The sequence below is a fragment of the Phacochoerus africanus genome, chromosome 2 (genome assembly GCF_016906955.1).
Source record: "Phacochoerus africanus isolate WHEZ1 chromosome 2, ROS_Pafr_v1, whole genome shotgun sequence".
Taxonomy (NCBI): domain Eukaryota; kingdom Metazoa; phylum Chordata; class Mammalia; order Artiodactyla; family Suidae; genus Phacochoerus; species Phacochoerus africanus.
Window position 1 is genome coordinate 272,517,114 of NC_062545.1, and position 123,602 is coordinate 272,640,715.

The 123,602-nt window shown below is 51.8% G+C and overlaps 2 protein-coding genes and 2 pseudogenes across 17 annotated transcripts; 3 read left to right on the top strand and 1 right to left on the bottom strand.

The window, feature by feature from the left end:
* The first annotated feature begins 3,856 nt into the window (after positions 1 to 3,856).
* LOC125120409 (short coiled-coil protein-like) lies at positions 3,857 to 4,193 on the top strand (annotated as a pseudogene).
* Positions 4,194 to 13,030: 8,837 nt separating this feature from the next.
* On the top strand, positions 13,031 to 78,200 carry SPTAN1 (spectrin alpha, non-erythrocytic 1). Of its 15 annotated transcripts, none has more exons than XM_047768573.1 (58): positions 13,031 to 13,161; positions 25,270 to 25,509; positions 27,299 to 27,424; positions 31,498 to 31,638; positions 31,897 to 32,043; positions 33,888 to 34,021; positions 34,164 to 34,308; positions 34,383 to 34,537; positions 35,668 to 35,803; positions 36,746 to 36,847; positions 37,693 to 37,830; positions 38,419 to 38,529; positions 39,280 to 39,357; positions 39,466 to 39,621; positions 40,164 to 40,368; positions 41,021 to 41,202; positions 41,677 to 41,920; positions 42,124 to 42,246; positions 42,810 to 43,027; positions 44,142 to 44,234; positions 44,508 to 44,642; positions 45,686 to 45,834; positions 46,885 to 46,944; positions 47,998 to 48,196; positions 50,277 to 50,378; positions 50,808 to 50,831; positions 51,741 to 51,776; positions 54,328 to 54,375; positions 55,101 to 55,192; positions 55,380 to 55,524; positions 55,620 to 55,801; positions 57,105 to 57,204; positions 57,326 to 57,523; positions 57,626 to 57,772; positions 59,600 to 59,703; positions 59,799 to 59,961; positions 60,340 to 60,354; positions 62,355 to 62,486; positions 62,688 to 62,825; positions 63,985 to 64,089; positions 65,942 to 66,150; positions 66,948 to 67,068; positions 67,298 to 67,419; positions 67,668 to 67,800; positions 69,357 to 69,455; positions 70,730 to 70,889; positions 71,502 to 71,578; positions 72,146 to 72,355; positions 72,671 to 72,967; positions 73,092 to 73,204; positions 73,579 to 73,596; positions 74,664 to 74,726; positions 76,050 to 76,104; positions 76,472 to 76,668; positions 76,781 to 76,834; positions 76,920 to 77,066; positions 77,154 to 77,301; positions 77,719 to 78,200. In XM_047768573.1, exons 2-58 carry the CDS (start codon positions 25,273 to 25,275, stop codon positions 77,842 to 77,844), a joined length of 7,494 nt encoding a protein of 2,497 aa, XP_047624529.1. In that variant the 5' UTR covers positions 13,031 to 13,161; positions 25,270 to 25,272; the 3' UTR covers positions 77,845 to 78,200. The 15 variants fall into 15 exon arrangements, with proteins under 15 accessions (XP_047624529.1, XP_047624535.1, XP_047624539.1 ...); XM_047768571.1 differs by lacking the exon at positions 13,031 to 13,161 and adding an exon at positions 15,971 to 16,022; XM_047768579.1 differs by lacking the exon at positions 74,664 to 74,726.
* Positions 78,198 to 105,752, bottom strand: DYNC2I2 (dynein 2 intermediate chain 2). 2 transcript variants are annotated; one of them, XM_047768588.1, is made up of 9 exons: positions 105,446 to 105,752; positions 88,209 to 88,460; positions 81,213 to 81,322; positions 80,571 to 80,728; positions 80,276 to 80,385; positions 79,566 to 79,733; positions 79,212 to 79,444; positions 78,747 to 78,904; positions 78,198 to 78,540 (listed from the first exon to the last, which is right to left on the bottom strand). In XM_047768588.1, exons 1-9 carry the CDS (start codon positions 105,629 to 105,631, stop codon positions 78,302 to 78,304), a joined length of 1,614 nt encoding a protein of 537 aa, XP_047624544.1. In that variant the 5' UTR covers positions 105,632 to 105,752; the 3' UTR covers positions 78,198 to 78,301. The 2 variants fall into 2 exon arrangements, with proteins under 2 accessions (XP_047624544.1, XP_047624545.1); XM_047768589.1 differs by having other exon boundaries at positions 78,747 to 78,846; positions 105,446 to 105,646.
* LOC125120412 (60S ribosomal protein L35a-like) lies at positions 84,803 to 85,365 on the top strand (annotated as a pseudogene).
* Positions 105,753 to 123,602: the final 17,850 nt, after the last annotated feature.

Below are 123,602 nucleotides of genomic sequence, written 5' to 3' on the forward strand. Positions count from 1 at the left end.
TGTCCCCACCTGCGAAACACAAGAATTGGACCAGTCACCAGATAAACAGTTTTCGAATTGTGCTCCGTAGCTGGTGTGTCACGACACCCGGACCTCTAGCCCATGGGGCCGGTGGCCGTGTGCACTTGCCCTCTCTACCTGTGTTTGACAAATGGCATCGTTTCCTGTGCATCATGACACAACAACTTGCCAAACCCTGACTCCAGGGTTGAGACGGGCAGCGTGTGGACGCTTTGTGCAGACGCTTTGTGCAGACCTTTAAAGGGCAGTCCTTCCCAGGTACTACTGCCACCTGCTGGAAAGTTGTCCCTATTAACTATGAAAACCATCCCAGCAGATGAGTCGTGCCTCTGGCTAAAGGTAAGCAGCTCACATTTTGCAGAACCTTATGTGGAAGTGATGGGCCTTCATGGACTCTGGAATTCTCTACGCCACAGCATTTTTGCTTTTTTTTTCTTTTTAGGGCCACACCTGAGGCATATGGAAGTTCCCAAGCTAGGGGTCGAATCAGAGCTGCAGCTATGCCAGCCTGTGCCTTAGCCAATGCAACTCAGGATCCAAGCGGCATCTGTGGCTTACACCACAACTCACAGCAACGCTGGGTCCTTTAGCCCACTGAGCAAGGCCAGGGATCACACCCACATCCTGATGGATATTAGCCAAGTTTGTTACTGCTGAGCCACAACGGGAACTCCCTGCTTTTTTGCTTTGTGTACTATTGGGGTTCTATAAAGATTATATATGGGAAAATTCCTTTGCCCAAAATGAAAAACTAAAATCACTGGACAAGATGATCTCTTAAGGTCTCTTCCGCGTTGAACTTGTACCACTTCACAGAAAATACGTCAGAGATTTGTGTGTTCTTTCTCTACATATCTGTAACAGTCTGGCATGTGTCATTTGATGCTTGTATTCCTGTTGGGTTCTTAATGGTAAACCAAGGAGAGCACTGGGGAGGCCAGGTTTTCGATACTCACTGATAGCGTCGCCTTCTGAGATAGAGGCCACTGCTGCTGGGCAGGAGCGTCAGATTCCTTAGGGTAGAACACCAAGGACTGCCTTCTGTTTTTAAATTCAAGTCCTCACTTGCCCGCTCGCTTCCTTGCAAGTTTGACCTCATTTCTTAGGCCGAGTGCCCATGTTTTTGTCCTATCACGGCCCGACATCACCTTAAAGCAAATGTGATGATGAGTTGAAAATTCCAGTGGGAGGGAAACCAAACACATCCCTTGGATAGTAGAATGGAGCTGTTTCGAAGATTTCCCACCCAGGCTCTGGGCACGTTCCCCCACTTCTCAAGTTTCCTGTGATGACAGTGGCAGCCTAATTAGGTTTGGATGTCTTCCATCTCAGTGCCAGGACAACCGAAAGAGCCACAGAGCTTCACACAGGTGTGTTATCAGGCCTGGCCATTCATTTCCCTTCTCTCTGTGCCACCTAATGAATTCCTGATACTAGGTTCCCTGTGGATTTGCAGAAAGCAGATGAGGGCAGTGGTCTTCCAGCCGTGTGATGAATTTCCAGAAACACTCATAAAAAAGGAATTTACCTTCTACTTTATAGCTAGGCTCTGTTTAAAAGGGGGGGCACTCTATGCGGATAAGTATTGAAGCAACTTTTTTTGAGGGAGGGAGGGGTGCCCACACCTCGGCATATGGAGGTTCCCAGCCTAGGGGTCGAATGGGAGCTGAAGCTGCCAGCCTGTGCCAGAGCCACAGCAACGCAGGATCAGAGCCGAGTCTGCGGCCTACCTCACAGCTCATGCAATGCCAGATCCTCAACCCACTGAGCAAAGCCAGGGATCGAACCCAAGCCCTCATGGATACTAGTCGTGTTCTTCAACTGCTGAGCCATCATGGGAACTCCAAAGCAATGTTTTTCTTTTAGCTCCTTCAGGATGTTTATACTAAATATAGTACATGACTCTGGATTGGAACCTGGTCCAGAAAAAAAAAAAAAAAAAGATCTTTCTGTGTGTTTATCTTGTAAAGGACATTGGGACAATTGGCAAAACTTGAATAAGGCCTGTATGTGAGGGAGTAGCATTATGTCACATCAATTTCCTGGCTTTGATCATTGCATTGGGTTATAAAAATGAAAGCACTTGTTCTTAAGGTAATGGTGGGGGCGTAAGTGAGCTTGATGTCTGCAGTTTATTCTCAAATGATTTGGGGGGGGGAGATATTTACATGTTAAGTATATACAAACAGAATAATAAAGCAAATGTGGTCAAATACGAACAAATGGGGATAGGAGTTCCTGTTGTGGCGCAGCAGAAACGAATCCAACTAGGAGCCATGAGGATGTGGGTTTGGCCCCTGGTCTCACTCAGTGGGTTAAGGGTCTGGCATTACTGTGAGCTGTGGTGTAGGTCGCAGATGTGGCTCGGATCCTGCGTGGCTGTGGCTGTGGTGTAGGCTGGTGACTACAGCTCTGATTCAACCCCTATCCTGGGAACTTCCATATACCACAGGTGTGACCCTAAAAAGCAAAACAAGCAAACACACAAAAACAAATTGGGGAATCTGGGTGAAGGGTGTATGGGATTTCTTTCTATTCTTGTAACTTTTCTACAAATTTGAAATTAATTCAAAATAAAAAGATAATTGGAGTTCCCTGGTGGCTCCAAGGATCCAGTGTTGTCACTGCTGTGGCTCTGGTTAGCACTGTGTCACAGGTTTGATCCTTGGCCTGGGAACTTAAGCATGACGTTGGTGTGGCCAAAAAAAAAAAGAACCCAACCCCAAATCAGACTTACAGTTCTAATGAGGTGACACATTCAAGCTCTAGAAATGACAACCTTGAAAGCAGTACCTTGGTGCCCAAGGTCACCTTCAAGCCACGAGCCTGTGGCAGACATAGAAAGTCGACTCTAAACAGGTTTTGCAAAATCCTTCCTACTTAAAGTGAAATAGGTGACTTTTGGGGTAGAATTTTAACTCCATGGACAATGTAATTTTACGTACTTGACGGTTTGAGGTAAAATAGGACAGTTTAGGATAGGACAAATGATAACTCCATGTCATTTAGGCAGCTTTTTCTGGGACGTTTTTCTGCAGGATCCTAAAAAGAGTTCAGCAGTCAAAGAGCTGTAACAGCTACTGTGTTAAAGGTAAACTAAGTGAGATATAGATGAAAGGATGGCAGGACGTTGGAGTTTCCTTGTGGCACAGTGGGTTAAGGACCCCTGTTATCACTGCAGCGATTCAGGTTGCTGCTGTGACGCTGATGTGATCCCTGGCCCAGGAACTTCAGCATACTATGGGTGCAGCCAAAAAAAAAATTTTTTTTAATAACATTTAAACGAATGGCAGGATATTGATAACTGTTGAAACTGGGTGATGGGCAATTGGAGGTTCACTGCACTATTCTGTTTCCTAGATTTATCTTTAAAATCTTCCATAATGTTCAGATTCTAAAGGAAATTAAAACGGGAGTTCCCGTCGTGGTGCAGTGGAAACAAATCCGACTAGGAACCATGAGGTTGTGGGTTCGATCCCTGGCTTCGCTCAGTGGGTTAAGGATCCACTGTAGCTCCGACTCGACCCCTAGCCTGGGAACCTCCATGTGCTGCAGGTGTGGCCCCAAAAAGACAAAAATAATAATAGGAGGAGTTCCCATCATGGCTCAGTGGTTAACGAATCCGACTAGGAACAATGAGGAAGCAGGTTCGATCCCTGGCCTTGCTCAGTGGGTTAAGGATCCGGTGTTGCTGTGAGCTGTAGTGTAGGTCACAGACATGGCTCAAATCTGGTATTGCTGTGGCTGTGGTGTAGGTTGGCAGCTGCAGCTCCAATTCGACCCTTAGCCTGGGAACTTCCGTATGCTGTGGGTGCGGCCCTAAAAAAGAATTTTGTATCCAAGGCCCAAAAGTTTGTTACCGAAGATGATGAATGCTGACATGCGGTTGATGTTGAGAAGCAGGTGGAAGTGGAGGAAAAAACAGGACTTATTTATCAAGTATTGGAACTCCAACATGCACTGGAAGATCTATCTGCAAGAGTAGAGGAGGTTAAGGAAGAAAATCCGAAGCTAAGAAATCAGAAAACCAAGTTCTTGGATAAGATATAGAAAAACCTCATTGTACAACTATAAATGTAATAAAATTCATTGAGTCATTAAAAATATATATAGAAAACCTCATGTCAGCTTCTAGTGTTTTTCAAACTGCCAGAAAATGCAAAAGAAAATAAGAGATTGATACCCCTTATGCCTTATGGAATTGCTGCTGGTATTTTTGCTTTAAAACTTGATAGATTCCGGAGTTCCCGTCGTGGCGCAGTGGTTAATGAATCCGACTAGGAACCATGAGGTTGCGGGTTCCGTCCCTGCCCTTGCTCAGTGGGTTAAGGATCCGGCGTTGCCGTGAGCTGTGGTGTAGGTTGCAGACACGGCTCGGATCCCGCGTTGCTGTGGCTCTGGCCTAGGCTGGCGGCCACAGCTCCGATTAGACCCCTAGCCTGGGAACCTCCATATGCCGCAGGAGTGGCCCAAGAAATAGCAAAAAGACAAAAAAAAAAAAAAACGATAGATTCCTTAGAGTTCCCTTCGTGGCTCAGCAGTTAACGAACCCGACTAGGATCCATGAAAATGCGGGTTCCATCTCTGGCTTTGCTCCATGGGTTAAGGAGCCAGCGTTGCCGTGAGCTGTGGTGTAGGTTGCAGATGTGGCTCAGATCTGGCGTGGCTGTGGCTGTGGCTGTGGTGAAAGCCGGTGGCTACAGCTCCAATTCAACCCCTAGCCTGGGAAATTGCACATGCTGCAGGTGCGGCCCTAAAAAGTGAAAAATAAAATAAAACTTAATAGTTCCAAAAATGATAGTACTTTTGATTGTGGCCTCACTGAGTATTTATGAAGGCAGTGTCAGATCTAGGCAAAATTAGGAGCCTAACAGAAGACGTCCATGTGTTTGTGTATCATGCTAGCCTCTGAAAATGTGCAAATGTAGAGACTTTAGAAATGCCTACATTGGAGTTCCCGTCGTGGCTCAGTGGTTAATGAATCCAACTAGGAACCATGAGGTTGTGGGTTCGATCCCTGGCCTTGCTCAGTGGGTTAAGGATCCGGCATTGCCGGGAGCTGTGGTGTAAGTCGCAGACAAGGCTCGGATCCCGAGTTGCTGTGGCTCTGGTGCTGGCTGGCAGCTACAGCTCCGATTTGACCCCTAGCCTGGGAACCTCCATATGCCTCGGGAGCAGCCCAAGAAATGGCAAAAAAGACAAAAAAAAAAAAGAAATGACAACATTTATGAAAATTGAAAGTGAATGCTTTACCAAATTGGCTTTGATTTATAGCTTTCACATTGTTATTTATTGGAGACATAGTTACAGATACCAAGAAAATAACCACCCTCTTGTGAACACGTGACCAAAATCGTGTGCCCACAGCTTTACACACCCTGTCCGCCTGCGTGGACCTCTTCTCCGTTTGCTTCCTTCTCATTTTCCTACCCCGAAGGAAAAAACTGCTTTCACATTTGTGAAAAGTAATTTCCATAGTTAATCATCCAGGAGAGTAACCTGAAATCTCCTTTTTTTTTTTTTTTTCACTGTTTTTCTTTTTTCTTTTTAGGGCCACACGTGTGGCATATGGTTGTTCCCAGACCAAGGGGTGGAGTAGGAGCTACAGTTGTCAGCCTATACCATAGCTCACGGCAATGCTGGATCCCTCACCCACTGAGGGAGTTAGGCCAGGGGTCAAACTTTCATCCTCATGGATACTAGTCAGATTTTTTTCTGCTGAGCCATGTCAGGAACTCCTGGTTTCTCTTTAATCAATTGAAAACAGAGGCTGTAAAAATGTAGGTTTTTCTTGGAAACTGAATTGTAATATTGTGAAGATTGGTTGTTAAAAGCTTTTTTTTTTTTTTTTTTTGTGTGTGTGTGTGTGGCATCCACAAAAAAAGTCCCAGGTGAGAGATTTAATCCAAGCCACAGCTGCCACCTGTGCCACAACTGTGGCAATGCAGGATCCTTAACCTGCTGTGCTACAGTGGGAACTCCAATTTAAAGCTTCCTTTGGGAGTTCCTGTCGTGGCGCAGTGGTTAACGAATCCGACTAGGAACCATGAGGTTGCGGGTTCCGTCCCTGCCCTTGCTCAGTGGGTGAGCTGTGGTGTAGGTTGCAGATGCGGCTCGGATCCCGCGTTGCTGTGGCTCTGGTGTAGGCCAGTGACTACAGCTCCAATTCGACCGCTCGCCTGGGAACCTCCATATGCCGCGGGAGCGGCCCAAGAAATGTCAAAAAGACAAAAAAATAAAATAAAATAAAGCTTCCTTTGAGGGGTTCCCATTGTGGTGCAGCGGAAACGAATCTGACTAGCAACCATGAGGTTACAGGTTCGACCCCTGGCCTCACTCAGTGGGTTGAGGATCCAGCGTTGCCGTAAGCTGTGGTGTAGTTCACAGGGCTTGGATCCCGAGCTGCTGTGGCTGTGGTGTAGGCTGGCAGCAACAGCTCCGATTGGACCTCTAGCCTGGGAACCTCCATATGCTGCAGGTGCAGCCCTAAAAAGACAAAAAAAAAAAAAAAAAAGCTTCTTTTGAGAAATTCCATGGTGGTCTAGGGCTTAGGACTTGGCTCTTTCGCCTCTATGGCCTGGGTTCAATCCCTAGTCTGGAAACTGAGATGCCACATCAAGCCATTGCATGCTGCAGCAAAAATAAACAAACAAAACTTTTGTGAAAAATAACTCACTTGGTATCTAGAAAGATGAGCTCTGGGTGTGTGTGTGCATGCATGCACACGTGTTTGAAACAAATTTTTTTTGGTCTTTTTTTTTTGCCTTTCCTAGGGCCGCTTCCGCGGCAAATGGAGATTCCCAGACTAGGGGTCCAGTCGGAGCCATAGCCACCTGCCTACACCAGAGCCACAGCAACGCGGGATCCGAGCCATGTCTGCAACCTACACCACAGCTCACAGCAATGCCGGATCCTCAACCCACTGAGCAAGGCCAGGGGTTGAACCCTCAACGTCATGGTTCCCAGTCAGATTCATTAAACACTGCGCCACAACAGAAACTCCTGAAACAGAAATTTTTGAGAAAATACAGATATCCAATAGGAAAGTGCTTGGTAAGTACTTATAACGAACTCCAAATGTTTTTACTCAAGATTTGTGTTATTCCTGGCACAGACCAGATTTGGGGGGGAATATATAAGAAAATGGGTTAACTTTGGCTAATTTTATGTAAACCACAACTAGAAGAGAATAAAGTTTGGTCTCAGGTTAATTTGTAGCACCCAGCAGATCAACATTACAAACTCCCTTAAGATTGTGTTAGTATCAGGAGTTCCCATCGCGGCACAGCGGAGGTGAATCTGACTAGGAACCATGAGGTTGCGGGTTCGATCCCTGGCCTCGCTCAATGGGTTAAGGATCTGGCGTTGCTGTGAGCCGTGGGGCAGGTCGCAGACATGGCTCGGATCTGGCGTTGCTGAGCTGTGGTGTAGGCTGACAGCTGTGGCTCCGATTAGACCCCTATCCTGGGACATGAGTGCGGCCCTAAAAGGCCATGTGGCTAGGGCTGTGGTGTAGGCCAGCAGCTGTAGCTCTAATTTAGACCCCTAGCCTGGGGACTTCCATATGCCATGGGTGTGTCCATAAAAAGCAAGAAATTTAAAAAAATTAAAACATAAATTTAGGCTAATCATGGAATAATCTTATGTTTGTGTTGATCGATATGAGTTGACGACATTGCTCATATGACCATATGATAGTCATACTGCAAATATTTTGCATCCCTTTGTGACCTAACTCAAATGTTTAGAATTATGTTACAGGTATATTTTGCTGTTTAATAAAAAGCTGTTTCAAAAAAAATAGTTTGGGGCATAGTGGATTAAATATCCAGTGTTGTCACTGTAGCTGCCTTGGTCGCTGCTGTGGCATGGGTTCTTCTGCATGCCAGGAAAAAAAAGTTTGGGTGATTCTGTAGGCAATGGGAAGCTATTAGAGTTTTTTGAGAAGGTTTTATATAGTTTGTGAAAGTAATCCTGTGAGTTCAGGGTGAATAGTACATCCGAGAAATAAGCGAGCTGGATTAGGAAGATGTGCTGCGGGAGGGAGGGGCTCACCTCTCTGATGTCGCCTGGAGCCCTTTTAAACAAACCAGCCTGTCATTTCCATGTTCCCTGCAGCTCTCAAGTTTCTTCTCTGATGTGGTCCCTGATCTCAGAGACAGTCATTGGTAAAGTATACATAACATAAAAATTATCAGAGTTCCCTGGTGGCTCAGCAGGTTAAGGATCAGGCATTGTCATTGCTGTGGCTCTGGTCGCTACTAGGGTGCAGGTTCTTCTACCAAAAAAAAAAAAAATAATAATACAATTTACCGTTTTAACCATCAAAATTTAAAGAAGTTCCTGGGCCATCAGGGACAAAACCTGCACCACAGCAGTGACTTGAGCCACAGCAGTGACAATGCCAGATCCTTAACCTGCTGAGCCACCAGGGAACTCCTCATTTTAACCTTTTTGTTTTGTTTTAGGGCCACAGGTGCAGCATATGTAGTTCCCAGGCTAGGGGTCTTACCAGAGCTACAGCTGCCGGCCTACACCACAGCCACAGCAAGACCAGATCTTTAACCCACTAAGCAAGGCTAGGGATCAAACCTGCAACCTCATGGTTCCTGGTTGGATTCATTTTCACTGCGCCATGATTGGAACTCTGGGAACTCCATTTTAACCTTTTTTTTTTGTCTTTTTGTGATTTCTTGGGCCGCTCCTGCGGCATATGGAGGTTCCCAGGCTAGGGGTCGAATCGGAGCTGTAGCCACCAGCCTACATCAGAGCCACAGCAACGCGGGATCCGAGCCGCGTCTGCAACCTACACCACAGCTCCCGGCAACGCCGGATCCTTAACCCACTGAGCAAGGGCAGGGACGGAACCCGCAACCTCATGGTTCCTAGTCGGATTCGTTAACCACTGCGCCACGATGGGATCTCCTTAACCATTTTTAAGTATACAGTTCTGTAGCATCGAGTACTCTCACATTTTTGTGTTAACCATCAATACCGTCCATCTCCAGAACGTTCTCATCTTGCAAAACTGCACCTCTGACCCATAAAATACTAGCTCCCCATCTTCCCTTCCCTGCAGGCCCTGGCAACTCCTGCTCTACTCTCTGTCTCTAGGAATTTGACTCTTCTAGGGTTCTCTGGAATCATATGGTATTTGTCGTTTTGTGTCTGGTTTATTCCACTTATTGGAATAACTTCAGGGTTCTTCCAGTTACTCTTCTAAAGATCTGTGCTATGCCCTGCCAGCGCTGACACTGCAGAAACTCATCTGGGAAAGGGACAGTCCACTTGCCAGTGTGACTTCCCAGTCTGCTCCCTTCGATGGGCAGAAAAATAGCCGTGCTTGCCTGTTGACTTTGTGTGTGTGTGTGTGTGTGTGTGTGTGTGTGTGTGTGTGTGTGTGTTTTAGGGAAAGAGAGAGATGTTCTCCCAGAGAACAAGGCCGAGTCACTTTCCATGGCTGGAGTATCTGAAGATCGTTACAGTTTGGGTGTTTCCCAATGTTTGACCTCTCGAGTGACATGAAGAGGTACTGGGACTACCGAAATGCCTAAGTTGAGGGGACATATCAAAACTTCAGGCGTTCTTGGAGGTCCCGTCATGGCTCAGTGGTGAACGAGCCCGACTTGTATCCATGAGGATGTGGGTTTGATCCCTGGCCTCGCTCAGTAGGTTAAGGATCTGGCGTTGCTGTGAGCTGTGGTGTAGGTCGCAGATGCGGCTCGGATCCCAAGTTGCTGTGGCTCTGGTGGAGGCCGGCGGCTACCGCTCCAATTAGACCCCTAGGCTGGGAACTTCCATATGTTGCAGCTGTGGCCCTAAAAATCAAAAAACAAAACAAAACAAAACAAAACAACTTCAGGAGTTCCTGGTGTGGTTCAGCAGTAACAAATCCAACTAGGATCCATGAGGACCTGGGTTCGATCCCTGGCCTTGCTCAGTGGGTTAAGGATCCGATGTTGCCATGAGCTGTGGTGTAGGTCACAGACATGGCTTGGATGCCGTATTGCTGTGGTGTAGGCTGGCAGCTGCACCTCTAATTCAACCCCTAGCCTGGAAACTTCCATATGCTGCAGGTGCGGCTCTCAAAAGACAAAGAAACAAACAAACCCCCAAAAAACAAAACAAAACAAAAACTTTAGAGGAGTTTCCACTGTGGTGCAACAGGAGCCGTGTCTCTGGGGCATTCAGAAGCAGGTCAATCCCTGGCCTGGCACAGTGGGTTAAGGCAAAGGAGCTTAGAATTCAGTCTCATCACTACCCTCCCTGCTACGTGACCGAGAATCTGGGGTGGATTAATTGCAGAGCTGCTACGCTGTCCTGTCCTTTTTTGTCTTTGTTCTCAATGAGTATCTCTCAGAAAACAAAGAAGCCCAGTTTCTGCTTCATCATCTCTCTCCCCACACCTCACAGAGTGGCATTTGGTGAAATTGGTGGGAGACGATGTAGGCAGACAATAGAAGTGGGAAGAACAGCTTTTTCCGTGTCTCATATCCAGTGCCAAGTGAAGAGTGGGTGGATGTGTGGGCGGTGGAAAGGATTGGAGATAACTGGTTTGGGGCCATGTCTCGGATGAGGCAAAAGAAGAACAAATAAGATTTTAGTTTCTGTACCAGTACAGAAGCTCTCTCCAAGGCTGCAAATCTGTTTTGCCTCCAGTAAAAGCAGCAAAACCCCCATTTGACTAGGAGGCCAAAGTGATTCAAAAGAAAGCTTTTTCAGAGAAAAATCTTCCTTTTTTTACAGCTTCTGCCCAGGGACCTTGAGACCCTTCCCACACGCACGGTCTATGGCAGTGCCCGGGCCAGGGATTGAATCAGAACCGCAGCCGCAACCTAGGCCACAGCTGTGACAAGGTCAGATCCTCAATGTCCTTTGCTAGGGCAGAAGGTCTTTGGACCTTTTGGAGAGCTGTTATTGTGTTGGCCATTTTGTACCCAGATCTGAATAGCTGCTTAAACCTTTTGCTGCTCCCCACTGGAGAAGAGGCTGTGGACGCCATCAGCTGCCTCCAAAAATGCACAGGCCGGGGGAGGAGGTACCAGGTCTGTTTTCTCTACACGGAACATTGCAGGAAATGCCTCTCAGCTCCTACGTGTTTCCTCCAGATTCTTGAAAGCTGCTTCTGGGGTGTGGCCACTCCTTTTCTTTTCTCTGCACACCCATGGAGTGAGGGAAGAGGGGAGTCTTTCCTCATTATCAGGGCTCCAGCCTGGGCAGCTGAGAAGCCAGATTGCAGATCCCAGGCCCAGGGAACAAGGCAAACTGCAGAGGGCCAAGAAGCTCAGGGCTGGGCCCCCAGTTCTGGTGCAGTGTCCATGGCCTTCATAGCTATTTAAGGGGTGGCGGCGGTGGTGGCGGCGGCGGCGGCGGTGGCAGGGGAGGGGGTGGGGTGCCTGGTAACCAGGAGGCTGAGGCCGTCCTGAGCTGCAGAGCTCCTGGTCTGCCTGACTGCACAGGAATGATCTGGGTGTTACTCTCAATGGCTGTGGCCCAGCTGTCACCAGAGTGGGGGTGGGGAAAAGGCTTCCTAAATACTGGAGGGCTTCTAGCTACAGAGCCAGGCCCTTAAACTGCTAAGACTGTAAGGAACAGAAATTCCAGAAATCTTATTTCCTTTTCTTGGCACCTCAGCATCCACCATCACAATGCCTCCCCTTTCCTATGACAAGGCAGTATAGCACAGGGTTTAAAGAGAAGGTTCTGGCTGTCTAGATTGAAATCCTAGCTTTTCTTCTGGCTACCTGCCTGACCTAGGACAGGGAAATAAGCTTTGACATCAGTATCCTCTTTTGAAAAAATGGGGAAAGAACACTATCTCATAAAATTATTGCAGAGATTTTTAAAAAATTTAATACATGACATGCTTAGCAGAGTGCCTGGTACATAAGGAAAGTTCAATTCATTGTGGCAAAAAGAATCTTAATGTCTCATTTACAAAATACGACTAATGCATCCTGTTCCACTGGCGACTTGTCAGAAAGCTTTTGATGTAAGAGCCTAAGAAATTGTTAACTCTTCAAATCTCAGAAAGACAGACATAAACGCCAAATTTTTGATGATCGTATTTGGCATCTCTTACTACCTCCTCAAACCCGAAGCCTCAAGTCATCTTCGGTTTCTTCCTTTAGTTTATTATTTTTTGCTTTTTTAGGGCCACACCCGCGGCCTGTGAAGGTCCCAGGCTAGGTCGAATTGGAGCTACAGCTGCTGCGGCTATGCCACAGCAACGCCGGATGCGATCTGCCTCTGCGACCTACACCACAGCTCACAGCAATGCAGGATCCTTAACCCACCCAGCGAGGCTAGGGATCGAACCCTCATCCTCATGGACACTAGGCGGGTTCGTTATCGCTGAGCCACGATGGTAACTTCCCATCCTCTCTTTCTTGACCCCCCAACCCCCAACCCCCAACCCCCAACCGAGAAGGCAGATTTGGGTCCCCGCACCAGCCTTCTCCTAGGGAAAGGGCGCAAGAGGAAGAGAAGCAAACGGGTGACCTCACCCTTTGTGACTGGCCGTTTTTCCGGCTGGGGCGCGAAGCATCCCCGGCCAGACTGCAGCAATGGCCCTGCCCCGCCTTTCGCTGCAGTCCTGGAAGGGCTCCCAGGGGCGGAGGGGTGGGTGGGGTGCAGAAGATTCTCTGCAGGGCGGGGAGGGGCAGGATTGGAGGATGCTGGCTGCGGGGAGGGCGGTGCGGCTGGAGCATCTCAGCCCTCCTGGGCGGAGGTAGCAACACCACTGCACCATCAACCCCCACCCCTGGCGCGCGCACTCCTTTCCCCTCCTCCCGCGGCGCTCGCTGGACTCGGCTCTTCCCCCGCATTGCCTCTTCGGCTTCTTCCGGGAGCGCTCGACCCTTTCCGCCTGACGATCGGGCGGCGAGTCGGCGGGAGCTCCGCCCCCTTTGCTCCGCCGGAGCTCGACTCCGCCCCTCGCGCCGCGCCGGGGCCCTTCCCCCGCGCTCGCGCCCGCTCGCCGCCGGAACGCGCGCGGCCGCCTATAAAAGAGGCGGGGCGCGCGCGTCACCGCCACTACCCGCTGCGGAGCGAACGGCGAGGAGCGGAGGCCGCAGAGCCCCGTCGGTTCCCCCAGCACCCCCGGCCCGACGCACCCACTGCCCTCACCCCCAGGAGCCGGTGAGAGGAGGAGCGGGCGAGCCAGGGCGGGAGCGGGGCCCGAGGGCGGTCGACCCCTGGGTCGGGAGCCGGGCAGCCCCTGGGGCGGGGCCGCGCCAGCGCGCGGACAGGTGAGCCCGGGCTGCCTCGCCGCTCCCTCGGTGGGGCGGGGAGCCGGGCGAACCGGCCGCGACCGGCTTGTGGTGCGTGGGCTGCGGAGGAGCCGCGGGGCCGAGCCTGGGCGCCGGCCGCAGGAATGTCATTGACTGGGCGGAGGGGGCGGCGGGGCCGCCAGGTCCCTCCCGTACCCCCCCTCCCCCAGCCGGCTTCGGCCCCGCCCTGCCCCATCCGGCTGCGGCAGGTGGGGCGGGGGCTTCCTGGTCCGCTGCGTTTCTCCATTCTTCTCCCCGAGGGGCGCTTCCCCCGCCGCCCCCAACCCTCGCTCCTCGGTGGGGAGCGATTTGTGCAGCTCCTTTCTCCAGAGCCGACCGGCAGTGCCGGCCCAGCCCTTGAGGGAGGAAGAGCGGAAGATGAAGGGCTCTTTGACCTTAATTTCATCCAATGTAGCGATCTTGGCCTTTTCTAGATGCCGAAAAGTCCGAGATTGGCCATCTCATTTTCGTCCCTTGTAACAAACATATCTTTCCTCCCCAGCTGTGATTTGCTTGTAAATAACTGGTAGATGCGGCGCTTGCTTTGTAGGAGACCTAAATCAAATAACTTAATAGCTTAGAGGGTTTTTTGTTTGTTTTACCCTGAGACCGGGTCTTTCGAGTCGAGGACAGAATATTTGTCAGAAATTCTACAGCCAGCCGGTGTTTAATGATAGAGCAGCCTTTTGTTTGAAAGCTATTCCTGCGAATTTGGTTAGATGATTCCCAAAGAAAATTGCTTTTCATTTAAAAGTCTTCTTTGGGAAAAAAAAATTCTCTTCGATGAACTGGGATAAAATGTATTTTAAACAAAGGGCTTGTTAAGGGTTGAATATATTTTAAATTAAAAGCTAGACTAGCCCAGAAGGCTGAGTTGAGGTGATTACTTCCATGGCTGCAACACCTTGTCATGTCTTTTATATAATAGATCCTAGACTGTGACTCTTTGTTCTGTCTTCATCCTGATATTTTAGAAAATCTTAACCACCATGGCTGTTAGGGAAGGAGAGAAGAAAGAGCATATGAAATATTTTCATAATGTGTTGAGAAATTGCGTCGTCATAGCAATTGGACTTAACTAAAGCAGAATGTATCAAAGATGGAAGGGTGGGGGTGTCTTGCAGCCAGGAAACAGAAAATCTGAAGAACAGTGGGAACACTCAGCTGTATGAAGCCATGAGCCAAGATTCCAGCTCCTCAAACTCCTCCTGTATTTTCCCTTTTGTTTGCAGCTGATGTCGGGTTTGGAAAGGTCACATTGAAGGCCAAGTTTAAAAAATGTGCTACAGGAAAATAAAAATGTGCTGTGTGCAGGAAATTAACAGTAAGCCTTTTTTAGTAACTAGGCCAGCCTCACTCAAAGGGACCCTCAAAGTGTGTTAGCTGTTATCCAGGGACCTAGATGGAGAGCCGAGCCTCGAGACTCGGTAGGAGGATTGGTCCCTGCTGGACAGATGCGAGGGAGGCCTGTGGTGAACCATCAGCTTGGTAACATTCTCAGATGTGTTTTTGATCTTTGGCAGTGTGTGCGTAGTAATCTAATAATTAGAGAAATCTGATATGTCATAGGCTCACCCTATAAGCTTGTCTAGCAATCCGATGAACAGGTTAGGTGGGGAGCGCTGCTGTTTAAGTATGGCCTTTGGTTCCCTGGGTTGGAATTTCCAAGAGGAAATTTTTCCTCTACCTGCCTTCATCCCTTTGGTGGGGGGGGGGGTGGATGGCGGCTGCAGATGCTGAGAAGTGGATGTCAAGAATAGCCCACAGTCCTGTCATTGCTGAACCTGCACTGAGGACAGTGGGCAGGCGGCCGGCCTTGTAATCCATCCTCCGTGGGCTATGCGAGGACTTTGCTAGCCATGCAGTGGGTCTGTTGCAGCCCATCAGCTGTGGTCCGAGGAGGTGGAAGAATGCAGCGCCCTGACGGCAAATGCTGACTCCAGGAATGCTGTGGAGGCACGCAGAGCTGATCACTTGGGGCCAGTGGACGGGAGCAGCTGGCTTCACCTCCCTTCTGCCTCTTTTGCGTATTCCTCGTGGTTGGGTTTTGAACAGGAAATGGTATTTTGTAAAGGAAATGTCCCCGTAACCCAGGCCCAAATCAGATCTTTGTAGCTTGGGTTCTTTCTCGTATCTGACAGCCTCACAAAATTATGCTGTTTTATTACTGAATGGAAGGGGCTACAGAAACCATCTGGTACCAGGAACCTCAGTTAATCTGTGGGAATGTGGGAGGTGGGGAGGCATGTTTAGTGTTAAAAAGTATTTTCGGGGAGTTCTCCTGTGGCCCAGCGGGTTTAGGATCCTGCATTGTCACTGCTGTGGCGCAGGTTCCATTCCTGGTCCGGGAACTTCCACCTGCCGCAGGCTCAGCCAGAAAAAAAAGTGCATTCACGATTATTCAGGACTGTTTGAAAAGTGGGGAAACCGAGACCCAGAAGAGGGTATGGCTTGGCCAAGGCAGCACATCTGCTGAGACCCAAGAACCTTGGTGGTTTGGCCATTTTAAATTCCTGGTGGGACTTAGAAGCTCTGTGGTGTGAGAAGAGCACTGGGGAAATGTCTACCATTAGATTTTTACCTGTCTTCCTAGATTTGTAAGGGTCCGTGCTCTTCGTTTTGAAGTGACTTTATCAGCCTGCCCTTAGAAGCTTGTTGTCTTGCTCTCCCCCCCTTTAGACGCCACCTTCCTCCGTCATGTTGTCATCGTTTCGTAAACGCAGAGTCCAGGTATTTGACCAGCATGCAGGAAATGCGTTACCTTTTCAGTTTGCCTGGCTTGCAGTGAAGACACACGCGTGTCAAAAGAGGTTGAATGATCTCAAGAGAGGGGACAGAACCCTGCCTGCATGACCTTTCTGTCAAGCACACTGATTAGGCTTTGGGGTTTTGTTTGGGTTTTTTTGATGCTGCGTGAACAAATGTCTTCGTAGATTGATTCTAAAATATCCAAAGCCTCCTGTTTTTTACCTTCTTCTCTTTAAGGCATGAATATTATTAATTTCTTATCACCCTGCTGGTATTTGCATGTGGTGTTTGCTAATTTTTTTTTTTTTTTGATTGATGGTTGCTTGGTTCTTAAGAACCAAGAGATTAAGAAACATCATCTGATATTTGAGAAAGAATAATCTGAAAATGTAGTAAAAAAATAGTATCTTTTCAGTTTGACAAAGATTGTAAATTTGAGTTTGTTTCCTGCTGACTTATGCCACAACTCTTATGTTGAAATGAGCTTGCATTTTTTTAAAATCTCACTATATATCTGTATTTATTTGTGTACAGTTTTTGAATGTTTTTCAAAAAGAAAAATGCTTAATGTCTTGATAACCCATAAGGAGAAATAATCAACTTTGCAAATTTCTACTGATAATGGGTGATAAATCCAAGGCAAGCCCTTTTATAAATCAGACTCATTATTTAAACAAGGTTTATAAAAATGGGCCCATTATAACTTTCTCCTGTGTTGAATCTCAGTAACATGTTTTGCATTTAAAATACCTCTGATCTGAATTTTACAGGTTATGAAAGGTAAGTAGCAGCAAGGTAGTGTTTGGGAGGCATTCAGAAGTAAATTTTCTCAACCTTGCTTGGTGTTTCTGGATTTTGATGCAATGCAGTATGAATCTTTTGCTCCTTAAGGCTAAATCCCTGCTCCCCTATGCAGAATCCTGCTAACAAGTTGAAGTGAATTAATCAATTTGAAGACTGATGTGCAGATCTACAATCCAGACTGGAGTGTGGTTTAAGCAGAAACATCTGGGGTTTTTCTATGGTTCAAAGTCTTAATTTATGTATTATTACTCCTCTGCCTGCCGTTAGTTCTACCACTGAAATCTGCAGCTGAATTGGTTTTGAGTTAATTCACTTCATCTGAGAACCAGTTGGTATCAAATTTTATGGGCGCTAACCAGTTCTTTGGTGGCTTGTTCGGGGGCGGGGGGGGCCCTCCTTCCATATCCGTCATGTAATTCTCCTGCTGTGGAAGTGTGAAATTTGCTGGCTTTCTCAGCCAGGGGGAAAAAGCACCTTTAGGCTCTGACTAAGCAACACAAACCAAACTGATGCATGGGTCCTCTGACTTTTTGCTCTGGGTGCTGTTTCTGAATTTTTCCATGGAGCCAAATGCTCTCTTCATCCTCTTAGTCCCCAGAATCCCTCTCCCTTCTGAACAATACGTCTGGGGTCCTGCCCGAGGTCAGACTTCATTTTGCAGTGTTCCCAACGCCCCTGTGTCCCTGTAACGGCACGTTCAGCCAGCCACCGAGAGGTCGGCGCTCCCAGCCCTTTGTTTCCAAATAGGCTGCAGGACAGTTTATGCTCTTCTGAGGTTCCATAGAGAAACCCGGATTACTGGATCCTTCCACTGTTGAGAGCTGTGTGGGGCTGTCCTAAGCTACTCACTGCAGGTGCCAGGTTTGCTGAGTTCAAAACATTTGACCTTTGATTTGAAAGTGTTTGTATCTGCAGCCTTTTCTTCTGTTTCTCAGAGTCCTTCCCACCCCTGCCTCTCCCTGCCCTCCAGAGACACGTAGGTCCCTGGCACAGTGGCCTTACAGCTGCTGCAGGTTAGGTTAAGCCTTAAAAAAAATTCCCTAAGTACCAGGCTTCAAACAGCTGTCTGTTGGCGGTCTTCAAGAAGACAAAGGTAATGATTAATGGCTCGGAGGTTAACGAACCTGATTAGTATCCATGAAGATGCAGGTTCAATCCCAGGATTAAGGATCCAGCGTTGTTCTGAGCTGTGGTGTAGGTGGAAGACTCAGCTTGAATCCTGAGTTGCTGTGGCTGTGGTGTAGGCTGGCAGCCGTAGCTCTGATTTGACCCCAGCCTGGGAACCTCCATGTGCTGCGGGTGCGGCCCTAAAAAGACAAAAAAAAAAATCAATGGCCACCTGCTTTTGTAGGAGTCATTCCACCTGATAATATGTATAAGCGTGTGTTAGATGTGGGGAGTGATTCTTGGCCATTGACTTGCGATGAAACTAGAACTTTCTAGCCAAGATTCCTATCTTTAGACACCCCCCTTTCTTTGCAGAGATCTAGCAGTCCTGTAAGAATGCTGACAAGTTCTTTTTATTTATTACAATAGAGGACATAGTTGTAATTCCTGTTTTATGCCCTGGGTTCAGTTCACTTCACTTGCTGAATGATGCAGCTAACATTTTGACCGCTGCATTGCAGCATTTATAAAGAGCCAGTCTTCCCTAATAACATTTGCCACAATACGACCTTTTTCCTTCAGTTTCCTCAAGTGGGAAGCTATCCTTGAACAGAGAATACATTCAGCCTTTCTCCACAAACGGAGGTTTGATTGACAAAATCAGGGTTAACCCACTGCTTTGAGATAAGCAGTCAGTCCGTTGATTGTAGCCCTGGAATTTGGCTCCTTTGCGGCTTTTAGGCCGTTGGCGCACTAGCTAGATGGGCTGCTGTGGTTGGAGGTTGGGTTTTTTTATGGCGCATTTCCCAACGTCTTCCTTTGTAGCTCTCAAGAGGTGTTAATCCCATTAAGGCTGGGAACAGCCTGGAACATTCTCGTTGGAGTCTTATCGGTCAGCTGCATATTTCTGGCCTGGGGTGGAGTTCTTGTCTGTGTGCCGCCACCTCGGAACGGGTTGCACACTGGCAGCGTCCAGAACATTCCGCTGCCTCCCAGAGCTTTGGGGGAGAGGTTGTAGCACGTTGGGTGGCAGCAGGTCTTTGGCGATGTGAAATCTTTTCCTGTGTTTAAGGTGGTCTGTGGAAGTGACCCTTTGAGGAGCAAAAAGAAACTGGAAGTGTAGAGAGAGGGGAGGGGGAGCTGCTATGACCTGTGGTCACGCAAATGAACACCCTGAGCGCCCACAGCCGCGGAGAGCGCTGATGACTTTCAGATGCCAGGCTCCCCAGAGACAGCCGGTTGTGACTTGGCAGAGCTCCCACCTACTGACGTCAGCTGATCTCCTGCAGGAAAGAAAAGTCCATTATTGCCTGACCAAAGCACTTGGTATAGAATTGACTCGTCCTACTTCACTGGGGTGACAAAGAGGGCCTTTTAGGTTGGTTAATTTCAGCAGGGCCTCGCTGGACTGTCTCCCTGGATTGGTAGGTTCCGATCCGCAAGCTGAACCCAAGCAGGGGGGCTTGCTCAAGTGGAACTTTTGCAGTATTATGTTGGAAGTTCTTTTTTCATCCTAAAGGGCTGCTCCCAAATGCAATCCTTTAGAGAGTTCTCTCCAGCCGAAGGAAGCACAGTGAGTCCCGTGACACGGGGAGGTAGGACACCATGGACATTAAAGACTGGGGCATCTGACAGAAACCCTTGTACGTGGAGCTGTTGTTACATGTTGATACATGTGATGCATTCCTTGGAAACTGTAAATTTTATAAGGAAGCAAATTAGGTGCATAATTTGCTGCTGTTTTTCCATGTTAACTGTTTCCAGAGAGATGAAAACAAAAGGAGCATATCAGTTATTCTTAACTCTAATTGTTTATTAACTTTAAGAAGACTCAATCTTGGAGTTCCCGTTGTGGCGCAGTGGTTAACGAATCCGACTAGGAACCGTGAGGTTGCGGGTTCGGTCCCTGCCCTTGCTCAGTGGGTTAAGGATCCGGCGTTGCCGTGAGCTGTGGTGTAGGTTGCAGACGCGGCTCGGATCCCGCACTGCTGTGGCTCTGGCGTAGGCCAGTGGCTACAGCTCCGATTAGACCCCTAGCCTGGGAACCTCCATATGCCGCGGGAGCGGCCCAAAGAAATAGCAAAAAGACAAAAAAAAAAGAAGACTCAATCTTAAAAAATTAAGGCAGTTCCTGCTGGCTTAGTGGGTTAAGGCTCTGGTGTTATTGCTGCTGTGGGGTGAGTTTGATCCCTGGCCCGAGAACTTCTGCATGCCTTGGGTAAAGCCAAAAAACAATTTTTTTTAATAATTTAGTTCTGAAAAAAATGATTCATATATTCTCCTCTCCCCCCTTTTTCCCCTCCAAAGTGGGGCTGGGCTGGAAAAGATAAGAGGTAGTAAAAGAAATTAATAAATGAACAGCCTTTTTTAGGGCCACTGTACCTGCGGCCTCTGGAAGTTCTAGGCTAGGGGTCGAATCGGAGCTGTAGTCGCCAGTTTACGCCACAGCCATAGCAATGCGGAATCTGAGCCACATCTGTAACCTACACCACAGCTCCGGCAACACCAGATCCTTAACCTGCTGAGTGAGGCCAGGGATCAAACCGACATCCTCATGGATACTAGTCGGGTTTGTTTCTGCTGCGCCACAACAGGAAATACTTTTCTTTCTTTTTTTTATGGCCACACCTGCAACATACGAAAGTTCCTGGACCAGGAATTGAATCGGAGCCACAGCTGTGACCTGAGCTTCAAGCAGCGGGAGCATTGGATCCTTTAACCCACTGTGTCAGGCCAGGGATCGAACCTGGGTCCCTACAGTGACCTGAGCCACAGTCAGATTCTTAACCCACTGCACCACAGCAGGAACTCCTGAACAGCCTTTAGTAAAGACCGCGTGAGCTCCCATCATGTTAAGAGTCACTGGCTCTAGGAGTTCCGTCGTGGCGCAGTGGTTAATGAATCCGACCAGGAACCATGAGGTTGCGGGTTCGATCCCTGCCCTTGCTCAGTGGGTTAACAGTCTGGCATTGTGAGCTGTGGTGTGGGTTGCAGACACGGCTTGGATCCCACGTTGCGTGGCTCTGGTTTAGGCCAGTGGCTACAGCTCCGATTCGACCCCTAGTCTGGGAACCTCCATATGCCGCGGGAGCGGTCCAAAGAAATAGCAAAAAGACAAAAAAAAAGGAAAAAAAAAGGTCACTGGTTCTAGCATGCTGGTCTGGGAACCAGAGCATCCAGGTCACTTAGCTGCATGTCTTGCTTAATAGATGACCTTTTGACTCTTGACTACTTAATGAAGTGCCAGTAGTCTGTTTCCAAATTCAGTGCGACTGACCTCTAAATACATGACAAGTTCTGTGGTCAGAGAGCAAAAGTAAGGTAAGATCTTTTTTTTTACAGTTCCTTAGGAACTCTGAATTCCCTAAAGAATTTATAAAAATCCAGGAAGGAGTTCCCTTATGGCACCTGGCATTGTCAGTGCTGTGGTGTGGGCTTGATCCCTGGCCCAAGAACTTCCATGTGCCACAGGTGCAGCAAAAAGAAAAAGTGACGCGGCGGTGCTCTCGGAGGGCCACGGAGGGGGTGAGGGCTTCGGATTCAGGACTCGAGAGAGGACAAGGCGGCTGCTTTAGACTCTGAGGGGTTTGAGTGGGTGTATCGTTGAGTTGGGAGTTGGGAGGGGATGTTTCTGCCAGAGGGAACTTTCTGGTCTGGGAAGTGGACCTGCCTAGGGCCTGTAGCTTGTGGTTGGTGAGGAAGTTTGATGAGATAGACCTGGAGCAGATAAGGCGGGGGAATGAGTGAACCACGTCTACGTTCTAGGAAGCGTGGCCGGAGATGGTAGCGATGCTTGTCCAGATCCTATCAGAAGCCAGCCTGCTCCCAACGAGGCTGATAAACCAAACCGCCCTGTTCGGCGCAGACCTTCAATTTGTCAAGATTACTCTCTGTTTTTTGTTTTAAGGACTCTCTTGAAGCTCATTTTAAGAACAGGAAGTATTTTTTCAGACACAGCTGTCTAACCATGCAAAACTCTGCTTCTTGAATTTGATTTGCCTGAGGTCCCACCCTGCCAGCGTGAGAGGAGTGGCTACAATGCCGCCTGGGCCCAGGGTCCGTCATTCAGGTGTGGTCATGAGGTTGACACCTCATGTAGCTTCAGTCAGCACATTCTTGTCACAGATCTAGTTGTTACCTGGACAGAGTCCCAGTTAGACAACATGGCAGATGAAACTTGGGTGGATGACTGAGGGCTCTCCACCCTTTGCACGTGAGCCAGGGTTGCATCTGCTCGGTCATTTATGCAACAAACATTTGTTAAAGGCCTCTGACTGCTAGAAATCAGGGTGCAACAATAAAGGCTACAGTGTGTTCAGTCTCATTATGCTGTAGGAAGTATATGCACGTGCTTTGTAAATCTGCGGCAAAGTTAGAGTCTGAGAAGGAGAGGAGTTCCCTCTGTGGTGCAGTGGGTTAAGGATCCAGCATCGCAGGTGTGACTCTCATTCAACGCCTGGACCGGGAACTTCCATATGCCACCGGTGTGGCCGTTAAAAAAAAAAAAAGAAAAAAAAAGTCTAGGAAGTGGGGAGGAAAGGAGAGCTAAGTCCAATCCAACGTGGTAAAGGCAGCAGCGCAGCCTGCTCGCTTCAGGGGGTATTGAGCTGTGGACAGGAGTTATCCAGAGACAAAGAAGGACATTCTAGCCAGAGGGAGCCTGAGTGAGTAGCTTGGGGTCACAAAGGAGAATCATGTGTTTGGGAGGAATCAGTGTTTCTGTGTGCTGGGAAGGTAAGGGGCATGGGTGAGACCAGAGGGTCCAGCTCAAGAGGGAGAGTGTATCCTCTCTCAGGAGGGAGCCATGGAAGGTCTTAGAACATGAGAATGACGTGCAAAGGATGTGGTTCTCTTTATAGTCAAACAAATAAATCGAACTTTGTGGGAGAAGAATAATAACAAGATAACTGGTTGGAGTTCCCGCTGTGGCACAGTGATCTCTGCAGTGCTGGGATGCGGGCTGGATCTCCGGCCTGGCACAGTGGGTAATCCGGTACAGTGGGTTAAAGATCTGGTGTTGCTAAAGCTGCAGCATAGGTCACAGACTGAGGCTCAGATCTGATCCCTGGCCTGGGAATTCCACATGCCGAGGGGTGGCCAAAAACCCAAACAACCAACTGGTGAATTTTGAAGGAACAGGGACCCTGCTGTGAGCACTCCTGGTCTCTTCCCTAGAGAGGTAGGCTCTCCCTAGAGAGAGTGTCCTCGGAGTTGATTCGGTGCAGACAGTGCTTTCCTTGACACCTCTTAGAGCTGCTTTAATCTCTGAAGAGCTGGAAACTGCCCAGATCTCCGCAGAGGCGGTTACCTCACAGCTGGATTGGGGAGGGGAAAGTGGGGGCACACAGGGACCTCCGTGCTTGATCCTTAGCCTGCTTATCCTGGCCCATTAGCTGGGCCAGGCAGACAAGGTCACAGGAAGAGCTCTCAGATGTTAGCCAGGCAGCTCAGTTTTTGTATCTTGTATGAATTATGGAGAAGCAGCTTATCAGGTCTCCTTTTTCACCAAGTCACAGACTCTACTCTGTAGAATGTAATTTTAAAGTTAGAAGGGTCTTGGGATCATCTCATTCTCACCTGGCCCTTTCAAGTCATTCTAGGAAACCGAGGCTCAGAGAGGGAAGGGGGCTGGTCCAAGATCGCATGCAACTGGCGCATTTAGATGCTCTCTGCCATTGGTTAGTCTGTATCAGTTTCTCCCGTGGGACCGTCCTAGGTTAGAGGATAAAATGGCTTACTCCTCGTAAGGGCAGGTAGCATATTCTGGGTTTTTCCCATAAATAGGTCAGATTTTCTTTTTGACATTGAAATTTGGTGAACCTGTCCAGAAATGTGAGATTTTAAAGTTGGGGTAGGGAGGTACCACTCACGCAGTTAGCCTGCATTTGTAGTTAACTTGAGCAGGTAAGAGGAAAGGAGGAGGAACCTTTCAGCACACTTTTTTTTTCCCCCTAAGATACACCGTGAGGGCGTTCTCTTGTAGCTCAGCCAGTTAAGGATCTGATGTTGTCACTGCAGCAGCTTGGGTCACTGCTGTGGTGTGGGTTCAGTCCCTGGTGTGGGAGCGTCTACATGCTGTTGATGCAGCCAAGAAAAAAAAAAAAACACCGTGATTTTCCTTCACTTTTGTGCATTCAGATGAAGCAAAGCCTGTTCGTTGCCCAGTATCTCTGGCAGCCTGAAGAAACTTGTAGGATTGGCTTTTCGGGGTAACTGAGACGTCAGCTACGTTAGGTAAATTCTTTCGGTTCTTGACGTCAAAGACTCCGTTACTGGGAGTTCCCTGGTGGCCTAATGGCTACGGATCCAGCATCATCACTGCTGTGGCTCCGGCCTCTGCTTTGGAAAGAGTTCAGTCTCTGGCCTGGGAATTTTTGCATGCCATAGACATGGCCAAAAAAATAAAAAAAGACTTGGTTATTTTATAATCATTTCCTTTTCTTCATTGACTAACAGGCCGAGATATAGAAAGGTAAAAAAGCTGAATTAAGAGTAAATAATTTCCAGAGTTCCCGTTGTGGTACAGTGGAAAGGAATCTGACTAGGAACCATGAGGTTGTGGGTTCAGTCCCTGGCCTCTCTCAGTGGGTTAAGGATCTGGCATTGTTGTGAGCTTTGGTGTATGTTACAGACGTGACTCGGATCCCACGTTGCTGTGGCTGTGGTGTAGGCCGGTGGCTTAGCTCCGATTCAGCCCCTAGCCTGGGAACCTCCGTATGTCGTGGATGTGGCTCTGAAAAGAAAAAAAAAAAAAGAGAGAGAAAATAATTTCTGGAGTTCCCATTGTGGCTCAGCGCTAACAAATCCAACTAGTGTCCATGAGGACTCAGGTTCATTCCCTGGCCTCACTCAGTGGGTTAAGGGATCTGGCGTGGCTGTGGATGTGGCTGTGGTGTAGGCTGGCAGCTGGAGCTCCAGTTCAACCCCTAGCCTAGGAACTTCCATACGCCAAGGGTATGGTCCTAAAAAGACTGAAAAGTAAATGCTTTCTAATCTCCATACCATGAAGTGCACAGACCAGTGACCAGTCACAGACCAGTATAAACCATTGTTCCCGCCGTCATGTTTTTCACATGTTGCCGTGTTGGTGAGGCCTCCTCTGAGGGATCCTGGGGGCAGGCGTTGCAGGCGGTGGGGTAGCCACCTCTTACCAAGGGGCGAGATCTGGGCTTCACTGTCAGTTCCTGAGGGGAGGCCACCTTCTTCATTTGTCTGCTCAAGCTCTCTGGTAATTTTCTTTCTTTCCTTTCTAGAGGCTTAATTCCACCCAATCTGTTTTGGTAACTTGTGCTTATCTCAGGGCTTTCTGTCTTTTTAGAAAATGGACCCAAGTGGGGTCAAAGTGCTGGAGACAGCAGAGGACATCCAGGAGCGGCGGCAGCAGGTCCTCGACCGGTACCACCGCTTCAAGGAGCTCTCGACCCTTAGGCGCCAGAAGCTTGAAGATTCCTACCGATTCCAGTTTTTCCAGAGAGATGCCGAAGAGCTGGAGAAATGGATTCAGGAGAAACTTCAGATCGCGTCTGATGAGAATTACAAAGACCCCACCAATCTGCAGGTGCGTCTGCGGTGCCTGCCAAAACTCTAGAGCTCAAATGTTTTTGCCCAAAAGTTAGACAAAGACATTTAATGATGACCTTGAGAGACTGAGCAGCAGGAAGAATGTAGATCACACATAGGGAACGACTCCCTCACGCTTCTAAAAATCCCTCAGCGAGTGTGCATGTGGACTCCTGCAGGCTTTAACGTATCTTTCATGGATGCTTTAAGCTGGTGGTTCATAATCCACTTCCTGCAACCATCAGTGATCCTTCAGCGTTTTTCAAGAAAGGTCTGGGTTGATCTCTGAATATGTGGTTGTTTTTTTTTTTTTTTGTCTTTTTGCCATTTCTTGGGCTGCTCCCGCGGCATATGGAGGTTCCCAGGCTAGGGGTCCAATCGGAGCTGTAGCCACTGGCCTATGCCAGAGCCACAGCAACTTGGGATCTGAGCCCAGTCTGCAGCCTACACCACAGCTCAGGGCAATGCTGGATCCTTAACCCACTGAGCAAGGGCAGGGATCGAACCCGCAACCTCATGGTTCCTAGTCGGATTCGTTAACCACTGCGCCACGACGGGAACTCCTTTTTCTTTTTTTTTTTTTTTTTGTCTTTTTGCCTTTTCTAGGGCTGCACCCATGGCACATGGAGGTTCCCAGGCTAGGGGTCCAATCGGAGCCATAGCCCCCGGCCTACGCCAGAACCACAGCAACACCAGATCCGAGCTGCGTCTGCAACTTACACCACAGGTCACGACAACAACGGATCGTTAACCCACTGAGCAAGGGCAGGGATCGAACCCGCAACCTCATGGTTTCTAGTCGGATTCGCTAACCATTGAGCCACAACAGGAACTCCATGGAATATGTGTTCTTGAGAAAGGCATGCTAACCATCAGTGTGGATGCTGCTGAAAATTTATAAAGCTGATATAAGAAAAATAGAAAACCTTTCTTTTCGTTGATTTTGGTGGAGGAAAGTGGAGCTGTGGTTGTACCCATGATTCCTTTACTAGCCCAGAGTCTTCTGAGAGAGGACATGATCATGCAGCCCTAGGCACGGCCCCTGCCCAGCTTACTACATGATTAAAAAGACATGTTGGAGTTCCCATCGTGGCTCAGCAGAAACGAATCTGATGAGCATCCATGAGGATGCAGATTCGATCCGTGTCCTCACTCAGTGGGTTAAGGATCCAGTGTTGCCGTGAGCTGTGGTGTAGGTCGCAGACGTGGCTCGGATCCTGAGTTGCTGTGTCTGTGTTGTAGGCCAGCAGCTACAGCTCCGATTCGACCCCTAGGCTGGGAACCTCCGTATGCCACAGGTGTGGCCCTAAAAAGACCAAAAAAAGAAAAAAATGGTGTTGAGAAATGGAACCTGTCAAATCAAATCCGTCAAAGAGTATGGTTTCTAAAGCAAAGCTTAAAAAAGTGTCTTATCGTGTCCCAACGGGAGTGAATTAGTCAGGGGCGGACACCACGTGCCAAGAAAGCTCTCAGTGTGGTTCTGTGTTTCTAAGAGGGATTGGCTGTCCATGAAGGCTGATTTCCTGCTAGACAAGAAAATTGGGATAATTTGCAGTATCTTGCCGTCTGCAAGGTTGTGGTCCTTGGTGGCCCAGCTTCCAGAGGGCAAGTATGGGTGCAGCCACAGTATTTGAGTAATTGAGCCGGTAGGGGAGTGGGCGGGATGCTGAGTGAGGTGTCTGTAGTTAGAGGGACTGGGATCAGGAGGGGAGGAATAACGGGGGGGCTGGGAGCAGAATGGTGGGTGGTGAGGTGCATCTGTGGCTCACTTCATGGTCCACCAACAGGGCAAGCTGCAGAAGCATCAGGCCTTTGAAGCCGAAGTGCAGGCCAACTCAGGAGCCATCGTGAAGCTGGACGAGACGGGTAACCTGATGATCTCCGAAGGGCACTTTGCATCTGAAACCATCAGGGTGAGTAGAAGCAGTGCCTGCTGTGGATGGTCTTCCGCTGGTTGGCAGGAGGATAGGGACAAATGCTAGCATGTCAGATGGGGTTCCTAAAAAGATAGGTTTTTCCCGCTTTTACAAAGACTTGGCGAAGTCTCCTCATGGAGTTACCCAAATCCTGCCTTTGTAACACGATGATTCAGTACAGTCATAACAGCGTTTGTACGCTCGGTCAGGAAGTTAATGTTCTTTTTGTAGAACCAGTTAAGATGCACTTTTACTTTAAAGGAGACTGTGTATATTAAACTTGTAACATTTTCAGATGGTCACTGGATGGGAGAGCGTATTAGTGAAATGGGTGAATTTAGGGATTAGGACACAAAGATAAATAGAATGAATCACGGACACTAAGAGGAAAGTTCTCTGTCAGAAAGCTTGCTTTCTGGATCTTGGCACTTGCCCCAGGAGGTCTGGTCAGCAGGCCAGTCAAAGGTGCAGCTTCAAGGGATGACCTGGCACCTGTTGGTCAGTGACCGTGGACTGACTTTATAACTGACTTTGAAGCAGGCGTCCTCAGACTCCCGGTCTGGGTTGTTTGGGTGCCGTTCATTGGGGTTGGGGCGATCATTCTTCTTTCTCTGTTTTGTTTAACGTTTCCAGTGACGGGATATTAAGGGGAAAGCCAGCCCTTTGGGACGAGGTGTGCACGCTTAGTTTCTCCTGCCTGGTTGCCCTTCTCTGCCTTTGATTTCCTTCTTGTCTGTCTTTGTTCTCTGTCATCCAAAGTCTCCTTCCGTTGAGGCACCAGCGTCTCCAGTTCTTGGCCAGTCGAGGCAAAATCCCAGAGAGTGAGGCGAAAGCTAGGACGTTTTTTCATCCGTTGCTGTTCCCTGGTCCCCACCGCGGAGTTTCCGTTCCCCTGGATCAGGTGCAGGGGTTTCCTCAGTTCACACGCCTCTCTCTTTTGCTCTTATATGCTCTGCCGTCTTACACTGAAGACTTGCAGCAGGGCTTCAGCTTATTAATAACAAGTAAATCATCTGAGTAATGATTGTAAATAGGAAATAGAAGTAAATTCTTTTTTTTTTTTTGTCTTTTTTGCTATTTCTTGGGCCGCTCCTGCGGCATATGGAGGTTCCCAGGCTAGGGGTCGAATCGGAGCTGTGGCCGCCAGCCTACGCCAGAGCCACAGCAACGCAGGATCCGAGCCGCATCTGCAACCTACACCACAGCTCCCGGCAACGCCGGATCGTTAACCCACTGAGCAAGGGCAGGGACCGAACCCGCAACCTCATGGTTCCTAGTCGGATTCGTTAACCACTGCGCCACGACGGGAACTCCAGAAGTAAATTCTAAATGCCATGTGACCAACTGTTTAATCCTGCATTCACCCTGGTTGGGCAATATAATACGTGTCTCTGCAGTTAAATACAATTAGATATTGGCCCATTTCCATACCATTTTAAATGCGGTTTTACCGGGAACGCAGTCAGCAGAGTTAATGGGGCTGCTCTGTGCTGGTTTAACTGGGTTACTCATGGGGAACATGAGAAATAGATCCAGTGTTTGGCTTTAGTAATTAATCTGGGGGAGGGAGACCCAGAGCTCACTTCATTCAGGGGTGTCAGAAAGGCTGTTCTTCCCTGTTTAGAGATCTTACTATAAAGCAGCATTTGAAGGCTCTGTAGCTCCTAGTTGGCGAGGAGCTTTTAGTGGCTGTTTGGGTGCAAACACTTTGTTACCGCTCCACGGCACAGGAGGCTGGCTGTGGCCATAGTGTGTGGAAGGGCAGAGACGGACGCTCGGAAGTTTGAGTAACCTGCCCAGGTTCCCACAGCGAACGGGTGACAGAACCAGCCTTTCAGTCCACTCCTTCCTTTCTCTAGTCTCAGTTCACTGCTTTATTTTCCCAACCCGTATTTCCTGTCGGCTCTTCTTAAATTTTCCCCAAGTGCTGCTCTGCTGCTGCTTGCTCGGGCCCCCATTGGGAAACCCACCTGCGTCGGCCAGGGCTTCCCTCCACCCTGCCGGCCTTCAACATATGTCCTAAGGGCACCTGCCTCCCTGCCCACTCACGCACTCAGATACCAGTAGGCTTGTGACACTGGACTCTGCCGAACCCCCGTGTTGCCAAGAGGAGCCCCAGCAGGAACGGGCACGTTGTTTCAGTGCTGGAACGGGCCTTGCCCTGCTTCTTCCCCTGAGGGTGTGGAAATGAAATTTGTGAGTGACCGACCGCTGACTTTAAGGCGAGGGCTTTCCTGAGCCTTCTGTGGCCCCATTTTAATTTGAGCAAAGGGTTCTCATGCAATCCCTGCTCTTGTGCTCACAGGTCCCACGGTCATCCAGGCTGGGTAATTATCTGGCCCAGGAACTTAGCAGCTCAGTTGGGCAGGCAGGGTTAGCTTAGAGGAAGGTGGGTGGGTGTGAAGCCTGTTTGTGTCCTGGATAACCTGTCTGTCACCGGTTTAGACTTTCACACCGTACCGGACGGCGTGGCGTCCCATAGTCACCGCCACCCACATTGGCTCCCACATCCGAGTAGGTGGCGCATGACTTGCTGTTGGTTGCCTTCCCGCCCTTGCCTGGAATGCCTTTCGCGTCCCTCACTGGTGGACTCGTTTTCACCCTCAGTGACGGAAGTGACTGTGTGAGCCTTTCTCTTCCCCCGTCGGCTTTCTCCCTTCAGATGAACCACCCGTACCTGTTTCCAGGAGAATCCACCCACGTTGACGGCCCCGTGGCTCTTCAGTTTGTAGTTTCCGGGGAGCAGCATCTCAACGATGGGTGGATCCCAGGCTTCTCTTCGGGTGGAGTTTGTGTGTGTGGTACTGGTTTCTGTCTGTGTCACACAGACACTCCCAGGATCTTGGGTGGGCATCACCCGCACGTTGAGATTGGGCTGGGTCGCCAGAGGGCCCCGCTCCAACTTGAATTGATGACACCCCCGGTTCCTGAGTCCTTACTGGGACTGTGGTGTGAGAACCCAGAATGCTGGGAGGTGACTGTGTCTGGGCCTGTGGCTGCCACCTGGGTGTGGCTTGATGTAAAATTCACTTGGGATGTGCCACAAATGCTGGCTTTTCACGGAGGCGCCGCACCTTCCGCCCAGAATCAGTCCTCTTTGACGGCTGATTTCAGGACCCCATCTTTCTACTCTTATACTAAAGTTTCCTTCTTGTTTTTTTTTTTTTTTGTCTTTTGTCTTTTTAAGGCTGCACCCACGGCATATGGAGGTTCCCAGGCTAGGGGTCTAACTGGAACTGTTGCCGCCGGCCTACACCACAGCCAGAGCAACACCAGATCCGAACCGCGTCTGTGACCTACACCACAGCTCACAGTAACACCGGATCCTTAACCCACTGAGCGAGGCCAGGGGTCGAACCTCATGGTTCCTAGTCGGATTCGTTAACCACTGAGCCACGACAGGAACTCCTTTTTTTTTTTTAATGATTTTTATTTTTTCCATTGTAGCTGATTTACAGTGTCTGTCAGTTTTCTTCTGTACGGCAAGGTGACCCACTCACATACACATATACACTCTTTGTCTCTAAAGGTTTTTTCTTTACCTGTGCCTCGTAATTTTTTCTTTACATTTATGGCACCTACAGGACCTTGTTTCGTTTTTTTACCTTTTATCTCCATGACTTCAGAACACATCCTTCAGTGATTCCCGCTGCGGTTCCAAGTTAATTCTTCATCTTTCCTTCCCCAGCAGTCGTCTGACCTGGGAATCCCACTTCCGTAATTCAATAAGTGATAATAACTAAAACATTACCTAAATATTTACAAATAATATGACATCGGTAATCACTGATGATTATAACGTAATAAACTCCCTCGGAGTAAACCAGAGTACCGCTACCTGCGAAAGGTCAGTTGCTTTTATGTTTTAAGACCCACCAAACCACTGTGAGGTGTATGCGTTTTCCTCTCCACAGTTGAATCTACAGGTTCCCCTCGATGTGGGGATTGGATTACCTTTTGCAAAGGCTCGTTCAGAGCGCCTGGAGAGTCTGACTTGCTGGGGCTCTGGAGGGGGAGCCGGGTCCCGCACAGACGGTTGTAACCTGTGGGCCGGGGCTCTCAACCTCCAGGCTCGCTTGACGGAGCTGCACCGCCAGTGGGAGCTACTTCTGGAGAAGATGCGGGAGAAGGGCGTCAAGCTGCTGCAGGCCCAGAAGCTGGTGCAGTTCCTGCGCGAGTGTGAGGACGTGATGGACTGGATCAATGACAAGGTGCGGTGGGGCAGGAGGCGCGCGGGCCTGGGCAGGGGGCGGGGGTGCAGCGGTGTAAGCAGGAGCGGTGGGGGGGGCGTCTTCTGAAACCTGGAGCCTGTGAGCCGGAAGGGCCACGGGCCCCGCCTGTTCACTAGGAGAGGGACCCTCAGACAGCTCCCCCCCCAGTGCTGCCGGGGCCCATCCTGGGGTGACGTTCTGGGAGCCTTTGTCCCCAAGTGTTCCTCGGTGACTGGCTCTCCTGTGGTCCCCGAGTAGGAAGCAATCGTGACTTCCGAGGAGCTGGGCCAGGACCTGGAGCATGTGGAGGTTTTACAGAAGAAATTCGAAGAGTTTCAAACAGATATGGCCGCCCACGAAGAAAGAGTCAACGAAGTGAACCAGTTTGCCGCCAAGCTCGTCCAGGTAAGTGGGGACGCGCCATGTCTTCTCCGAGCGCCGGTGTGTTCACGTCCTGGTGCTTTCAGGAGAAAAGCTGTGGTGATGGGTGGCCGACACTGCGGAGCTCTGGAGCGCACGTCGGAGGGCTCTCTCTTGAGCAGGGAGGCGGTGATGCTGAGCCCTCGCTTTCTCACTGGGGCCGCGGCAGGAAGGGTGGGGCTCGTTTGTTCTCTTCCCTCCACCCACTTTCAGGTCGGGCTGCGGAAGCTTTTATTGGGCAGCTGAAGCTGGTTGTCAGGGCTCCTCAGACCAGGGTGTGGTGGGGAACATTGCTCCACGTTGGCAAATGTCCAGCGATGCCTGATTGCTCTTCCCTTTCAGAGCCAAAGCTCCCCTGACCTCGGGGGCCTGGGAGCCCAGTGGTAGATGGCCCTCCGGTCGTTCTGGGGCATTAGAGGGGCTGGCGCAGCCCCTCCCCGTGGCCTCTGAGGGCAGGCCTGCAGGACAACGAGGAGGAGAAACTAGGGGCCTTGCTTTCGGGAAACTTGGTTTGGAGGGTATAAATTTTCAATATGCAGACCTCTCGGGGCTGGTGCTTGTGCCCTTTGGATCAGCGATGAAGGGAAAGAAGAGCCAGCGTTTCCTCAGATGTAACCTCACCCTCTGAGTGACGGATGAGCTGTCCCAGAATCCTGGGCCGTCACAGGGTTGATCCGAGGAGAACAGGCAGGCCACTCGATCTCCCAGGGGGCTCCCTCAGCCCCGAAGTGCTTCACTTTCTTGCTTCACATGGTTTTTTTGTTTGTCTGTTTTTCCTGCATTCATGGCATGTGGAAGTTCCTGGGCAGGGATCAGCCCTGCACCACTGCAGTGACAGTGCTGGATCTTTCACCACTGGGCCAGCAGGGAACTCATTCTATTTTCCTATTTTGTTGTTTTTGTTTTGTTTTATTGAAGTATAGTTGGTTTATAATGTTGTGTTAGCTTCTGCTATGCAACTAAGTGATTCAGTTATCTTTTTTTAACACATTACTTTTATTTTTTAATTTATTTTTTGCTTTTTAGGGCCACACCTGTGGTGTATGGAAGTTCCCAGGCTAGGGGTCAACATTGGAGCTGGAGCTGCCAGTCTGCAGTACAGCCACAGCAATGTATGATTGGAGCTGCATCTGTGACCTATACCACAGCTCATGGCAACGCCAGATCCTTAACCCACTGAGCGAGGCCAGGGATCAAACCTGTATCCTCATGGATACTAGTTGGGTTCGTTACCTCTGAGCCACAATGGAACGCCCTGTGATTTTTATTTAAACAAAACCAAATGTGCTTAGTAGTGAAGGGTATCTCTAGTCTGGAGTCAGGCACAAATCCTGAAAACCATGTGCATAGAATGCTTGTTAATAGCCTCATGACATTTGAAATACCAAATTTTGAGAGTTTCTCGGTAGCTTGGCAGTTAAGGATCCAGTGTTGCCACTGCAGGGGCTCAGATTTGATCCCTGGCCCAGGAACTTCCACATGCTGCAAGTGCGGCCAAAAAAAGCGGGGGGGGGGAGAAATACCAAACTTTAGAGCGGCTGGAGCAGCATGGTGTATGGACGAAGCTCCCACAAAGGTGCAGCCGAAGCCCCTTACACAGAGGGTTGGGGCTGCTGCACAAAACCCCTCTAGAGACTCGCTGCATGGCTCCGGGCTGTAATGGCTCCTCCTTTGAACATAACTGGAAATAGAAGCTAAAGCTTCCCTCAGTCCACACAAAAGCCAGTATTTCTTCAGGACAACAGGGTTTACTGAAGCAGGCTCATCAGGGAGCCGATACCCATGGCCGGGTGATGGGCCGGCTGCAGTCTCTGCTCTCCCTTGTTCAGGAGCAGCACCCCGAGGAGGAGCTGATCAAGACGAAGCAGGACGAGGTGAACGCAGCCTGGCAGCGCCTGAAGGGACTGGCGCTTCAGCGGCAGGGCAAGCTCTTTGGTGCAGCTGAGGTCCAGCGCTTCAACAGGTACCGAGCCAAGCAGGCTTCTGGGATGGGGCCTCCTGGGGGGCACGTGGCGAGGCCAAGAAGTGGTGGGGCTACCTGGGTCTGGTTGCCAGCCCTGGACAGTCGTTGTAACTGTGGATATACTGGTGCCCCCCTTCTGTAGGGACGTGGATGAGACCATCAGCTGGATTAAGGAGAAGGAGCAGTTAATGGCCTCTGACGATTTTGGCCGCGACCTGGCCAGCGTTCAGGCTCTGCTTCGGAAACACGAGGGTTTGGAGAGAGATCTTGCTGCTTTAGAGGACAAGGTGGGTTTTGAAGCTGACTCTCTAAATGAGTCTGCGGGGGTCAGGAGGGCAGCACTGACAGCGTGTATCTCCAGGTCAAAGCCCTGTGCGCAGAGGCCGACCGCCTGCAGCAGTGCCACCCTCTGAGCGCCACCCAGATCCAAGTGAAGCGAGAGGAGCTGATTGCCAACTGGGAGCAGATCCGCACCCTGGCTGCCGAGAGACACGCGCGTCTCAATGATTCATACAGGTAGAAACAGCCTGGGGCTCCACAGCCTGTTCCACAGAGCTTCTGTGGGTGTTTTGTTTTGTTGTTTTAGGGCCACACCTGTGGCACATGTAGGTTCCCAGGCTAGTGGTCGAATTGGAGCTACAGCTGCCAGCCACAGCAACACAGGATCCAAACCACATCTGCGACCTACACTGCAGCTCCTGGCAATGCCAGATCCTTAACCCACTGAGCGAGGCCAGGGATCGAACCTGCAACCTCATGGTTCCTAGTTGGGTTTGTTAACCACTGCGCCACGACAGGAACTGAAAATATTTCTTTAGCAATCTGTGCATCATGTGAAACATCCTGTTAAAATTGAGTAAATCAAGGATTGAAAAAGAATGCTTCTTACTAATAAGTAGGGGGTTGACAAGGGAATTAAAAATAAGAGACAAGCCCGGGGAATTATAGTGATGCGTAGAACCTAAGTTTTTTTTTTTTTTTTTGTCTTTTTGCCATTTCTCAGGCCACTCTCGTGGCATATGGAGGTTCCAAGGCTAGGGGTCTAATCAGAGCTGTAGCCACCGGCCTACGCCAGAGCCGCAGCAACGCAGGATCCGAGCCGCATCTGCAACCTACACTACAGCTCACGGCAACGCCAGATCCTTAACCCACTGAGCAAGGGCAGGGACCGAACCCGCAACCTCATGGTTCCTAGTCGGATTCGTTAACCACTAAAGGCTTGATTTTGGAGTTCCTGTCGTGGTGCAGCAGAAACAAATCTGACTAGGAACTGTGAGTTTGTGGGTTCAATCCCTGGCCTCGCTCAGCGGGTTAAGGACCCAGCATTGCCGTGAGCTGTGGTGTAGGTCGCAGGTGTGGCTCGGATCTGGTGTTGCTATGGCTGTGGTGTAGGCCAATGGCTACAGCTCTGATTAGACCCCTAGCCTGGGAACCTCCACATGTGCCATGGGTGTAGCCCTAAAAATCAAATAAAAAAGGGATTGACTTCAGCCTTCTGCTTTCCTTTCTAGTCTAGGTTGAAAGAGACCCATATTTCCCAGGGCTACAGTTTGTATGGTCAGACTTTTGAGAACACAGAATTGGGAGCTTGAGGGTGGCATTTTCCACCCTGGAGGCCTCTGCCGACTGTCCTCTGGTTTCCGCAGGCTTCAGCGCTTCCTCGCTGACTTCCGGGACCTTACCAGCTGGGTCACCGAGATGAAAGCCCTCATCAACGCAGATGAGCTGGCCAACGACGTGGCTGGTGCCGAAGCCCTGCTGGATAGACATCAGGAGCACAAGGTAAGGCCTCCTGGACCTCCCAGAGGTAAAGCCATGAGCTTATAATGCTTCGCTGTGGCACCATCACTTGCGGTCAGGAGTGGCTGAAACCTTGTTGACACGTGCTTGGTCATCACCACAAGGATGGGTGCTGGCTTTGCCTCTGGAGACTTATTTCACCTGCTTCTAACAGACGGCTAAGCCAGGTGGAGTCGGGGGAGGAACTGTGGTGCATAGCAGCGAAGGGCCACGCTCTGGCTGCTGTTTTCTCACCTGTTCTGTGCCATGTTAAGAGGTGTCTTTGTTTAGGGAGTTCCCGTCGTGGCGCAGTGGTTAACGAATCCGACTAGGAACCATGAGGTGGCTACCTCTAATCACATTAACAAATACAAGGAACCTGACTAGTATCCGTAAGGATGCAGGTTGGATCCCTGGTCTTGCTCAGTGGGTAGAGGATCTGGTGTTGCTGTGAGCTGTGGTGTAGGCTACAGATGGGGCTCAGATCTTGCATTGCTGTGGCTGTGGTGTAGGCCGGCAGCTACAGCTCTGCTTCAACCCCTAGCCTGGGAACTTCCATATGCCGTGGATACAGCCCTAAAAAAACACCCCCCCCCAAAAAAAAAACACCAAAAAAGAAAAAAAAACCAGCTGAGACAGGAAGACCTATGGCATTCTGGGCAGGACTCACCCTGCCAGGTTTTATAAAATCAAACAAATCCATCTGGCACAGGGCAGACCGATAGAACAGACAGGTGGCCTGAAAAGCCAGTAGGAAAAAGACTTCTGCATAAGTGCTGCTCTCGTGTTTGACATACTAGGCAGATATCAGGAAACCTGGCTTTGTCTTTGATTTGTTCCTCATTCTGGATGTGATATTCTGACTTTTGGTGATTGTTTGAAATTCTACAGCTAACCCTTCCCGTATAAGACGCTGGGCCTAAGTTGTCCTTTTTTCCCCTGTAGGGTGAAATTGATGCTCATGAGGATAGCTTCAAATCTGCAGACGAGTCTGGACAGGCCCTGCTTGCTGCTGGTCATTATGCCTCAGATGAAGTGAGGGAGAAGGTAAGAGAGAAGAGAAGATTCTTTTATTAAACGTCCCTGAGAGCCTTATCCATCCTTGATTGTCCCAACGTGGAGTCACCATGGTGTGTGAGAAAACCTACACGAGAGGTTCCTCCTGGAAATGAAGGAGCAGCAGCTCAAGAGATTTTAAACAGAACCTGCACTCATTGATCAGAGAGAGAACCTTCCATTTGTTGGGGACACGTGACACATTTCGTATTGAAAGGGGACTGGGCAGTGAGTTGAGTTCTGCATCAGTAGTTGGAGCCAAGAGGAAACAGATTTTTCCTGGATTTATGGGTAGGTGTGTAGATAATTCCAAAGTTTCCAAGGACCTTTATGAAGATGCCTGAGGAACATTACATTGTGATAGACATTTTTAGTATTGCATAGACCAAGAAGAGACCCATCAGAGGCGCACTTTATTCATTAACTCTGGAGCCTAAGAATCACATCTGGGTGTTCCTGGATCTGGGCAGCGCATTCCGCGAGTACCCACTGCATTGGCGTCTCTCAACTAAAGCCCCGTCTCCATGTGCGCTGCCACGCTTTTCCCTAGACGCCCTTTTTCTTCCCGTTTGTACCACCATCATTTGTGATGACGTGGCAGGAAGTTAATTCTAGACTCATCCGGAGGGTACCGCCCACTTATGCTTAGCGTAACCTCCCAAGCCATAACCTCGTAAGCCGCTCAGGGTTTGTGATGTCTTGTGACGTAGCTGACACGTGCACGTAAATGTCATCCGTCCCCTTTTGCGAATCAGAACAAAGCGTGCGGATGAGAAATTCCCAAGCGGCCTCTGTGTCTGACCGGTGTCTCCTTGCCTGTCCCCCCTCCTTTGTAGCTGACCATCCTGTCTGAGGAGAGCGCTGCGCTGCTGGAGCTGTGGGAGCTGCGCCGCCAGCAGTACGAGCAGTGCATGGACCTGCAGCTCTTCTACCGTGACACCGAGCAGGTGGACAACTGGATGAGCAAGCAAGAGGTGATTGGGGACGGGGACCCGACCGCCTGCCACGTCTGCTGCTTGCTTAGCTTGTTCTGCCCGGGAATCAAGACTAGTTCAGTTTCTCGTCGAGCTGGGGGGTTGTCGGCTTCTGTGGGCTCTGCCAGCACTTCCCCTGCTGCAGAGATTGAAAGGCCCCAGTTTTTCAGATGAGTGCGATGGCATAAAGTAGAATTTTGTTTTGTTTTTTTCTGATTCCGATGCCAGATTTCTTTTTTTTTTCCTTTTTTCTTTTTTCTTTCTTTTTTATAGAATTTTGTTAAAGTGGAGATCACCTCCCCCCCCCCGGCAATTAGCATTATGCATAATTGAAGTCTAATAGAAGCAATGGACACTACTGGAAAAAAAAAGTTTCAGTAGACTGTAGAACAGGGTCATACTGTGTTGCTGGATTAGTTTTAAGTGAAACTGAACAGATTTTAGGCTTTGTAAAAGAGATCTGAAAGTTTAACAGCTATAAGATCTCTTTCCTCCTTTTTGTATTTTGACCAAAATAGCCTTTGCTTTGCAGCCTTAAGGGGTTAAAGGAATGGGACATTATCTCAACACTCTGTTTCCTCCTGCAAGGCTTTCTTGTTGAACGAGGACTTGGGGGATTCCTTGGATAGTGTGGAAGCGCTTCTCAAGAAGCACGAGGACTTTGAGAAATCCCTCAGCGCCCAGGAGGAGAAGATCACCGTGAGAGCTCCTTTTTCTTTTTTTCCCTCTTGCCGCCCCACAGCATCTGGAGTTCCCAGGCCAGGGCATCAGAACCGAGCCGCACCAGATCCTAACCCTCTGGGCCAGGCCAGGGATTGAACCTGCTTCCCAGTGCTCCAGAGAGACCATGGATCCCGTCTTGCCACAGTGGGAGCTCCCAAGATCCCTTCCTGTTGTCTGTGCCCCAGATGCCCCTTAGAGTAAACAGGACCCTCTTCTTGTTCCAAAAGGCTTCTGAGCAGATTTGGTGAAGGCTCCATGTGAAAGGCACTCTGGGTGTTTAAAATCTCACGATGATAAGCTCCTTGCTGGAGACATCATAACACACCTTCTAGAGTGAAATCATTTTTCTCAGTGTAAATCTCCAAATCGAGATTTCCCTTCCCCTAAGAGTAGTTAAGAATTAACCTAAGGGGTATTTTCCCCACCGAACACCAGTCTTAGAAGTGGGAATTGAGAGGCTGTTGACCTGTTATCTGACCCCCGTTCGATCCAGTCAGGACATTAACCGCAGTCAGCATCTTTAGTCCTGAGTCGGGGGAGCGGGGCGTTGTGCCCCCCAAGAACATGGAGCAGAAGCTCAGGAGCTAAGCGATGAAGGTTGTCATAGCAAACCTGACAGGGAAAACCTCAACCCGTGTTCAGTCTAGAGCGTTTCGTGTCCTGGCTCCTCTGGGGGCCAGATGTGCAAGGGTCGCTCACCACTGAAGAACCTTGCTCTTCTCCTAGGCCTTAGACGAATTTGCAACCAAGCTAATTCAGAACAACCACTACGCCATGGAAGACGTGGCTACTCGCCGGGATGCGGTAAGTGTGCGGCTGCCCTAAGCACCTCCCTTCTGTCCGTGGCCGCCCCTCCTGAGACGGGTCTGCAGGGAGCAGGAACCGGGGTTCACAGGGAGCCTTGTCTTGCAGCTGCTGAGCCGCCGCAACGCCCTTCACGAGAGAGCCATGTACCGCCGCGCCCAGCTGGCCGATTCCTTCCATCTGCAGCAGTTTTTCCGTGATTCTGATGAGCTCAAGAGCTGGGTCAACGAGAAGATGAAAACCGCCACCGACGAAGCTTATAAAGTAATGTCCTGCTGGCTCTGCCATGTAGCACTTGTAAGCAGAATACAGGGTGGTGAGCTAAACACAGCTCTCCAAATACATCATAGCTAAAGAAAAAACTACAAATTTCAAAAAACACACCATTTAATGTAAGCTGACCATGCATACGTGCGTCTATAAAGATAAGAGGGGAGGGGAGTTCCCGTCATGGCTCAGTGGTTAACGAATCCGACTAGGAACCATGGGGTTGTGGGTTCGATTCTTGGCCTTGCTCAGTGGGTTAAGGATCTGGCGTTGCCGTGAGCTGTGGTGTAGGTTGCAGACGCGGCTCGGATCCCGTGTTGCTGTGTCTCTGGTGTAGGCCAGCAGCTACAGCTCTGAATGGACCCCTAGCCTAGGGAACCTCTATGTGCCACAGGAAGTGGCCCTAGAAAAGGCAAAAAGACAAAAAAAAAAGGTAAGAGTGGAGGTAACATCATAAGGTCATGTTACGTCAGGTAATGTCATGACGTGACTTGTTGTCATCCGGTTCAAGGTGGAGCGCCCTTCTTTTTCATCGGCAGGACCCATCCAACCTACAAGGAAAAGTACAGAAGCATCAGGCTTTTGAGGCTGAGCTCTCAGCGAACCAGAGCCGCATCGACGCCCTGGAGAAAGCCGGGCAGAAGCTGATTGACGTCAACCACTACGCCAAGGACGAAGTGGCAGCGCGGATGAACGAGGTCATCAGCTTGTGGAAGAAGCTGCTGGAGGCCACGGAGCTGAAAGGTGAGAGGAGCCGTGCCCGGGGCGGGGGGCGGGTGTTTGGGGGGTTAACTGACCCTCCCCGGTCAGGTGTTGAGGGACACCCACCCCTCAGGCGAGGTGAGCTGGACGCCCCGGGAATTCGGCTCATTGCCTCAGTAGGAATCGCCTTCCTGGGTCCTCGATGCACTGCTCTTTTGGGGAATGTGACGGAGCTGGTCGGTGGGGGAGCCCGAGCGAGAAGGGAATGATCCGGTCACCTGGCCCTGACCGAGCTGGGCTTCGAACTGAGGGCCTCTGTCCATCTCAGGCGCCCTCCTCTCCTGGGGGTGAGCCTACTTTTTAAACGACTGCTAAGTCGGTATCTGGGAGGCAGAGCAGAAGTTGCCGTTTTTCTTTTCCTTTGTGATAGAAGTGAAGTCATAGCTAAAGTCAGTCTCAACCTGTGCTTCTTCAGCAAGTTATCATCATGGGTGTTTTTGCTCTTTTTGTGTTTTTGGGGGCTATGCCTGTGACCTGTGGAAGTTCCCAGGCCAGTGATTGAACTTGCACCACAGCAGTGGCAATGCCAGATCCTTAACCCACTGAGCCACCAGGGAACTCCGAGTTATCATGGTTAGCGTGGTATTGGCAGAAAGATAACGCTTACTAATAGTCAAACTGCCTCCTTGCCTAGGAATAAAGCTTCGTGAAGCCAACCAGCAGCAGCAGTTTAACCGCAACGTTGAGGACATTGAACTGTGGCTGTATGAAGTGGAAGGTCACCTGGCCTCGGACGATTACGGCAAAGACCTCACCAACGTCCAGAACCTGCAGAAGAAGCACGCCCTGCTGGAGGCCGATGTGGCCGCGCACCAGGTGCGGTGACCTGGGCGCTGTTGTTGGGCGGGTGGCTGCAGGAGCAGAAGGAGCAAGCCTGGCAGGTGCAGCCCACGCGGGTTTGAGGAGGAGTGTGCTGATTTTCACAGGGAGCCTGTGGGCCCCATACGCCTTTGCTCAAGTCAGTCTGCCTCCCTCGGCTCCCGGGAGCCCCAGCAAGGGGAAGCGATGGCGGGAAGAACACTCGGGGAGGTGTCTTGCGGCACAGCGGGTTAAGGATCCAGCATTGTCGCTGCAGTGGTTCGGGTTCAGTCCCCAGCCTGGGAACTTCCTCCTGCCGTGTATGCGCCCCCCCCCCCAAAAAAAAAATACTTGGGTGCAGGAGAGCTGTGTTGTATTTTCTTGGTGTATGATCAGACCACAGCTAAAGTAATCAAGTCAGCCTAGAGGTGTCCAGAACAGAGTTGCCAGACACTGGTTCAGGCTTTCAAGACTGTCCTTTCCTGTTCCCAGGATCGAATCGACGGCATCACCATTCAGGCTCGCCAGTTCCAGGATGCTGGCCATTTTGATGCTGACAACATCAAGAAGAAGCAGGAAGCCCTTGTGGCTCGCTATGAGGCTCTCAAGGAGCCCATGATTGCCCGGAAGCAGAAGCTGGCTGACTCTCTGCGCCTACAGCAGCTCTTCCGTGATGTCGAGGATGAGGAGACGTGGATTCGAGAGAAAGAGCCCATTGCTGCGTCCACCAACAGAGGTCAGTCTGCCCCTATCAAAGGGGAATCAAGTTGGGGAAGGACTCTGCCCTGGGGGCAGGAAGGGGACCAGCGTCAGGATGAGCAAGGCCAAGGTTAAGTTGAACTGGAAGTTTACGTTAGTTCGTGGGGGAAACTGAGCGTGACGGTTAAGCCAGTTTTTCTTGTGAAAGCTTGAGTGACGTGGGAGTGTTTTTTCTTGCAGGCAAAGATTTGATTGGAGTCCAGAATCTGCTCAAGAAACACCAGGCCCTCCAGGCAGAAATTGCTGGACACGAACCCCGCATCAAAGCAGTCACCCAGAAGGGGAACGCCATGGTGGAGGAAGGTGAGTGGCGCCAGGCCAGTGGCTTCACTTTCATTCCTCACAGCTCCCTTCATGGAAGGTTGAGGGTGTGGACCTGAGTCAGGCTGGGCTGTGGGGTAAAAGAGGTCCCGCTCTGTCCTGACTCTGACCTTGGCTAGCCTGTAACCTCTCTGAGCCTGAACGTCCCTGTGGTGTGGGGATAACACCACGGCTCCCACGGTTGTGAGGGTTAAAGAGGTCACATGCTGAGGAGCCTGCTCCAGTGCCCGGGCCTTGTGCGTCTCCAGGGCTGGGAACTGGGCGGGCTGTTGTTTCTGTTGTTTCTTAGCGATAGCATCACTGATGCCAGCTGGAGATACCTGCTTCCTAGGGTCTAGATTGACAGCATGGTTCAAGGAGGCCAAAGACGAGCAAATCTGTTAAAGGGTTGGAACCTGAGCCTCCATAAAACTGGGAAGTACGAACGAAGGGGCCAGCTCACCAAGATGTAGCATCAAAAACGCCACGCGCTCGCAGAGGGCCTTATTGTCCTGCTGAACGCGTCAGCATCTTCCCCTTGTCCCTCCTGCCCACCCACTTCCCAGGCCACTTTGCTGCAGAGGACGTGAAGGCCAAGCTCAGCGAACTGAACCAGAAGTGGGAGTCGCTGAAGTCCAAGGCCTCCCAGCGGCGGCAGGACCTGGAGGACTCGCTGCAGGCCCAGCAGTATTTTGCGGACGCCAACGAGGCCGAGTCCTGGATGCGGGAGAAGGAGCCCATCGTGGGCAGCACCGACTATGGGAAGGACGAGGACTCCGCTGAGGTACCCGGGCCTGGGGGGCCTGCTGGGCTCGGGCTGGGGCCAGTTAGGAAGATGACCCCGGTGGAAGGCGCAGCCTCGTGGCTCTTGCCTTTTGAGCTGTTTCGGAATCTCTTTTCACTTTCTACTGTGAAAATTCAGTCACATCTAAGGAGAGAGAAGACGGCCTGTCCCCGTTTCTCCCTTCTGGCTTCGTCTTTCTGGTGCCATCCGCACACCCGTGCGCGCGTAGACACAGGTTTTGTCAGTCGTCTTTTTTGAGTGGAACTGAAAGTTTATTCACGAAGGTCCAGGTGTAGCCCTGTGCCCCTCTTCCTTGACAGTCTGCACAGAAACCAGAATGAGCTGGATGTTGACCTGTGTATGACCCAAGAGGTGGTAGCGGAAAATAGAAAGGCGCCAGCCATGCTGGCGGAAGGGCGTTCCCTGGCGGAGGGCGGTGTATTTAGCCGGCTCCCGCCTGTCGGGACTGTTTAGTTCTTGAGATGGTGGTGGATCTACTGATGAGTGCGATGTGTCTCTCTGTCCCAGTTTGTGTTTCAAGGGTTGCATAGTTGGGTAAGGGCCGGGTAAAAAGATGACAGAGGAGTTCCCTGGTGGCCTAGTGATTAAAAGACCTGGCATTGTCACTGCTATGGTGCAGGTTCAGTCTTTGGCCCTGGAACTTTCACGTGTCTCAGGCGTGGCCAAAAGAAAGATAACGATAGAAATCATTTCCTCTGAATTAAGTGTTTATCCAAAAGAGAGGGGCGAGTTACCATTGTGGCTCAGGGGTAACAAGCCCAAATAGTACCTATGAGGATGCAGGTTACACCCCTGGCCCCGCTCAGTGGGTTAAGGATCGGCGTTGCCGTGAGCTGTGGTGTAGATCGAAGACACAGCTTGAATCCCTTCTAGCTGTGGCTGTGGTGTAGGCTGGCAGCTGTAGCTCCAATTCGGCCCCTAGCCTGGGAACTTCACATGCCACACCTGCAGCCCTGAAAAGCAAAAAGAAAAAGAGGGAGAGAGGGAAGTGAACAAATCACCGGGTAACTGAATAGATTTCAGAGGCAGAAGGCGTTGGGGGTGGCGGGGGCTGGGCTCGCTGCTCAGGGTCTCCGTGGGGTTTCCGTCTCAGGCTCTGCTGAAGAAGCACGAGGCTCTCATGTCGGATCTCAGCGCCTATGGCAGCAGCATCCAGGCCCTGCGAGAGCAGGCTCAGTCTTGCCGGGTGAGTGTGCCCTTAGGTTCAGCAGCTGCGAATCCCAGGGAGGGGGCTGGAGTCCGAGGAAGCTAAAGGACCCAGTTGCTGGCAGCAAGTGTCACAGTCGTAGGCGCTGTTCTTGTCACCTTAAAGATGCCAGACAGCTGACCTTCCAGAATCGGATTTTAGCGCGTGTGTTTGGTAAACTTGGGACAACCGCTGGAACGGGAGCCCGTCCCGTGCACAGATGACCCCCGGGGACATCCGTGAACCGTGTCTGCCCTTCCTTTGGACTTTTAGCAACAAGTGGCCCCCATGGATGACGAGACCGGGAAGGAGCTGGTGCTGGCGCTCTACGACTATCAGGAGAAGAGTCCTCGGGAGGTCACCATGAAGAAGGGGGACATCCTCACCCTGCTCAACAGCACCAACAAGGCAAGCGGAGAGGCGGCCGAGAGGGGCTTTCCGGCGGCACCGCTGGCTTCAGTGTCCAGGAGGAGGCCGGCTGAGAGGCAGAAGTTACTACAACTTCTCAGTCAACTTCCCACTTCGTGTGGGTTTATCCTCTTTCGCTTGTGCGTGTTTAAACGCCTGAAAGCTAGTGTGGTGGCTCGGAGACTCGGGGACTCGCTCTCAAGGGTGGCCCTTGTCACCGTTGACCACCACCTGGTGGGATGTCTTCCCCTGAGCCAAAGCCCTCCTCTCCCTGGCCTGCACCTGTTGGGTCTCTGGCTGGCCTTCACGGCCATGGCAGGCGACTGAAGACAGCTCTGCCGTCCCCCGCAGCCTCCATCTTCTCAAAGTCAAATGCTGCCTGGTTCATCGGCCTTGCTTCCCTGGTCCTGGAGTGAGGCCAAGATGTGCCAGGTGTCATTTGATGGATCCTGAAAGATGCTGCCTCCTGGCTCGGTTGAGGCTGGAGAAGTGTCTTTGGCCAGTGTTGAGAACCTCCTGGCCCCCACCTCAGTTTGAGCCAGTCAGGAGAGTCCGAGGAAGTCTGATCAGAGTCTTTCTGTTGCCTCTCAGCCTGAACTAACCTTCTGGCCTGGCCCTGGTTTACTCGAGAGCAGCGTCATCCAGGGGAACGTTCCGAGGTGGTGGGGTTTTATGATCTGTGTTGGGCCTGCAGTAGCTACTAGGCCTGGCTTATTACGAAGCCCTTCAGATGTGCTGAGTGCAGTTGAGTGTTTATCCCAGTTCACTCACTTCAGCGTGGCTCATGGCTGCAGCGTCAGCGTGGTGGTAGGGCGTCTGAGCCCAGAGAGGCCGGCCTTGCTGCTCGGCATCAGGGCTGCTTCACTTCTCTGTACTTGATGGAAATTGCAGGTCTCGTGCGAGGGACTTTGGTGCTGTCACGGGATCCTCTGACGTGACTAGAGCTGTCTTTGGTGTATACGTGCGTGCTGCACGCACGTTCACACAGGCCTCCTTGGATTCTTGGGAAGGAATTTGCTTTCGAGTCTCTCTGTGCCCCTCAGGACTGGTGGAAAGTGGAAGTGAACGATCGGCAGGGCTTCGTGCCGGCTGCGTACGTGAAGAAGCTGGACCCCGCCCAGTCAGCCTCCCGGGAGAACCTGCTGGAGGAGCAGGGCAGCATCGCACTGCGGCAGGAGCAGATTGACAGCCAGTAAGGGCCACGCGCTCGGTCGTGAAGGTCCAGGTGCCACTCGGTCACACGTGGCCATGGGGTCCCGAGGCTCCAGAGCAAGTGTTCTGCTGGTGCCCCTTCCCTGCCCTGCGGGAGGACGTGTTCCCCCTGCCTCCCCCGTCGCTTCCAGCCCACACCTGTGTGGGAGCCTAAACTCCCTGCCCCGTACCTGTTTTCCTCTGTTTGTGTTTTCCCCTGAATTTGCGAGTTTCTTTTCCTAAACAGCGTTTTCTAATCATCACCATCTCTTAATCTCCTCCAGCCAAGGAGGTGCTTTTGAAACTGGGCTTCCAAGCTGTTCCACACGCCTAAGCTCTGCCCTTTGTGAAAGAAAGGCTGCGGGGCGACTGCCCCTCCCTCCCATGGCTTTGTGCTCTGAGACTGGGGGTATTTTTATGGAAAGGCTCTGTCCTCTTTCCTGCAGCTCGGCCCCCTAGAGACCGGGGTTCCTCCTTCAGGGCCTCTCTTACTTCACTAATGAAATCAGAAGCTTTAAACAAGGGCAGTGCCTGGAAAATACGTTCTTGCTAGAGTTTAAAATAATAGAACTCGTCTGACCTTGACCATCCCTGCAAAGGTCAGTTACTCGTGCCCTTACAGCTGCTTTCTGTTACTTTTAACACAAGAGTGAGAGGTTTTGTCCTGGATCATAAGTAGGAGGGCAAAGAGGTAGACCAGATAGGTGATAAAGGTGCGCATCAGCCTCTGTAGGGCCTCTTCCTTGGGTGGCCATCGTCCTCCCTGGCCTAGCTCTGCAGTGACCGGTGTTTCTAGCACAGGACAGTGAACTGCCTTCGTAAGCATGGCAGGCGCCAGGAAAGTGAAGGTGAACGAACCCTGTCATATCGTTTTGTTTTCCTGCTCTTTCGTTCCCGCCCTGGCCTGCTCCCAAGAGCTCTTGAATGGCTCCTTGATTTTCCCCACTCGAAGCAGCCTCTGCCGTCGTGGCACCAGTCGGAGCTGCCGCCGTCCCTCCTCGTGGATTAATCCACTAACCTGTGCCTGCCTTTGCTGTGCCCCTCTGTGCAGGACGCGCGTAACTAAGGAGGCCGGCAGCGTGTCCCTGCGTATGAAACAGGTGGAAGAACTGTGAGTAGGCCGCCCGCCCGGCCCAGCGCCGCGCCGCCCGCCTGCCCGGCCGGGCTCCCCGTCCCCCTCCCTCCGCAGGGCGGCCGCGCCCCCGCAGCCGCCCCGCTCCCGAGGGAAGGGCGTTGGGCGAAGCCGAGGCGCGTCTGGTTGGTTGCTTCCGCGCAGCTGTGCCTCCCGTGTTGTCGGTTCCCCTCCTGTCGGCTCGCGAGCTGGACCAGCCTCTGGGCAGCAGGCCTGGCGCCGAGGCTGGAGTGGGGGCAGGAAGCAGGGCCTCGCTCTCGGACTTTGGTGATTGGCTGCTTCGGAAGCTTCGTTTTTTTTGTTTGTTTGTTTGTTTTTTTGACTTTCAGCTCAGTTGTATCAAGTGTGTCATTTTCACATCAAGGTCTCCAAAAACAGTAGAGTTCGGCCTTTTGTATTTTTGTTCCCAAGGGTTAGAGTATTCTTTGGCTCTTCATGAGAAATCTTGAACTGATGAAACGAGATTTACCTGGGGTTTTTTTTTTCCCTTCTAAAGTGGTCCCTGCTCTCTGAGAAATATGTTCTTTCGGAAACAGTAGGAATTTCCTGCTGTTCCGGAGATGCTTAGATCCTATGTGAGGCTGTTTCAAAGCCGAGCGTTCCTTCCCCTGCCGCCCGGCGCTGCTGGCAGACTCCCTCGTGCGACAGGAGGACATGCCCTCCGCGTCCATGGTGCTCAGCAGACTCATCTCATCTCTCCGCTGTTGTCGCATGACGCCTGTGTGGTGCTGAACGCTTGGTTTCGGTCATTTGTGGTTGTGACGTACGTGCACACTTGGCCGGGGGTTGAGTGTGCCGGGCCCCCCCAGCCGCCTGCTTGTGACCAGTGCGCCGTGCGCGCGTGCCCCTGGGTCCTCAGGGTCTTGGTCTTCATCTGCCTTCTGACGCGCGTCACCAGGGCGCCCGCATCGCAGACTCCTGGCCCCGGACCCACATCTGGGAGACCGCTGGCCGTTGGCCTTTGGGCCGCCTCTGTGGGAAGCTAACTGCCGCCCCGCCCCCCCCCCCTTGTCACCCTCTGAATTCCGTCAGGTACCACTCGCTGCTGGAACTGGGCGAGAAGCGCAAAGGCATGTTGGAGAAGAGCTGCAAGAAGTTCATGTTGTTCCGTGAAGCCAACGAGCTGCAGCAGTGGATCAACGAGAAGGAGGCGGCCCTGACGAGTGAGGAGGTCGGTGCCGACCTGGAGCAGGTGGAGGTGCTGCAGAAGAAGTTCGACGACTTCCAGAAGGTACGGGGCCTGGCGCTCGGCTGAAAACTGTTCACAGACTCGGTTCTCTTGATTTGTGACTGCAGGTTATCACAGTGAAAATCATACAGATTACATTCCACCCTCTGTGTAGCCATTTTAAAATGAGTATAGGAGTTTCCTGGTGGCTCAGCAGGCTGAGGACCTGGAATTGTCACTGCTGTGGCTGGGGTTCAGTCCCTGGCCTCAGAACTTCCCCTGTCGCAAGCATAGCCAAAGAATAAAATAAGTTTAATAGAAACGTTTCTTGGGCCAGTTTAGTTTTGAGGAAATGCATGCTCTTTTCTCTATTTATTGTTTTGAGAACTTTCCTAAATCTAACATGGCAATGTATAAAAGTTGTTTGGGTTTTTTTATTTGTTTTTATTTTTATTTTTTGTCTTTTAAGGCCACACTCACAGCATATGGAGGTACCCAGGCTAGAGGTCGAACTGGAGCTTCGGCCACTGGCCTACACCACAGCCACAGCAACGCCTGATCTAGCCACATCTGCAACCTACACCACCGCTCACAGCCACGCCAGATCATTAATCCACTGAGTGAGGCCAGGGATCAAACCCACATCCTCATGGATACTAGTCAGGTTTGTTACTCCTAAGCCACAATGGAAACTCCTAAAAGTAGTTTTTTTGTTTGTTTGTTTTTGGTTTTTTTGTTTTCTTTTTTTGTCTTTTTGCCATTTCTTGGGCCGCTCCCGTGGCATATGGAGATTCCCAGGCTAGGGATCTAATCAGGGCTCTAGCCACCAGCCTACACCAGAGCCATAGTCAACACGGGATCTGTGCCTCATCTGCAACCTACACCACAGCTCACGGCAACGCTGGATCATTAACCCACCTGAGCAAGGGCAGGAATCAAACCCAATGCCTCATGGTTCCTAGTCAGATTTGTTAACCACTGCGCCACAACGGGAACTCCTAAAAGTAGTTTTTTAAGTTGGAGTTAATTCACATAACGCACAGTTAACCATTTTATTTTTTTTTATTTTATTTTATTTTTTCTTTTTTTATTTCTTTTCAGTTAACCATTTTAAAGCGTGCAATTCAGGAGTTCCCACTGTGGCCCAGTGGAAATGAATCCAACTAGTAACCATGAGGTTACAGGTTCAATCTCTGGCCTCTCTCAGTGGATTGAGGATCTGGCATTGCTGTGAGCTGTGGTGTAGGTCGCAGACGTGGCTGGGATCCCGCATAGCTGTGGCTGTGGTTTAAGCCAGTGGTTGTAATTCCGATTTGACGGCTCCCCTGGGAACTTCCACATGCCTTGGGTGTGGCCCTAAAAAAAATAAATAAATAAAAATTAAATGAATGCAGAAATACAGCGTGCTATTCAGAAGCATTCAGTTCATTCACAGTGCTGTACAACCATCCCCCCGTCCAGTTTTTCTCATCACTTCCTTATCACTTTAAACGTTTTTTATCCCTTCGAAAGGAAACCACATACCCATTAAGTAGCCACTCCTTGTCCACTCTCCGCCCCAGCACCTGGTGACCGCTGCTCTGCTTTCTGTCTCTGGATTTACGTATTTGGGGTATTTCTTATAAATGGCATCCTGTGTTATGTGACTTGATGACTGCCTTCACTGAGTGTACCGTGTTCAGAGTTCTTCCTCGTGAGTGAATCAGGGGTCTGTTATTTTGTGTGGCAGACACTCCATAGTTTGCACACACACATCTTGGTTATCCACTCCTTGGCTTGAAGGTATTCTTGTAACTAATCCGGATGGACAGGGGGCTTTGTTCCATCCCATTCTTCACAGGCATAGGTCCTCCTCCCCCTAAAGAAAGTTTTTTAAAAAATCTCCATTCAACCAGAACAATGGTTCATTAGCTACAGCTAGCTCGGTAAATACGAGACACTTGCCAGCCCCGTGCTGTTTTCTTCCTTCCTGCGACAGTTGGCTTTTCTGATTTAGGTCACTGTTAAGGAGTTGGGACAACTACTTACAGAGTAATGTTGGACAGGAATGTGTCGGTTCAAACCAGCGTTTAGGAATATTTGCTGCCCTTTTTGTCCCATGAATTGCTGCTGTGGGTTTCAGTCACTGTGTTTTTCTTTGAAGGATCTCAAGGCCAACGAGTCCCGACTGAAGGACATTAACAAGGTGGCGGAAGACCTGGAGTCCGAAGGCCTGATGGCAGAGGAGGTGCAGGCGGTGCAGCAGGTGGGCTGGCTCTGGCCTCTCCAGCCTCTGTCATGGGCGCAGCTCGGCCCCCTCCGGCCGTCGTAGCCCAGCGAACACGCCCTGTAGCAGAGTTGCAGCCGGGGTGCAGGTTCCCTGTCTGACCTGGGCCGCCGTCGGGTTTACCTTGGGCAGCTGGAAGCATAGCTCTCTTCCTTATGCCCGTTAAATATTGTGAGAGTTATTTCGTATTTCTTTAGCCTTTGTAGCAGTAAACACCTGCCATTCCTTAGGTAAATAGATAAGACTCTTGGTCTCTCTTCGACTTTAAGGAGTTCCTCTGGCTGGTGGGGCTGCCTGTATTTTTGTAAATCTCTTCGGTGTATCTGGGTTTGATGTCACAGTGACGACTGTTGCTTGGAAGTATGTGTTTCCTCTGATAATGAGCCTGGTTTTCCTCTCTCCTTGTAGGAGGTGTACGGTGTCATGCCCAGGGTAAGTGTCAGGTGCTCTATGTGGAACTTGAACTTGGATTAGCTCTTGGGAAGAATATGAAGTCAAGAGCCTCATAAGAATCTGTTCTTGGAGCTCCCTCTGACATACAGTGGGTTGAGGATCCAGCGATGCTGCAGCTGTGGCGTAGGTCACAGCTCTGGCTTGGATTCAGTCCCTGGTCAGGGAACTTCCACGTGCTGAGGAGGGTTAGTCATAAAAAGAAAAAAAGAGGAAATAAATTTCTGGAGTTCCCACTGTGGTACAGTAGTAGAAAATCCTCCGAGCATCCATGAGGATGCGGGTTTGACCGATGCCCTAGCTCAGTGGGTGAAAGAATCCTGTGTTGCCATGAGCCTCGGTGTAGATCACAGACAGGGCTCAGATCCCGCCTGGCTGTGGCTGTGCTGTAGGCCAGCGGCTACGGCTCTGATATGACCCCTAGCCTCTATATGCCATGGGTGGGGCCCTAAAAAGACCAAGAAAAAGAAAAAATTTTCCGTTTCTGAATCTCAGCGATAAGCCTGTTGTCTGTAAAAATCTGCGGAAAAGAATGAGCAGAAATTGGTTCCTCAGAGCACCCAAAAAGCTTTTCCCATAACAATTGCTCAGGCTCATTATCCCTTTCAGAGTCCTATGAATATGACAGAAAGAAACGCTTATCGAGTTTCCTCATTCTTTCCATTTCTTCTGCTGTGTTAAAATATTTTTTTTCCTCTGCTGTTCGTTTGCTTCATTGCGCTCCATCGGCCTGTGGGCTTGCTGCCAGCCAGTGATAGGTCCTGAGCCCTGAGGGGACCCGCTGTTGTGCCGGGCTTCTCGGTGGCGGTCCTGGGGCTCAGAGCAGAGGCTGGGGGCTGCATATTGGTTTGTGCACAGTTACTCAGCTGCCGAAATTCCTTCTTTGAACAGGAGGAAACTGATTCCAAGACGGCCTCTCCGTGGAAGGTAAGAACTTCTTCGCAGATTGTTTCCAAAGGTTTTCCAGGAGCAGAAGTACTTTCATTATGTCCCTTCCTGCTGTGCCTGTTTCTGATTTTAGGTTTGTCTGAGCCAGTGGTCGTGTCTCGATTTGTCTGGCTGGTGTCTTTCTGACCCTGGCATTGTCTTCTTTGAATCTTTTTTATCTTGAAACGTGCTACTTAATACGCACAAGCAGACTGTCCCCACGCGGATGCTCAGCACGGGTGGGGTTAGGTTTGGTTCATCACACGCCGCCACTGCTGGAGCGCACTGTTGTCCCTCCATGTCTGTGGGCCCGCATCCTCTGTGCAGCCAACCACCCATTGAAAATACCAGTATTCGTGGAGTTCCCCTTGTGGCTCAGTGGTAACGAACCCAACTAGCAAACAAGAGGACGCAGGTTCAATCCCTGGCCTCGCTCAGTGGGTTAAGGATCTGGTGTTGCATGAAGTGTGGTGTACATTGCAGACGTGGCTCGGATCTGGCGTGGCCGTGGCCATGGCCTAGGCCAGCGGCTGCAGGTCTTAATTCCACCCCTAGCCAGGGAACCTCTATATGCCATGGACATGACCTGAAAAAAAAAAAAAAGAGAAACTACTAGTGTCTCGTCCATGGTTGGTTGACTGCAGGGGTGCAGAACCTTGCACACAGGAGGCTGACTGTAACGGACTTGAGCCTCCAGGGGTTTGGTGTTGCCTGGGACCACGGCCCCTCGGGTACCGAGGAAACAGGGGCGGCCGCACTTTGCAGAGGTCCCACCAGTCGGAGTGCAGCCCAGGAGAAAGTGACCTGAGGATGGAAAGAAAGAGTGCCCTTTCCACTCATTGGCTGCCTGACCCCTTTCTCCTCGGGCCCAAAGAGGGCGTCATAGAAATTCTGAGGAGAGATGGGGGGCGGGGGGCAGATGTTTACCAGCTGAGTAGACATTGTGCCAGCCAGCTCCAGGGGTAGTGCTTGGCCACGGTGGGCATAACGTGACCGGGAGGACAGGGGAGAAGGTTTTTCACGTGATGTGTTTATGTGATCCTGGGACTAGTTGCCTCAGTCTCAGCTCTAGCATCTTTCCTCCCAACCCAGCTCTTCAGGAATGTGTCACTTGAGCTATAGACAAGTTAGAGCAGATTTCTACTTTATGCAAAAAGCACGAAGATGTGAAGACAGGCTTCCCACAGTGCTCCCCGGGTTGGTCCTTCTCAGCCCCGTCGTCTGGTCTGGCCTGTCGTGACGACCTAGGCTGAAAGGGGTCTGTTTCTTTGGCCTCCTTATTCTTCCAGGCTCTGACTATGCTGCTTTATTAAATAGGCTTCAGGGAGTTCCCGTTGTGCGGGTGAAGGATCTGGCATTGGCACAGCTGTGGCATAAGTTGCAGCTGCAGCTCGGATTCAGCCCCTGGCCCAGGAACTTCTGTATGCCACAGATAAGGCCAAACAAACAAACAGGTTCCAAATTGGTGGGTGGGAAAGGTGCATTTTTCTTTTGATTCGGCTTTCTCCCTTTCACTCAGTATTCCTTACGCAGCAAAACTCAGTCAGTGGTGATGTGCATTGGCAGGACCCTTCTCTCTGGCCGGCAGAGTCTGCGGTTTCTCTGGTAAAAGCCTTTCAGAAATGTATTCTAGATGGCTCTGCAAACACCAATACCGCCTGTTTCTGAAAAGGACTAGAGACAGTGGACGTCGCCCTTCCAAACCCTGTGGCCCCACTGGCTGAAAGGGTCTCCCGGGGATGTTCCGGGAGCACCCTGGGAGCCTGACTTCCCTGTGCCCAAGCTCGGCTCCTGCTTCTCTTTATGTCCTTGAAGGTGATGGGCGTCGCAGTGGTGATAAAGCCAGGCGGGCTTCGAAATCCTCAAGGGCATTTGATTTTTAGAAGAAATGACGCCACTGGTGAGAAGGAAGCTGATGCACCAGTTTCTCTTTTTCATCTGCTAAGGCTGTTGCCTTTTGTTCAGGGGGACACTGTTAGGAGGAACAGCAGTCCAGTAACCACAAATAGAAATGAAATTATTGGTGTACTTGACGTAAATCTCAGCTGCCGGCATTTGTTAAACTAAGTGTGTTTTCTGGACTGTTCCCCTGAAGTAGGAACAAGAAGACACCAATCAGCAGCCTTTGAGCTGTTTTCTCTGTCCAGCCAGCTGGGCTTGTGCTTTTGTTTTAATGTGGCTTCACCTGCCGCGTGTGCAAGTTCCCAGGCCAGGGACCGAACCCAAGCCACGGCCGTGACAACGCTGGATCCTTAACCATTAGGCCACCAGGGAGCTCCCAAACAGCTCTTTTAATTGTGGTTTTCGCTGCTCTTTTCACTCCTCAAGTAAAGTTGATCACTGGCCTGGCTGTGATGGTGCCCGTGGGTTTCCTCCTGACCTGCTAGCACTCGATGCCTTTATTGCTGCTCTGCTCAGAAGGTTGACAGTATCCCTTTACAATCACTTTGGTGGACCGTTGGGACCTGATTAATGGCACTTGCACCTCAGACTTCTCTCTCAATCAGCAGACACTTGATTCGTTTGCTCTTCTGCTTTCCTCCCCCCGTAGTCGGCTCGCCTGATGGTTCACACCGTGGCCACCTTTAATTCCATCAAGGTAAGAAACCGCAGTGCTGTCCCTTGCCTGGCACGTTGCTTTCACGCTTCCTTCTCCTGTCTGCGGCGAGGCTCTGGTCCGCATCAGTGGTGTTAGCTGTAGCACTCGTCGTGTTCCCGGGCCCAAGGACGTCCTGGCCAGTATTACTCTCACCACGCCACCAGCGGCTGTGTTTGACTTTCCTGGTCAAGACCTCGCCCGGTCTGTGGGTGGAGGGAGCCCAGGAGCTGCCAGGAGCGTGTTGTCCGGAAGGCAGTGAATTCCTCTCTCGCCTCCTTTCTGGACCCTCAACTGGTCTGATTCCCCAGAACAAGGGCCTGTGGCTCCGCTGTGCTCCTGGGGCTGCTGCTGGCTGCACGGCCGTGCTCGGTATTGGGGATCCTTAGACTCGGGGGTCTAGCTGCTCCGCATTTGCTGGGAAGCAGTTGCTCTGAGGCAGGCTAGGAGCCGAGACTCAGGCCAAGTCTGCTGCGTGTCTCCTGCTGCTTCCCAGGGGACTCCAGGTCGGTTGTTGGTGCCGCATTGGCACCGTGGGGTCCAGGAGCCGAAGCAGGGTCTGGCTCTGGACTTGCATCCTGGGGTGCTCGTCGCTCGACCCAGGAAGGCCGGGAGCAGGATGCCATCCGCGCCCCAGCCTCTCCTTTCGGGTTACACCCCCGGCCTCCAGTCTGGAGCCTGTTTCCCTGGAATGCGGCATGGGCTGAGGCTCTGCTGTCCTTCTGCAGGAGCTGAATGAGCGCTGGCGGTCCCTGCAGCAGCTGGCCGAGGAGCGGAGCCAGCTCCTGGGCAGCGCCCATGAGGTGCAGAGGTTCCACAGGTGAGGGACAGCCCGGGCTGCGCGAGGTCTGGGGTAACGGCCAGGTCTGGTCGACGTCTGCGCTCGGGCCCCGGGGCCGCAGCACCCACGGGGAAGCTCAGCTCGGAGCGCTGAGCGGATCCGCGCATGTCCCCGGAGTTGGCACCCGGATTGGCGTCACTCACGGGCCGGCGTGGCTCACCTGCAGAGACGCCGATGAAACCAAAGAGTGGATCGAGGAGAAGAATCAGGCTCTGAACACGGACAACTACGGCCACGACCTGGCCAGCGTCCAGGCCCTGCAGCGCAAGCACGAGGGCTTCGAGAGGGACCTCGCCGCCCTGGGCGACAAGGTGCGAGGACGTGCGTGGGAGCGGCTTCCCGCGATGCGGCCCGCGCGGGGCCCAGGCCCGTGAGGCTCCCGCCTCTGGCCGCTCTCTTCCCGCAGGTGAACTCCCTCGGGGAGACGGCCGAGCGCCTGATCCAGTCCCACCCCGAGGCGGCCGAGGACCTGCAGGAGAAGTGCACCGAGTTGAACCAGGCCTGGAGCAGCCTGGGCAAGCGCGCCGACCAGCGCAAGGCCAAGCTGGGCGACTCCCACGACCTGCAGCGCTTCCTCAGCGACTTCCGGTGAGCGCCCGGGCCCGCGCCGGGCCAGAGACCTTTCTAGCATCGTGGCCGCGAGGAGAGAAAATGGTGAACCGCCGTGACTCGGGCACAGGGAGGCTTTCTGTGGCCTTGGCTTCATCTCTGAAAGTACCCCTGGGGAGTAGGCCGCAGACCCCTGCGCTTCACGTCCCTCCCTCAGCACTGAGCGCCCGAGGACCGGGCCTTCGCCGTGCCCGTCACCCTCGAGTCGTGTGCGCTTTTGAAAAGCCTCGGCCGGTTTTTAAGTGGGACCCGGTCGGGCATTTCCATTGCGCTCAGAGCCTTGTCTCCTCTACCTGGAGCAGTGCCCTCTGCCCTCGGTGTGTCTCTCATGCCACTGATGTATTCGAAGGGTCCCACAGTCGTGTGGGATGACCTGTGACCCCACAACCTCCGCCTTTTTTAAGGCTCCAGGATGTCCCACTGAATGGGTGGTGGACCACTTGTTTCTTGGCCCCGTGCAGGACAGACGTTTCTGGCGTATGTCTTGGGCCGTGTGTCAGTCTTCCCTCTTGCACACTTGTGTGCATGTACACACGCTGTCTGGCCGTCCCTCTGCTGGTGTGGAGTGGCGGGCGAGGCTGTCCCCTACGGGCCCCTGTGGGAGATCCCAGCTGTGATTTGGTTTGAGGCGAAGGTCGCATAACACAGTTACGTGTTTTGAAGCGTGTGGTTGGTGGCGTTTAGCGTGTTCACAGTGCCGTGTGACCCCCACCACTCCCGTGGCGGAGCTTTTCGTCGTCCTAGAACACCCGGCCCTTAGCACTCGCGCCCCGTCCCCTTCTCCCCTTTGAGCCTACTCGCTGCCTCTGGATTTGCTTCCGCACGTGTGTTTTACCCAAGGAAGTTTACGACATGTGACTCTGCACGTTGGCCTTGCACCTTTATATGTGGACACGTGTAAGAAGCTGGATTAAATGCTTGCGTGAGCCTGGATGCTTAATCTTAAAGGCTTACTCCAAAAGCAAGGCATTGGCATTTGAAGCTGTGGACAGCTTATGCGCAGCAACTGTCTGTTAGAACCTGTTGTTCCTTAGGGCGAGATCTTGGTTATAATCCTGTCTGTTTTTTCTCTGAGGAACTCTTGATTTTTTTTCTTGCTGTTTCAGGAAGACAAGAGGGTTTGAAATACTTTGTCCAGAGCTATAGCCCATCAGTAGATTAGCTAGACTAACCCCAGACAGCTCACAGAGACCAGAAACTATGCAGTTCTCGCTTTTTCTGGGCGGAAGGCCTGGCTTGCCAGGTGGCGTAATAGCCATTCCTCTGTGAATGTGGTTTCCAGGGACCTCATGTCTTGGATCAATGGAATCCGAGGGTTGGTGTCCTCGGACGAGCTCGCCAAAGATGTCACCGGAGCCGAGGCCCTGCTGGAACGACACCAGGTGGGGGGGCCTGCAGAGGAGCGGGGATGTGCTTGCCCTGCCGGGCCGGGCGGGCCTTTGCCGTTGACGTGAGAGTGGGCAGCTACTGCCAGTTACCTAATCCCTTCCCTCCTCTTGGCAGGAGCACCGGACGGAAATTGACGCCAGGGCTGGCACTTTCCAGGCATTCGAGCAGTTTGGGCAGCAGCTGTTGGCCCATGGGCACTATGCCAGCCCTGAGATCAAGGAGAAACTGGATATTCTGGAGCAGGAGCGCACAGACCTGGAGAAGGCCTGGGTCCAGCGCAGGATGATGCTGGATCAGTGCCTCGAATTGCAGGTGCATGTGCCGGACTGTAGCTTCCTGTTGGATGCTGGGTTTCTGACCAGGTATTGCGCTGCCCAAGGCTCCACCTTCTCACCTGCCTCTCCCCTTCCTCAGCTGTTTCATCGGGACTGTGAGCAAGCTGAGAACTGGATGGCTGCCCGGGAGGCCTTCCTGAACACCGAAGACAAAGGGGACTCGCTGGACAGCGTGGAGGCCCTGATCAAAAAACACGAGGACTTTGACAAAGCAATTAACGTCCAGGTTAGGCCTTTGTACCTCCGATCGGAATCTGGGTTTTTGCGGGTTGGTGTCTTCTCTCTCTGTTGGTGTACTTCCCTCTTCCCTCTCAGTACTAGAACAAAAAATGGTTGAATTCAACTGGAGAGCTTTGGCAGCCACTTCAAATTAAAATACTTGGGGAGTTCCCATTCTGGCTCAGCAGTAACAAACCCAACTAGTATCCACAAGGATGAGGGCTTGACCCCTGGCCTTGCTCAGTGGGTTGAGGATCAGGTGCTGCCGGTAAGCTGTGGTGTAGGTCGCAGACGCAGCTCGGATCTGGCATGGCTGTGGCTGTGGTGTAGGCCGGCGGCTGCAGCTCCAATTCAACCCCTAGGCTGGGAACTTCCATATGTCATGGGTACAGCCCTAACAAGACAAAATAATGATAAAATTCAATACTTGCTGTTAGGAGTTCCCGTTGTGGTTCAGCAGGTTAAGAACCTGACATAGTGTCTGTGGGGATGTGGGTTCATTCCCTGGCCTCACTCACTGGGTTAAGGATCGGGTGTTCCCTTGAGCTGTGGCACAGGTCGCAGACGAAGCTCAGATCTGGAGTTGCCATGGCTGTGGTGTAGGCCGGCAGCTGCAGCTCCAATTCAGCCCCTAGCCTGGGAACTTCCATGTGTTGCAGGTGTGGCCCTAAAACCCCCCCCCCAAAAAGGAAAATAAAGTACTTGGTGTTGACTGCACAGGAAGCAGTGGGGTCCCCATTGGGTCCAGGGCAGACCTGTGGAAAAGGGATGTATGTTAATAGGTTTGGGTTTTCTTTGTCTTTTTAGGGCCGAACCTGCGGCATATGGAAGTTCCCAGGCTAGGGGTCGAATCAGAGCTGTAGCTTCTGGCCTATACCACAGCCACAGCAATGCCAGATCTGAGCCATGTCTGTGACCTACACCACAGCTCACGGCAACGCCGGATCCTTAAACCCCCTGAGCGAGGCTGGGATCAAACCTGCATCCTCACGGATGCCAGTCAGATCCATTTCCACTGAGCCACGACAGGAGCTCCCGTTAATAGGTTTTTGTTTCTGGTGTTTTTTTTTTTTTTTGGTCTTTTTGCCTTCTCTAGGGCCGCTCCCGCGGCACATGGAGGTTCCCAGGCTCGGGGTCCAATCGGAGCTGTAGTTGCCAGCCTACGCCACAGCCACAGCAACGCCAGATCCTTAACCCACTGAGTGAGGCCAGGGATCGAACCCACAACCTCATGGTTCCTAGTCGGATTCATTAACCACTGTGCCACGACGGGAACTCCAATAGGTTTTTTAACTTTATATGTACTCCTGGCTTTTGTGAGGTTTTAATGATGGAAATGCCACAGGAAGGAAGTTTTATAGTGAAAAGGAGGAAAAATCTGTGGGTAGATAAGTGAATGCGTGGACATGAACCAGAAACACGCAGAGCTCTTTAGTTGATCCGCAATGCTGTACAGTTGGGTTGTCATGATCGTGGTACAGCTATAAATGTAATAAGATTCATGGAGTAATTAAAAAAATACATATTCTGTTGAAAACTTGACAGTCTTTTCCAATGAAGCCTAATTTTGTGTGTGGCGTCTGCCGGCCTTCGAGCCCCTGCCCCACCACAGCGTGACCTGGAATCTTCTTGAGTTAAACTCTACTCTAGTAATGATTGAAATCAAGCTTTCCTCTGGCTTTTTACACTCCTGCTTCTAAAATGTCACTGTATTCTGATCCCGTCACCCACTAGTCACCCAAAATAACTGTTCTCTTCTGGGGACCTGCAGTGCGGGCCGGGCAGGGCAGAGCCGTCCTGCCCACCTTGACCTCTCGCCTTCGTTTGCCACCAGGAGGAGAAGATTGCTGCTCTGCAGTCCTTTGCCGACCAGCTCATCACCGCTGGCCACTATGCCAAAGGCGACATCTCCAGCCGGCGCAATGAGGTTCTGGACAGGTGGGTGTCTGGCGCTGGTGGGCCTCGCCGCCCTGTGTGAGAGCCCTGGCCAGCCTCGTTCTGTCGGATGCTCACCTTTGGTTCCGCTTTCTCAGGTGGCGCCGTCTAAAAGCCCAGATGATTGAGAAAAGGTCGAAGCTGGGAGAATCGCAGACCCTCCAGCAGTTCAGCCGGGACGTGGACGAGATCGAGGCTTGGATCAGCGAGAAGTTACAGACGGCGAGCGATGAGTCGTATAAGGACCCCACCAACATCCAGGTGAGCCGAGCGGATCAGCTATTTATCTCCACGTAGCCCGTGTTATCAAGGAGGCTTTGCTAATCTTTAAAAAGGGGGATCCAATTTCCTTGTGGCCACAGTGATGCCAGGGAAAGGTCACTAAGGTCATCAAGCAGGACGGGTGGGAAAGCCTCACTTAAATGATCGGAGCCATTTCAGAAGCTCCTTTTCTCATGCGTCTCTTTTGACTCCGCGTCTGCTACTAAAGAGTCTGCAGAAAAGCCCCCTTGTGTTTGCTGTGCCCGAATGCTGACCCTCCCAGGAGAAGTATGACAGCAAAACGAGTGTCTGTTGAGTAGCTCCTACGTATGTTCACACCCTTGTACTGAACTCTTGTTGTTTTAATCTGTTTTGTAGCTTTCCAAGCTGCTGGTAAGTTTTATGTTCCTTAAATGAGTTTTAGTTGGTGCGCTGCAGTGTTTGTGCTGTTGTTGTGTATAGATTCCCATTCCCGTGGCCACACAGTCTGCCAGTGTCGCCTCATTCATGCTCTTCATCTGTAATCGTCCATCACCCCATCCTCGTGTCCCTGTGGGATGTGGCTTCCTCTGTCATAATCAGCCTGCAGCCCTTCACTCCCTCCCCCCTCCCCATCATGTAGGCAAGTTCTGTACAATGTTTGATTTGGGGGGCAGCACTTGACAGCTTTCTTTTAAGCAGTGTGCTTCTTAAAACATGAAGAAGTAAGAAAAAAGGGGGGGGTGGAATAGCTTCTTTTCTGTGTAAGTTTGGGCTTTTCTTGCTGTGGGCACGTGGCTCCTGGTGGCCTAGCACAGGCCAGGTGTGAAAGTCTCCTTACCCAGGCCGTCTGGCCTCCAGCGGAGCCGGTCACTTGGAAAGGGTCAGCTAGAGATCCTCGGAGTGGCAGCTGATCTGAGGGGGACCAGGGCTGAGAGGTTAAGATGAAAGCGGATGCTACCCAAGGGGCAGTGGAAGAGACTCTTAGTCAAAGTGTAGCTTAGAGAGCTTCCTTGTGGCACATCAGCTAAGGATCTGGCATTGTCACTGCAACTGCTGAGGTCATTGCTGTGGCTTGGAGTCCACCCCTAGCCTGGAAACTTCCATGTTTCGCAGGCATGGCCAAAAAAAAAAAAAAAAAAGTTAAGTGGGTGGAAGAAATGAGGAAATGTGAAGTGTAGCAGGTAGATTTTGAGCCAAAGGGTGACCAGAACAAGAAGCAGAAGGGGGAGCTGGGCTTTTGTCAGGCTGTGTAGGAATTGGAGAAATGTTTTTATCCTCTCGAACGTGGGCTCAGGCGTCAGAGTTCACGGTGAGGACGCATCATCTTCGTGCTGCGTGTTGCCAACCACGTGGCTCCATCTTTTGACAGGTGCTGCCCCTGAAATGAAACATTTGACGCAGACTCCTTCCCCAGTTGTACTGCTTTTTTTTCTTCTAGATCCTTTATCCCCAGATAACATTCTTGCCTGAGACCCTGCATTTCTCACCCAGAATTTTCCCACAGCTGTGTCCCCGTGCTTGTCTATTGCAGTGTTCCTGCCCCTTTGGTTTCCCTGTGGGTTCCCATTTACCCAGCCAGGCCCTAGCCACAGAAGCCCGTCATTCTCCCAGCCCAGCCCTCTCCTCTCCTCTCCCAGAGAGAAATTCTTCCTTCCAGCCAAGCCTGGGTGTTGACTTAGCCTGGAGTTTGGGCTGATGATAGCTGCTAAATGAGAAGTCAACCAAGCTAAGGTCTGCGCAGCTGTAGGCTTATCCTCTGTCCACAGGGGCAGCCTGCCTCTCGGATGCCTGGCTTCCTAGTGATCACTGCCTTAGGTGACAGAAAGGCCACACATGTGTCATTTGTTAGAGCTTCTGTCCACTAAGGAGAAAGCTGTGGATAGAAATGGATGTAGAAGGGATTCAAAATTCTAGTTGCTGTGACATTCCTATGGTGGCTCAGCAGGTTAAGAACCCGACTAGTATCCATGAGGACGTGGGTTTGATCCCTGGCCTTGCTCAGTGGGTTAAGGATCCGGCGATGCCATGAGCTGTGGTGTAGGTTGCAGATGCGGCTTGGATCCAGTGTGGCTGTGGCATAGGCAGCTCCCACAGGAGTCCTCGCCCAGAAACTTCCACATGCCGCAGGTGCAGCTGTAGAAAGAGAAAAAAACCCCTCTACAGTCGCCGTCTCCTCCGAAACGTTAGCAAGTGTGGGATTCTCGGGTCTCACTCCCAGGTGGCTCATGCAGTTGTTCTAAGAGTTGCCTCAGGTCGCCTGCCCCTGAGCTCCGGCCTTCAGGCGGGCGGGCAGGCGGGTCCCTCAAGTTTGCTTCCCCCTCCCGCTCTCCATCCCGGGAATCCCTGCTCCCTGAGAGCGAGCCTACTGGCAGGACCTGGTTTGGAAAGGTTGGGGTTTTTGGTGTTTTCAGAGCAAGCACCAGAAGCACCAGGCCTTCGAGGCCGAGCTGCACGCCAATGCCGACCGGATCCGCGGCGTCATCGACACGGGCAACTCCCTCATCGAGCGCGGGGCCTGCGCCGGCAGCGAGGAGGCCGTCAAGGTACTATCCCCCGGCCCCCCTCGTGGCCCAGGGGCGGGGGGGCGGGGGGGGGGGGGGTCAGGTACCGTCTGGGTTCCCGTCAGCTCAAAGGCGACTCCGGAATTCAGTCTTAAGAAAGTCAAGACTCGGGGCCACGTTGCCGTCGGGGGGGGGGGCGGGCACCAGGGCAGGCGCCCACCGGACTCGCCCTCCCTCGCGCAGGCCCGGCTGGCCGCCTTAGCCGACCAGTGGCAGTTCCTGGTGCAGAAGTCAGCCGAGAAGAGCCAGAAGCTGAAAGAAGCCAACAAGCAGCAGAACTTCAACACTGGCATCAAGGACTTCGACTTCTGGCTCTCGGAGGTAACGCCGCCCGCCGCGCGCCTCCCTCCCGCTCCGGCTCTGGCCGCAGGGCTCCCCCCGCGTCTCTGGCGGCCGTCCCCCTGGCGGTGGGGCGTGAGTCGTGTGCTCTGAGGGGTTCGTGGGCAGAGGGCGGGGACGTTGACAGAAGGTGGAGCTCATCTCCGGTGGGACGGGACTCACCTGCCTGCACAGGAGGAGGGTGTGGGCGCCGGGCGCTGGCAGCTCCCCGAGGCTGCGCCCGGGGGAGGCCAGCCCAGCAGCAAGTCAGGACCCCAGAGTTAGTCACGCAGCCTCTGTAGACACATCAGAGCAAGTGCAGAAAGCGTAAGGAAGCAGAAGTTTTTAGAGACCGTGTGTGTGTGTGTGTGTGTGTTTAGCCTGTTCATAGGTTCCTGTAGCTGTTTTTTGTTTGTTTTGTTTTCTTTTTTGGCCGCCCCAAGGCACATGGAGTCCCTGGGCCAGGGACCAGATCCGAGCCACAGTGGCCACCCAAGCCACAGCCTCGCTAATGCCAGACCCTCAACCCACTGTGCTGGGCCGGGGGTCGCATCTGCATCCCAGCGCTTCCGAGACACCGCCCGCTGCACCACTATGGGAACACCTCCTGTAGCAATTTTTATGTCGATTTGATCTTGTAATGTAATTGTTTATTAGTATGGTTTGGTAGTGTTTTTTTGAGTCATGAAAAATCCTTACTAAACACTTGAAAAACTACCTAAAACTATCAGAGAATGGGCCATAAGTTAACTATTCCCTCATTGTTGGATAAGCTGGTGTTCTCCGCTTTTTGGGGCGCACGTTTTGCTGCAGGGAACGTTTTTGTGTGTTAATCTTTGCTCATGCTGCTAATGCTCTGCCTCCTCGGAGAGGTTCCTGGAAGCCGGGTTGCTGTGCATTTGGCCCCTGTTCCACAGTGAGGGGCCAGTGCCCCTCTTGTAGCTGGAGTGTTTCGACTCATACATAGGCCCCCGAGTCTGCACTTGACTAACAGGGAGGGAGGGCGTTGGAGGCCCTGCAGGCTGACCCCGAGGAGGCGGCACCACAGCTTTCGGCTGAAGTTTGCAGCCATCCGAACAAGGGCCCCAGGGAGCAGGGGGCATCCAGGGTTTGCCGGGACGTGAGGTGCGCTCCAGACGGCAGCCTGCCCTTTCCCGTCCAGGTGGAGGCCCTCCTGGCATCCGAGGACTACGGCAAAGACCTGGCTTCTGTGAACAACTTGCTGAAAAAACATCAGCTGCTGGAGGCGGATATCTCTGCCCACGAGGTGAGCAGGGGGGCGGCCAGGCCGGGGTCTTCACGGCCATGCACGCCTCCCAGGGCAACCTGGTGCGTTTGGGGCAGGACACTGGTGCTCTCACGTTGTGGTCTCAGGGCCACTTTATGCTCTGCACTGTTACTGAGAACCCCTGGGAGAGCTTGTTGTGTAGGCTCTGCCTGTCATTGTTTGCCATTACTAAAAGTAAGCCTAAAGCCTTTAGAGTTAAATTAAAACAACAAAAAAAAGAGTTTCAAAAGATTACCTACCGTTTATATAGTCTTTATGTAACTTTCTCAAAATGACAAGTTAGAGACAACAGATCAGTGGCTGCCAGGAATTAGGGACAGGGTAGGGGTGCAGCCGTAGAGGTTACAGGGAAGTTGCTTTGTGCTCACAGAACGGGGTCCTCTTTCTTGACCTTGGTGAGTTGCATAGTGACGGGATGCAGGGAACTGCACACACGTACGGAGACACACAAATGAACGCATATAAAAATGGGTGAAATCCGAATACGGCCTATGAATTATAGCAATGTGAGAAAACTAAGAAAAATGTGTCAGTTCATTTAAAATAAGAAACTCATTAGAAGTTGCCAGAAGTAACATTTTTTAGTATAATATCTTTGTTTTTCCACACACAAAAAAGTGACATTGGTTATATTTTTGCAGTTCTCTTTAACATTCAGCTTACTTCTCATGGCTGCTTCCGAATTCAGTCTGTTGTGGTGTTTCGTATATGATGAAAATGCAGCCTCACACAGGTAGAGCAGGAGTAGTATTTTATTTCAGGTAATTATGGATACTCGTTGACACGACAGCAGACTCCGCAAGTTGTAGTTTCCTCAAGGTTAGTTGCCAGTGATCTCTGAAACCCTAGTCATCAGCTTTTCGTACTGTGTATTGTTTTAATTTTATTGGAGTATAGTTGACTTACTGTACTGTTTATATTTAAATCCAGTGGCCTTCGAATGGATCTTTTACTTACGCGTGAGGCTGTAGAATCACTTGGGAACCACTGATTCCCTGAGTTAGTAGCTCTGCTAGATGACGACCCGAGTCAGTGGATGGCAGGAAACCGCGCTGACTCCACAGCGGGTCTCAGCGGAGAAATCTTCACGGACTGGGAAGCCGTCAGTCTCAGGGAGGTGGACGCCAGTTTTCCAGAATTCTGATTTTCTCAAGAAAGTTTGAATTCTGTCATTAGCAACAAACTAAGTTTTCCTTAAAGTGACAGTTTCACTTTATTCGTTCTGGACAAAGAATTTGCCAGGTCCTGGAGTCGTAATGACCATCGTTTGTCTGCTGGCCGTTCTTTTAAGTGAAAATGGTAGTTGGTTCGTGAAGCACGTGGCTAGTTCAGCTCAGGACAGTCATTGAACTTCATGCAGTGAAGGTGCTTTCTGTGTGTTCGCATTTTATCAGACAGAGATTAAAAGGACATGTACTCAGAGACGGCTCTTAATAAAACTGACAACTTCGCTTTTTTGTTTGTTTGGTTTTTAGGGCTGCACTTGCGGCACATGAAGGTTCCCAGGCTAGGGGTCAAATCAGAGCTGCCGCTGCCGGCCTACACCACAGCCATAGCCACGCGGGATCCTCAACCCACTGAGCAAGGCCAGGGATCGAACCCACAATCTCATGGTTCCTAGTCGGATTCGTTAGCCACTGCGTCACGACGGGAACTCCTGAAAATTGTTTTGATTGCTTAGAACCCCAGGGTCTGCATTTCACGCTTGGAGAGTACACGTGAACGAATCTGAAACCAGCCAGTCGGTGAAGAGGTCCTGAGGTGCTGCCTGGCCGGCGGGTACTTGTGGGCGGCCCCGATTCCCAGCCCCTCCCTGTGTCCCCTGCCTCAGGACCGCCTGAAGGACCTCAACAGCCAGGCAGACAGCCTGATGACCAGCAGCGCCTTCGACACCTCCCAAGTGAAGGACAAGCGGGACGCCATCAACAGCCGGTTCCAGAAGATCAAGGGCATGGCGGCCTCCCGGCGAGCCAGGCTGAACGAGTCCCACCGCCTGCACCAGTTCTTCCGGGACATGGACGACGAGGAATCCTGGATCAAGTACGCTCCCGCTCCACGCCGGGGCCCTCGGGAGCGCCCCAGAGCCTGGGAGGGCGGGCGTGGGGAAGCGCGCCGGGCCAGGGGGTTCACGCTCTCCTGGACGGTGGTGGCGACACAGGGAAGCAGGTCAGAAGGGGCTCAGGCTCAGCACCCGTGCCAGCCTGGGTCCCGCCTCACACACACTCACGTGGGACATCCCGGCCTCCTGTCCTGGTGTCTGGTGACAGTGATCGGCGATGGGCTCCACGTGGTGGTGCGTGCTGGCTCCCCAGGCCTTGTCCAGACCCTGCGCGTGGGTCACTGGGACGCGAGGGCCTTCGTCTCTGGGAAAGGCAGTCGGGGCTGCCAGGGAGGAAGATGTGCGCCCCGCCTTCCCCAGCGTTTCAGCCTGGCCTCTCCCGGTGGCGTGGCCTGGGAACAGGCCACTTTCAAGGACAGGGTCCTCTCAGGGCCTCACTTCCTTCGAAGGCTGTTGGCCTCAGCATCTCCCATGTCACCACGTGCAGTCTGTGCACATTGGGTAAGGCAGGGTTGCTAGAACGACCCCGTGACCCCTCGAGTTCTCCGAGCGCCTGACCCCCTGCAGAGTCACACACGGTAGGGACCCCTAGAGACACGCGTGGATGCTGTTCCTTTGGGAAGTAGACTTTTCCCAAAGACTTGCAAGGACTTGCCTGCCGTGGTGGGTGGATGCAGGTGAAGGGCGTCGCGGGGTCTGGATTTCCCAGCCCTCCTGACCACGCGTCTCCAGTGGAAACCCCGGGAGGCAAGGCTGACCGCCGGCCTGTGTCGTGCAGGGAGAAGAAGCTGCTGGTGAGCTCGGAGGACTATGGCCGCGACCTCACAGGCGTTCAGAACCTGAGGAAGAAGCACAAACGGCTGGAGGCAGAGCTGGCTGCCCACGAGCCGGCGATTCAGGTGAGGAGGGCCCTCCTGGCTGCGTGGACGGTGGGTTTGAGGCGGCCTGGGTGACCCACAACGAAGTCCTCTGTGCTCATTGGCCTCCCCGAAGCCTCCAGAGTGTTTATGGTCCCTCACCCAGAGCAGGGGTGGGGAGGAGGGTCTGAGTTGGATGCTGTGGCCCTTTCCTGGAAGCATCTAGAAGTGGGCGATCTAGACGGGCTGTCTAATCGTTCGTGCCTGTCAGGGTGTCCTGGACACGGGGAAGAAGCTATCCGATGACAACACCATCGGGCAGGAGGAGATCCAGCAGCGCCTGGCGCAGTTCGTGGAGCACTGGAAGGAGCTGAAGCAGCTGGCAGCAGCCCGGTGAGCGGTCGGGGTGGTGGAGCCCCGAGCTCCGGGCTGTGTCCCCTCCACGGCCGGCTTGCGCCAGAGGCGCTCCCACAGGCCCTTCTGTGACGCCAGTCCATGCGCTGGCGCCAGTCGTGTGGTCCCTGCTTTGTACTGGGCAGAGGGCTTGAGCGAACCGGTTGCATCCCACGCTCGTCGTGAACATTGTGAGTGTCCAGGTCGGAGGAGCTCACGGCTGATCCTTCACTGTGTGTCATGATTAGGGGCCAGCGGCTGGAGGAGTCCTTGGAGTATCAGCAGTTTGTAGCCAACGTGGAGGAGGAGGAAGCCTGGATCAATGAGAAGATGACCCTGGTGGCCAGCGAAGACTACGGAGACACTCTTGCTGCCATCCAGGTCAGAGACCCTGCAGAGGCTGCTTGCTGGCCTCCTTTTTCCTGCCACTTTGCCCAGTGGCCAGGCTCTTAGGGGAGGGTGCTCGGGGCCCCCGTGAGAGCTGCTGCCCCTCTGTAGACGGGACGCAGAGCCCTGCTGTCAGCCCAGCCGTCCTGAGCATCGCCACCGAGGGGGACTGCGCTCTGTCGGTTTCCTGTGGCCGCCCTGACAAAGGGGCACCAAGTGGGGTGCTTTAAAATAACCGAAACTGATGTCTTACCGCTCGGGAGCGAGACGTCTGAGATGAAAGTGTTGCCAGGGCCTCGCTCCCTAGAAAGCTTCTCGGGGAGGAGCCTTCTTGCCTCCTCCAGCTTCTGGAAGCTTGGCTTGTGGCCGCCCTGCTCCAGCCTCGGCCCGTGGCTATGCCTCGTGTGGACCCTCTCTGGGTGTGTCTGCACCCAGGTTTCCCCCTGATACTAGACTCCAGTTCCCCGGGTTAGGGCCCACCCTGGTGACCTTGTCTGACCTCGATTGCATCTGCAGAGACCTCTTTACCGCACCCATAGGTGCCGGGGGTTAGAGCTTCATGGTGTAAGGGATGCAGTTCAGCCCGTAATGTCCTTCCTGTACGCTGGTTAACTATTGCTGCATAACAACGCAAACCAACAGCTTCTTTCCCACGGTTCTGTGACTTGAAGGGTGTTCCCTCTGCTGCTTGCACTCGAGACCCCCTCACAGGCAGCGGGCAGTGGCCTGGGAGATCCTTGATGGTGTCAGGCATGTGGCTGGCAGCTGGTCCCAGCTGGGACAGTCCCCTCCCCAGGGCCTCTCACTGTCCAGCCAGCCTAGGTCAGCTGCTTCAGGCGGCATTCAGAGAGGCCAAGGCAGAGGCTGCAGGGGTCCTGAGGCCTGGCCTATGGGGCAGAGCTGTCGCAGAGCAGCCCGGGTCCCAGAGGACGAATCGACCGCCTTCTTGGGAGCACCTGCACGTTGCGGTCAGATGTCCCTCAGTCCGTGCCGGCCTCTGTGGAGCCAGAGTTCAAATCCCGAGAATGGAATGGACCCGAGTCGCATTCCTCACAGCCAGGACCCTGATCCACTCGTCGGGGGGTGCAGGGAGAAGTTAGCGGAGCAAGGGACCCCGCGTCGCCTGCATGGCCGAGTTCCCTGGAGGCCAGTACGAGGGGCGCTGTCTCCACCACTTAAGCCGTCCCAGGAAAAGAAGTCGAGGGCGCTCGGGTGCTCAGGTTAAACCTCAGGGTGGGCGTCGCTCTTCTGTTGGTGCTTCTCCTACGGGGCTTGGTGTCCCGTTCTGCGGTCTCCTGAAGGGGCTGTGCCGATGGACCAGCAAGAGCTTCTCCCCTCCGGGAGGCCTTCCCCAGCTCGCCCACCGCCGGGCCCACGGGCGTCTTCATCGGACCACATCCCCTGACGTCACCTGTTTGTTTCTCCGTTGTTTTAGCCCCAGCTGGACCAGGGGGCGAGTGAGGGCACCTGCTTTCTGTCCCTCTGTCCCTGGGACCTGGCCCCACACACAGGCCAGGCGCTCAGTGGCCTCCTTGGTGCTTCCGCTCCAGGGCCTGCTGAAGAAGCACGAAGCCTTTGAGACGGACTTCACCGTCCACAAGGACCGGGTAAAGGACGTCTGCGCCAACGGGCAGGACCTCGTCAAGAAGGTGAGCCTGGCTGGCTGGTGAGACCCCCGTTCCCGCTCGGGGACGCCCGTGTGCTGGTCCCACAGCCGCCCCCAAGCTCCTCCCTGGCCTTGTCACCCAGCAGAGGGCTGTGGGGAAACTGGTAGCACCTTCATTCCCGTGTTGGTGGTTAACCGGATGTGTTCCCCTTGTTGAAGCCAGTTAGTGAAGTGACTCTGCAGCGCTCGGCTTTTTCCCGCCTTCATTAGGCGAAAGAGCACCCCCGCTGGTCCCTGTGTGCTGGTGGCAGCCCCGCCTGGTGCTCTTTCAAGTTTACTTTCCAGCAACAGGCGCTTCATAGAGGTGGTGGGCAACACCAGCGGGCAAATCCAAACAGTCCCCCGTGAGGCCACAAGCAGATGACGGCTGGTCCCGCCTGTTCCTGACCCTCCAGGCTCTCTCCTCATACAGAGCCTCCCACTGCGCTGACGGCACCTGTGCGATTGGGTTACACACCACATAAAACCCAGCTGCTGTACGGGACGGGTTTTTTGGTTGTTGGTTTTTTGCTTTTTTTAGGCCACACCCGTGGCATATGGAAGTTCCCAGGCCAGGGGTCGAATCGGAGCTACAGCTGCCGGCCTACACCACAGCCACACTCTGCCAGATCAGGCTGCATCTGCAGCCTACACCACAGCTCACGGCAATGCCAGATCCTTAACCCACTGAGTGAGGCCAGGGATTGAACCGGCAACCTCATGGTTCCCAGTCAGGTTCGTTTCCGCTGCACCACAGCGGAAACTCTGAGGCTTAATGATTTTTAATATCAGTGTGAAAATCTTGTTCTGAGTTCCTGTTTTTGTTGCATATGCATAGTAGCCTTTAAGGCACAGTTGTTTAGGCTTTTCCTAATTTTTTGCTCTCAAAGCTAATACTGATGAAAAATGCCATCATTGTGACTTAGGGTTTTATCTCATTCTTCGTTATCACTCGTAGGAGTAGAATTGCCATTATCCGTCATTCTTAGGCTCTTACTCTATATTGTTCTTAGAAAAGCCTTCCCGGGGCTCCCCTTTGGCACAGCGGGTTAAAGATCCAGTGTTGTCACTGCAGCGGCTCGGGTCGCTGCTGTGGCGCAGGTTAGATCCCCGGCCTGGGAACTTCCACATGCCGTGGCCAGAAAAAAAGAAAAGCCTTTCCCGCTGGTGTGGTGGCCGCAGGCAGAGAGCACATGGCCCATCTTCCCAGGAGGGAGGGTGCAGATCGGGCAGCTCGGGAAGGTGCGGCTGACCAGGTGCGCCTTCTTTGTGGCCTAGAACAATCACCACGAGGAGAACATCTCCTCAAAGATGAAAGGCTTGAACGGGAAGGTCTCAGACTTGGAGAAAGCCGCTGCCCAGAGGAAGGCAAAGCTGGACGAGAACTCGGCCTTCCTTCAGTTCAACTGGAAGGCCGACGTGGTGGAGTCCTGGATCGGTAAGCGCCACCCGGAGTCCCTTACCCTCCCGGGCCAGGGAGGCTGCCTGCTTCCTGGAGAAGAAGCGGCTGGAATGTGGTGGATCAGAGACCCTGCTGCCCGGCAGACTGCTGCTGGCATCAGGACAGGGCCTGAGGCAGAGCCAAGGCCTCAGCGATGCCCCTGGGCCACACAAGGGTTAACAAAAAAGAGGACCTGTGATGGTGAAAGGAGCAGTGGACATCACAGCACAAGCAGCGTGCCCGCAAGAGCAGCCTGCCTCAGTGCACGCACGCACGCACGCCCACCCCTCCCGCTGCTTGGGTCTGGGGTGGGAGCCAGTCCCCGGCCGAGGAGGAGCTGGGCTGATCTCCAGGCCTTGGTGGTTGCTGTCGCCCTTAGTAGTGACTAAACCACACCTAGGACAGGCTGGAGGGACCTCTTGGTGACACAGATGTGGGGTGGGGGTGCTGCCTGGGTGCCGGGAAGAACCGGCTAGCGTGGGTTCAGCGCTTGCTCTTGGTGATACTGGGCTGGAAACGCAGCGCGATACCCGCTGCCTCCGTCTTCCCTGCAACTCCGCCCCACCGCGTGGCGAACGGATCGTTGACGCCCTGTGCTTGGTTTTCCAGGTGAAAAGGAGAACAGCTTAAAGACAGATGACTATGGCCGAGACCTGTCCTCTGTCCAAACTCTCCTCACCAAACAGGTCAGTCACGGCCCCCTTGCCGACGGATTGAAATTTACTCTCCTGGTATTTCCTGGTGGGTGAGTGGCAGTCAGCGTCCTCCACTGAGACGGTTGACCATTTTACATCGGGCCCTGGGGACGCGGCAGTGACCGGGATGCAGTCCTGGTCCCCAGGAGGCTCAGCCCGGGCCTCTGGGCCGAGGCCTGACAGGTGCTGACGGGCCGAGCACAGCAGGATGTGCCGATCGTCACTCACCCAAGCGGCGTTTGACTCGGTTTCCAGCAGGCTGGGGTGGCCAGAGGAGACCCCTGCTAGGTCACGGGGGTGAGCCAGGCGTGTAGGAGCAGAGAGAGCCCGAGGCGGGAAGTGGGGCTGGGAGGAGCTGCTGCGGTGCCCTGCAGTCTGAAGGAGGTGCAGAAAAGTGACCAGGTGTGACCGGGTGTCAGGAGTGGCTGAGGACGAGGCTGGCAGTCTGGCCCAGGCAGCTGGCCGTCGGATGCAGGTGCCCTGCCAGCCGAGGCACCGGCAGGAGCCCGCTGTCCTCTCGGTGCTCTGCTGCACACTGGCTTCTCCCTCCTCCTTCAGGAGACCTTCGACGCTGGCCTGCAGGCCTTCCAGCAGGAGGGCATCGCCAACATCACCGCCCTCAAAGATCAGCTGCTGGCCGCCAAGCACGTGCAGTCAAAGGCCATCGAGGCCCGGCACGCCGCCCTCATGAAGAGGTGGAGCCAGCTTCTGGCCAACTCGGCCGCCCGGAAGAAGAAGCTGCTGGAGGCGCAGAGTCATTTCCGCAAGGTAAGCGTGGCCCCGGCCAAGCTCAAGGCCCAGGGAGGGCAGACCCACCTCCCAGGACAGAGGTTCTGCCCAGGCGCGGGGAGGCGACTTAAACCAAGGCAGAGGGGGACCCCTGCTCTCTCGCAGGACTGCGCTTGGAGGCGCCCAGGCCAGGCCGAACTTGCACGGAGCGCCCTCAGCAGTGGGACGGGGAGGAGGGAGGCCAGGCCGAGCCCCGAGCCAGCCCCTGCCGCGCTGGGCCCGTCCCCCGGCTTTCCCGACCCCGCACCGCCCGCCCTCCGGCCGCTGCCCTGACTCGGTCTCCTCTGCGCTCAGGTGGAGGACCTCTTCCTGACCTTCGCCAAGAAGGCCTCTGCCTTCAACAGCTGGTTTGAAAACGCAGAGGAGGACCTCACGGACCCCGTGCGCTGCAACTCCCTGGAGGAGATCAAGGCCCTGCGCGAGGCCCACGACGCCTTCCGCTCCTCGCTCAGCTCGGCCCAGGCTGACTTCAACCAGCTGGCCGAGCTGGACCGCCAGATCAAGAGCTTCCGCGTGGCCTCCAACCCCTACACCTGGTTCACCATGGAGGCCCTGGAGGAGACCTGGAGGAACCTGCAGAAGATCATCAAGGTGCCCGGCCGGCCGCGCAGCGGGGACGCGGGACGCGGGGAGGGAGCGCGTTTTCCTTCTCGCGGGTCCCCGTCTGCAGAGGGGCGGGGATGACACGCTGCCCCGCCGCCACCTTGGTCCTTAGGAGAGGGAGCTGGAGCTGCAGAAGGAGCAGCGCCGGCAGGAGGAGAACGACAAGCTGCGCCAGGAGTTCGCCCAGCACGCCAACGCCTTCCACCAGTGGATCCAGGAGACGAGGTGCGGCCCCGCCAGCCAGGCCCGGGCTCGTGACGGGGGCGCTTTGTGCGGAGCCGAAGGCCTCTCGCAGTGAGGAAAGAAGGCTCAGGAGCGTGGCCTGATGTGGCTGGAGCCGGAGGGTGGGCAGAGTTAGGAGCGTTCTGGAAGGAGGTTTTCCGAAGGCAGAGCTGCTGGCTGTCGTGGATGGGGTGGGGTCGATCGGGCGTGCTTGGCTCGCTCGTGACGGCGACGGAGGCACAGGGACGAGTGCTGTGTGGATACTGACGACCTTGATTTGTTTTTCTTTTCTCTCTGTGTCCTCTGTCCCCCGCCTCGCGATTGCCGCTGTCCGGACACCACCTTGTCTTGTGGCTGCTTGGATCCCATCTCCGCAGAACGTATCTCCTCGATGGGTTAATATTGACTTCTTACTTCTCCTTCTTCTCCGGGCTCGTGGTGTGGTGGTGTCTCGTGTGCTTGTCTCTCTGCCCTCTGTGCCCCCGTCCCCCTGTGGCCTGGCTTGCAGAGGATCCCAGGATGGGTCTTCCTGCCCAGGGCGGGCTGCACGTCCCCGCCCCACCCGTGTCCCCTCCTTTCCCGGCACCCACGGCCCACCTGGGCCTGCGGTCCGGCGGGGGAGCCACTCCCACCTTCGGTTGAGATCCCGAGGGTTCTCTCAGGGGATGAGTGGAGCCAGGAGCCAGAGCTGGAGTCCAGAGCCTCTGAGAAACCCCCATGCTCGTTCAGCCACTGAGATTTCACTGGATCTTTCTGCCTGTCCCCCCGTGTGTCTGACAGGACCAAAATCAGCCCCTAGAAAGTCACAGCCGTGAAACAGGATGACACTGTTGAGGGGGCTCAGGCAGGTGCAGGAAGTCCCAGCTCTGCACTGACCCCCCCCCACCCCAGTGCCCCCAGTGAGGGCTGAGCTGTCATTTGCCTTCAGAGGAGGTCCGAGTGGCCAGGGTTTCGGAGGGATGGAGAGAGATGGGGCTTGGGAGGAACCCCCAGAGGAGCAGGACCGTCTGCCCAGTCCCAGGGGTCCTCCCCGTGAGCCCGCGCTGGGCACCTTTGCCTTCTCACCCACGGCGAGGGGCCACGGGGGCTTCGCCTAGTGCTGCTGGGCCCTGCCGGCAGACACAGCAGGCGGGGCAGGGTGGGATCGGGAGCACAGGTTCAGCTTGAGCTCCTAGGCCACCCCGGTGTCCGTGCTCCTCCCTGGTGCCCGCGGCTGTCCGCTGGTCTTGGCTCATGTCCCCACGAGGTGCCATGCTGTCCCTCTTGTCTTGCCCAGCCCCAGTGTGAGCTGCCCACGGCTGCCCGCCCTCCCAGGCCGGCCGGCTCTGCCTCCGCCAGGTCCCTCCGGGCGCGGGGGCCCCGCCTGTGCACTGCCAGCTTGGGCCTCGTGGTGTGTGTCCGTCTCGGTCTGCTCCTGCCTCCGTCCTCCGGTGTATTCACTTGGTCTCTTTTCTTTGACTAGCATAGCGTATCGTCGGGTCATTCGTGTCTATCAGTATGAAGTTGGGGATGATCTGTCTGGAAGGTTCTTCTCCTCTTATTTCTCTTCTTACTCACTGTGGTTTTACCGATGCACTCTTGACTTCCCCAGGCAGCTCTGCTTTCTGACTAACCCACCGCCCGCGGCCGCGTGGGAAGGGGGGTCTGTCCTCCTCCCACTGCACCGGCACCCAGCCTCCTGCCCCCAGGTCCCGGGGGTGTGCTTTTCCCAGGGGGACATGGCGTGACTGTGAGTCTGATCTGCTGGGGTAGGAGGCAGCCTGGTGCCTTGCCTTGCTGGAGCACTTTGAACTTGGGGAGATTTCAGAGCTAATCCTGGCTCGCTGGGTGTTAAAAGGGTAGGCGGGGGCAAATGCGGGGACAGGGAGGCCGGGCTGAACCCCCCCAAGGACACGTGCACAGTGTGACTCGTCCCTGCACGTAACCGCGTTTGTCGTCTTTGTTCACTGGTGGCCTGTGTGACCTCACACTGCGTCATGTTGGGAGGAGACCCTCCCCACCGCCCCTCAGAGTTTGGCCCTGGAAGGAGCCTCTGGCGCTGCCTCTAGATAGAACCTGAAGCTGGGGCTTAGTCACAGCCACCCCCCTCCTTTGGGTAGAGTTGGAACCACTTTCAGCTCCCGAGTCTGGGAGTTCCGTAGCTCAGCAGGCTGAGGATCCAGCCTTGTCACTGCAGCACCCCGGGTCACTGCTGTGGCACAGGTTCAATCCCTGGTCCAGGAAATTCCATATGCCGCAGGTACAACCGAAAAACACGAACCCGAATCTGGTCATGACCTTTTTAGTACGCTGGTTTCCATGTCAAGGGGTCACCTGACTGCATCTCCCCCCATTGCTGTCACTGACCCCAGAATCCGGCTCCCCTCCTCCCCCGGTCTCCTATCTCTCCGGTGGCCTGGCTGGACAGGCGTCCTCCCCTGTGGTTGCAGAGATGGTGCCAGGCCTGCATCCCCTCTCAATTCCCAAGGGGTAATTTAAAATCAGTTCCCGAGGTCCCCCTCGAGGGCCCAGCCTGGATCAGGTACCATGGCACAGACTGGCTGGGCCTGAGGAGCCGTGTGAGGAAGGGTCTGGGAGCAGTGGAGCGGCTGGGCAGGCTCAGCCCTGGCTTCCCCGTTGGCCTGGGGCAGGTAGCGCACACAGTCGGCCGCCGCTTCCTGTCCCTGAAGCCGGAGAGGTAGTACCTGCCCTCCCTGGCTCCCAGGGCCGCTTAGGAAAAGAGAGCCCGCAGCAGATAGGGGCTGTCTCCCTCAGGAGAGGAATTGGAGCCCGCAGGCCCTTTTATCTGAGGGAAGTTGATTTCGAGCTCACGACGGGGCCTCTTTGCTCACTCTGCTCCTGTGTCTAGGTCCTGCATGGTGGAAGAATCCGGGACCCTCGAATCCCAGCTTGAAGCTACCAAAGTAAGAGCCTAGTGTTTCTGGCCCAGCTCAGATCCTTCACCCCAGCACCGCCAGCAGGCCTGCTTGGCCTGAAGTCAGGCAGGCACGGGTTGGGCCGGTCGGGTATCACTCTTCCCTTGGCTTAGAGCCCCAGGACCCCCGTCATTTTAAAGTCTTTCGTCCTTGACACCTATTACCTGGGGCCCTACTTGGAAGTGGCTCCCTTGGTCCTTGGCACATACCGTTGCCGCGGCTGGTCCCCCACTGGTTCGTGACTCACACTGAAGTCTCTCCCTCTGTGGAGGCTGTTGGGTTTCTTCAGCTTCACTCCCTCCCCCTTTCCCATTCGAGGCAGCCCTGCTGCATCTTTGCTTCCCCACTCCTGCAGCGCAAGCACCAGGAGATTCGAGCCATGAGAAGTCAGCTCAAGAAGATCGAGGACCTGGGGGCGGCCATGGAGGAAGCCCTGATCCTGGACAACAAGTACACGGAGCACAGCACCGTGGGCCTGGCGCAGCAGTGGGACCAGCTGGACCAGCTGGGCATGCGCATGCAGCACAACCTGGAGCAGCAGATCCAGGCCAGGTACCCGCAGCAGCTCGCCCTGGGGCCAGCAGGCAGTGCGCTGGCAGAGAACGAAACGTGTCACCTGACGTGGGGCGTGGAGGACCCAGTCCCTGATTCTCTTCTCTTCCAGGAACACGACAGGGGTGACCGAAGAGGCCCTCAAAGAATTCAGCATGATGTTTAAGTGAGTATACTCTGCACCCTCCCTGGCAGGGGAGGCGGGCTCGGCAGCTGGGCCTGGGCACTGAGGCCTCGGCTTTGTGCCGCAGACACTTCGACAAAGACAAGTCTGGCCGACTGAACCACCAGGAGTTCAAATCCTGCCTGCGCTCCCTGGGCTATGATCTGCCCATGGTGGAGGAAGGGGAGCCTGACCCTGAGTTTGAGGCCATCCTGGACACCGTGGATCCAAACAGGTGAGCGTCCGGGAACGGGGTGGAAGCAGTCCTGCCTGCAGCTCCTTTCCTCCCCTCCCTACTCACCCCGCACCTTGGCCTCCCCAGGGACGGCCACGTCTCCCTGCAAGAGTACATGGCCTTCATGATCAGCCGCGAGACCGAGAACGTCAAGTCCAGCGAGGAGATCGAGAGCGCCTTCCGGGCCCTGAGCTCCGAGGGGAAGCCTTACGTGACCAAGGAGGAGCTGTACCAGGTCTGGGGCTCTGCTTCCCCAGGGGGGTGGAGGTGTCTTTGAAAAGTGAGGCCCCTGGAGCTCCCCTGGTGGCTCAGTGCGTTAAGGATCTGGCGTTGTCACTGCAGTGGCTCGGGTCGCTGCTGTACAGCAGGTTCAGTCCCTGGCCTGGGAACTTCTGTGTGCCACGGGCCCAGCCAAAAAGAAATGAAAATTCCAGGCAGAGTTGCTCCTCTGAGTTGGGGGCAGAGCTGAGTCTAAAGTAACAGACCCCAGTTTTGAGCATGAGCTGCTGGGGGAGGCGTCTTGTCCCATCAGCAGGGACGCTGAAGCTTGGGCACTAACGTGTTTGAAGTCCCGACTGCCCCCCTCCCCACGCCCGGCCTCAGCCAGCGTGGCTGGTGTGGCTTCGCTGACAGGTGCCACCCTCCCTTCCAGAACCTGACTCGGGAACAAGCCGACTACTGCGTCTCCCACATGAAGCCCTACGTGGACGGCAAGGGCCGCGAACTCCCCACTGCTTTCGACTATGTTGAGTTTACCCGCTCGCTCTTCGTGAATTGACCCTCTGCTCCTAGGTTAGCCTGGCCCACGCTGCTTGCCCTGCTGTCACCCGCTGCATGTCAACTCATCTCTGTGCTCTTAGGAGAAATACTCCAGACAGTGTTGCTTTCCAGTGTAACCTTAACCTGCTTAGCTTGGGATAAGATGTAGTAGAAAACGGTGCTTCGAGACACCGCTTCTGGTCCAGTAGCCATCGCCACGTTGCTGCGGGGACCCACTTCCTGTCTTCAGGCCAGCTGCCCCATTCCGACGGCAGAAAACTCAAAGCAACTGGCTAGTCCCCCTCTTGTTCTCCCCATCCCACCCATTTTCTGTTTTCATGTAAAAGACAAATAAATAACTTGACTCCCCCAAAAGCTTCTCTTGTCTTCATTCGGCTCCCATCAGAAACAGCACAGGTGCAGCCCCCTCGCCCACCGCTACCGCCGTACCACGGCCCCGCGGAGCTCTGTCGCCCTCAGGTGGCCACCTCTGCTGCCAGCTGGTCCAGGTCCTCTGTTTCCCGGGGTCCTTGTTCCGTGAACTCGGTGCTCAGCCGCCACACCTTCACGGTGCCCTGGGCATCGCCCGCAGCCAGGAGCTGAGTCTGCTGGCAATTAAATTCAAGACAGTAGACGGGCCTTTCATCCTGGGTTTGCTTGACCGAAACGGTGGGTTTCTGGGAGCTCTTTTGGAGATCAAACAGCTGCACATCACCTTTCGAGAGAGAGTCAAGGGTTAGGAGAGGCCCTGAGCAGCAGCCCCGGAGCCTCACAAAGTCTCCGCGCACAGCGGAAGGCTGTTGGCCCATCCAGCACCCCATCCCCGTGAGGAGAGTCACGCTCGCCTCACGTACAGGCTCCCCAACCCAGAGTTCAGGCCCAGGCTGGGCTCACGTCACTTCAATGGAGTCCGTTTCCTACCTTCCCCAGAAGCAGCTGCAAACACCAAGGGGCGCACTGGGGACCAGCGCACAGCAAACAGGTACTTGTGGGTGAGCCGCAGGGAGGCCAGGGGCGGGGCCTGCAGCATGGAGTACAGGTGGACTTGGCCGTCGGTCCCTGCGCTCAGGAAGAGATTCCTGGACGGGACGGAAGGCAGACAGCCAGGCGAGGGGATGAGCGCCGGGGGTCCAGGAGCGGCTGGAGCCTTCGTGCCAGGCTCCTGAAGCCCTCCCTAGTCCCCTGAACCTGGGGTCCTCTGTAGAAAGGGGCTGATTCCCTGGAGCCAACCACAGGAGCTCTGGCTACTGGCGCTCACGTGGGGAAGACCCAGGCCAGGCAAACTGCAGGTGCGTGGAGCAGCTCTAGGGCGGCCCGGGGGGCACACCCTCGCCCGCCCCCGTGCCAGAGGCCCCGAGCTGATGGAGGAGGCCCGGCCGTCTGTACCTGTGGAAGGGGGAGCAGCTCACAGAGTAGACGGGACCACCATGGGGGGAGAAGGTGAACTGTGCCGGGGCCCGCAGGGGCACAGAGCTGGGCATCCGCGTGAGGGCGGCCTCCGCCGCCGCCAGGGAGCACTTGAGCAGGAAGCCTCCCTCTGTGCCCAGCACGAACAGGCTGGGGTCGAAGCTGGAGAAGGCCACCGCCGTGGTGCCCACCTCGGTCTCCCCCCGGGGAGGCTGTGGAGAAGAGAATGCAGGGCAGGGCCCGGTGAGGCCGCTCACAGTGGCCCCAGGGAGCCCTGGCCCGCGAGCGGCTCCCTGGCTGGGGGTCCCACAGCCTGGGGCGCGCCCCGCCTACCTTCTTCAGCTTGGTGTTCCTGGGGAGCTGCTGCACGGCCAAGGCGAAGCCCGCGCTGAGCCGCAGCCGGCCCCCCGCGCCCCCCTGCCAGAGCAGCACCTTCCCGTCCGCGGCTGCGCTCAGCACCTGGAAGCGCTGGCTGTGCCGGAGCTCGGGGAGCCAGAGCACCTGGATGACAGGGTGCAGGGCCAGGTCAGGAAAGGACCCCTGCCCCACAAGACTGGATGTCACCCTCCACCCCTGCTTTTCTTCCAGGAAAACAGAGCCTTCAGGATCCACCTTCCCTTGTGGTGCAGTGGATCTGGAATTGTCACTGAAGCAGCTTGGGTCGCTGCTGTGCCTTAGGTTCGATCCCTGGCCTGGGAAGTTCCACATGCCACAGGCTCAGCCAAAAACAAACAATAAAGGGAGATTTATAGGCGAGACATAGGAGCAGCCTCACCCACAGAGGGCAGACCCAAGAGGTTCCCAGGTCCCTACCCCAGTCCTAGCAGGAGACCAGGGCAGTGGGGACCCCCTCATGGCAGCTCCAGTGGAGGAAGCAGGGAACAAGCTGACTCGTGGCCTGCGAGCTCTGAGAATGCCAGGGGCAGCTGCCCACTGCCAATTCCTGGTGAACTTCTTCCATGACTGTGCCACGCGGGCAGTGCCCTTGCCTGCTCTGCGTCACAGAGGGAGAAGGAGGTGCCTCCCGACCCCTCCGTGCTGACCTGGTACACGGGATCTGTGTGGGTGTCGTCGGTCAGGCCCGTGCGCCACAGCAAGGGGTCCTCAGGACGGCTCAGGTCCCACACGAGCACCTCGCCGCTGTACAGCCCACCTGCGGAAGAGCCAAGCTGACCCCAGCCAGCAGCCCAGCTTCCTGGCCGGACACTGCCCTCCCAACCGAGCTGGGACACGGGGCCACTTTCTCAAAACTGTGCCGGTCCCCCCAGGAAGCTTCTCCCCCTGCTGGGCTGTGGACTCGGGCTGGGAAATAGGGACAAGGCCGGCTGCTCGGCTCACCTGCAACGTGGGCCGGCTGCGTGGGGTGGAAGGCCAGGCACATGACGGCGCTGGGCACCTCCACCACCGCCGATGGCTGCTGGGGCTCCAGGCCTCGCCGGTCCAGATTCCAGGCACACACGAAGGACTTCAGCGTGCTCCAGTCACCATCATCCAGCCTGCCCAGGGCGGGCCTGAGCCAGCTCTGCGCCTGGGCGACCTCACCCCCGTTCCCCCAAACAGGCGCGCCTCTGTCCCCATCACACCCAGACACTGCACTGGGCACCCAAGCGGCAGAGGCTCCTTCATCACACCCTGAGGGCATGACCTGCTTGGGGAAAGGGTCTCCAGGAAGCAAGGACAGGGGCACACATTGGTGTGGGGGGGGGGGACCCTGGAGTATCAGGGGACAGCTCTTGGGTCAGTGAGTCAGGCCTGGGGCTCAGAGCCCAGTGTGGGTGGGTGGACACTGGGAGTCTGCGGCTCTAAGTCCTTCTCTTCTCTGCTCTTTCTGCCAACTGGATGCCCAGGTGGCCTTGAAAAGGAAGACTCAGAAAGGCCAAGCCCTGAGCCAGCCCGTCACTGTGCACATGGGGAGACAGAGGCTCAGACGAGGGTTCGAGCGCCTCCTATTGGCCCACAACCACCCCTGCTGCCACTCACCGGCCATAGGCACAGCCCACGACAGAGCCCGTGGTGTTCCAGGAGACACTGGTCACATGCAGACCCTGTGCTTGGGCTGGAGGGTAGCCCAGGGTATGCAGGCAGGTCACCTGAAAGAGACAGACCATCCCCGACCCTGAGCCCCAAAGCCACAGAACCAGTAGCCTCATGGCCACTGAACAAACCACGCGGCTTGGGCCTCCCAACCCCGTATGTGATTCCAATCTGCTGCCCAGACCCAGAGGAAAGTGTAGAGGCTGCATCCCAACATCTCCCCTAAGGAGGCTTCCAGAAACCCATAAGGAACCCTTGGGAAGAGGGACAGACATCAGGCTCCAGATGGGAGCTGAACCCCACACTCACGATTCTACACAGTTTCACAACACAGAGCACTAACCACTATACAGGAGCTCCTGTCGTGGCTCAGCAGTAATGAACCCAACTAGTATCACTGGCCTTACTCAGTGGGTTAAGGATCCGGTGTTGCCGTGATCTGTGGTGTAGGTCGCAGATTCAGCTTGGATCTGGCATTGCTGTGGCTCTGGTGGAGGCCAGCGGCTACAGCCCCAATTTGATGCCAGCCTGGGAACTTCCATGTGCCGTAGATATAGCCCTAAAAAGCAAAAACCAAACACACAAACAACCAACTTGGAAACGAATCCGCCTAGGAACCATGAGGTTGCGGGTTCGATCCCTGGCCTTGCTCAGTGGGTTAAAGATCTGGTGTTGCTATGAGCTGTGGTGTAGGTCGCAGACATGGCTCAGATCTGGCATTGCTGTGGCTGTGGCGTAGGCCAGAAGCTGTAGCTCCAATTCGACCCCTAGCCTGGGAGCCTCCATATGCTGCGGGTGTGGCCCTAAAAAGACAAAAAGACCAAAAAAAAAAAAAAAAAACCACAAACAACTAACCACTACACAATCACAGCCTCTATACATAATTTCAAAAGCTGGGGCTTCTGGAGCTGGATGGCAGTGATGGTTGCACAGTGATGTAAATACACTCAACGCCACATGATTCTACAGACAAAAATGGTTAAGATGGGGAGTTCTCTTGTGGTGCAGCAGGTTAAGGATCCAGCATTGTCACTGCTATGGCTCAGGTCACTGGCCTAGAAATTTCTGCATGTCGTGGGCATGGACCCCCCCCAAAAATGGTTAAAATGGTAAATTTTATGTTTGTGGTTTTGTTGTTGTTGTTGTTTTGTCTTTTTGCCTTTTGAGGGCCACTCCCGTGGCATATGGAGATTCTCAGGCTAGGGGTCTAATCGGAGCTGTAGCTGCCAGCCTATGCCAGAGCCATAGCAACGCAAGATCTGAGCCGCATCTGCAACCTACACCACAGCTCATAGCAACACCGGATCTTTAACCCACTGAGCCAAGGCCAGGGATCGAACCCGCAACCTCATGGTTCCTAGTCAGATTCGTTAACCACTGAGCTACGACAGGAACTCCTGTTTTTTTTGTTTTTTGTTTTTTGTTTTAATGGCAGGTGGAAGTTCCTGGGCCAAGGACTGAACCTGAGCCCCAGGTGTGATCTGAGCTGGATCTTTAACCCACTGCACCAGGCCAGGGATTGAAGCTGCACCACTGCAGAAACCTGAGCCACTGCAGTCAGGTTCTTAACCCACTGTGCCAAGGCAGGAACTCCTGTTTTGTGTGTATTTTTGGCCACGCAGTGGCATGCAGAAGTTCCCAGGCCAGGGATCAAACCCACACCACAGCAGTGACAATGCCAGATCCTTAACCCACTGCACCACCAGCAAAGTCTTGTTGTGTGTCTATAAACCCACATACAATTTTGTAAAGCTCTAGCACCTTGCTTCTCAGCCCACAGCTGGCCAGCAGCAGCTAATGAGAAAGCCAGCGACACTGGCCACAGCGAGGGACTGGCACACTTTCCAGCGGGTAAAGTGCACCACAGACCCTAACTTCTGTGCAGTCTCACGCTCCTTGACCTCGTAACCCCATGTAAAGACATCGGCCAGTGGAAAGGATCCAAAGTCTGTAAGCAGCTCTACGTGGGAAACACTGCACTGCTGGCGAGGATGCAGGCTGGTGCGGCCCCTGGGGAGAACACTCTAGCAGGTCCTCAAAATGTCGAGTTACCACACAGCCTGGCAATTCCACTCCTAGGTGCACAGCCACGAGACCGGGGAACAAACACATGTTCACACAAGCACTCGTACGCAAATGCTGACAGCATTATTCATAACAGCCAGAACGTCCAACAACTGATGGACAATGAAGCATATTCTTACGACCCAGTGTCACTCAGCCATAAACAGGAATGACAGCCTCTGCAGCCATCTGGGTTGCTGCTGAGGCACGGGTTCGATCCCAGCCTGGCACAGTGGGATCTGGCAGCTGTAGCATAGGTCAAAGCGGCAGCTCGGATTCAATCCCTGGCCTGAGAGCTTCCATATGCTGCAAATGCAGCCACAAAAAAAGGGGGGGGGATGAAAGAGGCTACAACACAAGGACCCTTGGTAACTTTCTAAGTAGAAGCAGAAAATGAGACCATTTGTTATATGGTTCCACTCGTGAGAAATGTCCACAAGAAACAGATCCATAGCAACAGAAAATGGATTAGCAGTTGCCAGGACGTGGGGGGCAGGATGAGGAGTGACCGCTGGTGGATATGGAGTTTCTTCTTTGAGGGAGGTGATAAAAATGCTCCAAAATTGGAGTTCCCGTTGTGGCTCAGCAGTAACGAACCCAAATAGCATCCATGAGGATGCAGGTTCGATCCCTGGCCTCGTTCAATGGGTTCGGGACCCAGCGTTGCCACAAGCTGTGGTGTAGATGCGTAGAGGTAGCTTGCAGATGTGTCTCAGAGCCCACGTTGCTGCGGCTGTGGTGTAGGCCGGCAGCTGCAGCTCCGATTTGACCCCTAGCCTGGGAACTTCCATATGCTGTGGGTTTGGCTCTAAAAAGACAAAAAGAAAGTCCTAAAATTAACTGTGGCAGTGGTTACAATACCTCTGGAAATACGTTAAAACCCACCGAACTGTACATTTTCAATGGGTGAACTATATGGGATGTAAATTATATCTCACTGAATCTGGGGGGTTTTTTGGTTGTCGTTTTGGGTTGTTGTTGTTTTTGTTGTTTGCAGGCCCGGGGCACATGGAATTTCTGGGGCAGAGACACTGATCTTGTTGCACCACAGCAGGAGCTCCTGCACTTGGATTCTTAACCCACTAGGCCATGGCGGGAACTCCTAAATCTGCTATTTTAAAACAAAGCCAGAGAGTTCCTGTTGTGGCTCAGCAGTAAGAAATCCAGCTAGTATCCATGAGGACGCAGGTTCGATCCCTCGCCTCGGTCAATGGGTTAAGGATCTGGCGTGCTGTGAGCTACAGAGTAGGTTGAAGATGCAGCTCGGATCTGGCCTTGCTATGGCTATGGTACAGTCCGGCAGCTGCAGATCTGATTTGACTCCAGCCTGGGAGCTTCCATATCATACGCTGAGGGTGTGGACCTAAAAAGCTAAAAAAAAAAAATTTTAAAAAAATAAAAAAAAGAACAAAAGCTTAGAGCCACCTTGGAGCCTGCAGAGACCTGCTGGGAACAGGATTTCTAAAACAAGCATGTCAGGAAGGTTGTAGTGCAAGGCCATTTTTGCTGGTTATAAGCAGGGTTGGGGTCTCTGCAACCAGAGGGAGCACACAGCTCTTCTCAAAACTGAGGGTGTTTATGCTTGAGTTAAAACTGAATTCTACCTTGGCAAGAGATGTGCTTATCTGTACAAAGCGAAGAATAACACAGTGGGAGTTCCTGTATGCCTCAGGAGTTAACAAACCAACTAGTATCCATGAGGATGCAAGTTCGATCCCTGGCCTTGCTCAGTGGGTTAAGGATCCGGCGTTGCTGTGGCTATGGTGTAGGCCAGCGGCTGCAGGTCTGATTCAACTCCTAGCCTGGGAACTTCCATATGCCGCAGGTGTGGCCCTAAAAATCCAAAAAAATAAAAAAGAAAAAAGAATAACACAGTAACTCCTGGCAAAAAAACGAATAAAATCAGAGTAATCCGTGGAAAGGTAAATTGTGCTTATGGACAAGAGACATGGTTTGTGCCAAATTCAGAAGCAACCTTCCTGCTAAGGCCACTGGACACAGAATCTGTGTGATGCTGTACCCTTCAAGGATTTAAACTTATTTAAAAGTAAATAAATAAAAGTGGATTTGTTCTCTTGTTTAAAAAAAAAAAAAGAGGAGTTCCCCTCGTGGCTCAGTGGTTAATGAATCCGACTAGGAACCATGAGGTCGTGGGTTCGATCCCTGGCCTTGCTCAGTGGGTTAAGGATCCAGCATTGCCGCGAACTGTGGTGTAGGTCGCAGATGCGGCTCAGATCCTACGTTGCTGCGGCTCTGGTGTAGGCCAGTGGCTACAGCTCCGATTCGACCCCTAGCCGGGGAATCTCCATATGCCGCAGGAGCGGACCAAGAAATGGCAAAAAGACAAAAAAAAAAAAAGAGTTCCTGTCACAGTTCAGCGATAACAAACCCAGCTAGTATCCATGAGGATGCAGGTTCGATCCCTGGCCTCACTCAGTGGGGTTAAAGGATGGTGTTGCTGTGGCTGTGGTGTAGGTCACAGACTCCGCTCAGATCCCATGTGGCTGTGGCTGTGGCACAGGCCAGCAGCTGTTGCTCTAATTCAACCCCCAGCCTGGGAACCTCCATATGCTGGGGGTGCAGCCCAAAAAGCCAAAAAAGAAGAACAACAACAAAAGCTTACCCTCTGTAAATGCAACTGTAAAAGGGGACACAGAGAACTGAGATTTTAATCTCAACGTTCGTTTCTTCATTCTGTTCTTCCTCTGGGGCTCTGCTTAAAAATTTAGATACAATGATTCCACACTTTGGTGTGGCCTTGGCAACTGTTTTTCAGAGCAATTTTGAGGATTTCTCTCAAGTAAATCAACTCATCCATGACTGGATGGGAACAGGGCAGCTGTGTATCTGGAAATAGATGGAAAGAAGGCACAAGGAGAGGCAGAGAGGAGAGAAGGGCTATAACCAGTCTCCATTTCTTTCTTTCTTTTTTTTTTTTTTTTTTTTTTTTTGCTTTTTAGGGCCACACCTGAGGCATACGGAAGTCCCCAGGCTAGGGATCAAACTGGAGCTATGGCTTCCGGCCTACACCACAGCCACAACATCATAGGATCTGAGCCACATCTGTGACCAACACCACAGCTCACGTCAATGCCAGATCCCCCTGACCCACTGAGCGAGGCCAGGGATGGAACCTGAGTCCTCATGGACACTAGTCCATCGGATTCCTTTCCGCTGCACCACAGTGGGAACTCCACGCTCATCTCCATTTCTAAAGGAAGGAAACGCTGTGTAAGAAAGGTTTTAAGGAGGGAGTTCCCGTCGTGGCGCAGTGGTTAACGAATCCAACTAGGAACCATGAGGTTGCAGGTTCAATCCCTGGCCTTGCTCAGTGGGTTAAGGATCCAGTGTCGTCGTGAGCTGTGGTGTAGACTGCAGATGCGGTTCGGTTCTGGTGTGGCTGTGGCTGTGACATAGGCCAGTGGCTACAACTCCAATTGGACCCCTAGCCTGGGAACCTCCATATGCCGAGGGAGCGGCCCTAGAAAAGGCAAAAAGACAAAAAAAAAAGAAAGGTTTTAAGGAGTTCTCTCCTGGTGTGGCAGACTAAGGATCTGTCATTGTCACTGCAGAAGCTTGAGTCCCTGCTGTGGTATGGGTTTGATCCCTGGCCTGGGAACTTCCATATGCCTCAGGTGTAGCCAAAAAAAAAAAAAAAAAAAAGGAAACAAGAAACAAGGAAAGGAAAGATTTTGATAAGCTCCTAAGAAAGAAAGAAAAAGAAAAAAAAAAAAGGAGTTCCCATCGTGGTGCAGCAGAAATGAATCCGACTAGGAACCTAGGAACCATGAGGTTGCAGGTTCGATCCCTGGCCTTGCTCAGTGGGTTAAGGATCTAGCATTGCCGTTAGCTGTGGTGTAGGTCACAGATGCAGCTCGGATCCTACGTTGCTGTGGCTGGCAGGTGTAGATCCGATTAGACCCCTGGGAACCTCCATATGCTGCGGGTGCAGCCCTAAAAAGCGAAAGAAAAGAAAAGAAAGAAAGAAAAGGCTCCTGCATGTCCAACTGAACATCTGAGCTTGAAGGGTGACAGCTCTCAGCTGGCCTCGAGACATTCAGCATGTCAAGGATCCCATGCTGTCACTGCAGAAGCTCAAGTCACTACTGTGGCACAGGCTCCACATGCCACAGGCGTGGCCAAAAACAAAAACAAAACCAGACAGACCAGAACAGTGTGACTCTGGACAAGCCCCTTAGCCTCTCTGAATCTCATCTATAAAATGGAAGTAGGGATAGCACTTCCTCACCCAGCTGTCCTCAGGGTGGATGAGCTGGCACAGAGAATGCCCGGAGAAACATAGCTGAGTAGTCAGGAAAACAAGATCCGGGGGAGCTCCCGTTGTGGCTCAGCAGGTTACGAACCTGACGAGTATCCATGAGGTTGCAGGTTCAATCCCTGGCCTTGCTCAGTGGGTTAAGGATTTAGCATTGCCGTGAGCTGTGGTATAGGTTGCAGAGTTGGCTCAGATCTGGCACTGCTGTGGCTGTGGCGCAGGCTGGCAGCTGCAGCTCTGATTAGATCCCTAGCCTGGGAACCTCCATATGCCACAGGTCCAGCCCTAAAAAGCAAAACAATAATAATAAAAGAAAGAAAATAAGATCCAGAGCCAGACTGCCCAGGTTCAAACCTGCCTCAACCACTTCCTAGCTGAGTAGAGGTGAAAAGGAGAAAATGACAGCACCTACCTCAAGGGGAACAGGGGAGGCCCTGACTTGGGCTTAAAAACTCAGCTTAGTAGCCAGCAGAAAGTAAGAGCTCGGTGAAGGCTGTTACTGTTACCAGCATTACTATTCTTTGGGTGGCACAAAGGAGGGACTTACAACGGGGCAGAGCCTCAACCCAAGGCCTCCCAAACCCGCACCAGCCCCACCCTACCGTTGGCTGCTGCTCCGCCCAGTTCACCTCGAAGCCGTCAAATGCATGGCTCTGCCAGTTCTTGTTCAGTTCTCGAGTAACCATGGGCTCCACTCTCCGGAGAAAGGCTGCGAGCCCGGGGCCATCGCTCCAGGACACAGAGGAGGGCACGCTGACTGGCTCGGGGGCCTCGGTCTGCACCTCGGCATCTGCATGCTTCCAGGTCTGGGCGGACGCTTCAGTGGTGGCAATGCTGGCCGTCTGACAGCTTTTCTGGAGAAGGATGGAGGAGGAGATCAAGACACAGTCACCAGCCAGCTGTGCTCCCAGCATCACCTACCCAGGTGCTCCCCCGCCCCGTCTCTCTATTCTCGGGCTCATGGACCGCTGTTCACCCCGTCTAAGGTTAGTCCCGTTCGTCTAGTAAGCAACCCATCTTTCTCAGGAAGAACCCAATCTGTGTGGGGTGAGTGGCAATGACCTCGAGAGCTACATGACCTCCGGCCAGCCCATCAGAGCACTTGATCCCTCCTCCAGCTACAGGGTGACCCAGGAAGAGCTTGACCCGAGACAAACAGAGACATTATTGGAAGGGAACTTGGGAGGGCCCTTTTGGAAGGTACTGACAGCAGTGAGAATCAGGGCATCTCAGGGCCAGCAGGGCTGTCCCAGCCAGCACTGAAGGACCTCAGATGTGGCCACCAGCAAACAACTCCCTTCTCCCTTCCTTGGCAGACAGTCCGCTTTGGTAGGGCACCTTCCAAGGCACCCCCATGACCAAAGGTGGCACAGATGTCCATGAGGAGCTAGCTGGGAGATGCAGGCTACTCTCCAGCTGCCACTTCTGTCCACCCTGCCATCTGTCTCCAATTCCTTGCCCCCTGCTATGCTGGGTACATGGACAGACATCAGATCAGAAAAGAGACGCAGCCTTTTTTTTTTTTTTTGTCTTTTTGCCATTTCTTGGTCTGTACCTGCAGCATATGGAGGTTCCCAGGCTAGGGGTCCAATTGGAGCTGTAGCCACTGGCCTATGCCAGAGCCACAGCAACACGGGATCCAAGCCACGTCTGCCACCTACACCACAGCTCATGGCAACACCGGATCCTAGTCCGATTCGTTAACCGCTGAGCCACAAGGGGAACTCCCAGGCTCCCTTGCTTGAGGACAAGGCCAATCTTTAAGCAAGGAGGGCCCCTTTGTCGCTGAGGTCACTGTCATCTACACAAGGCTCTCCTCACGTGGCCACTGACCAGACACCTGCACACAGAATGAGGAGGCCCAGATCCCGTGCTCCCCTGCTCAGGCTTGGGCACCAGGCCAGCGACGACGTGAGCCAGAGGAAGGGCTGGCACCACACAGGGCAGCTCTCCCTAGAAGAGGCAGCGCTCGGCACAGGTCCCGCTGCTCCTCTTCACATTCATCTTAATTCTCTTTGCTCGTCCATCTCCCATTAAACTGTGAGCTCCTGAGCGTAAGATCCCCATCTGATCTACACTCACATCCACGGCACTCTGCATGTGCTTGACGGCGAGTCCAAGTTCATGTGTGCCACTCACACACCTTATTTCTCTATTTAAAATTTACTTGCCAGGCATTGTCAGAGCACTACGCATATAGTAGAAAACAAATGTGTTAGATCCCTGTGTCCAAGGGGCTTCGGCAGGGGTTGGGGCAGGCAGATGAACACACAAGAAAAACCCGAGGAACACAAATGGTGCTAGATGGGGGCAGAGGTGTGGGAGAGAAGAGGACAGCGAGGGCCGCCTCTGGGAGATGGCGTTGGAGCTCAAGTGTGAAGGACAAGTGGAAAGCTGCAGGAAAAGGGGTCTCCGATAGGGACAGAGGCCGCGGCGGGGGGAGACGACCTCAACATAACTTTATGGCAGACAGACCTAGATTTGGGGGTGGATTTTTCTCTCCCCACCCCTGCCCCCCAGAGTGTGTAAGAGTTTGGATTCTTCTTGTTTCTGTACCTCTTCCAGGCTACGTTGTCGCAGTTTGAGAGTCTAAAGCATCACCTTCTACTGGAACCCAAAAATCTAGGAGGAGCTTCAGTCTGTGACTAGACTCCCAATGGATTCATCAGACAAGAATCCAATCTGGACTCTGGAGTCTCCTCAGATGACCATTGAGGAACATTCCCAGGAAATTCCACCTGCCTCTCGACCTGTCTCTGAAATGTTAATGAAGAACCTCAGTGGAGGAGCTCCTGCTGTGGCACAGTGGGAGCAGCACTGTCTCTGGAGCGCTGGAACAAAGGTGCCATCCCCAGCCCAGCACAGTGGGCTAAGGGTCTGGCCTTGCCACAGCTGTGGTGCAGGTCAAAGCTGCGGTTCAAATTTGATTCCTGGCCCGAGAGCTTCCATATGCCACAGATGTGGCCAAAAAAAAAAAAAAAAAAAAAAAAGAGGAGTTCCCATTGTGGTGTGGCAGAAACGAATTCAAAGGGTATCCACGAGGTTGCAGGTTCGATTGCTGGCCTCACAGCTGGCACTGCTATGGCACAGGCTAGCAGCTGTAGCTGATTCAACCCCTAGCCCAGGAACTTCCATATGCCTCAGGTGTGGCCTAAAAAAGCAGAAAAGGGAGTTCCCATCGCAGCGCAGCGGAAAGGAATCGGACAAGGACCCATGAGGTTGCAGGTTTGATCCCTGGCATCACTCAGTGGGTTAAGGATCTGGCATTGCTGTGGCTCTGGTGTAGGCTGGCAGCTGTAGCTCCAACTAGACCCCTAGCCTGGGAACCTCCATATGCCGCGGGTACGGCCCTAAAAGGACAAAAGACAAAAAAAATAAAATTGGAGTTCCCATCGTGGCGCAGTGGTTAACGAATCCAACTAGGAAACATGAGGTTTCGGGGTTGATCCCTGGCCTTGCTCAGTGGGTTAAGGATCTGGCGTTGATGTGAGCTGCGGCGTAGGTCGCAGACGACGCTCGGATCCCATGTTGCTGTGGCTCTGGTGTAGGCCGGTGGCTACAGCTTCAATTAGACCCCTAGCCTGGGAATCTCCATATGCTGCATGTGGGTGTGGCCCTAAAAAGAAAAAATAAAATTAAAAAATAAAAATAGAAAGCAAAAAAAAAAGGAGTTCTCTGGTGGTCTAATGGTTATGATTTAACACTGTCACTACTTTGGCCCAGGTTCAATCCCAGCCTGGGAACTGAAACGCCATATCAAGCTGCTGCATGCTGCAGCCAAATAAAATAAAAATTCTAATAAGTTTGAACTTTCAAGATAAAAAGTTAGAAAAGAACCTCAGTAACTAGACTCTCAAGTACAAAATTGCCATCCATTCTACCAGAATATCCACCTTAACAGACTGGATAGAGCTGGTGAAGCCATAACCTCTAGGAGGGGAGGGATGAGGACACTGCTAACTGCTTGGAGAGAAAGGTCAGACAGGATGATTCGTGTATTTTAAACCGCTACAGCAAACCACTTACTCTGTCTCAGTCTCAAACAGAACCACAGAGGAAGGACACTGAGACTCAATCAAGAAAGATTTAGGAGTTCCCGAAGTGGCTCAGTGGGTTAAGAATTTGACCAGTATCCATGAGGATGCGGGTTCCATCCTTGGCCTCACTCACAGGGTTAAGGACCCCACGTTGCCCTGAGCTGTGGGGTAGGTCACAGATGAGGCTCAGAACCCATGTTGCTGTGGCTGTGGTGTAGGCTGACAGCAGCAGCTCTGATTTGACCCCTAACCTGGGAACTTCCACATGCTGTGGGTGCAGCCCTGAAAAAGAATTTGAAACAGGAGTTCTTGTTGCTCAGTGGGTTAAGGACCTGACGACTCTATGATGATGCAGCTTCAATTCCTGGCCTCACTCAGTGTGCTAAGGATCCGGTGTTGGCACAAACGGCAGCATAAGTCAGAGGCAGCTTCAATCTGATGTTGCTGTGGCTAAGGCATAGGCCTCAGCTGCAGCTCCAAACCTAGTTCCAGCCTGGGAACTTCCAGATGCCACAGGTGCGGCGGTTACACACACACAAAATGGAAACAAATTAGCTTATGTGGAAAGAATGTTGGGTAGTGTGGCAAGAACAGCAAGAACATGAGGGTGTACTCTGGTGGCTCAGCAGGTTAAGGATCCTGTGTTGTCACTGCTGTGGCTCAGGTCACTGACATGGCACAGGTTCAATCCCTGGCCCAGGAACTTAAACATGCTATAGGCACAGCCAAAAAAATAAACAATTAAAACTAAAAAACTAAAAAACAGGAGTTCCCATCGTGGCACAGTGGAAACAAATCCGACCAAGAACCATGAGGTCTCAGGTTCAATCCCTGGCCTCACAGTGGGTTAAGGATCCGGCACTGCCATGAGCTGTGGCGTAGGTCGCAGACATGGCTCGGATCTCTGGTTACTGTGGCTTCAGTGTAGGCCAGCAGCTGTAGCTCCGACTGGACCCCTAGCCTGGGAACCTCCATATACTGCAGGTGTAGCCCAAAAAAAGAAAAAAGAAAAAAAAAACAACAGCTTGTTGAGTTGTAATTTTTTTCCTTTTTTCATGGCATATGGAAGTTTCCAGGCTAGGGGTCAAATCAGAGTTGTAGCACTGGCCTACACCACAGACACAGTAACTCGGGATCCAAGCCACATCTGTGACCTACACCACAGCTCATGGCAACAGAAACTCCATAATAAAAACTTTTGATGTGCTGTTTCAATTTTCAATAGCAATTAAAGGTATGTACAGAGGATCTTATTAAAATTTGAGGGTGTTCCCGTCGTGCCTCAGTGGTTAACGAACCTGACTAGTATCCATGAGGACTCAGGTTGAGGATCCGGCGTTACTGTGAGCTGTGGTGTAGGTTACAGACACTGCTCAGATCCTGCGTTGCTGTGGCTGTGGCGTAGGCCGGCAGCTGTAGCTCCAACTGGACCCCTAGCCTGGGAAACTCCACATGCCTCAAGTACAGCCCTAAAAAAAGACTAAAAAAGTCTTTAAGGGAGTTCCCGTCGTGGCGCAGTGGTTAACGAGTCCGACTAGGAACCATGAGGTTGCGGGTTCGGTCCCTGCCCTTGCTCAGTGGGTTAACGATCCGGCGTTGCCGTGAGCTGTGGTGTAGGTTGCAGACGCGGCTCGGATCCCGCGTTGCTGTGGCTCTGGTGTAGGCCGGTGGCTAGAGCTCCGATTCGACCCCTACCCTGGGAACCTCCATATGCCGTGGGAGCGGCCCAAAGATATAGCAAAAAGACAAAAAAAAAAAAAGTTTTTAAAAAATAAATTTGAGGAGTTCCCAGTGTGGCTCAGTGGAAATGAACCTGACTAGTATCCATGAGGACTCGGGTTCAATCCCTGGCCCCACTCAGTGGGCTTAAGGATCCGGCATTGCTATAAGCTGCAATGTAAGTAGCAGATATGGCTCAGATCTGGTGTTGCTGTGGCTGTTGACCCCTAGCCTGGGGACTTCCATATGTCATGGGTGTGGTCCTAAAAAGATTTTTTTTTTTAAATTTGAGACATATTCAAGTTTCCTTTTTTGGGGGGGGGCCTCAAGTGTGACATATGGATGTTCCCAGGCTGGGGGTCGAACTGGAGCTGCAGCTGCTCGCCTACCCCACAGCCACAGCAACACCAGACCTGAGCCACATCTTCAACCTAAGCCACAGCTACCACTGAGCCACAATGGGAACTCTTTTTTTTTTTTTTTTAAATCTTTAAGTACTTTAGGAAGAAAAAAAAAAAAACTTACATTAGAAAAGTTTCCATGCTTAGAGGCTGGCCAGCAGGTGGCATGCCCAGGAGCAGCGGGTGAGGGACAGCGGCCCATGGGCAAGGTCTGTGAGCCAGGATGAAGGCCTGGGGATCCCCTCACAGTGTAAGCCACAGGACTGTAATGAGAACCAGAGGATAGGCTGTCCCTGAACCGAATGTAAGGGCAAATTACGGGAGAAGACAACCAGCAGGCTTTCTGTTAGACCCCTTTTATTTATTTATTTGCTTTTTAGGGCCGCACTGGTGGCACATGGATGTTCCTAGGCTAGGGGTTGAATTGAAGCTGTAGCCTCTGGCCTACACCACAGCCACAGCCACACTGGATCCTTAACCCACTGAGCAGGGCCAGGAATCAAACCCACATCCTCATGGATCCTAGTCGAGTTCATTAACCACTGAGCCATGAAGGGAACTCCCTCTTATACCCCTTTTGGACAGACGCCTCTCAGACATCCACATGGAGGCAGCAAGGATTTCTGAGAGAGGTAAATAGGCATGAAGCTCCAGAAAGCATCCAGAGACGTTGAGACAAGATGAGTCCATCGAGGGAGCATCCACACGACAAAATTAATAGACGGGCACAGGACACCTGAAAGTAAACATGCTGAGCTAAAATGTTAAGAGACCAGGAATAAATCTCAAACTTCCTGGAAGCCATGAAGATGGCAATAGTACCAGTTATTAGAGGCTAACTCAGGAACTGTCCCCATCACTTTACCTGTACCATCCTATTCATCCTCAAGACCACCCTCTCAAGCAAATCCTCTTTTTGCATCACTGGTGCCAGCACTGAGACACGGAGAGGTAAAGTAACTGACCCAAGGTCACACAGCAAAGACGCAATCACAATAAAGCAGGGACCCAGGCAGCTTGACCCATGACACTAAACCATCTCTCAGGCATGCCATTTTCTCCCAAGATAAAATCCTAGACAGCAGGAGTTCCCCTCAAGGAGCAGAGGAAACGAATCCAACTAGGAACCAATGAGATGGTGTTCCCGTCGTGGTGCAGCGGAAACGAATGCGACTGGGAACCATGAGGATGCGGGTTAGATCCCTTGCTCAGTGGGTTAAGGATCCCGCGTTATTGTGAGCTGTGATGTAGGCTGCAGATGCAGCTCGGATCTGATGTTGCTGTGGTTGTGGCGTAGGCCGGCAGCTGTAGCTCTGATTGGACCCCTAGCCTGGGAACCTCCATATGCCGGAGGTGCAGCCCTAAAAAGCAAAAAAAAAAAAAAAAAAAAAAATCCTAGCCACCAATCCCATCAGATGAACTTAAAACAATGTAAAAATTAACATAAAAGCAGGAGTTCCCCTTGTGGCTCAGTGGTAACAAACCCGACTAGTATCCATGAGGATGCAGGTTAGATCCCTGGCTTCACTCAGTGGATTAAGGATTCGGCATTGCTGTGAGCTATGGTGTAGGTCGCAGACTCAGCGTTGCTGTTGTTGTGGTGTTAAGCTGGCAGCTGGAGCTCTGCTTTGACCACCAGCCTGGGAATTTCCATATGCCACAGGTGCGGCCCTAAAAAGCAAAAAATCAATTAAATCTCAACCACAAGCAAAAAGTCCACAGGGACAGCAAGCTCTTAACTTTTCAAGTATTTCTATTAACGTTCCTTTGCTGCTTGCTTATTCAGGCAAATAACTGATGTCAAAATACTAAGGAAAATTTACAGAGGAAAAAAAATTAAAATTACAGTTCCCAGAGTTCCCATAGTGGCTCAGAGGAAATGAATTTGACTAATATCCATGAGAATGCCGGTTCAATCCCTGGCCCCGTTCAGTGGGTTAAGGATCCAGCATTGCTGTGAGCTGTGGTGTAGGCCAGGAGCTCTAGCTCCAATTCAACCCCGAGCCTGGGAAAGTCCATATGCTGCAGGGCAGCCAAAAAAGAAAAAACAAAAACAAAAAACTTAACAAATAATGAGTTTTTTTTATGAACTAGTAAGAAACCACCATTATCCTCTCTTCACACCTCAGTAAGCTCCCACAGTTGGAGAGACATAACTGGCTCCAACCCTGACCCGCCTTGGGTGAGGCCCCGAGGCTCCCAGAAGGGAAGGACTTGACCATGGCCGGCCCCGACAGGGTGGCACCTCCCATGCCAGGCAGCATGGGGAGGGGACGAGGTCAAGGCTCCCACTGCAAGCCCTCTGAGAGGTCAGAGGGCGGATTCGGGGTGAGCAGGATCCTGAGCATCCGCATCACTGGGAAGGAGTGTTAAGGACGCCTGGTGCCTGCCCCCACACACCCCTCAGGGGCACTGAAAGGAAGACAGGGACGCATGTCTGCATCCTAAAGTGTCCCTCAGCAGCTCCCTTGGCTGGCTTCTACTACCTGCTATGAAAGAGTCCTAAACCAGGAGCTCCCCGGCAGCCTAATGGTTAATGATTCAGTGCCACTGCTGTGGCGAGGGGTTCAATCCCTGGCCCAGGAACTTCTGCAAGCTGCGAGTACAGCCAAAAATGAATAAATAAACAAATACATAATGAGGAATCCTAAACCAAACCTGGGAGGGCTCTGACTCCCACAGCACTACCCTACAAAGCCTCGCTTCCGGAAGAAGAGGTCTCCAGCTGGCCTCAAGGACTGGTCTATCCATTTCAGGAACACCTGTCATGACAGAGTTTTCTGAGGCTCCTGAGGGTCAGGAGAACAGCCACCCACAGGCAACAGTTGACAACAGTGACCCAGAGGGGCTGCTCTGTGAGCTTTCCCACCTTCAGCTCCAGTGGTTAATGGATGCCAGGGTCCACGCATGATGCAGTCATTCAGAAACTGTCCAGCCAGAGAAACCCATTCACATGGTATCAACAGGGGATGGGATGAACTTCAAGGTCATAAGCAGAATACAGTTATTTCTTGTTAAAAATACACTTTCTGGAGTTCCTGTCGTGGCGCAGTGGTTAACGAATCTGACTAGGAACCATGAGGTTGCGGGTTCGGTCCCTGCCCTTGCTCAGTGGGTTAACGATCCGGCGTTGCCGTGAGCTGTGGTGTAGGTTGCAGATGCGGCTCGGATCCCGCGTTGCTGTGGCTCTAGCGTAGGCCGGTGGCTACAGCTCCGATTCAACCCCAAGCCTGGGAACCTCCATATGCCGCGGGAGCGGCCCAAGAAATAGCAACAACAACAACAACAACAACAACAAAAAAGACCAAAAAAAAATTTAAAATAAAAATACACTTTCTAGGAATTCCAGTTGTGGTTTAGCAGAAATGAATCTGGCCAGTATCCATGAGGATGCAGGTTCAATCCCTGGCCTCGTTCAGGGGGTTACAGATCCAGCATTGCCATGAACTGTGGTGTAAGTCACAGGCTAGTCTTGGATCCAGCACTGCTGTGGTGTAGGCCAGCAGCTGTAGCTCCGATTCCATCCCGAGCCTGGGACCCTCCATATGCCGAGAGTGTGGCCTTAAAAGGCCATAAATACCTTCTAGGAGTTCCCGTCATGGCGCAACATAAACAAATCCAACTAGGAAGTATGAGGTTGTGGGTTCGATCCCTGGCCTCTCTGCTCAGTGGGTTAAGGATCCAGCGTTGCCATGAGCTGTGGTGTAGGTCACAGACGCAGTGCAGATCTGGCGTTCTGGAGTTGCTATGACTCTGGTATAGGCTGGCAGCTGTAGCTCAGACTAGACTCCTAGCCTGGGAACCTCAATATGCCATGGGTGCAGCCCTAAAAAGACAAAAATGCAATAAATAAATAAATAAATAAATACCTTCTATGGACTTCCCATTGTGGCTCAGTAGGTTAAGAACCCCACGAGTGGAGTTCCCGTGGGACAGCAGCAGAAACAAATTTGACTAGGAATCATGAGGTCGTGGGTTCGATCCCTGGCCTCGCTCAGTGGGTTAAGGATCCCAAGTTACTGTGAGCTGTGGTGTAGGTCACAGACGCGGCTCAGATCCTGCGTTGCTATGGCTCTGCTGTAGGCTGGCGGCTACAGCTCTGCTTGGACCCCTAGCCTGAGAACCACCATATGCTGTGGGTGCAGCCCTAAAAAGACAAAAAAAAACAAAAACAAAAAACCAACAACCTGACTAGTATCCATGAGGATGCGGGTTCAATCCCTGGCCCCACTCAGTGTGTCAAGGATCTGGCATTGCCAAGAGCTATGGTGTAGGTCACAGATGTAGCTCAGATCCCAAGTGGCTGTGGCTGTGGTGTAGACCCCTAGCCTAGGAACTTCCATATGCCTCAGGCATGGCCCTAGAAAGAAAGAAAGAAACAAACAAACAAACAAAAAAAAATATATATATATATACCCACACACACACACACCCTTTTTAGATCTCATTTTGACTACTGATTATAAAACATACAATTATTTAGCAATAGCTCTTCAGGAGGAAACATTAGACATCCATGTCAGTTGTGAGACACACCCCTTTGCAATATCTTTTTTTTTTTTTTTTTGGTCTTTTTGCTATTTCTTGGGCCGCTCCCGTGGCATATGGAGGTTCCCAGGCTAGGGGTTGAATCGGAGCTGCAGCCACCGGCCTACGCCAGAGCCACAGCAATGCGGGATCCGAGCCGCATCTTCGACCTACACCACAGCTCACAGCAACGCTGGATCGTTAACCCACTGAGCAAGGGCAGGGACCGAACCCGCAACCTCATGGTTCCTAGTCGGATTCGTTAACCACTGCACCACGACGGGAACTCCCCAGTAATATCTTTTAAAATAGAGGCTGTGGGAGTTCCTGTCATGGCTCAGCGGTTAACTAATCCAACTAGGAACCATGAGGTTGCAGGTTCGATCCCTGGCCTTGCTCAGTGGATGAAGGATCTGGCGTTGCCACAAGCTGTAGTGTAGGTTGCAGATGAGGCTTGGATCCTGAGTTGCTGTGGCTCTGGAGCAGGCCAGCGGCTATGGCTCCGATTGGACCCCTAGCCTGGGAACCTCCATATACCGAGAGCGAGCAAGAGAACGGCCCAAGAAATGGCAAAAAGACAATAAATTAATTAAATTAATTAATTAAACAGAGGTTGTGGGGAGTTCCTGTTGTTGGACAGTGGAAACGAATCCGACTAGGAACCATGAGGTTGTGGGTTTGATCCCTGGCCTCGCTCAGTGGCTTAAGGATCCATCGCTGCCGTGAGTTGCGCTGCCGGTTGAAGACGCAGCTCGGATCCCACACTGCTGTGGCTGTGGTGTAGGCCAGCAGCCGCAGCTCCAATTCGACCCCTGGCCTGGGAACCTCCATATGCCGCGGGTGCAGCCCTAGAAAAGGCAAAATAAATAAAACAAACAGAGGTTGGGGGGATGTGTCCTAAATCAAGGAAACACAGAGCCACACAGAGAATGGGCGGAGGTCTGGGATGATGTGCAGCTGGCGGCTGAGCCCCCTCACTCGCCCAGGGAGTGACCACCACCAGCAAGTGCGCAGCACAGCTCCATACAGCTCCTTGTTTCACCCTCCCAACTCACCTGGGCCGCAGACTTGACTCCAGAGAGAACAGGACCTCAGAGACCATTCTAGAGCAGCATCCTCAACGAGCAGGGCCCCGGCATCACCTGAGGAAGGCTCGCTCTCTAACAGACTGCCACCGCCTCCCTCTTCAGAGTTTCTGGTTCCGCAGGTCTAAGGTGGGACCCTCAAATGTGCTTGCTAACAAGCCCCAGGTGGTGCCACTGGAAGGGCACAGAGACCCCAGACGTGGGCCTCCTCCCTCATCTGTAAGCTTCCCGAGGCCACGCCCCAGGACCCTCACCTCTGAACCATCATGGTGCAGATAGAGCTCACCTCACCCTCTTCCCTCTACTCCGGGGGCCTGGGTTTCACCTGGGGTAGGATGGGGTGAGAAAGGGCTGCTTTACCGGGGCCGAGCCGTGCTGCCAGTGTGAATGGGCACATCACTGCCACCTTGCCACTTCCTCTCAAGCCCACCTCCACTGCCCCTCCCTCCCAGAACCTCCACTTCCCATTACTCCCCAAGCCCTCCCATCTCCTTTCGGAGCCCTGAAGACACACCTGATGAATGCTTGGCTGTGATGGGAGCTGAGATGACCCCTGACCTAAGTCAAAATTTGAGAAGTTCCCGCTGTGGTGCAGTGGGTTAAGGATCCAGCACTGTTGCAGCTATGGCTGGGGCTCAGATACGATCCCTGGCCCAGGAACTTCCAAAAAAAAAACCTGACCCAGTAAAGTATATTTCCATGTAAACTAGCAAAGCAGTGGGGATATCTTGAATACAAAGTTGAATGTAGTGGGTTCTGTGATGCAACGTAAGCGATTACGTTCTCAGCCAGGTGAGAACTCTGAGAGTGTGGGGTAAGTGAACCCAGAACTCCTGTTTACTTGAACTTGCCTCTTGAGTCTATCTGGGCAGCAAATAGCTACTCAAAGGATGACCAGAGCTGACAGTCAACTAATGAAGTGCGCAATGATCAACAGGTTCACAGAAGCTGGAGTTCCCATTGTGGCTCAGTGGTAACAAACCCGACTAGTATCCTTGAGGACACGAGTTCAATCCCTGGCCTCACTCAGTGGGTTAAGGATCCAGCGTGGCTGTGAGCTGTGCAGGTTGTAGACGTGGCCTGGATCCTAAGTTGCTGTGGCTGTGGTATAGGCCAGCAGCTGTAGCTCCAATTCGACCCCTAGCCTGGGAATTTCCATATGACACAGGTTCCACCAAAAGCAAAAAAAAAGACATTTTTCCTAGAGCTGGGAGACCCTGTTAGGCCACATCACTTTTTTTTTTTCACATCACCTTTGAGTTATAATTATTTCAGGCTATTTAAGTGTTGTAGTATCAAAACTGTCTAGCAAACTCCAAAAGGTTGAGAACCCCAAATCTAATTCTTGAACATCTTTAAGAGGCCAGACCTCAGATTACAAATGAACATTCTCCAGCAGGGGGTGCCACAGGCTACAGAACCCACCAAGGTGAGGAAGCAGCAGCAGGTCCAGGAAGAGGTTAGAGCAGACAGGTAGGCAACTAAGTTCAATTCAAAGCAGGAGAGGAGAAATGCAGCAGAATCCTGCCCATGGATGAAAGCACACAAGAAAAATATTCAATTCAGTATTTCCTGGAGGTCTTTGGGAGATGCAAAAATACATGAGACCCACTCCCTACTCTCTGAGAGCTCAGAGTCCAAAAGAGACAGACCTGAATGCCCAAAATGCATTCACTGATTTAAAAAAAAAAAAAACTGGCTCAGCAGTAAGGAATCTGACTAGTATCCACGAGGACACAGGTTCAATCCCTGGCCTCAGTGGGTTAAGGATTCAGTGTTGCCATGACCTGTGGTGTAGGTTACACATGTGGCTCAGATCTGGTATTGCTGTGGCTGTGGTGTAGGCTGGCAGCTGTAGCTCCGATTTGACCCCTAGCCTGGGAACCTCCATATGCCATAGGTGCAGCCCTAAAAAGACAAAAAAAAAAAAAAGTTCTGCAACTGGATGGTCGTGACTGATGCATACTGTGAATACACTTGGTGTCACTGAACCGTACATTTTAATATGATAAATATCACATGCATCTTAACACAAAAAAAGAGAAAAGTGCACCCTACATTCTGACAGGATCAGAATGGGCTCCAGAAAGGTAACTGGGAGTTCCTACCGTGGCTCAGCAGGTTAACAACCTGACTAGTATCCACGAGGATGTGGGTTAAGGATCTGGCATTGCCGTGAGCTATGGTGTAGGTCGCAGACAAAGCTCAGATCCCGTGCTGCTGTGGATGTGGCATAGGCTGGCAGCTGTAGCTCCGATTTGACATCTAGCCACCCCCCAGGTTAGGTCCTAAAAGGAAAAAAGAAAAAAAAAAAAAAAAAGAAGCCCTTCATCTCAAACAGCTGGACTAGCCGGCTGGCTGCTGAGATTCATAATCCCCACACCTTAACAGCATTGTATTGGGTTCTCAAACTGCTTTCTCATCAGCAATGTCCTTTGATCTCACAGGAAGTTCCCCCCTCTCCAGATCTGAGCCGCAGCTGCAACAATGCAGGATCCTCCAATCCACTGGGCCAGGCCAGGGATTGAACCTTCGTCCTGGAGCTACAGAGTTGCTGCCAATCCCACTGTGCCACAGCAGGATCTCCTACAAGAAGTATTTTAACAAGACCCACTTTATAGAAGAGATCACATGACTGGTTAAATAAAATGAAGTTATAAAAAATTTTTAAACACAAAAGGATATTCAAGGTGTATTAAGTGAAAAAAGTAGGTCTATAAAATATTACGTTATGGTGTGATTCCATTTTTGTAAAGAAGAAAAATAATGGGGAAGACAGACAATAGAGAGATGAGGTCAGTATAAACCAAATGTCTGGGGAATCAGACTGTAGGGTGATTTTTATTTCTAGCTTTTGCTTATCCATATTTTTCCTAAATTTTGGATACAGACAACTTTTTTTTTTTGTCTTTTTGTTGTTGTTGTTGTTGCTGCTATTTCTTGGGCCGCTCCCGCAGCATATGGAGGTTCCCAGGCTAGGGGTTGAATCGGAGCTGTAGCCACCGGCCTACGCCAGAGCCACAGCAACTCGGGATCCGAGCCGCGTCTGCAACCTACACCACAGCTCACAGCAACGCCGGATCCTTAACCCACTGAGCAAGGCCAGGGACTGAACCCGCAACCTCATGGTTCCTAGTCGGATTCGTTAACCACTGCGCCACGACGGGAACTCCCAGACAACTTTTATAAGGAGAAAAAAAGGTAATCTGGAAAAAGCAATTTACCACTTCTGACTTCTGCAACTTTTTTTTTTTTGGCTTTTTAGGGCCACACCTGTGGCATACGAGGTTCCCAGTCTGGGGGTCCAATCAGAGCTAGAGCTGCCGGCTTACGACACAGCAACAGCAACACAGGATCTGAGCCGTGTCTGCAACCTACACCACAGCTCATGGTAATGCGGGATCCTTAACCCACTGAGCAGGGCTGGGGATCAAACTGGAATCCTCATGGATCCTAGTTGGGTTCATTACTTCTCAGCCACTAAGGGAACTCCTCCTGCAACAGTCTTACAATTTAATGAAGAATCTCCTTCAGAATTTCCCTCGTGGCACAATGCGTTAAGGATTCAGCATTCTTGTCGCTGTGGTGCAGGCCAGAACCACACTGTGGGCTAGATCCCTGGTCCAGGAACTTCCACATGCCACAGGTGTGGCCAAAAAAAAAAAACCCCAAAAACTCCTTCAGGGAGTTCCCCTTGTGGCTCAGTGGAAACAAATCCTACTAATATCCATAAGGATGAGGGTTCGATCCCTGGCCTCGCTCAATGGGTTAAGGATCCAGTGTTGCTGAGCTGCAGTGGAGGTTGCAGACGCAGCTCGGATCCCATGTTGCTATGGCGTGGTGTAGGACACCAGCTGCAGCTCCAATTCGACCCCTAGCCTGGGAACTTTCATATGCTGCAGGTATGGCCCCAAAAAGAAAAAAAAAACCTCCTTTAATGAGACAGAAGAGACTGATGGAAGTGAACCACCTCAGAGATGAAAGCCTTTACACCTCAGGTATTAGAATTAGTTCTTCAAACCCTCACAGGTTAAAACTATAGCAGCTACAAGAAAATCAACAAGCCAATCTCTTTGTTTAAAAAAAAAAAAGGTAAAAGTTAGACTGAGACACTGGAGTCTTTTAAAGTCTGAATCTTTGGCAAGCAAGAGCTATTTCAAGAATTTTTTTTTTAAGTCAGTGAATGTTAATTACACACTTACCTTCGATAAGGATGGGTAGCTATAACTAAAGTATCCACTCCCTTTGCTTTTTTTTTTTTTTTTGTCTTTTTGCCATTTCTAGGGCTGCTCCCTCGGCATACGGAGGTTCCCAGGCCAGGGGTCCAATCGGAGCTGTAGCCACCGGCCTACACCAGAGCCACAGCAACTCGGGATCCGAGCCGCGTCTGCAACCTACACCACAGCTCATGGCAACGCCGGATCCTTAACCTGAGGAAGGCCAGGGATTGAACCTGCACCTTCATGGTTCCTAGTCGGATGCATTAACCACCCAGCCACGACAGGAATTCCCACTCCTTATGCTTTTAACCAGAACCATTCCTATGCAGCAGAGTAACGTGGGAAGTACTCTGAAGCTAGATCAAATCTGGTTTGAGAACTGCGAAATGTTGGCTTGAGGCAAATCCTCAAGAGTAGGACTTCAGGAGTTCCCACAGTAGCACAGTGCACTAAGGTTCCAACTGCAGGGAGTTCTCTTCATGGCTCAGTAGTAACGAACCCACTCCACTAGTAACCATGAGGACGAGGGTTCAATCAATGGCCTTACTCAGTGGGTTAAGGACCCAGTATTGCCGTGAGCTGTGGTGTACGTCGCAGACATGGCTCTGATCCCGAGTTGCTGTGGCTGTGGTGTAGGCCAGCAGCTGCAGCTCCTATTCGATCCCTAGCCTGGGAACTTCCATTTGCCTCAGGTGCAGCCCTAAAACGCAGTCTAAATGCAGCAGCTCCAATTGCTTCGAGGGAGTTAAAGGATCTAGTGATGCTGCAGCTGCCGCTCAGATTCAATCCCTGATGAGGGTACTTCCTTATGCCATGGGTTCAGCCATGAAAAAAAAAAAAAAAAAAGAGTAGGACTTTGTGGAAACGTCACTGGCGTTGTTGAGGATGTAGGCTCTGCAGGTTCAAACACCTGTGTGGCAAGTGAACCCTGTTTCCTCTTCTGGGAAATATGCAGCCCCCCCTGTAACGCTCATTTTTACTGAGGAAAAGCCAACGTCCTTACAATGATCTGCAAGGTCCGATACCTGACCTGCCTCTCCTTACCCTCTCTGACCTCACCTGGGGCCATTCTCCTTCCTCTCCAGCCCCATCTGCCTCCTCACGCATCAGATGTGCTCCAACCCCAGGGCCTTTGCACCTGAAGTTGGCTCTGCCTGGATGGTTCTAACTCAGGTATCCACTTGGCTAAATCTCTCGCTCCTCCAAATTTTTGTTGAAACATCACCCTCTCAGTGAGGCCCGCCCTGCAGCCCACCCTCAAATCCCCAACCCAGTCTTTCTAATCCCGCACCCTTTTCCCTTTGTCCATGGCACTACTGCCTCTAACACACGCTGCAATTTATTTATAACGTACATTGTTTATTTTCTGTCCCCTGCAAAACTACGGCTCCAGGACGGAGCTCCAGCACTGTCGACTGATGAATCATCAGCGCCAGAACAAGTCTCTCCACACCTACAAAACCTACACCCAGACCCCTCAGAAGCCCTGCCCTCATCTCAGACAATCTCGTTTGTGTGCTTTGGGTCCAACTACGTACTCGAAAGCCGGCGTATCTCGACCTTAAGATGCAGCTCGGGCATTTTATTAAGTGAAAGTCAGTCTGAAATGCCTAAAAACTGCAGTTCACATAAAGACCTCCACAAAGTGGGGTCTTTAGAGGTTTTTAAAGAAAAACCCTTTCTGTTGGTAGTCAAAGACTGGGGAAATTGGGACAGAGTATCCCAAGAGTTAGTTTCTGTGGATTAAAGTGTAAAAATTAAACGGTGCGACCCGAGAACCTGGCCTGGTGGCCGCGCGCCATCCCTCACCCTCCCGCCCGCGTCCCCCCGAGCGGAGCCCGCGCCCTCACCGTCTCCCCGCGGATGCCCTGGACGGCCCTCCACTGCGAAGGCACCGACGCTACGCCCAGGGTCTCGTCCTGCAGCGGCCCGGGCCGCTCGGGCCCCTCGGGACTCGCAATCCCGCGGGTCGCCAGCGCCTCAGCACCCGCCCTTCCCGCCGGGAAGAGTTGCCCTCTCAGCGCGCAGGTTGCCATGGAGACGGCTCCGCCTCCTTACGCCGGCGCACTCCGACGCGACCTTCGTCCCTGCGCCTCCAGAGCGGAAGACTGAGGAGATGAGGCTATCGGCGCCATTTTTGAATTTGTCAGAGCGCCTCCTTCCAAGACCCGAGAAGAAAAGATAAATTACTCTTTTCCGACGATGCGACAAGCAGTACTACTTTTGCATTCTCCAACTTCAGAGGGAGCACGCTTAGGGCATGCGCAGCTGCTCTGGAGAAGGGGGACGGGAAGTGCGGATGCAGGGCACAAGTGCCAGATTCAAAGATGGCGCTGGGCGGCCAGGCGCAGAGACGAGGGCGGGAGTCTGCGGCCGCGGCGGGCTGGAGAGTTGCGGACTTAGAGGTGCAGTGCTGGCAGTACAGCCGGATGCGCCAGCAGAGCCCTACGACCCCATGGCTCCAGTTGGCGGCCACCTCAAAGCCAAGTGGTCTCCCTCTTACCATTTTCTGCCTCAATAAAATGGCGATTTTAAATGTCCACATGTAGATCCAGAGTGTGGTTGCGTAGTTGAAAGGCCCAAATGAGGTCGGATATAGAAAAATGCTTAAGCCAAAATTAAAGACCCGAACAACTACCCCATTATTGAGTTTATCGTGTAGCAGGTCGAGTCCACAGTTTTCTGTATGTTGATCCTAATAACTCCTCAAACTAACTCTATGAAGAATCAGCTGTTACATGTCCCATGAGGGTGGTTGATGGTCAGAAAAGTAACTGCTCCAGATCAGCTGCATCGTATTTGCCCAAGATCTCGGGGGCAGCTGCTTGGGCCCAAGGCCCTATTCAGAGACTCCTAGCAAGAGTCCTCCTGCCAGGTCCTCTGGGCCACTTTCCTCCTATCCCTAAACTCTCAGAGGGTTGTAAATCTGCCCAATCAGAGGCCCCTCTGCACCACTTCAGCACTGAGTTCTCATCAGGACCTTTTTCCAGCCAAGGCCTTGAGGACTGATTAGATTAGGGATGGGGGGGGCAGTGGGAGAGGGGGCATGGAACGCAACAGGAATTTCTTCCTAAAAATAAAATGGAACCAGATAAAATTCTCCTTGTGAGGCCCTCTTAACAGAAAAATTTGCAAACACCACCAAGAATTCCAAAAATCATACTCAGAAAAGAAGTTCAAGGCTATAGGAGTCAGAATGCCTGGATTTGAAGCCTGACCAGTGCTTTGTCCCTTTAATAGACTTGGTACCTCTTTGGGCCTTGGTTTCCTAGACATAAAATGAGACTGCAAAAGGCTAAGGCCAGTAGGACCTGCTTTACCTGATAAAGGAAGGAGAATATTTCAAGAAGAGAAGGATAGTCCAAGGTATTCCGTGCCCCAAACAATTTCGGTAGAGTTGTGGGAACAAAAGCCAGCCTGCAGAGGGTTTAGGAGGAAGTAGAGAGGGTAACGGATATTATTAGGAAGCTCAACACAGGAAGTAGGTATGAGTGAAAATAGGCAAAACCTAACAAACTGGACAGTAATTTGACATTAAAGTGAGCCTCCTCTTTAACCTAGAAATCTTACTTCTGGGAATTTTTCCTGAATCAACAATAATAGCTTCAGGAGTTCCCATCGTGGCACAGTGGTTAATGTATCCAACTAGGAACCATGAGGTTGCGGGTTCGAGCCCTGGCCTTGCTCAGTGGGTTAAGGATCTGGTGTTGTCGTTAGCTGTGGTGTGGGTTGCAGATACGGCTCGGATCCGGCATTGCTGTAGCTCTTGGGTAGGCCAGTGGCTACAGCTCCAATTAGACCCCTAACCTGGGAACCTCCATGTGCCACAGGAACAGCTCTAGAAAAGGCAAAAAGACCAAAAATAATAATAATAATAAAATAAAAACAATTACAGATTCGCACAGACATTGAGACCCAAGGATATTCAGCAATTATTCATTTACAGTAGTATTACTATGATAACAGCAAGATTCTGCAGTCAGCCTAAATTTCTAAGCAAAGTCATGGCACACAACAGGTGTTCACTAAATATTTGAGAAAGAATGAACGCTGAGCCTTTGGTTGGGTTTTTCTAATACATGGTATTAGAATCTCAGGTGGCCATTAAGAGTGTTGTTACACTGCTCTTTAAATGTGGCAAAATGTTTGCAGCATATTAAAGCTTTTATAAAATCCAATTTATGTACATTGCACCTTATCCTATTTTTATAACAATATATGTATCTTTTTCCTTTTTTATTTTTATTTTTTGGCTGGGCCTGTGGCATGCAAGCAAAACTTCCCAGGGCCACGGATCAAACCCCACCACAGCAGTGACAACGCTGGATCTTTAACCTGCTAGGCCACCGTGGTACTCCACAATATATACTTCCAACAAAACCCAGAGGCATGGATCCAAATATGGATAACAGCTGCTCCTGGGTAATTTAGGTTTTTATTTTTCTCTCTTTGTAGGGTTCAAGTCTTATTGTGGTTTATTTGTGATTAGAAAGGAGGGAACGAAAGAACAAAGGTTTGCTGTGTCAAGTATTACACAGGACAGCTGGGGAAACGTTTCCAGGGTGGGAGAGTCTTGAGCAGGCACATGTGCCAGAAAGGAGGAGGCTGGAAGGGGAGCAAGGCTCACTGGAGGAGGAAGAGGAGGAGAAGCAGAAGTAATTGGACAGGAAGTGGCCCTGTGGTGCTTGGGCAGGGGTGGGGGTGGGAGGCTCTTTCTCCCATTCTGAAGCTGCAGGCACTCTGGCCATTCCTTTACCCTGACAGCAATTCAAACTCCTCCGCCAGACCTCTGGCCTCTGTGCAACTTCCCTCCACCTAGAGCACTCCTTCCTGCCCTCCTGACCTTCATGCCTCCTTGGAAGTGTTATTTACTACGGGGGCCAGATCTCAAGCCCATTGCTGGCTCTCAGGGGACTGAGTTTATCTCCTATGGAGCACTCCTCAAAATTGTAATTTAGGGGAGTTCCTGTCGTGGCACAGCAGAAACAAACCCAACTAGGAACCGTGAGGTTGTGGGTTCGATCCCTGGCCTGGCTCAGTGAGTTAAAGATATGGCATTGCCATGAGCTATGCAGTAGGTCACAGACCCAGCTCAGATCAGGCATGGCTGTGGCTGCGGCTGTGGCTGTGGCATAGGCTGGCGCTACAACTCCGATTAGACCCCTAGCCTGGGAACCTCCATATGCCGCAAGTGCAGCCCTAGAAAAGGCAAAAAGACAAAAAAAAATTGTAATTTAGGGAGTTCCCAATGTGGCACAATGGAATCAGCAGCATCTCTGGGGCACTGGGACCCAGGTTGGGTTAGGGATCCAGCATTGCGGCAGCTGCAGCATTGGTCACAGCTGTGGCTAGGATCTTAGCCCTGGCCCTGGAACTTCATGTGCCATGGGGCAGCCAAAAAAAGCAAAAAAAAAAAAAAAAAAAAGGAGTTCCCGTCGTGGCGCAGTGGTTAACGAATCCGACTAGGAACCATGAGGTTGCGGGTTCGGTCCCTGCCCTTTCTCAGTGGGTTAAGGATCCGGCATTGCCGTGAGCTGTGGTGTAGGTTGCAGACGCGGCTCGGATCCTGCGTTGCTGTGGCTCTGGTGTAGGCTGGCGGCTACAGCTCCGATTCAACCCCTAGCCTGGGAACCTCCATGTGCCGCGGGAGCGGCCCAAGAAATAGCAACAACAACAACAAAAAAAAAAAGACAAAAAAAAGTAATTTAGTAACAAGGTAGAAATACCTGTCAGCTCCACCAACATGGGGACCATAACTGTCTCTAGAGCCCAGCACTCTGCCTGGCACAGTGTAAAGATTAATTGAATCAGTAAGAACAGTTTCCAGCCTTACAGATAGGACAGGGCCCCTTTTAAATCTCAACTGGGGCTCACCCTGCCTAGCAGGTCATTTCCACAAGTTTCCTGCTTCCTACTTCTTGCTTCAAAGAAAGTTCAGTAAATGTGTGTTCAGAGAATGTTCAGATACATTCAAAGAGGCAAAGAGGCAACAAAGAAGGCACCCCCACTTTAAAACTTTGGTGGCAATTATCTTACAAACATTCAGTTGTACTTAGGAAACAACTCAACTTTTAAATGTCTATACCATGTTCCAAGGATGAAACAACTAATTATATAATAATAACAAATAACACATCCTAGCATATGGAGTCATCAGCTAAGCACTTTCAATGAATTCTTACAACATCCTAATAGGTCAAGTATTATAATCCACATCTCACAGATAGGTTCATAGAGCTTTTTTTTTTTTTTTCTTTTTGCCTCTTCTAGGGCCGCTCCTGCGGCACATGGAGGTTCCCAGGCTAGGGGGCTAATTGGAGCTATAGCTGCCGGCCTGCGCCAGAGCCACAGCAACGCAAGATCCGAGCCACGCCTGTGACCTACACCACAGCTCAAGCAACGCCAGATCCTTAACCCATTGAGCGAGGCCAGGGATCGAACCTGCAACCTCATGGTTCCTAGTCAGATTCATTAACCACTGAGTCATGACGGGAACTCCGGGTTCATAGAGCTTTATGGACTTGTCCAAGGTCATGCATAGCTGATGAGGTAAAGATTGGACTAAAACACAGAACTGCCTGATTCAAAAGTCTACGCTCTTTTCTTTAAATCACTCCATGCCTCAATTTTCTGATTTATAAAACTGAGATGCTAGGCCTATCTCATTGGGTTGAAATAGGGCTGAATGAGTTAACACTTGGAAAGCAAGCACATAAAACAGTTCCTAGGAGTTCCTGTCATGGCGCAGCAGAAATGAATCCGACTAGGAACCACGAGGTTGCAGGTTCAATCCCTGGCCTCACTCAGTGCGTTAAGGATACGGCATTGCCGTGAGCTGGGGTGTAGGCCACAGACCGTGGCTCAGATCCAGCGTTGCTGTGGCTCTGGCGTAGGCCGGCGGCAACAGCTCCAATTAGACCCATAGCCTGGGAACCTCCATATGCTTCAGGTGTAGCCATCAAAAGACAAAAGACACAAATAAAAAATAAATACAAATAAAAAAATAAAGAACTTATCAGTACTTCTTAATTATTAAAATGATTATTAGGCATTCCTGCTGTGGCACAATGGGCTTGACAAAGTCTCTGCAGCACTGGGACACAGGCTCAACTCCCCGCCTGGCACAGTGGCTTAAAGGATCCAGCGTTAGAGTTGCCACTGTGGCTCAGTGGAAATGAACCCAGCTAGTATCCATGAGGAGGCTGGTTCATTCCCTGGTCCTGCTCATGGGTTAAGGATCTGGCATTGCCCTGAGCTGTGATGAGGTCACAGACCCCGCTCAGATCCTGAGTTGCCGTGGCTGTGGTGTAGGCTGGCAGCTCCAGCTCCAATTTGACTCCTAGCCTAGGAACTTCTATATCCCTCAGGTGAGGCGCTAAAAAAAAAAAAGGACCCAGAATTGCCATAACCCCAACATGGGTCACAACTGCAACTCGGATCTGATCCCAGGTTCTGGAACTCCATATATCATGGGACAGCCAAAAAAGAAGAAATATATATGAAAATCTTAAAAATAAAATTGTTATTATCACCAAGCCATAAAGGATCATTGAGGCCACACAAAAGGGAGGCTGATCTTTGAAGGATGGGAAAGATTATTCCTGAGTAACAGTGGGTTCTCTGCACACACGGGCTCACACACACACACACACACACACACACACACACACACACACACACACACACATGACTGGCCATCTAAATAAGTGCCATCTTCTCCCAAGTTGACACCAGTTATGTGCCATATGCCAGGTTCTAGGGACTATGATGGTATCTGCCCTCAACAAACTTACAGTTGGGAGCTCCCATCATGTCTCAGTAGAAACGAATCTGACTAGCATCCATGAGGACACAGATTCAATCCCTGGCCTTGCTCAGTGGGTTAAGGATCCAGTGTTGCCATGAGCTGTGGTGTAGGTCATAAACAAACGAGGCTCGAATCCCGAGTTTCTGTGGCTGTGGTGTAGGTCGGCAGCTAGAGCTCCAGTTGGACCCCTAGCCTGGGAACCTCCATATGCCATGGGTGTGGCCCTAAAAAGACAAAAGCAAAAAGCAAAAAGCAGGAGTTCCCATTGTGGCTGAGTGGAAACAAATCTGACCGGCATCCATGAGGACACAGGGTCCATCCCTAGCCTCACTCAGTGAGTTAAGGACCTGGTGTTGCTGTGAACTGTGGTGTAGGTCGCAGATGTAGCTTGGATCTTGCATTTCTGTGGCTGTGGTGTAAGCCAGCGGCTACAGCTCTGATTCGACCCCTAGCCTGGGAACCTCCATATGCCGCAGGTGTGGCCCTAAAAGACATTAAAAAATTAAAAATAACAAAAAATAAAAGCTTACAGTTGTACAAGACAGACAGGTACAATAATATGCCCTGCTTCAACTTTGGGTGATGCCAGCTCTGGGTGATGGGCAGGGATGTGTAGCCAGCAGAGGACCCTCTGCAGTTGGGGATCTGGACGGGCCTCAGGGAGGAGAGGTCTTCTAGGCTGAGGTCTGAAGAAAAACAAAGTGGAAATAGGAGTAGGAAGAGGGAGAGGGAAGAAGGAAGAGCTCTGGGAAGAAGTCCCAAAGGTGACAGAGAACGTGGTGCTTCGAGGGACCAGGTGGTCAGGGACCAGGTCATGAAGATGCATAAAGGACATGGAGTTTGGGAGTTCCCATCGTGGCTCAGTGGTTAACGAATCTGACCAGGAACCATGAGGTTGCAGGTTCGATCCCTGGCCTTGCTCAGTGGGTTAAGGATCTGGTGTTGCTGTGAGCTCTGGTGTAGGTCGCAGACATGGCTCGGATCTCGCGTTGCTGTGGCTGTGGTGTAGGCCAGCAGCAACAACTTCGATTGGACCCCTAGCCTGGGAACCTCCATATGCCTCGGAAGTCACCCTAGAAAAGGCAAAAAGACCAAAAAAAAAAAAAAGGACACGGAGTTTGGATATTTTTTTTTTCTCTTTTTTATGGCTATACCCAGAGCATATGGAAATTCCCAGGCCAGGGGTCATACTGGAGCTAAAGCTGCTGGGCTACACCACAGCCACAGCAACGTGGGCTCCTTGACCCACTGAGTAAGGCCAGGAATTGAACCCACATCTTCACAGATACTAGTCAGGTTCATTTCAGCTGCGCCACAAGGGGAACTCCCTAGAGTTTGGATTTTATCACTAGGGCACCAGGAAACCTGTGATGGGTTTTTAGCAAGGGAGAGACTTAATTGGATTTATGTATTTTAAGAAGATGCCTGGGAGTTCAGTGGAAACGAATCTGAGTAGTACCCATGAGGATGAGGGTTCGATCCCTTGCCTCTCTCAGTGGGTAGGGGATCTTGCATTGCCATGAGCTGTGATGAAGGTGGCAGACGAGGAGGCTCAGATCCCACATTGCTGTGGCTGTGGCACAGGCCAGCAGCTGTAGCTCTGATTATACCCCTAGCCTGAGAACTTCCATATGCCACCAGTACAGCCCTAAAAACAAACAAAAAAAAAAGATGCCTGGCTGCAGAGTGAAAAACGGATTGTGAACAATTAGATTCTCTGAGCCCAGAACAATCCACTAATTGGGCTCTGGGATTTCCGTGGTCATTCTTTTTTTTTTTTTTTCTTTTGGCCACACCCATGGCATGTGGAAGTTCCAGTGGCCAGGGATCAAACCTGTACCACGGCAGTGACTTGAGCCACAGCAGTGACAACCACGGATACTTAACCCTCTGAGCCACCAGGGATCTCCTTCTGGGTCATTCTTTGGTGGGTTTTTTTTGTTTGTTTTTGCTGCACCCATGGCATATGGAAGTTCCCGGGCCAGGAATCCAGGCCACATCTGGGGCAGTTCCCGATCCTTAACGCACTGTGCCACCTCGAGCTGCTGCAGAGATAACACTAGATCCCTAACCCACTGCAGCAGAGTGGGAACTCCTGTGCTCTGAAGCTTAAGACCCATTTACTCAAGAAGAATTCCAGACCTATTTAGAGTAAAGGTGGTATCAGTGAAATAAGAAGAGGGCACTTAGAAGAGGGCAATCCCATGGAGTTCTGGGCAGTAGGCATTACCTCGAAGTCACAGAGGCAGACTTCCCAGCTCAGACCTGGGAAATGATTACCCTACAACCCCTACACGTCAGACATGTGCTTGGGAGCAGGTGATAGCACCACGTAGTCCTGCTGTCCTGGAATTTAAACTCTGAGCATTGACACATGTAATTACAGGAGGGAAAGTGCTTGGAAAAAGCCTAAGGTCATTGCTTGCTTGCTTGTTTGCTTGCGTGCTTGCTTTTATTTTCTTTTTAGGGATGCGCCTGCTGCATATGGAAATTCCCAGGCTAGGTGTCGAATTGGAGCTGTAGCCCTGGGCCTACACCACAGCCACAGCAACACCAGATGTGATGAGTCTGCAACTTACACCACAGCTCACAGCAATGCCAGATCTCTAACCCACTGAGCAAGGCCAGGAATTGAACCCACATCCTCGTGGATATTAGCAGGTTCACAAAATTGCATCTGGGAAGTGCAAGGCAGACAATGCCAATGTGCAGACAAGGAGGGCCTCTAGGAGGAGGTGATATTTGAGAGGTAAATTCAATCCCTCCAGGCCCCCAAGATTCCCTGCTGACCTGCCCTCTTTCTGCCCTTTGGCATGGCCTTTGCTTTCATCAGCTTCTGCCTGGGCCCCAGGCCACCCCCACCCGGAAAGGCCCCAGCACAAAGGTGGACTAAGACAAAGGAGCCTTAATAAACTCATTAAAACAGCTTTGTCAGAGCTGGAGTTGGAGAGCGGGAAGGAAGGAAGCGAAGGACAAAGGAGTAAAACTCCTGCCCCCTTCCCCAGGGGCCCAGGAGGAGAAATCCTTCTCCCTGTACTCACGAGCCTTGCTGTAGGCTGAGGCCCAGCCTTGAGCAGCCATCGTTCCACACAGGATCAAATCAGGCCTGATTTTTCTTAGGACCTGCTGTTGTGTGAGCCCTCATGCCAGCCGGGCTAATGACCGTTATTAGAATGGCATGGAGGGAAGTTTGCCATCTGGCATTAGGCTTACTCTGCAGTCGCTGTGTGACTTTATACTCTTCCTGTCCCTCTGCGAGGAGCCTCAATTTCCTTTGCCTGGAATGTTTGTCTCCCAGCTCTGCAAGGTGCGGGCTCCTTTATTTATCTATCTATCTACCTATTTATTTTTGGCCATACCCAAGGCATGTGGAAGTTTCCAGGCCAGGGATCGAACCCACGCCACAGCAGTGACCCAAGCTGCTGGATCAATGCTGGATCCTTAACCCACTGAGCCACAAGGAAACTCCACCTTCTTTTTTATTGTGGCTGCCCCAGGGCATGTGGAGCTCCCGGGGCCAGGGACCAGATTTGAGCCGAGCCACAGACAAGGCCTAAGCCACACGTGCTGTAGGAACACAGGATGCTTACCCCACAGTGCGGGGCCAGGGATCGAACCTGTGTCCCAGGGCTCCCAAGACGCCACCCATCCTGTTGTGCCACAGCGGGAACTCCCCTTTTTAAGTCTGAGAGCGAAGATTTTCTTCTTAGACCCACCTCCCCTGAGGACTTGAATGGAAGAGGCTTTCCTTGTTCTTCTCCATCACAACTCTGGTTGGCTGCCTTCTTAACTGGCTATGAGGCATCACTGTTGCTTTCTTGCTTTGCAGTGTGTCTCCCACTCCACCACGTGCTGGGCTCATTGTCTCCTCATCCTCAAGGAGGGTGCTCACCCACTGTAGGTCATCCGGTAAGTGTGTGGCCACCTGGAGTGAATACACATGAAATGGGATGATTACAATACTGGCCACATCTAGTCATTCTGAAGATTCAGTGCATCGGGCACCTGACAGCACTTAGTAGAGGGCAGCCATAATTAAAGGACCTGTTCCACACATGATCTTTGGTTTGGGGGCTGGTGTGGCCCGACAGAGAGAAAGTGGAGGTAAACGGGGAGTTCCCATCGTGGCACAGCGGAAACGAATCCGATGAGGAACCATGAGGTTGCGGGTTCCATCCCTGGCCTCGCTCAGTGGGTGAGGGATCCGGTGTTGCTGTGAGCTGTGGTGTAGGCCGGCAGCTGTCACTCTGATTCGACCCCTAGCCTGGGAACCTCCATATGCTGTGGGTGAGGCCCTAAAAAAACAAAACAAAAAAAAGGCAAAAAAAAAAAACAAAGAAGAGTTCCTGGAGAAACTGACAGTGCAGCGGAAACAAATCCAACTAGGAACCATGAGGTTGTGGGTTTGATCCCTGGCCTCGCTCTGTGGGTTAAGGATTTGGTGTTGCTGTGAGCTGTGGTGTAGGTCCCAGATGTGGCTCGGATCCTGAGTTGCTGTGGCTGTGATGTAGGCTGGCAGCTGAAGCTCCTATTTGACCCCTAGCCTGGGAACTTCCATAAGCCACAGGTGTGGCCATAAAAAAAAAGAAAAAAAAGGAACCTACTCTGTCTTTTCCCTATAAGAACATACAAATAATAATAATGAAAGAAATTTGGGAGTTCCCGTCGTGGCTCAATGGTTAACGAATCCGACTAGGAACCATGAGATTGCAGGTTCCATCCCTGGCCTTGCTCAGTGGATGAAGGATCCGGCGTTGCCGTGAGCTGTGGTGTAGGTTGCAGACGTGGCTCAGATCTGGTGTGGCTGTGGCTGTGGTGTAGGCTGGTGGCTACAGCTCCAATTGGACCCCTAGCCTGGGAACCTCCATATGCCGCAGGAGCGGTCCTAGAAAAGGAAAAAATACACACACAAAAAAAAAAGAAAAGAAAAGAAAAAAAATAATGAAAGAAATTTAAAAAGCCAGATGTAAGATATGACATATATGATTCCCTTTATATGAAACATCCAGAAAAGGCAGATTTAGAGGCAGTAGATTAGTGATTGCCTGAGCGTGAAGTTTCTTTCTGGCATGATGAAAATATTCTAAAATCAGATTGTGGTAGAGTTCCCCTTGTGGCTCAGCAAGTTAGGAACCTGACTAGTATCCAAGAGGATGCAGCCAGATCCCCTATCAAGCCAGTACATGCCACAGCCAAAAAAAGTAGAAGGCGGCTTATATGCTTAACATGTAAAGTCTATTTATAAATTAACAAAGAAAAGAGATACTTCACAAAAGGAAATTGGGTAAATTGACATGAATGGGCAGTTTTCAAAAGAAGAAATGCCCGAAAGGAGTTCCTATTGTGGCTCAGACATAACTAACCCAACAAGCATTCATGCAGATGAGGGTTCAGTCACTGGGCTTGCTCAGTGGGTTAAGGATACAGCGTGGCTGTGAGCTGAGGCATAGGTTGCTGTGGCTGTGGTGTAGGCCTGCAGCTGAAGCTCCTTCAACCCCTAGCCTGGGAACTCCATATGCCACAAGTGCAGCCCTAAAAAGACAAAAAACAAAAACAAAAACAAAAACAAAACCTGCAAAAGAAAAAATGTCTTCCATCAAGAAGCATAAGAAGGAGTTCCCATCGTGGCTCAGTGGTTAACGAATCCGACTAGGAACCATGAGGTTGCGGGTTCGATCCCTGGCCTTGCTCAGTGGGTTAGGGATTCAGCATTGCCATGAGCTGTGGTGCAGTTTGCAGAGGCGATCAGATCCCGAGTTGCTGTGGCTCTGGCATAGGTCAGCAGCTACAGCTCCCATTAGACCCCCTAGCCTGGGAACCTCCATATGCTGAGGGTGCGGCCCTAGAAAAAAAGATAAAAAAAAAAGCATAAGAAAAACTATTCTCAGTAGTAATACCAACTCTAGATAAATTTTCCAACTACAAAATATGAACTACAGAGAATGAGGCAGAGTTCTCTGAAATATACACAAACGCTGCAGGAGAGTAACTGGATAGTTGGGCAACTCACTATCAACCTTAGTATTTTACCTACTTTCCCACTCAACAATTGTAATTCTAGGGATATTTTCTAAGGCAATAATCATGTGTGCCAAGATTTAGTTGCCAGGATGTTGATCACAACATTGCTTATAATAACAAAATAGTAGGAACATTTTTTTTTTTCTTTTTGGGGAGACTGCCCTGAGGCATATGGAGTTCCCAAGTCAGGGATTAGATCCAAGCCACAGCTGCAACCTACACCATAGCTGCAGCAATGCCGATCCTTAACACACTGTGTGGGGCCAGGGATCGAACCTTCGTCCCAGTGCTCCAGAGATGTTGCTGATTCCATTTCACTATTGAGGGAACTCCCAACCTCTTAAATTTCTATTGCTGAGGCTTGGTTAAATAAATTATACACATTTACCCAGCTGAAAACAATACAGCAATGAAAAATGTCACCGGAGAATATAGAATGACATGAAAAGACGTAAAGAAAAATTATTAATGGAAAAAATTGGACTAAAAACCAGTTTTGTACTACAGTCCTCATGTGTTTTTTTTTTATTAATTTTTTTTGTCTTTTTGTCTTTTCTAGGGCCATACCTGTGGCACATGGAGGTTCCCAGGCTAGGAGTAATCGGAGCTGTAGCTGCCGGCATACGCCACAGACACAGCAACTCGGGATCCGAGCCACATCTGCAACCTACACCACAGCTCACAGCAATGCCGGATCCTTAACCCACTGAGCAAGGCCAGGGATCAAACCTGCAACCTCGTGGTTTCTAGTCGGATTCATTAACCACTGAGCCACGATGGGAACTCCAGTCATGTTTTTAAATGCACACAAATATGTTATATGACCTACATCTTATATACTCTAGGTAGGTTATATTATTAATTCCTGTTTCTCTCTTTCTCTTTTTTTTTGTATTTTTAGGGCTGCACCCACGCCATTTGGAGGTTCCCAGGCTAGAGGTCGAATTGGAGCTACAGCCACCAGCCTGCACCACAGCCAAGCAACTCAGGATCCAAGCTTAGTCTGTGACCTACCCCTGCTCACAGCAATGACAGATCCTTAACCCACTGATTGAAGCCAGAGATCAAATCCAAGTCCTCATGGATCCTCGTTGGTTTCATTACCACTGACCCCACAACGGGAACTCTCAGTTCCCATCTCTTGATGGTGGGATACCAGGTTATATATTTTTGGCCTTATATTAACTTTCTAATTTTTTTTGGCCACACCCACAGCATGTGGAAATTCCTGGCTAGGGGTTGAACCCACAGCACAGCAGCGACCCAGGCTGCCGTAGTGACAATGCTGGATCCTTAACCTGCTGAGCCACAAGACACCTCCCAAAATGTTGTCTTCATCCGTGTGTGTGATGGGGAGCCTAGCAAGAGATGCCCAGGGATGGTCTCCTACGGTTCTACCAGCCTCAGGAATAAACCTTGTTATGTTCTGGGCTCCCCTGCCAATCTGGCTCTGGGTAGATAACCCGTTTGCATGACAGTAAGGTCAAAAGTGGTCCATAGGGTCCGAAAGACACAGGTTCGAATCCTGACTCATCTACTCCTATCCCTGTGATTTTTGGCCAAGGTTCTTTGTCAGTTTTTCATTTGGGGAGTTTCCTGGTGGCTCAGCAGGTTAAGGATATGGTGTTGCTACTGTGGCTCTAGTCACTGCTGTGTCAAGTGTTCAGCCCCTGGCCTGGGAATTTCCACATGCTGAGAGCTCGGCAAAAAAAAAAAAAAAAAAAAAGTTTTTTCTTATTTGGTTTGATTCTCCCATCTGAAAAATAAGGATATAATACTAGGGAAGGTTGATTAAAGGGTTTAAAAGGATAATGCTTATGAAATCTACTGGTATTTGGGATGTTTTAGAAAATTCTGGTTTATAACCCTGACCTCAGGGTTACAGAATACCATAATCCTGTCAACTTTGGGGTGGGGTAGAGGGAGGCCATTTATCCCGCCCTCACCTTGTCTGTAGCCAGTTCTGGAATGGAGCAGAGATAGACAGTTGCCTAGTAACACCTCTGGGAATCCAGGAAGTTAAAATTTTGGAAGATGTGAAGGAAAGGAAAGGTGGGGTCTTGCATGTTTTTTTTTTAAATTTTTTTATTACCCAATGAATTTATTACATTTATAGTTGTACAGTTATCAGCACAATCCAATTTTATAGGATTTCCATCCCACAACCCCAGCGCATCCCCCCACCCTCCGTACTGTCTCCTTTGGAAACCATAAGTTTTTCAAAGTCCGTGAGTCAATATCTGTTCTGCAAAGAAGTTCATTGTGTCCTTTTTTCAGATTCCACATGTCAGTGAAAGCATTTGATGTTGTTGTCTCATTGTATGACTGACTTCACTTAGCATGATAATTTCTAGGTCCATCCATGCTGCTAAAAATGCCAGTATTTTGTTCCTTTTAATGGCTGAGTAATATTCCATTGTGTATATGTACCACATTTTCTTTTCTTTTCTTTTTTTTTTGTCTTTTTGCCTTTTCTTGAGCCACTCCCGTGGCATATGGAGGTTCTCAGGCTAGGCGTCGAATTGGAGCTGTAGCTTCTGGCCTACACCTGAGCCACAGCAATGTGGGATCTGAGCCGTATCTGCAACCTACACCACAGCTCACAGCAATGCCGGATCCTTAACCCACTGAGCAAGGCCAGGGATTGAACCCGAAACTTCGTGGCTCCTAGTCGGATTCGTTAACCACTGAGCCACGACGGGAACTCCTGTACCACATCTTCTTGATCCACTCCTCTGTCAATGGACATTTAGGTTGTTTTCATGTCTTGGCTATTGAAAATAGTGCTCCAATGAACATTGGTGTACATGTGTCTTTTTGAGTCATGGTTTTCTCTGGATAGATGCCCAGGATTGGGATTGCTGGATCAAATGGTAGTTCTATTTTTAGTTTTCTGAGGAATCTCCATACTATTTTCCACAGTGGTTGCACAAATTTACAATCCCACCAGCAGTGTAATAGGGTTCCTTTACTCCACACCCTCTCCAGCATTTATTGTTTGTAGACTTTTTGATGATGGCCATTCTGGCTGGTGTAAGGTGGTACCTCATAGTGGTTTTGATTTGCATTTGTCTAATAATGAGTGATGCTGAATATCTTTTCATGTGTTTTTTGGCCATCCATACGTCTTCTTTGGAGAACTATCTGTTTAGATCTTCTGTCCATTTTTTTGATGGGATTGTTTGTTTTTTTGGTATTGAGTGGTAGGAGATTTTTATAAATTTTGGAGATTAATCCCTTGTCAGTCAATTCATTTGCAGAGATATTCTCCCATTCAGTGGGTTGTCTTTTCATTTTGTTTAGGGTTTCCTTTGCTGTGCAGAAACTTTTAAATTTAATTAGGTCCCATTTGTTTATTTTTGTTTTTACTGTCATTACTCTAAGAGGTGGATCTGAGAAGATGTTGCTGTCGTTTATGTCGGAGAGTGTTTAGCCTGTGTTTTCCTCGAAGAGTTTTATAGTGTCTGGTCTTATATCTAGGCCTTTAATCCATTTTGAATGTTTGAATTTTTAAGCTGACGGTACCAAGTGGGTGCTGTACTTAGGTGATCTAAGTGATTCCAAGTACTAGAGCTCAGGTAATCTCTGTTTTTTGTTTTGTTTTGTTTTTTTGTCCTTTGTCTTTTTAGGGCCGCATCTGCAGCATATAGAGGTTCCCAGGCTAGGGGTCCAATTGGAGCTGTAGCTGCTGGCCTACACCACAGCCACAGCAATGCCAGATCCTTAACCCACTGAGTGAGGCCAGGGATCCAATCTGTGTCCTCGTGGATGCTAGTCAGATTCTTTTGAACAGAGCCAAGATGGGAACTCCTGTTTTATTTATTTTTAATTTTTTTTTTTGCTTTTTTTTAAGGCCACACACATGGCATTTTTTTTTCCATTTTATTTTATTTTGTCTTTTTGCTATTTCTTGGGCCACTCCCACGGCATATGGAGGTTCCCAGGCTAGGGGTCGAATCGGAGCTGTGGCCACTGGCCTGTGCCAGAGCCACAGCAACGCAGGATCCGAGCCGCGTCTGCAACCTACACCACAGCTCACGGCAACGCCAGATCGTCAACCCACTGAGCAAGCGCAGGGATCGAACCTGCAACCTCATGGTTCCAAGTCGGATTCGTTAACCACCGCGCCACGACGGGAACTCCCCATTTTATTTTTTAAATTTACTTTTTTTTTTGGTTGTACCCATGGCATGCATAAGTCCCCAGGCCAGGGATTGAACCCGAGCCACAGCAGTGACAATGCCAGATTCATAACCTGCTGTGCCACCAGGAAACTCTTGGGTTTTTTGTTTGCTTTTCCCTTTCAGGGCCACACCTGGGACATATGGAGGGTTCCAGGTTAGGGGTCGAATCAGAGTCACAGCTGCCAGCTTATGCCACAGCCACCAGCTTATGCCACAGCGACAGCTATGTGGGATCTGAGCCATATCTGTGACCTATACCCTAGTTCAGGGCAACACCCGATCCTAAACCAACTGAGTGAGGCCAGGGATGGAACCCACATCCTCACAGATACTAGTTGGGTTCGTTTTAGCTGGGCCACAACGGGAACTCCCTCCTGTTTTGTTTTAAGGTGACACATACATAAGTTTCAAAATTCAAAATGTACAACAGGGTGAAGAGGGAAACGCCTCTCTGTCCTTGGATTTCTCACCACCCAGTTCCCTCCTCGGGTTTGGCCAAGTTACTACCTGTATGGGACTCTTTTCCTTCTTTCTTTTCTTTTTTTTAAATTTTATATATTAAAAAAAATTTTTTTTTGGTCTTTTTAGGGCCACACCTGCAGCATATGGAGGTTCCCAGGCTAGGGGTCCAATTGGAGCTACAGCTGCTGACCTACACCACAGCCACAGCAACGCCAGATCCGAACCGCGTCTGCAACCTACACCACAGCTCACGGAATCACCGGATCCTCAACCCACTGATCGAAGCCAGGGATCAAACCGCAACCTCATGGTTCCTAGTTAGATTCATTTCCGCTGTGCCATCATGGGAACTCCTCTTTTTTTTTTTTTTTTAACCCCCCCACCCCAGCACAGTTCCTAGGCCAGGGAACAGATCTGAGCTGCAGAGGCAACCTACGACATAGCTGGCAGCAACGCTGGATCCGTAACCCACTTTGCTGGGCCAGGGATTGAATCTGCATCCCGGGGCTCCTGAGACACCACTGATCCCCTGTGCCATAGTGGGAACTCCACGGGAGTCTTTAAGAGCTGTGTTAGGGAGCTCCCCTGTGGCTGTGTTACACGTATATAGGCAAATAATCCCCACGTGTTTTCTTTCATTACCCTTCTACACATACTACCTACTTGATTTCGACTTTGTTTTTTTTTTTCATTTTACCAAGGCTCTGCTGCCCTTTTTGATGTGATGGTTGCAGTATTCCATTGCATCCGGTATCCCCTTTGGTCCTCCAAAGGCCTAAAGAAATTGTTAGATTGTTTCCAATCCTTCACTTTTATGCTGTTGCAACAGAATTGCCTAGTACAGGTGCTATCTGATAGTCTGCAATGAATCTGCAGGATAAATTCCTAGACCTGCAATGAATCTGTAGGATAAATTCCTAGAAGGAGAATTTCTGGGTCAAGGGTGTGTACTTTTGATGGATACTCTGATGGTTAAATTGCCCTCCAAAGGGGCTGTATCCATTTAAGGTGCCCTCTCCCAGGTAGGGTGTTGCTAAAATCTGGAGCTCAGGTTGGCAGGTAAAAAATAGGGATCTCAAGGTAGTTCGAATTTGTATGGCTCTCATGAAGCTCCTCTTTCTACTCCTCATTGACCTTCTCTCTCTCTCTTTTTTTTTTTTTCCTTCTTTGCCATACAAGCAGTTTGTGGAACTTCCTGGGCCAGGGGTTGAACCTACATGGCACAGCAGCAACCAATGCAGGAGCCTCCACCTGCTAGGCCACCAGAGAACTCCCCCTTCTCTTTAATTTTATTTTTTGTCTTTTATGTATTTATTTATTTATCTTTTGTCTTTTTAGGGCCGCACCCTCGGCATATGGAGGTTCCCAAGCTAGGAATCGAAACAGAGCTGCAGTTGTCAGCCTACAACACAGCAGCTACAGCAATGTGGGATCTGAGCTGCATCTGTGACCTGCACCACAGCTCGCAGCAACGCCAGAGCCTCCCTGAGTGAGGCCAGGGATTGAACTGGAGTCCTCAGGGATACTAGTCAA

What these genes read in the sequence shown, in the direction of transcription:
- DYNC2I2 (XM_047768588.1), bottom strand. Translation starts at nt 105,631, where the DNA reads ATGGCAACCTGCGCGCTGAGAGGGCAACTCTTCCCGGCGGGAAGGGCG. An exon ending in GTGGGCTGTGCCTATGGCCG is followed by an intron (nt 80,729 to 81,212) that starts GTGAGTGGCAGC and finishes CGCCCTGGGCAG; the next exon opens with GCTGGATGATGGTGACTGGA. An exon ending in AGCTGCTCCCCCTTCCACAG is followed by an intron (nt 78,905 to 79,211) that starts GTACAGACGGCC and finishes CGTCCCGTCCAG; the next exon opens with GAATCTCTTCCTGAGCGCAG.
- SPTAN1 (XM_047768571.1), top strand. Translation starts at nt 15,990, where the DNA reads ATGTTGTCATCGTTTCGTAAACGCAGAGTCCAG. An exon ending in ACAAAGCAATTAACGTCCAG is followed by an intron (nt 57,773 to 59,599) that starts GTTAGGCCTTTG and finishes GTTTGCCACCAG; the next exon opens with GAGGAGAAGATTGCTGCTCT. An exon ending in GACACCGTGGATCCAAACAG is followed by an intron (nt 77,067 to 77,153) that starts GTGAGCGTCCGG and finishes TGGCCTCCCCAG; the next exon opens with GGACGGCCACGTCTCCCTGC.